The sequence below is a fragment of the Colius striatus genome, chromosome 20 (assembly GCF_028858725.1).
Source record: "Colius striatus isolate bColStr4 chromosome 20, bColStr4.1.hap1, whole genome shotgun sequence".
NCBI classification, from domain to species: Eukaryota; Metazoa; Chordata; class Aves; order Coliiformes; family Coliidae; genus Colius; species Colius striatus.
The window spans coordinates 400,221-522,116 of record NC_084778.1 but is presented as its reverse complement, the minus strand read 5'-3'; the positions used below and the strand labels follow the sequence as shown (position 1 = coordinate 522,116).

General features: G+C 52.6%; 2 protein-coding genes and 1 long non-coding RNA gene across 3 annotated transcripts; 1 reads left to right on the top strand and 2 right to left on the bottom strand.

Annotated features, from left to right (window-relative positions):
- Nucleotides 1-526: 526 nt before the first annotated feature.
- Nucleotides 527-5,312, bottom strand: CCDC92B (coiled-coil domain containing 92B). The gene is made up of 3 exons (XM_062012034.1): nucleotides 5,168-5,312; nucleotides 2,384-2,431; nucleotides 527-1,194 (listed from the first exon to the last, which is right to left on the bottom strand). Exons 1-3 carry the CDS (start codon nucleotides 5,295-5,297, stop codon nucleotides 527-529), a joined length of 846 nt encoding a protein of 281 aa, XP_061868018.1. The 5' UTR covers nucleotides 5,298-5,312.
- Nucleotides 5,313-16,096: 10,784 nt separating this feature from the next.
- Nucleotides 16,097-81,278, top strand: RAP1GAP2 (RAP1 GTPase activating protein 2). Its single transcript, XM_062012638.1, has 26 exons — nucleotides 16,097-16,146; nucleotides 18,372-18,488; nucleotides 32,512-32,547; nucleotides 57,946-58,030; nucleotides 63,779-63,814; nucleotides 64,578-64,622; nucleotides 65,109-65,141; nucleotides 65,420-65,629; nucleotides 66,026-66,129; nucleotides 66,643-66,721; nucleotides 66,910-66,963; nucleotides 67,896-67,979; nucleotides 68,727-68,827; nucleotides 69,456-69,585; nucleotides 69,792-69,947; nucleotides 70,599-70,670; nucleotides 70,987-71,073; nucleotides 71,342-71,476; nucleotides 73,674-73,811; nucleotides 74,135-74,253; nucleotides 74,567-74,680; nucleotides 75,222-75,339; nucleotides 75,657-75,783; nucleotides 77,033-77,109; nucleotides 77,253-77,291; nucleotides 77,832-81,278. The coding sequence occupies exons 1-25, from the start codon at nucleotides 16,097-16,099 to the stop codon at nucleotides 77,259-77,261; spliced, it is 2,316 nt and encodes a 771-aa protein (XP_061868622.1). The 3' UTR covers nucleotides 77,262-77,291; nucleotides 77,832-81,278.
- Nucleotides 81,279-102,003: 20,725 nt separating this feature from the next.
- Nucleotides 102,004-104,721, bottom strand: LOC133627388 (uncharacterized). Its single transcript, XR_009820131.1, has 3 exons — nucleotides 104,460-104,721; nucleotides 103,735-103,832; nucleotides 102,004-102,189 (listed from the first exon to the last, which is right to left on the bottom strand). It is a non-coding gene; the product is annotated as an uncharacterized LOC133627388 (long non-coding RNA).
- Between the last annotated feature and the right edge of the window lie 17,175 nt (nucleotides 104,722-121,896).

Sequence of the window (121,896 nt, the reverse complement as noted above, 5' to 3'; positions counted from 1 at the left end):
GGACCTTCCTGGTGACATCTGGGGCCCCGGTGCTTGTGATGCCCAGGGCCCGAGGCCTGGCTGAGCTCATCCTGCCGTGCCAAGCCGTGTGTGCACAGCCGCTGCTGCGCTCCCACCTCCAGCACCCCTGGCCAGGGAAAACACACCTGGTGTCTGCTCTGAGGGGCGGCAGCAGCAGCAGGACCTTATCGCAGAAATGCTTCTTTTCTTTCCTTTTTTCTCCTTTTTTCCTTCTTTCTTCCTTTCCTGGAAGCTCTGGACAAGCACTCAGCCGTTTCCCCTCGGCAGCCCGGTGCCAGGTTGCCGTCTGCCCCGCAGCGCTGCCAGCAGCAGCCCCGGCTCAGACCCCTCGGGCAAGGGGGTCATCCCTGGCTGCCTGTGGGCAGGAGGTGAGAGCAGGGCATCCGCTTTCTGCTGTCCCTTCCCCTCCGAGGAGACGGGGGAAAGCAACCCCAGCCGGCGTCCACCCCGCTGCCACCGGGCTCAGGCCTTCCAGGCCGGTCGGGCCGTGCCGCCTGCTTGCCGCCTACTCCTGGGCCCGGGGGGCGCCGCGGGGGCCAGAGCTCTGCCTCTTGCCGGGCTCGCCCTTGGCCGACCTGGCCCTGGCCGCCGGCTCCCGCCCGGGCTGCTGAGGGGGCCTCTGTGCCCCGGGGGCTGTGGCGGTGCTGGCCGTGCCGCGGGCCTGGCCGGGGGGCTCCGGCGGCGGGTGCTGTGGGGCGTGCGGCCGCGCCGTGTAGAGGAAGAGGGCCGGGTCAGGCATGGCGTCGTGCTCCTCCCGCGTGGGGTCCCTGTGGCGGGCGCCGTCCCCGGGCGGGCGCCGGGGGTGAGCGCGGTGGCTGCGGCGCCGGGGCCTGGCCTCAGCCGGGGCGCCGGTGGGGGGCTGCTCGCGGGTCGGCCGCCCCCCGGCCCGGGGGCCCGGCAGGCGCTGGGCCGTGGCGTGCAGCTGCAGCGACAGGTAAGCGGCCGCCTCCGTCTGCTTCTGCAGCTCCGTGTCGAGGATGGTGACGCGGTGGCTCCGCCGCTTCAGCTCCTCCAGGAACCGGCGCTCCTTGTTGCGGAGGCTGCACCGCAGCGCGGCCACCAGCGCCTCCTTGTGCTGCAGCTCCTTGCGCAGCTCCAGGTTGTCCTTCTCTTTCTCCTGCAGCTGGGCCTCCATCGCCCGGCACTTCTCCTCCAGCTCCCGGTCCAGCACATCTGCGGGGCAAGGCACAGAAAGGGCAGGGCAGGGCAGGCACTGCGGGCTCAGCGCAGCGTGACGGCCCCAGACCGCTGCTGCGTGCCCACCTCACTCCCAACAGGGCTGTGAGGGTGCGTGGACGCGGCTGCTGCCCACTCCACCGTGCCAGCATGTCCCAGCAGTGTCACGCAGGACACTCGTGTGCTTTCTGGAGACAGAGCCCAGGCAGCCCATTGCCACGCAGGGCACGGCAAGCCCAGCAGCCCCGGTGCCGTGTGTGACACCCGAACGCTGAGCGAAGGGAACGGCGGGTGCAGCGGTTGCCATGGAACCTGCCGCCTCTGCTTTGCTGCAGCCTCAAGCTGCACTTTTAACATTTCCCACGGTAACTAGTTTTTCACCCTACAAGTGACTCTGAGTGTGTGCAGAGGGCACAAGGGGGCTGGCTTTGTACCATAGGATCTGCAGCTGCTTTACAGCCTCAGCTCCTCAGTGTCTTCTGCAGAGGCAAAATCCTTCATGATGAGACATTAAGGGAGGCAGTTGCACGCAGTAATTACCACGAGTGGCATTTGAAAAGCCATCATTTGATGGCATCTTAAATTAGGCAGTTGCCCCATAAAGGCGGCAGATGTGATTGTGCTCCCTAAGCTGTTAAAAGGCTGAAGGATGGGCAGGGACCTGTGGGTGGGACTCGCTGCACTGGCTGGCCTGTGGCACAGGATGGCAGGCGGTGGGCTGGACGCCAGGACCCCCTGAGCAGTGAGCTCACCGTGGGGAAGGCACCCTGGGCTCAGCGAGAGGGAAGAGGTGAGGTGGGAACCAAAAGTGCTGGGAGACTTCCTGACTCAGTGTCTGGATTGTACCGGGTGAGAGGAGCTGGAGGTGGGGCTGATAGCGTCCCTGGTGGCTTTTCCTTGGGGCTGCAGGGTTTGCAGGCTGAGTCCTGGGAGCTGCTCAGGGGGGTCTGCCTCAGGGCATGAGCAGAGCCAGCCTTGGGGTGCTGGGTTTCACATGCAACCCCTCCCCAGGTAGCTGCCCAGGCATTTAAGGGGGATGTCAACGAGCTGTGAATGTGCACACTGACTTCCCAGGCACAGCCCTGCCCTCAGCCTCCTCCCCTGCAGACAAGGGCCTGTCCCGTCCCTGGGCTGCCCCATGGATCCCCTCCAGCCCCCTCCCCCATGCACAAACCTGTGCCCTTACCTTGCTGCCGAGCTTCCAACTCTTTTATTTCCAGGTCATGGGTAAGCTCTGGAAGAGAAATCAGACAGGACTGAGAAGGAGCATCCCACCCATCCTGCACACTCCCCATGTCCCCCCTGCTCCCCGCTGGAACTGCAGCACTGCCCCTGGAGCTTGGCACCGGCCCTGGGCTCAGCCAAAAATAGACCATAGATTAGTCTATAGATTCCAGCAATTTGTGTGTTATTAAGCATCCTTGGATCTGGCATCAAGCAGAGCCGGTGGGACACAGCCCCCCAGCACCTGCAGGTGCTGCCCAGGGCCGGGCAGCAGCCTCTGCTGCGCAGGAAACGCCTCTTCTTTTAGTAAGAGTCGCTGAACCACTTTTGGTGCTTTAAATCAGGACAAAGAGCAGAGCAATGGACTGAAAATAGACCAAAGTGTAAGCTGCCACCCAAAGTATTTCATCATTTACTGCTCCCAGGCCGATCTCCGCCTCTGCCCGTGCTGTCCTTGCGCCATGTGCCTGCAGGAGGATGCTGCCCTGCTCCAGGGCCAACCTCTGCCTTCCAACTCCCCTCAGCCCAGTCTGGGTACAAAACCAGCTCGCAGAGAGCAGGGGGAGAGAGAGCTCAGGGACTTTCTGGAGTTCACTTTACCCTTTTACACACTTTCACAGACAATCTCTTTTGAATAAATGATGACAGCACACCAAACCACCAGCAGCTCTGGGAGGAGGAGGAGAGGGGCAACGGCAGCATTCAGTTGTTCTGGGGCTTTTTTTCCTCCCTGAAAATGAGTTCAAACGGTTAATCTTTGCCCTACATTTCTCTTTTAATCCGCTTTCATGTTGACTCTAATCCCTGTCACTGCCACCCTTCTGAAACGAAACGCACGGATCAGGCTGCTCTGCCCGTCTGTCCTGGAAAACATCCTTGTCCTGAGCAGGCAGAAGTGACCGAGGAGGGGATGCAGTTTCTGGGAAGCTTTTAGGGCTCCTGACTGCCCCGTTTGGACATCAATGGCAACTGCCTCGTTTTTTTCCTGAAGCCAAAATAACAGCTTTGGAGACTCAGATGTGTTCCAGATGAAAACCAAAGCAGCTGCCTGTTTCCAAGGACCTCACCTCGCTGAGTGAGAGCAGTTGGAGATACACAGCCTGGAGTCCCAGCCTCTGCACTGTCACCTGCCCGGGTACCGAGGGGCAAATCCAGGAGTGAGCACCCACAGGGCTCTCAGACCTTCACAGCCTCTGCAGGATGGATCTGGCAGCTCTGCACTGCCCGCGGGGGTCCCCTCAGGCCCGGAGGGATCCCCCCAAACCCTGCTCTGCTCCCAGCACCAACTTTCCCTCCTTCGCTCTGCTAACACCACTAAGGAGGCTAGTTATTGCCACAAGGCTTAAGCTCATCATCCAGTAAGAAGAGAAACAGAAGAGTCAGAGGAATCTATTGCTATTTCTGCTCTGTTTATACCTTGCCAATAAAACGGGAGCGGGAGGGAGGTAACTGCTCGGAACCGCGGGGCTCGTCCCAGCCATGAATCACAACCACCGCGCCGGGCTCGGGGCTGCGGCTGCTCCCTGGAACGCCTCCGGCCGCGGGCGTTTGCCGGGGCCGACTCTGACAGAGCCTTCCTGGCTCCCTCTGTGCCTCCCCGGGGATTCCCTCGCGCGCAGGGCAGCCGCTCGCTGCGGGGGTGACGGCTCCGGCACCCGAAAACTGTGGCGGCCGGAGCTTCTCAGGAGGCAGCTGAGAAACAGAGCTCTGCAGGAGGCATTGCCGATGGTGACGCCTCGGGGAGACCAAGGGGACGGTGCAAAAGTCTAAGGTCTGAAACCGCAGCTCCTGGGCTGCCAGTGCAGCTCTGCAGGGCCACGACGCGTGGGGCTGTTTGCTTCCCTCCTGCGAACAGCCCCACCAGGTAACGGCACAAACCGTTGGGAAAGTCACCTACAACCAACCAGGGCTTCGTCCCCATCGCTTCCAGCGAAAAGGCGCTGCAGAATCACACACCTCACAGACGAAGGTGTGACCCTTGGCTGGTGGGACAGTGCTGTCATTGGGTCACACCAGGAAGAGGAGACCACTGACAACCAACTGTGCAATGGGCTTGTTTCTGCCCCTGGGGACTCAGAACCCCCCACCCTGACTTAGGCACAGGAACTCCACTGTCTCACCTATCTGGAGAGGCTGTAGATGAAGCCATTAAAACAATGAAACAAAACAGCCAAAGCTCAGAGAGGATGGGGAAAACCAGACAATTGTATCAATGCAGACGTGTCTTTGTTTCCCAGGAATCAGGGAGGACGAGAGGCTGGAAGAAAAGGAGTAATTAGCTATGGCTGAATTATTGATGAGAGCAAGGCACAAGTTGGAATGAGTTTCAGTGTGGGCAGGAGGCCGGGAGCCGTCGCTGTGGTGAGGCTGTCTGAAGGGGAGGGTGACATTGCTGCAGCCGGGCTGTGGCAGGGGGCTGGTGGCCATGCACCCCACAGCCAGGAAGGGCCCCAAGCCTGGAGATGGGAGACAGGCAGACCCCACGGGGACTGCTGTGACCCTGGGAGCTGCTGGCCACTTTCCCCAGGGGCCAGGCTCCCGGTGACAGCCCCCTGTCTGGGAAAGGCTGAGAGACTGCAGCCTCTGGGCAAGGGGCTGCTGAGGATGCCTGGCAGGAGGCCTTGCCCACGTCCTTCCAAATGCCAGTGCGAGCTCCCAAGGCCACAGGGTGCCAGCAGGAGCTTTCCTGCCCTGTATGCTCCATGGGTGCACAGCTCCCACGTGCCGTGGCCGCCCCAAAGCTCACCTGAGCAGTGCTTCTGCAAGCGGAGGATCTCCAGGTGCAGGTCATGGAGCAGCTCCATCTGCTCCTTCTTCAGGAAAGCGATGTGCCGCTGCACGCTCTGGATCTGGTGCTCCAGGGACACAGTCTCCATCGCGACCAAATTCACGGTCCAGGCCTGTGGAGAGTGGAGATGGCTCGTGACCAGACACACAGCAGCACACTGGGCTTGTGAGCTCCCTCCCCAGAGCCGTGGCAGGGGCAGAGCCCACCGGTGACAGCCCTTGTCAACCCATCCCACAGGACATGGGTGTGGGTGAAACAGCTCTGCTCAGGAGATCCTCAGGGAATGGTCCCTGAGCCATCCCACTGCCCTAGCACTGCTCGGAGCCATCTCCCCTCCTGTCTGTGTTTCAGGGGCTACATGAGCAGAAAATGCTGCTGCACAGACTCTGGCAGTGGAATGGCTCATTTCTACTTTGAATTTGGCCCTAGGAAATGTGTTATCACTGAGCAGGGCTGCATCTGGACAGGACTGCTCCCCACAGTCTCCAGGTGGGAAGTGCACCACAATTTTGGCTCTCACTAGACAAGCCACTCATTATGAAGCAGAAACTGCAGCAAGAGATCTAACACATGACAAATACAATCTGCTCCATCTAACCCGATCAGTGTTACATGGTGAGGAGAGTCATGTTGGCTTCCAGAAGAAGAAACATCTACCCTGGAAATTCCAGGGTAGACAAGAGCTGGCATCAGTGCCATGCCAGGCAGCTCATCCAGGCTGGGGGTCATCACTATGACACAGCTGCAGTAAAGTGGCATCTTCAGCTACCTGTGCCACCACACCAGGGAGATACAAATAAACCCCTGAAAGAACCCTTCATCCTGGGAGATACCATTTGGTATGGATTTGGCATCCATCCTTACTCCTCACATCCAGTCCAGGAGGAGGGGAAGCTACAGGAGGCTGAGGTGATGGTGATGTGCCAGTGAGCCTGAGGGACGGCGTGCACCATCCTGTCCCTGGGAAGCTGCTTCCGTTCCCTCCTTCATCCATGTCTGACTCCAGTTTTCTTCCCATACAAACTCTAGAACTGAGTGAGTGCTTGGCTCATGTTTACAGCACGCCCAGCACAGTAATACAGTATGCTTTAAGGTAATTCCTGCAATCAAAATCGAATCAAACTGTGTTTAAGCTCAATTCCACAGTGAACAATCTTGGCAGTGCCCCGAGTTTAAAGCTTTGTTCTTGCCACTCTATATTTGTGACAACCTGAAGTCAGGTCTCCATGTTCCCACTCCTTCATGGGGTGGGGGCTGCAGTGATGCTACAGAACAAACAGGTTTTGGGTGTTTCCTGCCATGCCGATGGCATTGTCCACCGGCAGCCCCAGCCCACCCTCACTGCTGCAGCTCGGAGCACCCGAGTGAGCCATTGGTGGGTGACTCAGCGGCTCCGCTGACATCTCTTCTGTAGCCATGGCTGCCACAGGATCCATGGGGGATGGATGTCAGACTCTAAGTACAGGAAATAGCTGCGGGGGTGATGCCCAGTGCCTGGGGAGAAGGGGCAAGGGCACAGTGTGGTGCTGCCTTCACGTGCCCCATCCAGGCTGAGCTTCTGCTCCAGCTCAGCCCTGCAGCTGCCCCAGCCACCCCTCCCAGGGTATAAACTGCTGCGGCTCTGCTTCCTGGGGTCCATGCAGGTAAAGTCCCTTGTGCCCGTGGTAATTGCCACAGCTGTGGGGGACTGTGGCAGCTGGATGTGCTGGACTCTGGAGCAGCTTCTTGATGGGAGTCGTGGCACTTCATCTCAGGATGCATGAGAAAGTAGGTTGGACAAAGCCCGGGGGATACAGAGTGCTATTTTCAAGCACTTTGTTCTGTCTAGTAGAAATGTCTTTAGTAGAAATGGCTGCAAATTTTCCATTGAACTTTCCTTCCTCCCTTTAAGTAGGAAATTACCCTTTTTTACCAATGAAAATGTTTTCTTTTAAAAATAGTTACTTGGTAGAAGAAAGGCAAAGGAAAAACCATCCAGAGCCGACATCTGTCTGTTGCCAGACAAAAACCCTGCCTGATTTACCTGTGCACGGTGGAGAGGGGGAAAGTACCATTTCCAAAATTGCTCTGGGAAGTGCTTAGTGTGTTTGGATCAGCTTTGCCTGTCTAATGTAACTCTCACTATTTCCCCTAGCGTGTGGCAGGAAGGTCAGAGCTGCCGTGCTTGAGGAAAGCACCGTGTTTTGTCCGTGCTCCATGTTCCCACCAGCACGGCCACTGCAGCAGGACTGTGCCCAACCCCTCACCCCAAAAGGCTGCAGAAGCCAACTCTCAGCAGCTGTGTGCTGGGTTTGTGTGGAGCCGCTTGTGCGTGGGAACGGGGCAGAGGGCTGCCCGGCTCTGAGCTTGGACCCAGCTCTGTCCCGGCCGCGCCAATCTGGTGCCTCTGCCAGCACGATTTAACAGCGGGAACTGGCAGGAGGGAAGGGGAGGGGGTGACGAGGGCCGGTCCGTGCGCGACTGCGACTGCGGTGTGTGAGGGACAAGGGCAAAGGAGCTCTCCTGCCCCGAGGTGAGACGAGCGGCAGGAGCCATCGGGAAAGGACTGACTGCATCCCCCATTCCCTGCTCCCTGTGACCCTGAGGAAGGGGAGGAGGTAAAAACACCGAGAGCAGGGCTCTGTGTGCCCAGAAAGAGGGGGAGGAGTGGGGAAAAGGGATCTTAAGGGGGCTGGCTGTACTCTTCCTCTTCATCACCCTACTCTGTGTTGCTCTTAGTTGCGTGTTTCTGTTTGTTCTGGTTTTGGTTGGTGGCAGATTAAACAAAGTTTCCTTTTTTCTCCAAGTCAAGCAGCCTTTTCTGTTTTCCCCGGGGACCATGAGAGGGCAATTGAGCCCTCCCTGTCCTTAGGGAGTTCCAAAGGCCCTTGTGACTTGTTCCAAAAGTACTTGTGACTGATTGTGGTCCTTTTTCCTGGATGGGCCTAAACCACTACAAGCTGATGTCTTCTCTCCCTTGCTTCTGAAGTCAAGTGGAGATTACAACAACATTTCGTGGTGTAGTTTGATGCCTTTGGTTGATTCACACAGCACAGCCACCTGGGAGGTGCTATGGGCTAACAGGGATGAGCTGCTGTTGCCTGACCATAATACTTTACAGGGCCATTGCATCTCCCAGCTCCTCATGTTGAAGGCTTCAAAGCACCCAGAAAGCGTTGATGGCCATATTTCTATTTGGTGAAGGAAGGCCGGAACCTTCAGGCTGCCAGAGACATGAGAGCCAAAGCACAGTGAGGGGGGCTGTCACTCTCAGGGATGCACTAGCTCCCCTCGCCCCAGCCCCGTGAGCACAGCTCCCATGGGATGGCTTTACTGCAGCAAGTAGGGATGGGGTTGGAAGAGCCCCTGCTCTGATCCCTGCCTTGCTCATGTAGCTGTTACTTTTGTTTTCCAGACTAGTTGTGACTTGCCAAAGCAACTGGTGGTAGAAGCCTTTGCAGTGGCCGTGTACTTTGTGGCTTTGAAGAGTTATGTATGAGGTTACGACACCAGAAAACAACATCATTCATAATATAAGCCAAGGGTAAGTGATAGTCCTCTTTAGCTTGATGGATGCTCTGTGCCCTTGTACTTCTGACAGTTTTCTATGTACATACAAAGAGCTGGAAAGGAGACAGACATCAGCTGAACTGTGTTTGGGGGCTTTTTGCCCCTATCTGAAGGTGCCACCAATGGTTTGAGCTGTCCCCTCCTCCCTGCAGAGCCCTGGCTGAACCCTGTCTTCTGTTCAGAGATGGGATATCGAGGGGCTTTGCTCCACCACTGGGAGCTTTCCAGGAACACACGTCCTTTGCTGACCGTACAAGATTTTGAGCACAGAACTCCCAGGCCTCTCCTTGGAGTTGCAGGACAGCCCTCAGCAGGACACTTGGGACCAGATCTGTAGCTTTAAAAATGCACTTTTAATATGGTAGCCCTCAACGGTGCTTTTGCTTGGGAAGACCATGAAAGCGCTGGATAGGTTAGAGGAGACTTCTGGGCTGCTGAGCACAAGCAGTTCATGGGAGTCTGTCTGTCTGCAATCCATAAGTGTGAACATGGGGAGATACTCACCAGGAATCAGTGAGTGCACTCCAGAACAGGCCTTGGAGAACTGCTCCCTGCAGAGGAAGCTTCCCTGCTGTCCTTGGCCACCTCCTGCCTGCTCTGCCCCTGGCTGGTCTGAGCTCGGGCTGTGGTCTGGTGTCTGGCCAGGGCACTGGTGTGGGGTGCAGGGGCACTGGGCTCAGTCCCCTGCAGTTCACTGTGCTGGGGGATCAAGGGCACAGTCTCGACAGCTGAGCCTTCCCATGGGTCTGCCCCCGCCTCTAAAGCACATTTTTTTTTTCCCCATGGGACTACAACCTTAGGATGAGAGCTGGGAGTGCTGATCTTGGCTGGGTGCTTCAAATGGTACAGCAAAGCCTCAGTGAGGTTTGCAACTTCATCCCCATTTATCAGAATCCTTATTTCACAAAACTGAAGCAGCCTCCTGAAGCTGACAGAGGCTGCAAGGCCACCACGAGCTGATTTCCTTCTCTCAGGCAGATTGTTTGAGTTTTTTTTTTCCATGGCAAAACTATTCTGAAGTCTGTCACTTAAGGCCTGTCATAATCCCAAAACTTTGACCACCAGGAAAAACCCGGCCCCGACGATGCATCGGAAAGGCAGGCAGGGCATCGCACGTGCACGCACTCCAGCACAAGCCCCGTCACACCAACATCCAGCCCTTGCCCACGTAATCATTTTTTCCCCCATACATAGCACATTAGCTGGGAGTCAGAGGGCACAAATGAGGTTTGCAGGAACAGGTCAATAATTTTCCCTGCTGTGCTTGCCAGCATCCCCCTCTCCATCGCATTGAACGGTGAGGGAATAAACGCTGGCACGCAGGAGAAATCTATACTGCTCACTATTTACAGTCGCAAAGAACACCAACACAAACTTTGCAACAACGCCACAAAGCAAATGTGCCTTTAACGGTAAGGAAAATAAGGAACCCAAGAAACTTGCAGATCACAGAGGCAGTGGTGGTGCCAGGAATAGAAACTAGAGGTGAAATCCTGGCCTTGGGAAAGTCATCGGGAAGCCTTCCCTGGTCCCAGCAGAGGCAGGATTACGCTCAGAGTCCTATTTGCTATTCATTCTCTATCAGTATCTATTTCAAGATAAAATCAATACCAACGTTGATTACAATTTACTGTGTTTTCCCGCATTTTTCCAAGCACAACTGCCTGACCAGCAGCAGCCGCTGGCGCTTGTCACTCGGCTGCATCTGCCGAAAGCAAGGCCGTGTGCTCTGGGGCATCGCTACGGATCAGGCGCTGCCTCGGGAGCAGCGCCGGGCCCACCGTCAGCGCTGGAACCACGCACCCTCTCAGGGGGTGACCCCCACCGCGGCATCCCGCACTTGGCGGATTTCCGAGCGCGGCTCCCCGGTCCCCAGCCGCGTCCCTCCACGGGCGCGTTAACCCTGCAGCTGCCGGCGCGGGCGGGCAGAGCCCCGCTGCGCTGGGGACCGCTCTCTGCAGCAGGAGGGGAGAGGAGCCATTGCTGCTCACGCGACCCGCAGAGGGGCCGGGGGCAACTTCGTGGGGGCCGTCGCCCCGCGGCACTGGAGGCCGTTCCCGCGCGGGGCCCCGCTCGCCCCCCAGCCCGGCCGCGCATCCCCCGCGGGCAGCTCCGCGCCGCCGCCTCCCCCCGCGCCGAGCCCCGAGCCCTTACCTGGGGGGAGCGGCGGGGGGCCGCGGGGCGCCCGCTGGGCGTCATGGGGCGGCGGGGCCGGGGCCGGGGCCGCGCCGGGCTCCCCGCGCTGCCCGCGCTGCCTGCGGCGGCCCCGCCTCGCCCGGCCCGGCCCGGCCCCGCGCCCGCCCGCAGCCGCGCCGTAAACTGGCGCCAACGTGACCGGAACTGGGGAGCTCCGCCGGGGCGAGACGCGGGCGGGGGGCGCGGGCCGGGGCTGCGGGGAGCCAGCGCGGCGCCGGGGACGGCCCCTACCCGCCGGGCCCGGGCTCCGCTGCTCGGGGGGCCGGGGGCTCCTGCCCTCGCGGACTCCTCCGCGCCGGGCCCGGGGCTCGACTCCCGGAGCGCCTCCCGCAAGGGCCCGGGGCTCGGCTCCCGGAGCCCCTCCCGCAAGGGCCCGGGGCTCGGCTCCCGGAGCGCCTCCCGCAAGGGCCCGGGGCTCGGCTCCCGGAGCGCCTCCCGCAAGGGCCCGGGGCTCGGCTCCCGGAGCCCCTCCCGCAAGGGCCCGGGGCTCGGCGCCCGGAGCGCCCCGCACCGCCTCGGGCCCCGCTGCGCCGCTCCCGCCGCTGTCCGCGGTGCTGCAGCCGCCGAGCAGCCGCCGTGGTCTGCGGGGGGAGCGGCGGCGGGCCCGACCCTGCGGGGCTTTCGCCGCTAACGTGGCTCAGGGGGGAAAACCGGGGAAATGTGGGGTGAGTCCCGCTTCAGCGGGGCCGTGCGGGGGAAGAGCGAGGCGACAACAAGCTTCCCAGAAGCTGTGGTCAGAGAGGTGATGAGCAAAGGTTGTTTACTCGTGTGGTGACTAATTCTTCATGCCCTCTTTGTCTGTGACACCAGAGCAGCTGGGGCTCCGCTCTGAAGCAGGACTCCGTTCACTGTGCCGCCGTTACAGCAGGGGATGCAGCAGCCTGTTCCACGCTGCTCGGCAGCAAAGGTGCAGAGAAATGGTAGTGTCCTCCCTGTCAGCTGACAGTCTGCTGATTCCTTGTGCCAAACCTGCTACAGTGAGTGCAGCGTTCTTGCTCTGATGCTCGGCTGGATTGTGCTGGCAGCCTCACAGTAAAGCTGCTGCTTTTCTGCCTGTGTCAGTCCCCAGCGTAGCAGACTTCAGCACATGCAGCAAGTCAATGTGTGGTAGGGCAGCCTGCACGGTATGGTTTGTGGTATCATTTTGTCATCCCATGTCCTTTCCTCCCCTTGAATGCTTCCAACCTCTGACTGAGTGCTTATCCTTCACAAAATGATCGAGGGTTTGCCACAGGAAACCGTTCTGCAGACAGAGAAGAGAATAATCCAAGTGTAACGTGATGTAACATCCCTGCGCTGTAACGGCTGAAAACTGGATCCTCACCTGATTGCAAAGGGATGTGGTTCAGCCTGGCTTGGTGCTGGCTGAGAGCAGAAGGCTGGGTTTGGGATTGGGGCTCTTCTGTTGAGAGTGAGTTAATTAACACTAAAAGAGAAATCACTAAGTCAGGAGAAAAGGTGAGCAGTGAGATCTGAAGGGCCTGCACATGCACGTAAAAGCTTCTGATTTGCAATGAATGATTCAGACACTTCTGCTCAAAACCCCAGCCAGCACAATCGAGACCTTCAGTTGTTCCTGATGCCCATCCAGTCCTGTTGACTCCTGTGTGTGCATCTTCTCAGCTTGTTTTCTCTGAAGAGTTCTTCCTGCATTGACAAGTTGTTCAGAGGTGATGGGGAAGAGTGCAGATTTCCTTAGCTGGAGAAGCATCTCATTAGGAGCACCCCTCTCTCATTTGTAACCATCAGGTCAACACTTGACAAGGTGTTGGCTGTCCCTCTCGGTGCAGCCTGACACGTTTGGGGGATGTTGTAGTGTCTGTTTCTTCCCCTAACTCACGTGGTACCTCCAGTAGCAGTGAGTTACGGGTGGTGGGGAAGAGGGAGGGCTGACTGCTGAGTGCATCGTGTTTCACCAGGTTTGTACAATTGTCATCGATTTTCCTCTAAAACACAAGCCTGCAAACGATCAAGGTCAGGCATTTGCGGGCAGAGCACTGCCTCTGTAAATGAGGTCATCGCTCCAGGATGCAGCCGTGCTGTGAGGGAAGGAGCACGTGTGTCCTCTGCACCCGCCGGGGCACGGGTGGAGCCTGCTGCCCCGCAGCGATTGCTGGCAGCTTGGGCCCGACCATGACGCCACATGCTGAGCGTTTCCCATCACCTCTCTCCCTTGCACTCACCGTTCCACAGTGAACTGCTTTCACTGCCAGCTCTTTCCTCCATGAGCACTGCTCCCAGCTTCGTTAACTGGGACATGATCTGGCAGTCCCTGAGCTCCAGCAACTGCCACGTCCTGCCGGGCAGGCGCTCTGCGACCCTTCGGCACTCCCCCCTTGCTCTGAGGGACAGGAACTGCGGCTCCAGCGGCTCTGAGATGGCCTGTGATCAACACAACGACTGAAAATGTCAGGAATGGCGTCTGAGCCTCGGGAGGAGTTGCGGGGCGCTGTTGTCAGCCCGGGCGGGTGACAGAGCCCGGCAGGCGCCGCGCAGAGCCGCTGTCCCGGTGTGTCCCGGCCGCGGACACCGCCCCCTGGCGGCCGCGCGGCGCCGGCGCGGGACAGGCACCGCCCCGGCGGGGATGGGGACGGGCGGCGGGGAACAGGCTCAGCCCCCGCGGGGGTGCGGGGGATGCGGGACCTCCCTATGACACTGGCTCGATCCCGTCTTAGCTGAGGACGTTTGTTCAGGGAGCGCGTGTGTCACTCGAGCTCCGCTTGCAGTCGGTGGAAAGCGAGAGGCTCCAGGGCAGCATCTCGGGCTGCTCCTGGCCGTGCATCCTTCCTTCCTCTGGCTGCTTCTAGAAGGAGCTGAGGGCTGTGAGCCTCTGCCTGTCTGGGGCTGAACTCCTGGCATGAGGTGAGATCAGCTCACATCGGGAGGGACCGATGCTGGGATAAGCCCTCAGCTTCCTGCAGGAACATGCATCTCAGTGTGCACTCAAACCTGCATCCTGCACACTTCTGGGCCAACTGCCTGGAGTGCTTTCAGACCATCACTTTCCCCACCACCCCTTGAGTTAATTATTAGCAGAATTTTTGCATTTAATTTAAAAATTAGTTAAAATTTGCCTCAAATATTATTTTTCAGCCTGATTGAAATGTGTGTGCATCTTCTAATTGCTTTGAACAACCTAATAAGAAGTTCCTTAAAGTGATGCAGGGCCAAAAGCTAGAGAGTTTTGATAAATTTAACATTAGCTTAACATTTCCATGGGGATTTGAAATATCAGACTGGCAAGGATATTTGCTTGAGCTAAAGTAATACAATTTGTTGGTCTTCAGAGAGCTGCTGCTCTGCTGTGGGCTCTGCAGGAGGGCTGCAGCACCTAGGAGTCGTGCGGGGGGAGGTAGGGGAGAGTGGCCCTGGGACACTCACCTGAGAAAATGAAAGTTGGTTTTATTCTTGAAATCTCACAAGCCTGGAAATCACGTGTTTGCTGAAATAAGGGTGGGCAAACATTTCCCAGGCTCCAGGGGCAGAAGGGAGAGCCTCGGCCTCTCCTGCACCTGCTCCTCTGGCCCCACATCCCCAGAGGTCTCCAATGCTGCTCCCATCCCTGACCTCCCGCTGGTGTGTGAGCACTGGAGACTCATCCTGTGGGACTGAGACTCTCTCTGTGCTTACAGAGGTGAAATTCAGCATGGCTTTCAGGCTCTGCAGAGCGGGGATCATATTTTTTATCTGCCCTTGGCTCCGAACCTGATCGTGAGCAACATCAATCCAGGCAGAGCTGGTGCCTGGCGGCTGCAGGCGACTGATAACCGAGGGGTGAGCTCACTCACTGCCCAGCTCATTAAAATATGATGTATCAACAATTTCCTGGTCATAATTTCAGGCACAGCATCCAGATGAGGACCAAGCTACCAGTCCCCTGCAGTGGCCCAGGCTGCCAGCTACCAAACCACTCTATGGAAACAGGCTCTCAACTGGGCAGGTTGTTTCCCTCCAGCCTTCAGCCCAGAGCTTGTAAGAGGCTCCTGCAGAGGCTGAGTCACTGCCCAGAGTGTGGGGAACCCTGCTGAATTCCCTCATGTGACTCTGAACAAGGCACAGCCCCTCAGGCTACATGGCAAAGCACCTCCTCCACCCTGGCAAGGGGCTGTTGAGATGGAGACAGCAATGTCTTGCAGATGTGCTTGGGTCCTGCAAGAGTGACACCAGTAATAGGTGTTTACTTGAATAATTGTCATCTGATTTAAATGCAGCTTTTAGTTTGTGGATGCAACACCTGGGTTTGCTGAGTTGTGAAGTTAATTTCTCCAAGACCAGAAAAGTTAGACTTTAGGACCAGAACATCACTTTTGAGAAACAGCCTTTAGTGTGATTCTTAGCTCCTTGAAATAATGTCTAGATGTGCTCCCACTCTGTTCCTGAGCATTGCAGGCCACCAGTAACCAAGAACACCCAGCAGCTCCCAGGGCTTTGAGATGGGATCTCCACCTCAGGCAATGGCTTTGAATCTATGGGAAAATAATTGTCACTCCTGGAGCATTCGTGGAGCTCACACAGACACGTTCTGCTGGGCTGGTTGTTTTCAAGGCTGAGCATGGACCAGCAGCAGAACCAGGGTTCAAAAGGTGGGCTCCAGCCCCCCAACCTACACAGTGTGGCTGTGCACCCCTGCTGCCAGGGGCATGTGTGACTGTGGGGACTCAGGCTGGGTGGGGGGCTCAGGCTGAGCAGGGGGATCTGCCTGGCAGGAGCCCATTTCTGCATTTATTTCCAGCGGTGACTGCTCCTGAGGGACTTTGTGATACTCAGCCTTGGAGATTACAACGGGATCCAGCTGCTCGGTGGGAGCCTGCTCTCCTACAGCGGGGTGTGGAGCCGGGAGCGTGTGTGCGCATCCCACCACCCACCGCAGCCCACCACCGTGCGCCCTCGGCGCTGCCCTGGGGGGAGCGGGCATTGCATCCTGCTTTACATAAGCGGGCGGCTGAGGTGCCCCCCCGGGCCAGGCCGGGTCCCCCCGGGTGCCGGAGGAGGCGGGAGCGCGCAGGAGCGGCGCAGCCGCCACAGCCCCGCGGGGCAGCGGGACCGCGTGTGCGCCCGGCGCCGCCGGAGCGGGCCGTACCGCGGCCGGGGCTGCCGGAGCTCCGTCCTGCCCCGCGGGACCCGCCACCGGCCCCCAGCGGCATGGCCTCGGGCAAGGCGGAGGGCGAGCGGCGCTGGGAGCTGGTGCGCTGGTGAGTGCGGGGCCCGGGCTGCGGGGGGGGCTCCGGGGGGCTCCGAACTGGGCTGGGGGGGCTCTCGACGGGTACCCTGCGGGCTCCCGGCAGACTGCTTCTAGCCCGGGGGGACCCTGGGCTGCTGAGCCAGGCGAAGAGCGGATTCCTGGCCGGGGAGGGCTCCGGGTGGTTTTAGGTGGCGTGACACCAGCCCGTTCCCCGCACCTGGGGCACTGCGAGGGTCGCGGCGTGGTCCCGGCTGCGGGGCTGCGGTGGGTCCCAGCGGGGTTTGCTCCAGCCGGGGACGGGGATACTCTGTCCGCTCCGGGCAGGGACAGGATGATTCAGGGCTGTAGCTGCTGCAAGGAGGATCTCTGGCACTCGGGGTCCAGCAGAGGTAGAAGAGATCCCGTTTCTGGGAAGTGGCCCTCCCCGCGCTAGGGAAGTGTGGGGAGCAGCAGCGTCCTGGCCCTGGGCGTGCTTGAGTTGTTCAGGAAGTTTCTGGGACGTGCTTGGGATGCTTTGGGAGTATCCTGACCGTTGAAGGGGTGCTGAGGCTGCTCCAGGCGCTGGTGTGGGGGGATCCACGGAGTGAGTGGGTGACTGGAGCAGCTGGGACAGGCTGACATTGGAAACAAGCTTTCTCTGTGTATTTTTTAATTGGAGTTTGTGACGTCCAAAGCTTGTGACTTTTGAGCAGGGTGCTGTAGCAATGCCAGGCTGTGACTGGGGTGACTCCGTTTGCAGCATGCTGCTGCTGATGTAAGAGCTGGGAGCTGGCCCAGGGCTCATCCTGCATCCCAGCACTGGCTGGGCAGGGACCAGTGTCAGGCTGGATGCTGGGACTCCCAGACACTGGTGGGATCCCCACAAACCTGAGTGAGCAGCCAAGTGGAAATTCTCAGAGGATTACTCTAAGTTTGTGAAGGTTTTTCATTTTTCTATCTTCCCCCCTCCCATCTCCCCTCAGCAGCATAGGGCACACTTTTTCTTGCACACTTAAATCCAAACTGTTAAAACAGCTACTTGCCTTTGCTGTTCTGCCATCCCCACTGGCTCAGCCCCCCACTTCCTTCCCAAAAGACATTCTGCCTTGCCTGCCACTACTTTCTGCAGTGTTATCATAAGCAAGAGCTGCAGGAGAGCACTGGGACTGCATTGTGCTTGGTTGCTTATGCTGAGTATTAGCAGGTCAGTCTGTACTGAGGGCACTCAAGGAGTGTTTTGGGTTTCCTCTTCCTGCGCTGTTGCTGAGCCCCAACTCCAGCAGGACCTGCAGCCCCAGCCTGGGTGGGTTTGGGCAGGTGGCAGAGCCCAGCAGCAGCTGCAGCCGTGGCCCTGCTCATGGGGGCTGTGGGGGAACCACCCTGTGGCTGTGGTGTATCCCCTTGGCCCTGTTCTGGCAGTGTGGCGGGATCCTGGTGGTTAATAGTGGGAATGCACCACCCCAAGCCCCTGCCCGCAGAGGAGAGGGCTGCCCGCTTGCCCCAGCCCTGTCTGGGCTCTCATGGATGCCGCAGCTGTGTGTGTGTCTCCAGCCAGTACCACAGGGGCTTTAAATAATTAATTGGTTGCTGATGAAATTTCATGTTCAGAGGAAGGTATGTGATGTGCAGCTGGTGTTTGGGATGAAGGCAGGCAGCAGAACTGTGTTGTGAAAGGTGGAGCAGCTGTGGTTACCAGTTGTTACCAGCACTGGGGACAGGCTGGGTGGGAGCTGCTGTGCCCAGGGAGATGATGCTGAGCCAGGGTGCTGTACCTCAGCCTTCTACAGCTATGCAGTGAGATGTCCCATGCTGCTGCGGAAATGTTTGCTCTTTGTTCTGCACATGAGGGTTATGGGTGCTCATGGGTCTGTCCTGGGGGTCCCACGTCCTCTGGCTGTGACTACTATTGCTGCTACCTGTGCTGGGTGGTGGGGGCTGCTGCTCTGGTGGTTGGGAGCAAAGGAGGCTGGAGGGCCCCACTGTCCCCTGCCCTGGGGAATCCCCTTGAAGGGCTGCTCTGTCCCAGCCATGTGCCTGTGTGAGCCTCTGCTGCTGGGCAGAGGACGGGGCGGTGCAGGGATGCAGATGGACAGGACTGTAATGTCATTTCGCTGCTTCCACTGAGGAACACGTGAGTGGTGGTGTAGGACTCACTGCTCAGAGCAGCGCTGCTGAGCAGCCGCTCTCCACATCCTGCAGCTCCCTCCACAATCCTGCGCTAATAAATATTTCAGGCTTCCTCGCTGGTATTTTTAGGTACGTGCGAGAGGGACGGTTCCGGATCGAGGAGAGGACACTGACAGCTTTCCAGTGGCTCTACTCCCCCCACCAGCACCGCATCGTCAGCCGGGCAGACCTGAGCTCGCCCAGCAGGTAAGGAGGGGGCAGTGGGTGCAGGGCTGGGGGCTGTGGGGAACACCAGCACATCCCCTGCCAGTGCCGCTGGCAGCCGCCTCTGGCATGAGCCCTCATGCTTTTCACGTGGGTCTCCTGAGCCTCAGCCTCATGAATATCCAAACATCTTGGGTTTTATTTTAAAGTAAGGTCTCAGATGCAGGGGTTGCAGCCTGGAGCTGCAAACTGCATAAGCACCCCCCTGGTTTAAAGCAGTGAAAGGAACAAATTGCCAACTACCTCCCCAAACTTTTAAACCCCCCAGACTTTTGGTCAAGCATACAGGTTATTGAGGACCTGCTTTGTGCGTGTAACACACTGAGATTTACTTTAAAAATAGATCAGGAGCCAGGGGCTGCACATCTGCCAGCTGTCAGTGATCTCTGGAAGATATTGGCTCTGATACCTCAATTTCATTCAGTGCTTAAACTGTCCCCTGCATGGCCTTTTGAGAATATGTCTTGGAGCCACATCCCGGGCATGTGCCGTGGCTCTCCCTGCTGATACATATGCATTGCTGTCAGTTTGGATCCCAGTGTATGGTGATAAAATGCCATTAACATAAAAGCCTTGCGGGCCCTGAGACACATACAGCGCAGTGTCTGTTTTCCTGCCTGCTAAGAGCACTGGAACACCCCAAGTCCCCGGGTGGCTGCCTGGCTAAAAGCTTTTCCTTCTTTATTTCAGCAGCAGTTTTTCTCTGAGAGCCCTTGAAGCCCTGAAGTATTTGCCTCCATGAATCACACGTGCCAGACAAACAGCAGGAAGGAGGGAGGGGATGCCCAGAACATGGGGCTGACCGTGGGGAGCAGGGGCTGCCTGGGCTGAGACTCTCCCCAGGACTGGAAGGGCTGCAGATGCTCTCAGAGTCTGCCTGTGGGGTGAGGGGTCTCCAGGGAAGATAGTGCTTCGGAGCCCCCAGGCTGCGTGGGGAGGCTCTGGAGTCAGAGGAGAGGTGACATCCATGCCCAGAAGAGGTTTCTAGGAGTGAGGTGCCCCACTGTCCTTGGTGGGAGCTGTGGCAGAGGTGCGTGCTGCTTCCCCAGACGGCCGTTCCTCCGCCTGCTGCCAGTGAAGCTTGCCAGAAACTGAAATCACCACACTGATTATTGAACTGATTTTTACAAACTGCCACCAAAGGCTGTGTTAATCTCACCTATGATGCACATTTATCATGTAGTGAAACTTATATGTGTGTAAGGTCATTTATCATTAATGTTACGTACCAATGGGATTCATTCCACTGGACTCAATTGGTTTCCCCATGGGCTGGCAAGTTACCTGGAGGAGTCTGGTAGTCTGTGGGACATCAGTGGCCTGTTATGAACGGTGCCTGCATCCCTCTCAACAAGGATAAAAATCCTTGCCCAGATTGCATCTGGGGCTGTGGCCCAGGGCAGCCCCATCTCAGCAGGTCTCAGGTTTGCCTGACTTTGGCTCCATGAGCAGACAGGAGAGCAGCCTGTGCTGGCAGTGCCTGCAGCTGGGGAGCGGAGCTGCTGGTCCCATTTGGGCACAAAGCTGTTGTGTGCCATGCCAGGCTGCTTGCCTCAGCTGTGACTCCATGGGACAGGATGAGGAGCCCTGTCAGGGATGGGCTCCTGTTAAGTCCTTCGTTTGTTACCGAGGGCAGTGAGGTGTCCTACAGCCTCCTGGCCCAGTGTGCCCAGTGCAGCCACCTCCCAGCACTGACACATCTCAGCACGGGATGCTGCTGGGGAGGGGACATCCCGGTCCCTTGGGTGACACGCTGATACCAGGACCCTCTATGGCATTGGAGGCTGTCACATTATTTATCCACCACCTTAATTGGATCACTGTCTATTTTGCACTTTCTGCGTTTTCTTTGCATAATGGCACTGACACAGCTGAGCCAGAGGATGGCTGATGTGCTGGAGAGGTTAATGTAAGGATGGCTGATGTGCTGGAGAGGCTAATGTAACGGGTGGTTGATTATCTCTCTACTCGAGCAGCACTTTACAGGAGAGCATGGGTCCTGTTTCCTACAGCTCTTCACACAGGAGGGTTGGTTTTGCCCCCGTCCCACACAGTGTCGTGTCTGGAGGCAGCAGTCGTGCTGCTGGGATGGACATGCTCCATTTTTTAGCTGTTTTTTTCATTCTAAAAGCCTCAAGCAGGTTTAATGGGCAGGACCCTCACCTTTCACTGAGGGGTATTGCTCCATCAATACTGAAATAGCATCCAGCTGTGCTACCAAAGTCCCCCGTTGGATAACCCTTTCCCAGGAGCCCACCACATCCTGAGCCCTCCGTTTCCTTCCCCCGATGGGACCCAGTCCCAGTTTCCAGCTTTCTGACACTGCACTGAGCAGCGTTTATTCCTCTCCCTCGACGGGGGTGAAGCTTCGGGGTGTCGTGCAGCAGGCAGGGCTGCAGGCGGAGGGACAGGCAGGGCTGCAGGCGGAGGGACAGGCAGGGCTGCAGGAGGCGGCTCTGCCCCGCAGCCCCCGGCGCGGGGGCCCGCGGGTGCGCAGCGGCGGGCGCAGACTCCTCGGAGCGCGGGGGTGCGGTAGCTGCGGCGGCGGGGCTGACACACACCGCGCCGCTCCGCGCCCGTTCCGCGCCGCTCCGCACCCGCTCCGCATCCCCCTGCTCTGCTCCGCACCCCCCCGCGCCGGGGCTTGCAGCGGCTGCGGGCTTTGCACAGCGACAGCGAGAAAACCGAGGTAAGAGGCTTCTGAGCCTTTGCTGAATCCAGCCGGCGGTCTCAATGTATAGCGGCATTAAAATAGCGTGTGAGGAGCAGAATATAAATACCAGGGTGAGCCTTTAGCTGAAAGGATTTAGTCTGTATTTGTCCTTGTTTTTACCCTGGATGGGCTCGTCTGAATGCAAATGTGAGGCAGAGCTGGGAGATCCATTGTTGAAATGCTTTACAATTCTCAGCTTCTCAGTTCATTCTGCTGGGACTGCTCCAGGCACTGAGGCTTTGTGTGTTGGGGGGCTCAGGGACAGGGGAGGTGGGTTCTGTGCTCTGATGTGACTGGGTGGTGATTGCCAACACTTGGGTTAAATATTGAAAATTCAAGGAGGCAACTTCAAAAGGTCTTTTCAGTGCCCTGCTCCAGTGCTTCAGTGGGACTGTGGTGTGAGGGCTTGCTCTGAGCAGCTCCCTGGCAGGGCTGTGGGGGTCCAGGCCTGCCCCTGCAGGCACCTGCCTGGCTGAGGAGCCCCAGTTTCTTTGCATTTGACATAAACAGGGCACAAGAAGAGATTGTTTTGAGTGCCCTGTTTACTGAGGTGACCTTCCTCCTCCCTCTCTGAGCAAGCCTGCAGCATAGCTCAGCCAGAGAAGCGGTGTAATGTCTGCTCTCAAGGCAGAGAGAGCATTTCTCTGTATTCCCCTCATCTGTGCCAGCAAGCACCGGTGCCCCTGGTGTGCTGGGAGGGCTGTGCAAGTATGTCGCCCGCATCCCTGGTGTGTACAGGACATGAGATGGATCCTGCCATCCTGCCAGGTACTGCCTTATTTCCTCATCTTCTGCACACTCCAGGCTCCACTGTTTTATTTAAGAGTGCTTGTTGTTTTACCAGCACAAGGGACGTATCTGTCTGCTCGGCAGGGTTATTGAGGGCTGGAAACGTGCCAAGGAGTCTCAGTTCGGATTCAACAAGAAGCATGGTTCCAGGCAGCAGCTTTGCTCTCTGCACATGCCAGCTTGAACAGATACTTTGCTCTCCCTCTGCTGCAGATTCCTCCCAAAGGGCAGCTCACGATAACCATAGTGGCAAAACCGCCTTTTTTCTCTGCTTATGTTTGTTTTATCATCCTTCCTTCCTTCCTCTTCATCCCTGTGTCCATATGGCAGCGCGGTCCTGCGGCTGCTCTCACAGTCCTGCCGCGGCTGTTGCCTGGTGTGTACCTGAAGTCAGATGCTCTGATTGTCATTAGTGGCTGCTGTGGAAACAGGAACAAGACTTCAGCAGCAACAATAGGAAGAGACATTTTTTTTCTGGTAGCTAAAACCAGCTCATTCTTCCCAGACCTCTTTCCAGCTTCGTGGGGGCAGATGAATCCCTGCTTAGAGTTAACATCTGCCTCCAAGTTGGGTGCCAAACCAGAAAGAGCTGTTTCTTGATTCTGATTTGAATCTAGCCTGGCTTTTTCAAAACCCACCCAAAATGGTGGGAAAGTACAGATGACAGTGGTAAGATGTAACGGGGTTTTGGTAAGCTGGAGTCCAAATCTTGTGATGTTTAGATGGAACCACGTACAAGTTTGGCATTGAACCTGAGCCACAACTGCTGCCTAAAACTCATCCTGTGCCAGCACATCTTGGCCTCAGGCCGGGGCTCCTGGGGGCTGGGGAGGGGGCAGGAGGAGCCCTGTGAGGGGGCTGTGGGGTGCCCCAGCCCAGCTCCCTGCTGCTGCAGACACATTTTGGGTGACAGCTTCAACGTGCCGAGCCTCAGGTAGGGATGGGGTTTTAAAAATTCTGTTATGAGGAAACTGTTCCAGAGACTGTTTGTGTTAAAGATTAGAAACCTCCTAATTTCCAGACAGACCGCGTTCAGGGCTCTCTCATACCCTTATTGGCCTCTCACCCCCTGTTTTGCCACCCCTGGCTTTTTAGTTTAAGTCTTTTTTTTCTGTCTTGCCACTGTTTCTTAAGGCTGCAGTCACCTCCACTCCGTGTTTGCTGTGTGACCTGGGCCAGGTGCTCTCTGGTTCAGGAAACTGGATGGGGAGTGGAAAGCTGTCAGGAATGGGGCTTTGTTGGTGTTTGTCCCTCCAGCAGCCCCTGCAGTGCCTGGGTGAAGCTCCTCCGAGCGGGATGCACAGTGGATGCGCAGGTAGCCATGGTGACGGTGCCCAGGGACCTGGCACTGGGCATGGCCAGCTGCCTGCCTGCCTGCAGCAGGGCTGCCCCTGGGCATGGGCTGGGGCATGCTGGGGCAGCCCTGCTTGAGCTAGGCTGTCTCTAGAGCATCCTGAGCAAGGCATGCCACGTGTGTATCGTATGGGTGTGCAGGGAAACCTTCTGCTGAATCCTCGGGGGAGGTACAGTGTGGACACAGGTGTCTGCTGCTCATCCAAAGTATCCTCTCCTGGGCTTAACTTGCTTTAGAATGGACATGTTTGGAACAGGTGGGAAAAACAGACACATGGAAAGTCTGTATGCTTGAACAGACTCTTCCTAAAGAGAGATCCTCTCTAGGGAACTTCTTCCTCTCTCTAGCAAGACAGAACTCTAAAATGGGGGTGGACCTGAGGAAACAAACACCACCATATACTAGCTTCATGGTGGGCTGAGGAGGTATTACTGAGCCTGGAGGTCTGTGTAATGACTTTCTGTACATAGTGCTGTGATCAGACAAGACCTGTGTCCCTCTGCAGTAAAGAGCTCAGTTGTGTGGTGCTGGGAGAAACCAGCTACTAATGTGTCAGGCCGGGTACCCAGAGGGCATATGTCTGTCCAAAATGTGAGTGCTGGGAAAGTTCTCTGTACCACAGGATTCTCAGCAGAGCCAAAGACAGCAGGGGGTCACTTGCTCCACATGGGTTTGCTCCTGAATGTACAACCTGAAGCAGCTTTCCTCACCTCCCCTCTCTACTGCCTGGAAGCAACAAGATCAATACTGCAAAGAAAAGACAAATTAGCATTGATGGACTTCAGACCTAGAAACAGAAAACATGTTTAACATATTGATTTCTGCTGTTATTGTCCTGAACCAGCTCAGGCTTTGCAGAGTTCAGTGTTGTCTTCCTCCACAGCTGTCCTGCAGAGGTGTTTGTGTTCTGCCACCCTGCCAGGCTGAGCACCCTGCCAGGCTGCTGGCTGCTGTGCTGCCTCTCTGGAGGAAAGATCTGGTCTCCTTGATGCCAGGCTGCAGGTGCTGTGTGGCTCAGGAATGACTGTACCCTGAGCAGTGGCGCTGCCCTGCTCCTGCTGCCCGAAGGCATTTGAGTGTCTCGGTTCCTGGCATGGGGACTCTTCCAGGATACACGGGAGGATCCTGCTCTGCCCTACGATGGGCACGGGGTTTATCCTGCAGGTGCATGTGGGGCAGGCAGGGGGTTTATCCTGCAGCTCCCAGGCGTGTGGGGCAGGAGCTCCCCTGTGCTTGGCTCTGTTGGTTGCTGCAACCAGATCTAGTGGCTCCCTCCACCTCTCTTGGTGACCCTGGAGGGGATCCTGTGCAGCCTGGATGAAATGGATGTGCACTTGTACTGGGGACTCACTGGGCTGCAGCACATGGCAGTGAGCCTGGTCATCAGCCTGATAAGCCCTCCGTGGCCAGGACAGAGGCATGGCTGCCCTTCTCCCCAGGCATTTTTATTCCCTATTTTCCTTTCCTCAGGTTAGGAGCACCAGGAGTCTCCTTTCTTAAAGAGGCTGTTAATAATTTACATGTGGAATTTTCTCTCTTTTTCTGGTCAGCTGAGTGTTTGGCTGAGAATTAGCTCTTAATTTCTGTAGGGATGTGTTTGCAATTCTTGCTCTGTTCTGCAGGCTCATCCTCCCAGTTAAACCTCATCTGCACTGAGCCCTCCCTAATGAGTTTAACGAGCGGGCTGAGATAAGCAGACTGTGCTGCTCAGCTCCTCAGGCTGCTGTCCCTTCTGAGAGAACAAAGTGGTGGGTCAGGCTGTTGGAAGGAGGTGGTCATGGAGTCTCCTGCCATGAGCAGCCCTGAGACTGACAGAGGTATGTTATGGTGGCTGGGAGCTGCTGTCTTGGGTGGCAGATGGCCTCCCTCTCCCCAGTGCAGTGGCTGGGACTGAGGAAGCCCCACAGCAGCTGGCAAGTGCTGCAGACCTGTTGGCTGTTGAGCGGTAAATACCCCCCTTTGAGAGCAAGCTGGGTTTTGTAGGAAGCTGCTGTTGGAGGTGTTGAATTTCTCACTTCATTTCACTTCAGCAGCACCATAAAGGGGAGAAAAGACTATTGAAAATACTCCATGCACTGAATTGGAATTAATTCGGACGTGTTTTCCTTTGCTTTGTCCGTTAAGGCTGATGATTTGCACAGCATGTTCTTCCTGCCAGGCCAAAATCTAATCTTTCTGGGTGCCCACAACCTTACTTAGAATCATAATAGAAAGATGAATACCCTCAGCGTGCTGCATGCAATATTAAAGCACTAATGATGCAATCAGTCTCCCTTAGCCCTAGTAACAAAGGGAAGAATTACACTGCCCTTCCTGGGCATAATTCGGCTCTGCAGTGTGGGCTCTGAGTGCTGAGGAGCTGCAGGGTTCCCGTGCCAGCCCCTGCCCTGCCCGTCCCGCAGTGCTGCTGGTGCCCAGGGCTTGTGCTAGCAAAGGGTTGGCCCTACAATGGAGCCCTTCCTGGAGGCTTTCTCCATCTCCCCAAGTCTCTGGGCTGCTGCAGGAGCCTGGAGCAGCCTCTGGGAGCTGAAGCAGCAGTGCCACCTGCGAGGGTTCCGGTTCTGCCTGGAGCTGGGGCTGAGCTGTGCCTGGGGGCTGGTGGCCTGTCTGACCCATGCTGCAGCCGCCTGTCTGTGGGACACAGAGCTTCATCTCATCTCTTTGGCCTCCTTTCTTCAGTGCCATCAGTTCATGCATTCGCTGTGTCTGTGTTGTACGGACTGTCCTGCTTTGGTGGTCTCACTGGGGCTGTAAACGTGGCAGCTCCCAGCCCCAGCTGCACATCCCTTCCCTGGGTACCTGGAGCTGGAAGCATGGCTGCAACAGGTCAGGGCAGTGGGCTCCTGACTCTGGCAGAAGCCTCTGGGAAGTGTTGATATTGTCTGGTGCAGATGGCACCAAGGAGGCATCTTCCCCCAGGCCTTTGTTTCCTAATTTTGGCTGATCAGTTATGATTTGGCTGTGCCTGCTCTGAAAGGAGGAGGAATTTTTTCCTTTCATTTTTGAGCCCAACTGTGTGAAATACCTTGGAGGGAAGAGCAGAAGCTAGAAAATGTCATTGCAGACAGGCTATTTCTGGATGCGCTCCCGTGCGGGTGAGGTGATGCTGAGCAGGCGCTGATGTGATACCCTGGAGTGGAGGAGAGCTGGTGGCTGCTGGCTGGAGCTGGGGCCTTGCTGTATTGTTAACCTTTGCCTTGTTCAAATGTCGTTTGACACCTGTATCTGGGGTGGCTGACACAGCCCTGGGGGCTGCTGGGTATGTGGGGAGTGGGGAGAGCTTTGCTTTGGCCTCCCCAGGCACTGGCCCTGCAGGTGTAGGGCAAGGTGAGCTACCTGCAGGGGCTGTCTCCTGTCTCCTAGGCAATGGGAAGTGGAGACACGTCCCTATGGCCATATCAAGGGGAGATGTGATATTGCTCTTTGTGCTTTAGCAGAACTGTCATGCCAGCGAGGTATAGGAGCTGCCAGGGTGATTCTGACCTCCTGACTGTGAGGATCTCCCCCTGAAGGGGGTCTGGCCCTGCCTTGCTGCGTCTCTCCCCCCGTCCCGCCACCTCTGATGGCAGCAGGGTCACGTAAGGACTGAAGTGGCAGAACAAGATGCAGTAATTGGTACTTCCAGTGCTGCACGAGTAAATGTTTAAATGAAGAGCTGGCTGTTTTCCTGGTGCTCTTCAAATAACTTCTGGTGTGATGCCAGCTATAGATGGATGCTTCCCATGGCTGCTGCCGCTACCTGCCCTCTGTGCAGGGCTGCGCTGGGGCTGCAGCAGCTGGGTTTGTTTTGATGCACTGCAGAGCTCGGCCATGTGGGGAAGCTCCCTGCCTTTATTTGCAGGCATGTAAATTATGAGCAACTCAGAAGAGCTGGGCAGAAATCAACTGGTATGACTGTAAGACAGACGTGACCTGGGGGAAGATGAAGGGAGGATAACATCACACTGCTGCTGATGCAGAGCTTCAACACAGAGCGTGCAGGCCAGAAGCAAACGCGCTCCCAGCAGACGTCTACTCCAGTGTCTCATGGTACCTGAATTATGGCTTTCAAGTCTGCAGTATGGGAATTTTTTCTTTTAATAATGTCCTTAAGAGCTATAAAATGCAAAGGATTTTCATAATTTCATCCCTTTAAGGAGAGATGGCTGTGGGCAGAAAAGTAGGAGTTGAAGTAGCTGGAATTCAATCCAAGCTTTTTCCCTGGAGTTGAGTGATTTCTGTCTCCAACTCTGTATGCCCCCCTCTTCTTTCACACATCAGACAGAATCCAAATGTCTCCCAATTTAAAGCTTTTGAGTGCTTGGATGAGAGTGTGACTCCTTCAAGTGCCAAGTGCTGGGCTGAGAGCTGCCTCAAGCCCCCGGGGAGCTGCGTGAGCCAGGCACTGCCCGGTGCCGCTGCATCCAGGGGATGTTCTTGGTGTGTGCCAGGCGTGATCTGAAGGCACCAGAGTAGCAGGTGAGTGTTCAAGGAGCTGAACCAGCAGGATTGTGGCAGTTGGAGGCTCTCTGCTGGCTGCTGCACTGCTGGGACTCTAGGGAGGGAGCTTTGGGTTCCTGTGTCTCCTGTGTGCGGTGGCCAGTGCATGTGCCTGTGTGCTGAGTCCTGCTGTGGCCCTGCTCACTGCTGCGGGGTGCTTGGGGTAATACCTGACTTTGGCGGAGGGTGAGTCCTTGTTGCAGTCTGGAGTGGGCACAGACGGGCACTGATGTCTATTTTGGGGAAGCAGGTGGTGTGAGGCAGAGGTGTCTGTCCCAACGGGCACCAGCACAGCCCCTGGCACTGGGCTCACCTGCCCATGGGCTCTGTGATGCCTGGAGGATGGCAGCCTGTTTTCTTGGGACTCGGTTGATAGAAGCCTGTACCCAGCTAGAGGTCAGCATTTCCATTTAAACAGGGCTTCTGAAGCCTGTCAGCTAAAGGACCGTGGGATTTCTGTGGTGGTCAGGCTGCAGATGCACCCTCCAGGATTACAGAGCTGTTGGGGAACTGGAGAGAAATCCTGCGTGGAGCCAGGTGGGCGATGCCTCGCTGGGCGCCGAGTAGCCGGGCATCTGTTTGCCATGACAGACGAGATGATGGGATTTGTGCTTATAGAGTTTTAATGCTTTTAGTGGGATGCCTGTGAAATACAGTGGGGGTGAGTCAGAGCGTCCCGTAGCAGGGGTCTGGCCTGGTGTGGCAAGTGCAGCCCTGCTGTTTTGAGGACAGCCAGGGGAAGAGCCACCCTGAGAGACTGACCTCTGTGTTGACCACCCTCTGCAGCAGGTCCCGGTGTCCAGCCAGGCTGACAGGGGGAGGCAGCAGCCCCACGGCTCGACCCCGGCGCCCACGCTGCCCACGGCTCCTGCCATCGGGAGGAATACGATATTTGCAGCATAAGGTTGTAAAAGCCTGAGGCCACAAGAAGGAAATGACTTCTCTGGGGGGTGTGTGTGTGCATGCGCTGTGCGTGGGGCGGCTGACCGAGAGGCGCTGGGGTCTCCCTGCCCCGGCACCGTGGGAAGTGCCACTGTGACCGTCGCCGCCGGCACGTGTGTGCCGCAGCCCCCGCGGCCGCAGCGCCCCGGCAGCACCGAGCCACCATGTTCCAGAGAAAGCGCAGCGTCTCCTTCGGCGGCTACGGCTGGTGGGTGCCTTTTGTTTCTCTCCCCTCTTCGCTCCCAGGAGCGTGTTGCTGTGTGAGGAGTTTCTGTTCCCTCCGTGTCGCGGGGCTGATCGCCCGTGGGCACGGCACCTGCGTGCCTGTCCTGCGGCTCGCCCACACTCGCTGCTCCTGCTGCTGAGTACCCGCTGCCCGCTCCTCTCGTGCCCCTGCGGTGATGCCAACAGCCACCTTCTGCACCTTGCAGCGTGTGCTGAGGGGCCACCAGCCCATGACAAGTTCCTGGTGCCGTCGGCATCTCCCAAAGCCGTCTCCAGTCCGTCTGTCTGGGGCAATGCACCATGGCTGCTGCCTGCACCCAGGGTTGCCTCTCGTGTCCCATCCCTCCCAGATGTGTTGATCTGTAGGGGAAATAGATTAAGAAAGTGGCACTGTTCTCCCTCTGCCCTTCCTCCAGCTTCTCTCTAAGGTGTTTTATGCTTGTTCCAAGTCCGTGCTGTGTGGTTGTGATGAGGCCGTGGGAACCGATGGCCAAATGGGCACTTTTGTCATGGTTTTGGCTATTTAGCAGTGGGACAGGTTCACTCTGCCATCCCCCACCCATCCTACGGCGGCTGGGGCTGTGCAGCCAGGAGCCTTGGTGGCTCATGCAGAGGGCTTGGAGCTGCTTGACACCTGCTGAGGGGAAATGCTGAGTAACGGAGACAGTTGTGGGAGGGCGGTGAGTGCATCAAAGGCTTTGGCAAAATCTCCTGGGAGCAGAAGCTCAGTCTCTCTGAGGCCATGCTTTGCCTCAGCCGTTGCTGTGAGTTTTGTTTTTAGGTTTTTTTTTCTTCACATAAAAATGGGAAGGAAGCACTCAGAGAAACTTCTGTACAAATAAGTTTTGTGAAATGTGGGCTCACTTTGTCACAGAGAAATGGTGGTTCTGGAGCATTTTTGCTCCATGGCTGTTGGGAGCTCTGGGGCCTCGGCCGTGCTGGGCACATCCTCGGAGCTGCTGCTGGTGCCAGTTCCCCAGTGATGGAGCGAGGCCCTTGGCCCCCTTTGCAGGGTGCTTGAGGCCATCTGGGCTTTGCTCAGTTGTTTTCCTTCTGCACTTTGGCAGTTGCAGGGGGGAGATAACCACGAGCCGGAGATTCGCGCAGGAAGATGTGGTCTGCTGGCTGTTAGGGGCCGGCGCTGCCATCCCGGTCCGGGCTGGGGGAAGCAGAACATTGGCTTTCCTTTAAATGTCAGCATTGGTGTCTGTACAGTGAGGGAGACAGACTGGAGGGCGTGGGGGAACCCCTCCTGTCTGTGCTCTGCCCTTGCTGGGTCACACAGCAGCCCTGCCGCTGTGCCGGTGAAGGCGCGTGGCCGGGTGTTTACGGGAAGGGAGGGACGTGCTGCAGCCCGTACCTGCGTCTGCATCTTCTCACGCTGTGGGCCACGGCCGGCACACCCTTCCTGTGGCACCCGGCGCACCCAGACCCCACCATGGAGCTGCAGTTGCTATTTCCAGACCTCCAACCGAGGGGAAATGGGTTTTTTCTGTCTGCCATCTGCACCTGCTGCCAGCATGGTCCCGGGAGCGGTGTGCCCCTGGCCCTGGGGCAGCAGACATCATGCCGCTGCAGTTGGGTGCCAGGCTGGGTGATGCCAGGCCATGGTGAGAGCAGCCCTGGGAGCTGCTACCGCAGCCTCCCCCACAGTCCCTGACAACCAGGACCCCAGTGACTGATGCAGGTGCCAGCCTCATCGCTGCTCCCGGGCGGCTGTGTCCCTGAGCACCGTTCCTGGTGGCAGCGGGGCAGCACCCCTCTTTGCTGGGAGTGCTGAGGTTCTGGGAAGTGCTGTGGTTGGGGAGCTCAGGGCAGTGTGAGGGTGTGGAGGGTTTCAATTCACCCCCTTGGGAGGGGGCACAGGGCAGGGCCTGACAGGCGGCTCTTACCACTGAGTCATACTGCAACTGCGGTTTCCCTGGCTGAGGGTTTTCTTTCTTGTGTGGTTCTCTTTTTTGTTGTTGTTGCTTCCCTCCCCTCCCAGGGGTGAAAAAGGCCAGATAACAGCAACTGATTTTTCTTGAGCTGCTTGGCACAGCTCCCTGCTTGGGCACAGGCCCCACGGGAGCTGCCCCAGCCTCCCCCTTGTCCCCACAGCTTGTTTTCTTCCGTCACCAAGTTTGGCAACGGCCAGTCGCACCAGCACACTTTCATGTGCAGTTTGGCTTAATGATCAACAAGGCCTCTGGGTGGGCTCGTTAAGTATTAAGTGACAGCAGTGGGTTCCCAGGGTCTATTTTTAGGAGCAGTGGTGTGCGGACTCTCGGAGCAAAGCACAAGAGCCGATGTTTGGGGAAATGCCGGAGAAAACGCTCCAGTGGCCTCGGGCTAATGTGGGTGTGGTGTTGGCCTGAACAGAGAGGGACCTGGGGAAGGTGGGCAGGAGGTGCCGGGGTTGAGCTGGGCTGTGCAGGGTGCTTTGCCCTTGCCCATGGGGACTGGGGACTCCCCTGATGTTTGCGCTGGTGCCAGCCTAGCCCGTGGGGACCCGGCCCCGCTGCGTCGCTGTGGGCGCAGCTGCTCGTGGCGGAGCAGCTCAGCCTGGCAGCCGAGGGAAGCTGCGAGTAGAGGGGAGGTGGCATTCCTGCGACCTCTCCGTGTCTGCGGCGATTGCAGTGCCAAGCAAGTGGAGTTTTGGGTTTATTTTGGTGTTTAGGGTCTTTTTTTAGAGCTGTGGAATTAATTCCATGTGGCAGATGACTGCAGTGACTGCCAAAAGACACCGTTTTGTGTTTTGAGACATTACTATGATTTGCATTAATTAATATTAATCTGGCTTTAGCCTCAATGGCTCTGTGGAGACAGGCACTTATTGATGGTGCCAAAGGAAAGGTGAAGCCACTGGGGCTCTGGCAATGGGGCTGCTCCGTGTCCTCTCTATCTGGGGCTTGCAGTAGACATGAGTGGGCAAAGGGGTGAGTGAAGGGGTCAGTCAGTGGCTGGTGCCCATGTGGGGAGGGCACAGCCATGCAGGGGTGACCCTGAGCTCACACCTGCAGCCAGGCAGGAGTGAGGATCCTGCACTTTGCTATGTCTGTGTCCCTTACCCATCAGACTGGCCTCTTCATGAAGCTGCAGGGTTGTGATTGCAGGGTTTGCTGTGAGCTTTCTGGCTCATTGGGTCTGTCATGGGTCTGTTGCCTTTAAATATGTGTGAACCAGTGCTTTGGAGAGAGCTGGGAGGTGGGTAATGTCCTTCTGTGCTGCCCAGTTAATTTCTCGCATTTTGCATGAGGAAGTAACTGTTCACTGGTCTCCACCAGGAGATAAATGGGGGGACTTTGTTTTACTTGCCTCCAGGCTTTACTTTGGGTTAAATTTTGGTTGATTTTTGTCTTCTGATCAAGTCTTTCTGTGGTGATTGTTGTATCAGCTACACTGATGGCACTTCCAGAGGAGATGCTGGGGCCAGGTTTTCAGCAGCCTCAGGTACCTGGGTTGAGAAGTGGCAGCCCCCTTGTCTGTGCCTGCAGTAACACGCTCCTCTGCTTTCTCCCCAGGATCGACAAGACGATGCTGGCCAGCCTGAAGATCAAGTGAGTACCCACACTCTTCTCTTATGTGAAGTGATTTCCCTGAGATATGTAATGCTGGGATGGCTTTTTGTGTGGAGGACACTTTCTCATGAGCTGGGCTGTCTTCTGGGTTCCAGCTCTGTGCAGTGACAGACCAGCAACATATACCCATTCCTGCTGATGTACCTTTCCTGTCCCACAGGTCCTTTACCTGAGAAGCCCACGGGTACTGAGTGATGGTGATAAATGCAGTGACACAGTTGCTGTGTGATCAGTGGGTTAAGGCATGGACAGTGCAATTGTGAAGTGCTGCCAGCAGGATGGGGATGAGCACGAGGAGCTGGGAATGGCAGGACTGATACTCCCTGCTCTCATGGCTGTCTAGGACCTGCTCCCATTCCCACCACACCTTGTCTCCCAGGCTGTGTGCCAGGGAGATCCATCTCTTCCCTCCCGCTGGTGCATCCCCCCCTCCCCAGATTCTGGATGAGCTCACCGTGTCAGGGAGTTTCCTCTGCGAGTGCCCCGGTACCATCAGCATAACCTGTGCTAATGCAGAGACTGAGTCCCCTGAGCTCACGGTAACGTGTGTGTAAGGACGTGCAGTTTCCCTCTGTAATTGTTACTGGTGCAAATTACTCATTGATGGAAAAGAATCCAGAGAGCCTGGGGAACTGGCTGCCTGTGTGAGCCTGCGAGTGCCCACCCTACACAGTGCAGCACAAACGCTGCTGCCACACTCGTCACTTGGGGTTTTGCTGAACTAACGAGAAGTTTAAATCAACATTTACTGCTTTAGGGAGCAGAGGGGAGTCCTGGTGGACTTTTCCCGTGGAACTGAGAAGAGTGTAACCTCCTCACAGAGTGCTGTGCACTGTGCCCTGATGTTTTCCCAGGGCCTGTGCAGCAGCTCTGCTGCAAAGTAACTGTGTAACTCCTGTGGTCATTGCTGGTGCTGGGGGACACACTGCCATGGTCCTGCTGGGGTAGGGTGAGGTTTGGGGTCACAGCCCTCTCTCCTTCCCTCCTGCCCTGGCTGGAGGAGGGGGTTTGCTCAGGGTGTTCAATGCACATCCACAGCAGTTGGTTTATCTCTGCTACTTGCAGCTAATGCTGTCCACAGGCATCAATAAATGGTTCTGTAGTTGGGTCCCAGCCAGAGCTGCATTGGATGTTTGTGAAAGCTTTTAAAACTTAAAAAAATAATAAGGTTTTAGTTTTCCACTGCCCTCTGAGACCTGCTGCAGCCTTCTGCCTGAGACCAGGCGTGGGCAATTTTCTTTTACTGTATAACTTGTTAACAGAAAGATAAGCTGCTTTCTGCAAGCCAAGGAGCCTTTCACCAGCCCGGTGCACATGGCAAATGTCAATATTGACTTGCAGAAGCCTGGCAGAGAGTAGCATGTGGTGGCCAATGTGGCCTCGAGCTTTTACAGTCCTGTTGTGACTGGGAGTGCTGCAGGAGCCTGAGACCCTGGCTGGGTCCTTGTGCTGGAGTGAGGGTCGCTGCTGGGGCAGCATGGTGTCCTCGGTGCCGGGAGAGTGGCACAGGCAGCTCTGGGCTGTGTGTCCTGGGGGGTGCCTGGGGTCAGAGCCAAGGCCAAGTCTCCTGCACAGAGGTGGGAGGGAGGGAAGCCCCAGCACGGCTGCTCCCAGCCTGCTGCTCCTGCCCTTCCTCCTCATGAACTCACACATGCAGGTGGCACTAGAGCATCAAAGTGGCTTTGCCTCGATCTGTCTCTGCTTTCTCCTTTTTAATTTGGGTTTCATTAGTTCCTATGGTAACCATGAATATGTCTGAGGGACTCGGAGCTGAAGAGAATGAGTAGACATTGCGGAGTGGGAGTGTCGAGGAGAGGTGGTGGATGCAGAGCCCTGGCACTGCAATCGGGCTCGCTGGCCCCGTTCCATGATGGGCACTGTGGGGAGGCTGCTCACAGACAGGGAAGGTGCTGCAGAGGACCCAACATCCCTGAGCAGCTGCAGCTCAATGGCCACATTTGCTGCTCAGCCTCTGAGATGCCCAGGAAGCTGTGGTGAGTTTGGACCTGGCCCTGCCCCTGGGAGCTGTGCCTGTGCTGGGACAGAAGGACCTGAGAGTGTCACCTCTCCCGTGCCTGGTCCTACCGCTTTGGATTTACGTGTGCAGCTGGCAATGGGCCCTCCCAGGCTCTCAGAAAGGCTGTTTTGGGGTAGGAGAGTGCTGAGTTTCTGTCTGTGTGGGGAGCCATGGGCTGCTCTGGGGAGCTCAGGCAGGATCCCACCTCACTTGGCTGGGGGCTGCTCTTAGGAAGCTTTGGAAGGCCCCAGAGGCAGTGTGTGGGGGATAAAGAGTGTGGGAGAGGGTTTGAGACTGCTCTGCTCACTGATTTTGGGAGGTGCACTGGTTTGGGTGGTGCCCACTGAGGGGCTGAGGCTGCTGGGACTGGGGCCAGCCTGAGGGTGCAGCAAGATGGAGCCTGATGCAGGGATTTGGCACCTGCACGGACAGGATTTTGGGATGGACTAATCCATCACGATCCCTGCTTTTCTATTAAGTTTTTTTTTCTTAAATTATTTTTTATCTGCTTCGTGGGGAAGTGCTGGGGCAACTGAACCCCTCAGGCTGACAAAAGGGCCAGAAGCAGCCCTCCAAACCTCGACCCCATGCTGGTGTCTTGGGCATGTCAGGTCTCTGCAGAGAGGCAGCGGCATCTCTGGTATCACAAGGTGCTCTTGAGGAGCCCTTAGTGCCACCTGGGGCACAGCTTCCTTCAGAGCTTCTAAAACATGATGGAGTTTTGGGTCAGGGAAGCCAGCTGGCAGCGAAACCCCCTTCCCGAGCCAAGGGGTCACCCTGCAGGAAAACATCAAAGGATCTCTGTGTGTCAAAAGTCAGCCCCAGGTAGGTGAGCTTGCCTGGTGAGTTTGTTTGCTTCTTATGACTGCCCTGTGCTAGTGTCAGGCAACACAGCAAGGGCAGCGGTCCCAAGGGACTGGGTAGGGACCACTGAGCCCCCTCTGTCTTGAGAAGTGCTTGTACTGGGGATGCTGGGGGTTTGAAGGTACAATGGAGATGAACCAGTGGGGACCTTCCTCCACCAACCAGCTCCTTCCAGAGAAGTCCATCTGGATGATGTCCCACAAGAGAGGTCGGGGAGCTCTTAGCCTGCAGGTGGCTCCTCAGCCCTCTGCACTTGGGTTATTTTCTCTTAGATGTCACCAGTGGGATGTTCTGAGAAACCATGGACTATTAAAAATCAATGAAAAATGTCTCTCCTTCAGGCAGTCACCTCTTCCTTTAGCCTTATAAAGCAAAAATAGCAATGAAATAATCATGGAACAGAGGAGACTTGTACAGCAATTTCTGAGAGTCAGAGTGTGTGCAGCTGAAATTGACATGAAAGAGCGTGTGATGCTCAGCTGATGGGGGGAGCAGTGGTGAGAAGAGATTAAAGATTTACTTGACCTTCGTAGAATGAGCTGTGTCCAGGCTTAAGGCTCTTTAATATTTGATGGGCTAGAGCTGAGTTAATGGGAAGATGTGGGAATGATGTAGCTCCTTGGCAGCAGCTGCACTGATTGTAGTCTTGGAGGTTTGTGCTTGGATCCTGTGAGGACAAGGTCTGGAAAGCAGATTGTGTCCAAGTAAATTCCTCTGACTTTATTACCCCTTTTTAAAAATGGATAATTGCATGCAAATGGTTTGCAATTAGACTTCAGCTGTTGTAGCACATGCATACGCTTCGTACGGCGTGTAAAGCGCACCCTGTGACACCGGTGCTGGAGCTGGAGGGGCAAACGAGGTGCAGACTCCCAGCAGAGTGCTGGGACAATCTCAGAATGGGTCTGTGCGTGACCCATTTTGGTGCCCAGGGAGGTGGAGGATGCTCAATATGCGTTGCCTCCCAGCTCGGACCCTTCTCTCACCCTGGAGTGATGCCTCTCCCTTTCTGATGTTTGTGCTGGCAGTTACATTAATTTGTGTTGATGTGCATGTGGCTCATCTAATCACAGTAGATTCTTCTGAGCTTTTCCTGAGCCATCGTTCTTGCCCCTGTGATGCTAATGTCAACCTGAAGTTTTGCTGGAAGCTTAAACTGTCTGTGATGGGTCAACCAGCCACTCCCTTACCAGTGCTGGGAGGGTTCCTGCAGACTTTCCCCTCAGCTCACATGGTGGCAAAGAGGCAGAGTGCACCTTCAGTGTGATGGCTTACACCCCATTTACCTCGTTTAATGTTTCTCTGCCAAGCTGCTCTTCTGCCTCCTCTCCTGGGAGGTTCCTGCCCTGCTGGGGCTGCGCAGGGTGGTGGCAGTGACGTGTCAAAACACGTGGTGTTGGCAGCAGGTCTCGTGCAGAGGTCCCCTGGGACAAAGCCCGTGGCAAGTGCCAGGGCGGCTGCAGGCAAGCAGCCAAGGCTGGTGACAGGTCCCTGTTGCTGTGGCGGGTGCTGGCTGCTGCCATCCCGCTCGCCGGCTGCTGCCTCCCACACGTTTGGGACAGCTCTCGGCAGTGTTGGGGGATTCAAGGACTGTACAGATAAAGGTCTGCCATGTCCTGGTGCAGACTGAAGGTGGCAGCTTGGCCTGGCAGGAGCCGGGCTTTCATGGGGAAGGCGAAGCACCTACCTGCTGGGCTCTGGTGACTGGGTTTTGGATCCATGTTCAAGTCCTTCCCTGGTTGATTTAGTGTTTTATTGTTGTGTTTTTGAAAAAATCCCTGCACCCTGAGCAGGTTCAGTCTGTACCCAGTCCCAGGCAGTACGATTTGATCAGTTTTGGGGAGGAGGAGATGGAAATGCAGTCACAGATGCCCAAGTGCAGTGCAGATGCAAACACATTGGAGAGGCTGCGAGTCGCTGCAGGGTGGGACCAGCCCAGCACCTCTCAGAGGCTCCTTCCCAACCCGGCTGCATCCCAGGGATGTGGAGGCTGGGGCTGCTGCATGTTCCTCTGGTCCCTGCCAGCCCCTCCCCGCCAGAGCCTCTTCCCAAGCGTGCCAGCAGTCGGCACACGAGCGCTTGGCTTTTCCCAGCTGCCTGTTCCCGCTGTGAGTGGAGGGAGGCGAAGGGAGCCCTGCCATCAGGCACTGGACTCCTGCTGTTGTGTGGCTATTACAGGGGTTACTGCTCTCCTCTTCGAGGGGTTTTCTGTCTGTTGGTGACCAAACTGCTGTAAGTCCTGTCATCTGGTTCACACTGTGAGTCACTCTGCGGTGGTCACCCCTCTGGGGGGCTGCAGGGGATGGGACACAGTGCCCGATGCCCTCGAGGGGAGCAGGACCAGGCTCTGGCTCTACCACTGCTCCTGCCCAGAGGTGCTGCCCAGCACCGTGCCCCCGGGACGCTCCTTCCCTCCATCACACTCTGCTGGTCCTTCCCTGGGATGGAGATCTTCAGCACAAGGAAGCAAAGATGGGCATTGCTAATTTAAAAGTAGGAATGTAAAACTACTGAATCTGGGGTGAAAGTGGGGTGGCATGTCTAGGACCTTGAGTGAATCATCAGCCAGCCCTCACTGCTGCCGTTCTGTTTGCTTTTTATGCAAAGAAATCAGTCTGTCAGCTGTGGTTTTGTTGCCAGTTCAGGGTGCAGTGGCATGTGGATGAGCAGGTCAGCACTGCCAGCACCCAGCTGGGGATGCAGCAGGTCCTGGTGCCAGGCAGCAGTGCCTGGAGTGGGCACAGGGCTGCTCACCGAGCCCCAGCTGCAGCTTGGCTGCAGTGCTGGCACCACAGAGCTGAGCTGAGCAGGGCCTGCTGTCTCAGGAAAGGCCCATCCCAGCTCTGGCCACTTCTGTGAAATCTGGGCTTTGCCCTCACGACAGCGCTGGCTGCCGGGCTGAGATAGGGACGGTCCTGTCCCATGCAGGCTCTGTGCTGGGGCTCAACCCTGCCCCTCCTCACCACCCCAAAACGCCCTGTGCTGCAGCTGCTGGGGCTGGAGAGGGTGCTGCCATGGGCAGCATTGCCTTCCTGCCCGCGGGCACAGGATGGCTGCAGCAGGTGGTGCTGGGGTCACACCTGACAGCTGTAGCCAGGGCAGAAAGGAATTGTTTTGTTTTAGTGGTGTGGTTTTTTGGTACTTCTCTCCCGTGACTAAAGATAAGCCCAAGCAGGGTGAGTGCCAGTGCAGGTGATGTCTGCCTCTGCCCTCCGGTGTGTGGGTGATGGGGAAGAGGCTCTCCCTGCAGCTGTGGGGTTTGGGCACTGTGTCTGGGCTGGGCACAGTGGCTGGTGGAGCTCAAGTGAGCACCACATCCCATCAGCACCACGTCTGGGTGCAGAACCACCCCCAAAAATCTCATCTGTTGTCTAGAGAGGAAAACCAGCCTGGGAGATGGGAGTCTTAATGATACCCTGTTGTCTGAATTGACTTTCAGTGGGTACAGGAGCTGCTCTTTTTACTGAGGTACTGTATCATTTTAAGAAGAAAAATTGAGAAGGATGTGAGAAGCTTTGGTGAGGTCTGGTCCAGTGGAGGCCGGTTGCCCTCCTTGTCCTCACTGCACCCTCAGTGAGAATGGAGCAGGATTTCAGGAGCAGACCTGGAGCCCTGGGGCTGCTGCCGCAGTTGGTGACACGCGGTGCCAGCGCCATGGGCACATGGGCCCCGATGGAAGGAGGATGGGCTGGAGGGATTGGTCTCTGCTCATCAGCTCCCGGCAGTGCTGGGGCAGGTGCTGGTCCGAGTGCCCCCTGTCAGTGTTGTTGCATGTTGTGGTGCAGAAGACCCTCACAGAGTTGGCTCTGCCATGGTCAGGTGATGAACAAGGATGTGCTGGAGACGAGGACCAGAGGGATGAGTGGTTAGGGAGGAGGGTGCTCAGCCAGGAGGTGAGGGCAGCAGTGGCACAGGGAGTCCTGCCTCGGGCAGCCCCAGGGCTGGCTGGGGATTTATGGGATCCAACGTCTGCCCGCTATCTCGGGCGAGCAGGTGGGAGTGCTTCCCCTTTCGTGGAAGGGCGGGTGTCACCCCGGCTGCCCCCGGAGACACCCTGCCTCGTGCAGCACCCTTGCAGCGTATTTCGAAGCCTGCCTGGGACAGAGGAAGCTTTCCCAGGAGGAGAGAGCTGCTGTCAGCTTTGAGGACTTGGGTTGTTTCAGCCATTTAATCTGGTAAGCCTTATCTATATGAAATTTTGGGGAGGAGAGAGGGTGCTGGCACAGCTCCGCTGATGCTCCTGCCCTAGGCACTTTCCTCTCAGTAGCTTCCTGTAAATATTTGAGTATTTTATTTGAGGGTTTGTTACTGCAGAAGCCCCAGCCTTAGGGCAGAGGCTGAGGGCTGGGATCTGGTGACGCAGACGCCGCTTCCTGGTGACGCTGGCGGCAGCGCAGCGGCGCATCCTGCCCATGGCTGTTACCCGATCCCATACGGTAAAATGTTGCTGTCAAAACAGCATTCGCATCTTTAAAGCGAGATTATCCACAATTACATCTGCCCAGAGGGCCTTGCAATGCCACGTGGGTCTATTTTTAGCTCTGTTTCAGAACTAATAAACTGTGCCGGTTTATATGTCTTTCCTGCTGCCATATTTATAGCTTGTCAAAACAGGAGCTGTCTGCAGACAGTCGAGAGGCAGCCGCTCAGAAGAGAACGACAGCCTTCTAAAAGCAAATACTGTTGTGACAGGGGGAAGGAGCCTTAATGGCTGGAGTAACAGATGCAGTCTGCCCGCGCAATACCCGGCTGTGCATGGGAGGGCTGGTTTGCGGGAGCAGAGCGCTGCCGTGGGGCTTTGACTGGGGGTTCAGAGGGGGTTCCCTGTGCTCGCTGTGCCCGCTGGCCTCCCCATGGCTGTGGCCTCCCGTCTGCTTGCTGCTGGGATGTGTGTGACTTGGGGAGTGTGAGAGGCTGCAGCTCTGCTGAGACGACGAGCGCAGCGCAGGGCAGGGAGTGTGGTCATGGGAGCCCTGGTGCTGTGCCAAGGCCTGTGCTTTGCTCCTGAGGATAATTTTGTTAATTACTGTACCGCTTCTACTGGCTGTCGCTGTTCCCTGTAGCCAGCATGGTCTGGCCTCCCGACAGCGCCCGGCGCCGGCGAGCCCTGGCGTGGCAGGGATGGGTAGCCACTGGCACCAAGCCCAGTGCCCACAGCTGCCCAGCAGTGCTCCTGTGCCCTGGGAAAATTTGGTGCCAGATGGTGCTGGCAGGTCCTGTGGTCCTTGTCTGGAAATGGCCTTCTCCATCTCTGGTGTTTTATTTCCAGTGGGGCTTAGAAGGCTGTTTTTGCACTTGGTTAGCAATCCTCAGCGTCAGTGTTGGACCCGTGCAATGCCCAAGGACCTCACATCTCATAAAGCCTGGTGTAAAACCCCAGCTCTTCTCAGGCTCCTGTGCAGAACATGTGTGGAGAGGCTTGACAGGTACTTTGGGAGCTCTGCAGCCCAGGCTGGTGGGAAAGGAGAGTTTTCCTTTCTATTGCATTTGTACCATTGCCTACAACTGCTGCTGTGGCTGGAGGCAGTCAGGGTAGCTGCTGGCTGCATGTGCAGGAGATGCTGTCTTGGCCAGGGTTCTCCTGGCTGCTGCAGACACGTCTTCTCCTAGAGAGGATAAGCAACCAGCTGGAGACCTACAGTGGTACAGGCAGCATGCACATGGAGCCAGGATGGAGTTAGTGTCCCTCTGTCTGTCCTCCTGTGCACGGGTGGGGGGGCATTAGCTGCCAGAGAGCTCCTGCCCGTGGGAATTGTACCCTCTGCTTCCCAAAGTCCTAGCATGCTTGATCCAGGTCTCTTGTTCCCAGTCACTGATGAGATTGCACAGCACGAGGTGATCTCATGAGGAAGATGGCAGCTTTCCAAGTAACTGCATCATTTTCTGTCTTTTTTGATCTGGAGCAAGAAGTAGAGAAAAAGCTTTAGAGTAATAGAAACCCATTTCTGAATGTGATTGACTTCAGCACGTTCCCCGTTGTATGGATGTGTCACTGAGATAATACCTGTGTTTTAGCTCCACAAATTATATGTCTTTTAATACTCTCACATCAAACAAGGTGTCAAAGGGAGATGGGTGACAGAGACAGTGGCATCTCCTGAACTTCCTGGCTGGATGCTGTTGACAATCGGTTGGAATAATGGCAACAGGAATGGTCCTTGTTCTGCACAGGGAGCTGGGGGAGGACCAAGGGCTAAGGAGGGTGGCACTGGAAGCGTCAGGCATGTGGCTGGTGTTCGTTTGCTGTGCATCCTGCATCTGATGGCATTTAGTTCACTGATTTGCTAGCAAAATTCAAAGGATCTGCTCATGCCATAAACACTTATTTCCTCTGCTGATTTGATCTAATTCGATTGAACGCTGAAATCTTGGAGCTCATGTTCACAGGGAAAAATACCTTAAATTATGCAGAATACATTTTCATCTAATTGTGCTGCTGTCACAAGTGTGACCACCTTGTACTGTGTTTAACCATCAGCAATGACACTGTCATTCGAGGGAGCAAAGGAGCAGGGCTGAAGCTGTGCCCAGGCCCTGGGACTCGCTGCCTGCCAACAGCAGCCGCCCGGCACATGCCCACCTTCTCCTCCCTGCCTCCATCACTGCCAGCAGCTTGGCCCAGCTCCCCATGCTACTGTTTTTCCTGTTCTTGAGGCAGCTTTGGTTCATCTTGGCGGTCGCTGGCCCTGTGCTGTGCTGTGGAGCCGGTGGCTGAGGAGCCAGGGCCTGTGCCATGCTGCTCAGCACCACTCGGTTCGCTGGTGCTGGAGGTGGCGCTGAGCACCAAAGCGTGGCTCTTGTGCTGATGTCCTGGGATGTGTGTGGTGGGAAGGTGCTCTCTGAGAGCTTCTTCACAAAGCTGTGTCTCTCCGGAAGCTGCTGAAGGAGAAATGATTCCAAAAATAAAGCTGTGAGAGCCTATAGATAGACACGTAGATGCATGTAGGTAGCTATCTGGAGATATGTAGACACAAAAATGTCTGTAGATCTTCTTGCATAAAGCAGATCCAGCTGTCTGAGCCCCCTGGACTATGGGAGATGGTTTTACACCAAACACAGAGCAGGGAACTGAATGTTCCCATCTGACCCCAGAGTGGTTGATCTGGAAAGCATCACTGCAGTCACCCTGCATGAAGAGCTTTGCCCTCATTTGCGTGGCCTGACTCAGCCAGTAAGGTTTTCTTTGCAAGTTCTGATGACAATTTTGGTAATGTTCCTGGGCTGGGTGACCCCTTACTGCCAAGGGCACTGTGGTTCGTACAGCAACAATACCACTGTGTCACAGATGAGCCTCTGAAAATGCAGAACCTGTGCCTTGGGTGACGCTTTGTCCTGAGCTGGGCTGATGCTGTGGGAGGGGGCTGGGGGAGCACTTCTTATCAGACTTTACTGCCCTGGTCGGTGGGACGGTGCATGTCTGACCTTGGCAGAGGCCGGGCTGCCTGGGGCTAAGGTTGGTGATGGCTGGTTGGCTTTGCAGGTGTGTGGTGTGTGTATGCTGTATGCCTCATGTGCCTGTCCAACCGTCCAGCCCTGCAAGGGGTGGATCATTTGCAGCTCATCTCATTCAAAGGCTAGTCAGGGAAGGACTGGCTCTGAAGGAGCAGGACTGCTTGCTGCTGTCTGGGGACTAGGTGTGGGTGGGTGCCCGTTGGCATGGTGGGACAGAGGCGCGGTGCTGGCTGATGCTGGTGGAGCAGATGCAGAGAGGACCCGAGCTCTGCGAGGCAAATCCCAGCAGCTCTTGCACTTGAGCAAATAGCCATTTGTTTGCCCTCCTGCCAGCCCTGCTCGGTAGGCAAATATATGCTGCCTCTTTCTGTCGGCCGCTCATCGGGAAGGGCAGGGCGTCGTGCGGCTCGCGTGGCGGCAGGGCCCGTGGCCTGGCCGGACCCGCGCCGGCGTGCTGGCGTGAGTCACCTTCCTGAGCTGCAAATGCCCACACTGTGACATCCACCTTCAGTCTTTTGTGCTAAAGCGTAATTGCGGTGTGGTAACACCAATTCACTTTGTACCGCTGTGCTAAGGCAGAGATCTCTTGGTTCCTTCTGTGCATGCTGTTGCCAAACACAGCAGGGAGGGGGATCTTGGGGTCTAGATCCTGCCATGTGTGTGTGGACCCAGCAAGGAGACTGGCAGAGGGGGATTGTGCCCACCCTGGGCACCAGGATTCTACTGGTGGAAACTATATGTGGGATGCAGCTGAGGGGATTTGGTCCAAGGCGCCTGGTCCCACAAGAGCTGATGAAGGCAGAGGAACAGGCTGGCGCCAGGGTGTCTGACAGCCAGGAGCCAGTTCCCTGCAGGGGAATGTGGCTGCTGAGGGTCCTTTGAGGGCTTCATCCACTGCCTTGCTTGCTTTTTCTTTTTTTCTTTCCTGTTTTTTTAATAGTGATGCCTGCAGTGCTGGGAGGTGCTTTCAGTGCTGCTGCCCATTCATCTCATCCTGTTGCTGTGCAAAGACAGTGAGGGGATGTCATGAGATGCAGCACGAGCCTTGCCCCAGCTGTAGTGAGATGGTGACTTGTGCAGAGGGTGCAGCTGAAACAGGGTCCTGAACAGGGTCCTATCTGGGGCCTGCAAGGCTGCTGATTATTTTTAGGTTGTCTTTTGTGATCACTTTACATGCTGGAGTCTCTTCTCTCTGAGCCTCTTGAACCACAGCGTGGGTGCCCACATGGCCCGCACCATGATGTGCCTGTCCGGGCTCCTGGCTGCCTCCTAGCCCTCATGGGTGCTGCTGCCACTCTCATGCAGGACCAGCGTGTTTTTAATGAGGGACAATACCTGGCTGAGCCTTGGCTTCCTTCTGCAGTGAGAAGTCATTCACTTGTAATGAATTTCTGTTCTTCCATTGTGCCTTTGATTGCTTTCCCTGCTTATTTCCTGGAAGGCTGATAATTGCACTGGGGAGATGAAACATTACAGCCACAGTCAGGCAAAAGGTCGATGCTGGTGTGCTCTGGTGACAGGAGTGTGCTCTGCATGGCAGACAAACCTATCGACTCCTGGGCAAGCTGAGCAGATAAGTTTATTTTGCACATCAGTCCTGTACTTCTGTGCAGGAGACACAGTTTGGCAGCACAGGGAGCCACGGGGCTGGGTGCTGGGGCACAGGGAAGCTTTGCTGGTGTTGCCAGGCTGGGAGCAGGGAACTGGCACTGCCCCATGCCATGGCACATGGCAATCCCTCTGCCAATCCTCCCATGTTGACAGGGTGCTGAGGTTGCTGTGCCGTGTCACACTCGTCTTGCACTGTTTCAAGAGAAGTGGAACTAGCTGTGTTCTGTCGCTGCATCTCTGCCTGGAGGAGCCGTCTTCTTGCTTTCTTCCTATTGCCTCTATGTCTTTCTAACTGAAGCCATAAAATCAATCTCTAGTCAGATTACCTAGGGCTGGATGTAACGTAATCCAAAGCTCTATTTCTTATGATTCTCCTCTACAAACTGGATGCACTCTTATCCTCTCTCTGCAGCACTATTTGCAATGCTATAATCGCTTTCTCCCTAGTTTGCAAGCTCCCAAATCCTTTTCTTCCTGTGCCAGAGAAATGGGAATGTGACCGCTCCTTTGTGGAGAGACAGTTACTATTTTTGTCTTTCAGTTGCGCTGCTTCAGCTCCTTTGTTCCTCTCCAGCTGCCTCTGTCCCAGCTCTCCCACCTAGGCAGTGTGAGCACTTGTGCCCAGCGTGTCCTACTGAGGTGGGGGATTCGCCAGGGGTCCCTGGGTGGTGGGAAGGATCCCTGGGCAGAGCTCTTGGTGCCCTGTCAGTCACCGTGGCGCAGCTGCAGCACTGTGGGGATGGGCTGGCCCAGCCTCTAGCCCGGCTGTGGCAAATGCCTGGCATAGCTCCTGTATTTCTGTCTCTGTCCCTCACAAGAGAGGGAACCAGAAATATCTCTTGCAAAGGGGGGCATGTAGAGAGTGGTGGGGCCTTGCCCTGTGCTGTCTGGCTGGAGAAGCCCTGAGTCACCGGAGCCACACTCAGCTGCGCCCACCGCTCAGGTGCCAGTGTCGGGGCCCCAGGAGCCCTGCTGAGTGGCCACACGGTGCTGAGGGGCTGGGGGAGGTTGATGGGCTGCTCTCTGATGGGCGATTTCATCTCACTGCAGCACTAATGTAAACACCAAAGTTGTTCTACAAATACATGGCTTCTTAATAATCCCAAGTGTCATTTATTCACAGGGGATTCGGTAATATTGGGGACAAAGGTTTGATCTTGTCACAATCTGGTATTTTCAGATCCTTCATTCTTAGTCGAGTGTCCAGAGGAAAATGCCAGACTTTGCATAAATGAGCCAGCCACCCAGGTGATTTATTAATCACAGTGTGTAATTGTCCTAAGCTGCTATGAGCTCTCTGTAGCCCCTTGGGACCTGGCTTCCTAGTTAGCTGCAAAACTGTTTTCTCTGAAGCAAAAATGTCAGGGCATTTTTGAAGAGATATTTATTTCCTCATGAAACAGAGTCAGGTGCTTAACTCAGAGGTTATTTAGTCACTGCAGAGATAATACCACTTTTTACTTTTTTTATTTGAAGTAAGGATAGATCCAGAGTAGCCCAGAAATATTGGCAGGGAGAGGGAGGAATCTCTGCAGTCTCTGGTCCAGGCCCCATTACAGACCAGTGGCTGTGGCTCCCTCTAGCTAGTCCTGGAAAACCTCTGTGCATGGGGGAGCTGGCAGCCCCTCTGGGAACCTCTTCCAGCCCTGTGGAGCTGGGGATGAGGTGTGGGGTAGGGGAGATGCACTGCAGAGGTGTTTCTGTAGCCCACAAAGACATGGGCAGAGGACTTGCCCCTTTCTGGGATTGATTTGATGGAATCCTGTCTTGAAGAGGGTCATGGCTGAGCTGGGGATGCACACCATGGCCCATGCAGTGCAGGAGCCAAGGAACCCTGGCTCTGCTCCCGGGTCAAGGTGCCCCAGCAACCTGTGGCACCATGCCTGCAGCTGGCTGTGCCGCAGAGCCTGCCATGCCATGCCTGCTCCTCCCGTTGGCAAGCAGAGATCGAGGCTGTGTGCACGGTGGTTGTCTCTTTGCATGGGACCCACCGGACACTGAGTGGCTGAGCATCCAGACCTCCTAAGAAGATCCCTGTCCTCTTAGGAAGATGTTGCCATCAGCAACTGAGAGCATCTTTATGCTGAGGTTGGGGAAGCAAAGTGAGCCCCAGCATTTCTCTTTCTCTGAGTGAGAGGGGAGGTAGGTGCATGACATGGCATGGCTGCAAGCTGGGCACCGAGCTCCCATCCTGAGCCCTCACTGCCCTGCCAGCACCTCACCATTTATTATCTTGTCCTCATCCTATCAGTTAAATATCAGCTGCAATGGAGTCCTGGAGAAACTGATTACAGCGTGGGCTTGTTTGCACTATTTGGGTGGAGAAGGAAACATGACTGAGTGTCTGCTTAAAGTGATTCTCTATTTCCAAATATGAGAGAATTGAACATCTTTAAAAATCAATACAAAGCCACTTCAGCATAAAACAAGAGGAGATTAATACTTAACTTGTCTGGAAACGGGGGAGAGAGACGGTGGAAAATCTCTCCAGAGAGAGACTCAATGAAATTCGAAACTGCCTGTTTAATGCGAGAGGTAAAAGGTTTAAAATTAAACCCCCTCCCCCTCTATTAACTGGAAGCTAATGAGGTGCTGGAGAGTCGGTATAATGTGGCATGGGAATGGGTTCTAATTTCTTCCTTTTAAACATTTTTTTACTATGCCTGAGACGTTTGTTAGACTGATGATTTCTGTTTGATAGGAAGCAGCCAGGTATTTTCTGCAAGAACAAAGAGATTTGTTGATCCAACAAAAACTTTATTGCAGGGCTTTGCAGCACGAGCTGGGTGCGTCTCCCTGCCAGGGAGGCTGAAGACAGCACCCAGGTCTAACAGAATTCTTTCCTCTCATCCACTCGCCTCTTCTCACCCATCACACACAGTTTGTCATCTACTGAGGAGGCAGAGATGTGTTTTGGGGTGTTTTGGAATGTGTTGGGCTTTTCCTTGAGGGGAAGTGGGGGCTTTGTCGCTCAGCTGCTGGAATTGCCATACTGGGGAGACCTGCTGCTGCTTCTGCCTTCCCGGGGACTCTTCAAGATCCTGTCTCATGCAAAAATGCTAATCTTGGATTTAAGTTTAGGTCTTGGCTCTTTGAAGAGGTACATGTGTGCTGTGTAGGTCAAGATGGGTGGTGTGGTGATGGCTGAAGTGCTGTCAGGTCCTTCTGGCGTGAGTTAGTGGCACGTTGACGAAAATAACATTGCACGTATTTTTATCTGACTTGCAGTAGAATGCATAAAGAGATTGCAGGAGTGATGGGGGTTTTTGTTTAATTTAAGAAATACATCTGATCAGAGATTGTGCTGAAGCATTGAGATAGCAGAGGCCAGAGCTAAGGTTCTGTGATCACCTTAAGCATGGCGGGCAGGGAGCTGGAAGGCAGTGAGAGAGGCTGCTCAGTGCCAGATGTGGTCTGTGGCCTTTGTGAACTGTTTGCTTGGAAGCAAACACATTTATTGCAAACTTTGCCAGGAGAGCCCCACGTGCTGTTAATGATTTACTGCCCTGGCCAGGGGCTTTCCAGGCAGCTCCTGCTCCACGGCCTGTCCATCTTGCTGGGCTGGTGCCCTGTGGGTGACAGCCTGCCTGGAGGATGAGGAGATGAGGGATATTCTCCTCATCTTTCCCCAGGAGCTGCTGTAGAGGGGGGGTCCAACTTGGGTGGGATACTGGTGGTTGGGTGGCCCTATGGCTGGTGCATGCCCCTGAGCAGACCTCCTGTTTGTGGTAGGGTCTCCCCAAAAGCCCGGCCCCATTGGCTGTGACAATTTGTGCCAAGGGTCCTGCACGCTACTGGCAGCAGGAGGTTGTGCTGTTCTCTGCTCTAGGGCCAGCCTAGTTAAAGAACCTCTCGGGGAACAATTCCATGGGCTTGACCAGTAGCTGCAGTAGGATTTGATTTCTTTGAGGCTGGCCACAAAGATGCAGAGCAGTGATGGTTTTGGGCAGATGATGATGTTTCAGTCCAGTGTGGGGCTGGGAGTTTCGCCTACAGGAGGGACTGTGTTCTCATCCCTCTAAAAAGTAACATGCTGTAGCTATCCCTGTGTCTGATTCCCATGAAAAGTAAACTTGCAGAGGAGGAAGGTGAAATTTGGGGGGGGGGAACAGAGAGACCCGGGTGTTTTATCACCATGGCAACAGTGACTTCCCGGGAAAGGTGCGGAGGTTGTGAAGTAGATCATTTACAGTTTACTTAATTAAAAAAAAAAATAAAAGGGATGTAGATTTCCTTTCCCAGCTCTGTGCCCCCTCCCCCGTGCAAGAGGCGACCCCAGGAGCTCGCACTGCTCCCAGGCCCGCTTCCAGCTCTGCGGCAGGGAGGGATGTTTGCCCCGGGCTCGGCCCCCCTGGGAGCCGTCCCGTCCCGGGAAGGTTTGCAGAAAAAACGCGTTTGCGAGGCAGGACCGACCGCTCCGCCCGCTGGGCTGCGGAGGGGACCGTGGTGTAATGGCACACGGGCCAAGAGCCCGGAGCGCGGGTGGCGGCGGGGCCGCCGGAGCTCGCGGCGCGGGCGGCGGGAGGGAGCGGGCGCCACTGGGCAGCCGCGTCCCGCGGGGCTCCCGTCGCTGCCCGCCGAGAGCGGCCCCGCGCGGAGAGCCGCGGCGGCGCGGGGCGGCGCGGGAGGGGGCGGGCGCGGGCGCGCCGCCGCCCCCGCAGGTGCCGCGCGAGGGGCCGGAGCGGCGGGAGCGGCAGCCGCGATGTCCCGGCCGGGCGGCAGGATGCGGTCCCGGCGGGCCGGGATGCGGGCGGCCGTGGTGCTGATCGGGCTGCTGCACCGGTCCCGCAGGCAGAGCAAGGAGGCGAGGTGACGCGCGGGTTTGGTCCCGGGGGCCGCTCGGTACGGGCGGGCGAGAGGAGCGGGGTGGGAGGCTCCGGGCGAGCCGGCGGCTGCGTTGAGGCTGTTGCCGGGACCGACCCGGGGTCTGTGTGTATGTGAGCGCGCAGCCGGACAATGGGCACCGGGGTAACGGCGACCTGCAGGCGGGGGGCGCGTGTGCATGTACTTATAGATATATAGATACATACGTACGTGTGGGGGCTGTACCTCAGCCGCTGCCGGTCAGGTTAACACCCGTTTCTCCGGCTGTAAGGATCAAGAGGGACTGTTCCCTTTCGGGGATCGCCGCGTTCTCAGACTTGCTTTAACTCGGTCCAGCAGCTTTGTCTCTTCGCCGGGAACAGCTGACAAATGGTTTCATCTTTCATTGACTAAGCCCCGGCTTGTACTTTATGTTCAACTTTGTGTTTTGAGGAAATAGCCTGTGTGCAATGCTGCGTTAGCTGACATCTGCTCTGCGCGGCTCCGCTCCCCCCGCGCCGTGCAGGACCTGCTGTTTGCTTCAGAGATTGCCCCTGCTCGGATTAATGCTGCACGGCCTCGGTCAGGGAGTCCTCTCTGCTCCAGGACTGTGCTGCTCTGGCAACTTTGTTGTTAGAAATAGTGAGAAACACGCATCCAGCCCTGGGTGCTGCTGTGGGTCAGGTGAAGTGATGTGGGCACTGCTGCAGATTGTTCGGATTGTGTTGTTTTGGTTGGTTTTTTAGATTCAATTTGTGGTTTTGTACCAAACCCATGTGAATGAAGAATTGAGTATTTGGAATCTTTATTGTAAACTGTTCCCCCGCCCCCTAATTTGTGAGGCTGAAAAATCAGAATAAGATGATGGGGGATTAAGCTTTATCTCTTTGCCAACCCACAGTTTTGGGTTTCAGGCTCCATATCCCATTTTTTTGGTGCTGCTGTTGTTAGGTGCTTTGCGTTGGACAGCAGATGCCCATTAGAGCAGGATTTTAGTGATGCTTTTATGGCTTAACAGTGGCCTTCCCATATGGTTCATGTATTGCTGTTGTTTTTGGGATATTTTCTTCTCCTTTCCTGCGGTTTTTGGTAGATTATCAAAGCTGAACAGTTGGAAATAAACCTCAACCTGCAAGTCCTGGTGGTCCTCAGTGAAGAGCAATGAGAGATGCTCACCTGAGATGGGCTGTGCCGTGGTTGTGACCCCTGTCCTCCGCTGTCCCTGGCTGGGATGTGAGATGTGGGGGCTGCCTGGGGCCTGGCTGTTCCTGTCCCTGTGCATGTCCCGTGGGTTTTGTTTCATTTAGCCCAGGCCTGTCCCTGCTGTTGCTCTGCCATGAGCTCTGGGGTCCAGCCATGGGACAGCAAGTTTCTGAGGGGTGGGCTGGCTTGGGGACAGGCAGGGCCCCTGTGCCATCTTGCCAACTTGTCCATCCTGCGCTCACCTCAGCGCATGGCAGGGAAGGGAGTGCTTTCCCAGTCACACTGAACGAGGCTCTTCCCAAGAGTTGTCTTTCCTGTAGGTACCAGGTTTCTATGAATGAGCTCCACATGATACGTGAGGGCTGAGAGAAAGTCTGGCTCTGAACTCTCACAGAGATCTCACTGGTCATGTGTGAGTCTGGGGGTTTTTTAATTGGTTTTTCTTTTCTTCCACCATCGTGTTGAGCACAAACCGTCCCAGTGTAGCGTGTGCTGCAGGGTTTACTGAGGACAACGAGAGTCGTACAGCCATCTCAAGGGGAGAACAAGATGCTGAGAGGTTTTTCTCTTGTCTGCAGTGGGCTGAGGAGCCTTCATGGGAGCAATTGCAAGAATCCAAGTAGTGCTTTACGATGGTTGCTTCATCTTATGCAAGCTGCCAGGGCCATCAAAGTGACATAATCTGCAGGAAAAGGAAGGGACTGCTGGCGGCATCGTCAAAAGGGACTCTGTTCCTCCACCTGCTCCTATTTTCTTTTTTTCCTCCTACATTCAGTCTTTGTTCTGTGTTTGCAATTGAATTTTGCTTTACATGAGCCATATGCAAGCCTGGCAGGATCGGTGGCAGCTGCAGAGTCTCTGGTGGCCAGTGCCCCTTCCTTGTTAGTGACCCAGCAAAGTGTGACACAGCAAGCCCCCCTCCCTGAGCTGCCCTGACGCCTGCCTGCCCTCTGTATGCTGGTACTGCACCCTGGAGCTGGAGGGGAGCTGCAGGAATGGCCTGGGGGGGCCAGAATCCTCCTGACTCCTGCCCCACTCTGGAAACCAAGGGTTTGGAACTGGGTGTTTTTATCTAAAATGGTTTTCCAGAGTGTCCCATGTGCTGGCAAGGTGACGCTGCGGTGATGCTACAGCAATGCTGTGGTGATGCTATGGTGACTGTCCTCTCACAGGGCAGAAATGGTGGTAGATGCACCCCTCCATTCGCTTATGGTCTCAATTATGGCACTGGGAACAAGGCAAAGGTCTTTACCTGCTGCTATTAGTTTACTCTTTGGTTCAGCCAGGGCTCCTCATGGTAGTCTGTCTCCAGAGCCATTGAGTGAATTCTTTATACTGCTGTGGCCAATTGTACTCCCTGTTTGTTTCAGTAGGATGTTCACCAGAGCAGCACCATGCACGATTTGGGCCTGTCCCTTTCTGCTGCAGCTCCTGCCCCAGCACAGCTGCCTGTGTGGGGACAGCGGCCCTTTGCCCTTCGGTGGTTGGAGATGAGGCTTTCTGGGAGCTGTTCCCTGCAATTTGCAAATTATTGAATCAGCTCGGGGATGGCTGCCCAAGGCTCACTGGCGCGTGTTTGTCAGGAATTGGATCAGACGAGCCTTCTGGTCTTAAAAAGTCCATGAGTGCCTTGGCTGATTTACCCAACTGCTGTGGGAAATCACTGCTTCCTCTCTGCTCCTGCAAGTGAGATCAGATGATGAAACCTGTAAACGATAAAAGTCTCTTTACACCGTTATTTGCATGATATACCTTCCTTTCCTAGCGAGACCAAGTTGGAAAGAACCCAGTGTCTAGAGGTTCTGGCAAAGCAGGAGCCAGCTCCTCAGCATCCCCCCTGAGCAGGACAGGCAGCACAGCAGTGATTCACCCCAGGCAGCGCTGGGACACTCTGAAACGTTCTCAACAGTATTTATTCCATATGCAGAGGAGTAATTAAAGCTAAAGTCCTAGGCAGTTGAATGTCACCTTGCTCTGAGCAGGGCTTTGGTTCCTTTGTGTGAGAGCTGTGCAGCCGGGGCAGCTGTGTGTGCACTCAGGTGCGGGCTGGCAGCTTGCAAATACATCAATTATTGCAAGAGATACAGACCCGACTCCGCAGTACTTTTTCTTTGCTGACTCTCAGACTTCAGCACGAGAAAGTAACGCTTCAGGGTAGGGCCAGCCTGGGCTCAGGATGTGACAAGGTAAATCAGATTATCAGGGAGGGTGTTCCACAGCGGGGACTCTGCCCAGTGCCTGTTCAAGCCCCAGGTCTGGGGGGTTGTGGAGCCCGGGGCTGTCTGGAGCCCGTGTGAGCCCTGCAGCAGTGTGTGTCCTCTACAGGCGTCCTCCCCTGGATGACTGATGATGCAGCGAGATCTTGCCTGCCTGGAGTCCCCAGGATTGGATGGAGAGCTGTTCAAAGTCAGAGTAAGGTGCTTCATTCAGGCACTCACTGCAGATTTCACTCCAAAGAGGTGCCCTTGTCTATGCAACAGAAAAAAAACCCATTTGTTTTTTTGCAGTTTGTGAGCAGCTGTCCGGGGGGTCCCGGCTGCCTCTGCACCCACACTGTCCCGGGAGCTGGGCGCAGAGGCTCAGCCTCAGCCTGTGCTGGAAGCCATGGGAGCCTTGCGGGTGAGGGGCAGATGGAGAGCGGGCTCCCATGAAGGGAGGGAGGGAGGGAGGGAGGGAGAGCAGCCCCAGGCTCGACCCAGGGCCATGTGAGGATGAAAAGCAATACAGAAGTACAATCCCCTGTGAAAACTTAAGACACCAGGCATTGAATATTAAATCAACTAAAGAGGTAGCAGCTGGCAAGGTGATGCCCATCAAGGACAAAAAAATGATGAGTCCAAAAATAGAGGCTGTTAATTTACAGGATAATCTTTGCTGTCCTTCTCAAGGATACAGCATCTAGACAGGCTGAACTTGTTGATGCGAGAGTTTTGCACCTCTTTGGTGCACCTCTTTGGGCCAGGTTTCATCTGCAGATTAAGCATAGGCATAAAGGTAACCTGGAGTGCTCTGTGTTTAATTTACACGGTGTAACAAAAGGCAGAGCTCACCACTTAGTGTGGAACAGTTTGCCGTGTCACATAATATGTTGACATCTCCCCTTCCCACGTGTAATTTACATGAATGTACTATGTCAATTTAGAGACTGTCTGGTAAATCAGACATACAAAACAGGAAGGTGGGATGCATTACAAGTTTTTCATTAGGCTTTAGGCTGAGAAAGCAGGAGGGAAGCGTGTGCTCGGAGGCAGGTGTTCACTGGGAGAGCTCTGGGGGCTCCGGCAGCCCCGGCTCTGGTCTGAACAGGACATTTTAATGGGAATTTCAGTATGTTGGTGGGGTTTACCAAATTCAGGATGTGAATTTGTAGATGCTTTTGGGATGTAGATGCTTTTAGGTATGCTCTAAAGATGAGAGAATGACTTCACCTGCCCTCACTATATTGGGAGCTTGTCGGTACCGATATGCTCAAAAGAGGGTGAAAAAATCCCCATGGCAGCCCTGGCCATGCAGGCTGTGCCCTCCTGATGGGGGCTGGTGGCAGTGGGCCCCCCAGCACAGTGCCACGGCTGCAGGGGGCCGGGCCTGTGCCGGGCTGGCGGGACTGATCTCACGACCTCTGTTAGCAAACCCTGCAGCTGGGCCTACATAACTGCATTAAGGTATTTCCTAAATTAGATTTGCTAAGTATGTAAGATTATAATTCTTTCTTTTCCTTCTCTCTTAATTTGCCTAATGAGAAAAACAAAGACTCAAAATTACAAAAGCGATGCCCGTGTTGCCTTCCGTGAAGGCCAATGTCCAGTTCTGGGGATGCTCTCGCCCACCCGATGCGCTGGTCTCAGCCACGGCCAGGGTGGGCTCGGGGGTGTCCAGACTTGGCAGAGCACCCGTCTGCCTGCTGGGCACGGGGTGCTGGCTCTGGGGAGTGAGTGTGACGCTGTAACCTTTGGTTACATTATCGGTGCTGGAGCCGTGTGTGTCCTGCGGTGCCAGGGAGAGGCGGGTGGGGACTGATTGCAGAGGCCGTTTATTGGAACTGTGTCATGCCAAGCCCAGGCTTCAGCTCATCGTGCTGTCCCTGCCGTCCTCTCTCCCACTCCCTGGTTGCCCTGTTGTGCCCTGTCTGTGGTCAGGCTGCTCAGGCAGGGATCATGTTTCCTTCTTGCACTGCACTGCCCTGACGCAGGACAGCCAGGAGCCCCTGGGCAGGGTGGCATGGAGTGGTGGGGCCGTGCTGTGCTGCATAAGTCCTCATGGGGTGAGGGGATCCCGTCCTGCTGTGCCATGGAGGACAGTGGCACTCACACGCTGTGACCACCAGCATCCCAAGGCCTGCAGCTCTGCAGGAAAATCCCGGAGGGGCTGTACGTCCCAGGGCCGTGCTGTGGGTGGGAGTCGGGTGCTGGTGTTGTGTCAGCTGAGTGCATGGCATCTCCCAGTCCCATCCCTGCCCGGGACCTCTGCTGCATTTCAGGCTCCCAGCACCAGTGGGGCTCCGTGTCACGGCTCAGGGCTGCTGCCAGCACCTGCTGCTACTGGCATCATCTTCAGGGGAGATCCCCCAGGACTGCTTCTCCATTCAAGCATGCCTGCGCACGGATAAAGATGTGCTAATCTTCCCCATGATTCATTTATCATCCCGTGAGGGTAATCTGTTTGGGAATTAGGCTGCTGGCCCTTGACCCTGGTAGCTGACGGCAGACTGAATCATCCAAGTCTGTGGTTGCAGTTTAAAGTATTTCCAGTGCACGAAGCCTAATTGCAAGTGGTGGCTGGTGAATGGGTTTGTTTTGCTCTCCCCAGAATTGCAGGAGCAGTTCCAGCAGTTTGGCCCCAAAGAAGCAATCAGCATGTGACAGAGGAACACGTTGTTAAGTTGTGTGAGTGATTTTATAATACTTAGAATATGATGCTATGGCAACCTGCTACAAATCCCAGATCAAATGAAATTATTTGTGTGCATCCCTGTAACTTTAATCTTTGCAAAGTCTGATACATTTTATGCCTTTGAGGCCACTGGGCAGATTACTGCAATCAGGCAGAGCTCAGGGTTCAAAGCAAGGAGAGCAAAGGATGAGTGGTTTGCTCCACTCAATCAGGCTACACTTTAGTGTCCTAGAAAGTCAGAGAGCAAACAGTAGAAATCTGTCATCCTCGGCATGTTTTCAGCAGTAGAGTCGTGGTGAGTTTGTAGAGAGGAGAAAGGGAAGAAGCTCGATAAACAATATGGGTGAATTCTCCTATTGTCCCACATTGTTGTAATTCATTCCTTGTGTCAAAAGACTGGATGATGCTGAGAGCTGAAATGAGGTGTAATAGTGTAAGGCAAATTTCATCTGCTTTGCTTTTAAAAAAGAAAGAAAAAATAATGTATGTTGGTTTAATGTAAAATGTCAGACCCTGGGCTGGATTAATGTTTGGGCACAAACTGCTGGGCTTTCCCTAGTGCCTGTGGCTGTGTTGCTGGAGGGGCCTCAACATGACTGCAGCCCTGAATTTCCCCCAGCATCCAGCCAATGTCCCTAGCTAGCACTAAGTCCATTAATTCATGTTGGTCATTGACAAATGAGAACTGTCGATCTGTGTCCTGCTCGTCCCTTCCTTGATGGCAGGTGCTGCAGCTCCCTGCTGCTCCCAGCTCCATCCCGTGATACGGCAGCAGCACGGGCTGGCAGCTGCAGTCCCCTAGCCAGAGCTGCAGGGCCGTGGGCTCCCAGGCACCGCTGGCTCCAGCTGCTCTGCCGTGCAGTCTCTCCTGCAGCCACAGGGACAGATGCCAAGTCCATGCTCTGGGCAGCAGTGCTGCGAAGGGCAGGCTGCGCTCCTGCAGTGCGGGGCTTCGGCTGGGCAGGAGGGTGCAGTGCCTTCCAGCACCCTGCAGCCTGCAGAGGACTTTCTCCCAGATGCTTATGTGTGCGAATGTCTGTGTGTGAATGTGCATGTATGTGTTTCCGGAGATGGAGTCACGTTTCATCAGGAACAGAAATCCTGATGCAAGAGCAGTTATGTGTGCAGGCAGGAGGAGCAGGAGCCAGCCCTTCTTACGCTCTAGTTCCGTCTCTCATTAGCGGGGACACAGCTCAACAGCTCACAGAGGTGATGGTGGGGTTTTGTACTTGCTGTTGTACCAGTTATCCAGGAAAACTGCACTGCACAGGGCTCAGCCAAGGAGGGGCTGCAGGCACTCAGGCCTCCCCCACGACCAGCGTGTGTTTGTCACCTGCTGCTGTGAGAGCTGGCACTCGGTGCAGAAGGACAGTGTGGGCAGGAGGTGGGCAGCGGGGCTGGCAGGAGGGGGTGTGGGCAGGAGGTGGGCAATGGGACTGGCAGGAGGGGATGTGGGCAGGAGGTGGGCAATGGGACTGGCAGGAGGGGATGTGGGCAGGAGGTGGGCAGCGGGGCTGGCAGGAGGGCACTGTGGTGGGAGGTTGGGCACAGCCTGTGACAGGAGCCACATGTTTTAGAGAGGGCCTGGCAGGCATCAGTTCCTGGCTGCCGTGCTCGCCGTGCCGGGCCATCCCAGGGCGGGCTGCCATGGGAACCAAACCTTGTTACTGTGAGATAAACAGTTGGGCATTTTGGCCCGGTTTCTGCAGGACTAACCTGGCACGGACGAGAGGAAACAAAATTAAATCTCAGATTTTCTGATTCCCAGAGTAGCATCTGGCAGCACTGCTGCGAGTGGCGGCTTGGTTGTCTGCCTGGGAAACTGTTGGTGAGAAAGGGACGGGGTATTTTGATCAGTGATGGAGGGCTGACGCTGTGCCCGTTTGAGGTTTAGGTGCTGTTTGTGTGGGGCTTGCAGGGTGGATCCGTGGCACAGGGGCTACTCCCCACTTCCCAGTCTCCCATCACCACAATGCCTCTGGCTGCCTCCAAATCCAGCGCCCGTGCCAGGTGCCCTGTTAGCAAAGGGGCCTGTGCTGGGCCGTGCCAAACCCGTGCTGGGGAGTGCCTGGGTGTACGGCGATGTCACCCAGCCCAAAGCCGCCTCCGGCATCCGTGGGGCCCAGACTGCCAGGAGGCCGATCAGCCACGGATCCTGCCCAGGCAGGGAGGGTGCCAGATGGAGGGGAATTGTGGGGATGGATTGTCATAGAAACCCAGCCTGGCTGTCCCCACTGTGCTGGCCAGCAGAGCCCAGCACCACCGCACCGGCCCAGCCCCACAGCCGCGCTCCTGAGGACAGAGCCCAGGCATCCAGTGGGACAGCGAGGGCTCCCTGTGTTCCCTGGGCACAAGGCTCTTCAGATGACTTTTGTCATTTTTTTATGCTGCCTTTTTTTTTTCTCAGATTCAAGATATAATTTAACAGGCAGCCCTTACGCCTGCAGCTTTGCTAAGGAAGATAAGCCCTTATCTCCCGCCTCGTGCTCTTGCTCAGGGCATGGGGGAAGCTGACAAGTCTGCCTTTGGTTTTTCAGGAAGCAGGAGCTGCTGAACAGCACGGATGTGTCTGTCCCAGAGCGGCCGCTGTCCCCCCCCCTCACCGCCCCCCCGACCATGAAGGTGAGTGTGCGGGCGGCGCTGCGCCGGGCTGTGGGCGCGGGTCCGGCCAGGCGCTGCTTTTGGAAGCTGAAGCTGGTGAGGAGCGGCACTTCCAACGCAGCGGCTGTATGGATTTGGGCTGTTCCCGAGGGAGCAGCAGTAGGTGGTTTCTGGAGTTCAGCCTGCAGCATGTTCAGACACCATCAGCGGCAGCGGGGCGTGCGTGCTGCTGGGGCCCATCCTGCACTGCCGCTCTCCTTACGCAATCGTGAGCGTGGTGCCGAGCAGGGTGCAGGAGCCCAGCCAGAGCTGTTATCCTGCCAATAGCCCGCACTGGGTGCCACGGTGGGTGCCAGCTTGCCAGCAAGAGGCTGCTGGCTCGTCCTGGGGCAGGTGCTGCTGCATGGCTTGACCCACTGCTCAGCCCTGCTGGGGACCACTTGGCCGCCGCCTTCTGCTGTGGTGGAAGGAGCAAGTCACAGGACAGGACGTGTCTCCTCTGCTCTGCCCATGCCGGGCTGCCTCTGCAGGGCTCTGGCCCTCCCGCGTTTTCCCAGTGGGAGAGAGTCACAAGCAGCTTGATCAGGCCTGCAAGCTGATCGTGCTTGAGCTGGGGTTGACTGAGCACCTATCATAGAACCATTCTGGTTGGAAAAGACCTTTAAGTTCAACGAATCCAACCACTCACCTCACACTGCCAAGCCCATCACTAAAACATGTCCCTCAGCACCTCATCTATGCATCCTTTAAATATCTCCAGGGATGGTGACTCCACTACCTCCCTGGGCAGCCTGTTCCAGTGCTTCATAATCCTCTCAGTGAAAAAGTTCTTCCACCTCCACAGCTCCCAGCTCGCATTTATCTCACTCGCGCAGTCTCAGGCAGCAGGGAGCGTGCAGCCCTGTGCCGAGCAGGGCGATGCGGAGAGCCGGGTGGTGACCTGGGGCAAAGCTTCAGAGTGAATTCAGCAGGAAAAGTCAATTTGAGACATGGAAATGAATGGGAAAATGGGATAAATGCAGCGTGGGTTCATCGTGAGTAGCTTCTGTCAGAGCAACCCAAGACATTTCTGCGATACGACAGTTTCCAGACAAAGGCAATTGTAGCTCTTCTCCCTGGGTTGCTGCCGAGCGCTCAATATGCTGCCACACGGGAAATTACTCATTAAGTGGAGAAGATGAGGTGGATGTGAGGATTATGAGGCGGCTGAGAACCTGGTTAAATGGTTGTTAAGAGCAAGTGGGCTTGGAAATGAGAGTATTGAGTTGGAGGAGTTTATTAGTGGAGCTTCTGCGGGTTTGGCTTATTTAGGGTTTTGTGTGTGACCTGGGTGCACGAAGCAGCAGGAGCTGACACAGGGCACTGGTGACATGAGCTGTGGCACCTCATTGGGCTGCGGAGGAGGGTGAGGGGCTCTGGGGGGGTTTGAAGCTGGGAGGGATGGGAGAGGATGGGGACGTGCCTTGAGGAGAGCTTGCCAGCAGTGGGAGCATCATCCTGGGCACATTGCATTTGCCTTTGCCCTGCTGTGTTTTAAATGGCAATTCTACCCTTCAGTAAGCAGGTTAGCTGAGCAGGCTGAGCCTGGCCATGCAGGAGTGGAGGCAGCCCCAGGGCCTGGGTCTGCTCCCTGGCCAGGTGCTGCTGCAGGAGGGGTTCTGGGGGCAAGACCCCAGGCATGCTGTGGGCCAGGAGGGAGCTGGGACCTTGTGGGGCAGCGGGATATCAGGCTCTTCAAGGACATTTAAACTTCAGTTAAAGGCTTCCCTCAGCTTGGCAAGATTGGCATGGAAACTTATGGAAAGCCTGACATGGGAAAAGTGTGTAGATGCTGCTCCATGTGCTTCAGGTAATATAAGCTCACCCAAAGCAAATGCTGAGGTTTTTCTTCTCATGCATCTCAAAGACGGCTGTTCCTTCCTGCATCACAAGACACACAGGCCCATCTCCCTGTGGGTGCTGTGGCTGGAGGAGAGGCTGGTGATGGCTTTGGCTGAGGAGATGCTGGTCTCAACTTGGGCAGAGCTGGAGGCTGCCTGTTCCACTGCCGGTTCTTCATTTTTATAATCATGTATTTAAAGCAATTAAAAGGTGATTGTGGACTGCTTTACAGCAGGATTAAAGGGTTCCAAAATCTTTGCAGATGGCACAGGTTGTCCTTTTGGAAAGGTGAGGCAGAGCTGGAAGCCTGCAGCATGTGTCCCTCTTTCCATCCCTCAGCACCCACGGCACTGGCGATGGCAGAGTCTCTGTGGCTGCTGGTGCTGGCACCCCAGCCAGGCAGCACAGGGGAAGGGAGACCCTGTGTCTTGGCTGTATGCTGCTTTGCCAGATGCAGGTTGCTCCAGAGATGCAAAACAGAGATAAATCCGTATGGTCTTCAGGCAAAGGGCTGTCTGTGGGCCACTGGGTTGGTTTGTGCGGCTGCTGGTTTGGAGCTTCTCTGTGCCCTGCTGCTGCTTTGGCCTCAGTTACTGTCAGCTCTTGAAAGGCAGAGGCTGATGTATGTTTCCTGACATTTGAGAGATGGACCTGGAGATGCCTGGGAGAGGAGATGTCAGGGATTAAAGGAGCCATTAGCTCAATGAAGGGAAGCCTGGGGCGACTTTGAGGTTAAGAGGCAGAGACCTTGTCCTCCTGGAGATGTCGTCTTGGTCCCCTGGGCTGTGGTTGGTGCAGGGGATGTTGGGTGGTCATTCAGTGTGACTGAGCCTGTGATAGGTACAAGTGCATGGAGCTAACATCCTGGGTGCCTTTCCTGTTCTTCTCTGTGCTCGGTAAACTTTACTGTGCTTCCCAGAGATCTGTGCAAGACTGTTGCAGAGAGGGATAGCAGCTCCTGGGTCAGCAGGTTGGGTTGTGCTGAGCTGACTCTGAAAGGATTAACAATGGGGATTCATTCAGCTCTTTTGGAAGGGCTGTGACTTTTTTGCATGTACAGGTTTCCATATGGAGAATTTGGATTTTCTGCCTCCTGTTCCTGCTGCAGCTCTGCAATATGCATCCCCCCACGGGGCTCTGCATCCTGCTGTGGGGCCAGTACATCCCGGCAGGATTTGTGCCCTGCAAACCCTCCCCAGCTTCCTGTCCAACCTGTTCCAGGCCTTTTGCCTCCTGGGGAGCCACCCTTTGAAATAACAAAGCAGCATTGCTGCCGTGCCCCTGCCTTGGAGAAACATTAACGAAGGGAGGTGCTGGGGCCGTGCAGGGATGGCTGGGCTGGCGCTGGCAGCGCTGCCGGTGTCGCTGAGGCAGGCTGGTGGCAGCAGCAGCCATGGCTGTGTGGCTGCTGCCAGGCAGGGGTGACGCCGGGAAGGTGACGGATCTCCTCCAGGGCCTTCTGGTGAGTGCTCAGCGAGCGCGAGGGCAGCGCTGGGGAGTGCTGGCGGAGCCTGGAAGCTCCTGCCTGCTGCAGGAGTTTCTTCCTGGGTGTCGTTTCCTCCAGCAATCTTCAAAGCGGGCACTCCCTGTCTGTGCTGCAGCTTCTGCTCTGAGCGCTCCTGTGTGCGGGCACCCGCTCCTGCAGCTCGCCCTGGGGAGCTGGGGCGGTTGAACAGACCCTGTGCTCAGCCAGCCCAGCCTTGGGCCCTCTGTCTGGCCTCGTGCTGCCAGAGAAGGGTTGTGTACTTTTCTGTGCTGAAGCTCTGGGATGTGACTGTCCATCCCCTCTCACACTGCCAGTGTAGCTCTCAGTGCTGAGGGGTGAAGGACACATGATCAGGAAAGAAACAGCAGCCGTACTATTTTGGGTTGAGTATCCCACGTTTCTGAGGTTGTTAAGCTGCTGGCAGGTTTGTCCTGCTGAAGGTGCCAGGGGAGATGCTGTCCTCTCTGCTCTTGGCTTTGGTTGCATTTAAGAAGCAGATGTGAGTCTAGTTTGGAGCAGACAGTCTCGGTGACCCAAGCAGGGTGAGTGTAACCTTTTCTGCCTGCTGTGCCCTAGGCCTTACAGAGGTGTAACTGTCCCCACTGGGATTGCCAAAGTAATTGTGGCCCGGTAAGGCTGGCTTTAAGTATGCACAAATCCCTGAATGTTGTCAAATACCTGCATGCATTTTGTGCTGGGCTGTGTTGTAGCAGGTGGATGTGGTGCTGCTGCGTGGTTTGGATCTCTGGCTCTGGCTGATGGTGGAGTAGGACCTGGAAACTATGGTAATTGTCTCAAAAAGCATTTGTGCACCCCAGGGACCTGAAGATAAACCAGAACCCAGACAAAGTTCAGAATAAGGCCAGGAGCAAACATGGGGTAGAGGAGAGGTGGGGGGAGGAAGAGGGACAGGAGGGATGGGGCTGCTGCGTCATGTCTGCAGAAAAGTCACTTGCTGGTTTACTGGGAGTGCCCCAGCATTTACAGCCCTAGTTTGACTAGGTAGTTTATTTGCATGTACTTGAGAGCAGTCAAAGGTGAGTGAGGGATGGGGATGGTCCAGCCAAGGTTCAGCAGTTGCTGTGCCGGAGGGGTGACCCTGCTGGTGCCCAGCGAGTCAGGAGGATGGTGCGTGTTGGCAGAGCGCCCGTTTCCCTCAGCTGCATGTGCTGGTGGGGCCTGTGCCCATCACATGGGTCAAGCCCTTGTCTGCTGTGTCTGAACATCACGTTAGGACTCAGTGGGAAAGGTGGCTGGTGCCTGCTGAGCCCCACAGCAGCTCAGCAATGTGCTGACCCACAGCAGGACTGGGGGCCCTTTGAGAGCACAGGTAGATGAGGGCAGGAACAGATTTTCATGAAGTCTCCCCTTGCCCGGAGGAACACATGGCTCAGCAGGACAGACAACTTTAGCTCCTCTCCTGGAGAGGTGACAACCACCAGCTCTTCCTGGGCTGAGTTTGGTTCTTGTCCCTGAGCCCCTGCTCTGTGTTGCCACAGGCACAGGAGCCACATGTTTTGTGTGTGCCACAGTGCTGGGGATGCTTAGGGGATGGCAAAGCCATCTGGGTTTTCTCCTTCCCTGACCCCAAGGTCCCAGTGCCCACTGTGCAGTGCATGGCAGAGCTGTGGCACGTGGCTGCAGCCAGGACTCCCCATCCCTTCCTCCTGCCAGCTTCTCCCATGCACAGGATTGCACTGGCAGCTCCATGCTCTCTTTGGTATCTCCAGCCAGTGTTACTGCAGAGAGCTGGAAAACACAGACCTTTGGGGCTGAGAATACACCCAGGGAAGAGAACGAACCCAAAGAGATTGTTCAGGCAAGAGTGCCAACGCTGCTGTGATTAGAAAAGCAAGTGACTGAGGAGCCATTATCAAACTGTACACAGAGTGACTGGGAAATTGTTGGGGTGGAGTGTTCTTAGTAATGGTGAGCTGCAGCAGTGAAGCCCGAGCTCTGTGGCAAGCTGGCCAGCAGCTCCCGTGGCCAGCAGCCAGCTGTGTGCAAGCGGGGAGTGGGGCGAGTGCTGCAGCATCACTCAGCTTGTCTTCTCATGGATTTTGGGAATGAACTGCAGAGCAGGAGCAGTGAGGGAGGTGGGGAGCTGTGCTGCTCACTGCCCCGTGCGCTGCCTGTGCTGGGCCACTTGCTGTGGGGTGGTCATAGACCCTGGAGGCCCAGGGCAGCTATGAGACTCCATCCCTGCCTGGCAGCAGGGCTGCACGGGGGTCTTGGGGTCACACACTGACTGGATAGGGTATCTTCCTATTCCTGTTGAGGGTCAGAGCCAGAGTGTCTAGTATGGGCTGGAGGGTCTGGTGTCAGTGCCTTGGTGAGGCATGGGCTGTCTGGCCTCCTGTCTGCTTTCCTTGAACAGGACATGTCCTTCTTTTCTTTTTCAGTCTGCAGAATTCTTTGAAATGCTGGAAAAAATGCAGGTGAGCAGCAGCATGCATGTGGGTTGTCCCCCCCAGGAGAGGCGGCAAGCACAGAGCTCCCCCAGCACCCCGACACTGAAGATGCTGGGAGGCCTGGTCCAACCGGGCTGTGATTCGGATTGTTGCCCAGTCCCTGGTGCTGTGTGAGCTCTGCTGAAAGGGGCACAGCGGCCACTTCCCACCTCAGACCACGCAGGAGAGCTGTGCAGAAGTGCACCGGTGTGCAGGGAAGAGCAGTGGGGTCAGCAGCATCTTCCTCCATCACCCCGAGCAGTTTTGCAGAAGGAGGTTTAGGGGCACGTGCTCCACGTGTTCCCGTTGCTCCCTGGTGAGGTCAGGTCACTGCTGCCCATCTTTGCGAGCATGGGCTGTGGTAAAGAGCACAGCTGGGCCTGGCATCGCCTCAGTACCCTTCAGGTCAGGGTGAGGCATTCTCTTGTCCCACACTGAAACACATGAGGATCTGCCCCAGAAGGAGAGTTGGAGGGCTGGGCTGTTCCTGGCACGTTCCCTCTCCCCGTGAGAGGGGTGCAGGGGTGCAGCGCTGCCCCCGCTGCTGGGAGTGTGGGTGAGTGCTGACAGGGTTTGGTGCCATACTCCTGCCTGGGACAGGCACGGTGGGACAGCTGGAGCCGTCACCCTGTCACGCCTCTGGGCTGTGGTCCCCACTGTGCAGAGTGATTTGTGTAGCAAAAACCTGTGGTTTTGTCTGTGTGGCTGAAAACATCTCAATTACTCGATCCATTTGTTTTGTTGCAAACAGGCGCCAAAACTTGAAGAACAGAGAACTGGAAGCCAAAAACATAAGGTTGGTTGAAATGTGTTTCTTGTGTGGATCTTTTCAAGTGCTTCCCCCTTATCTCAGGGCTTTAATGTGTATAGTCAGAGACAGTCACTCAAACGACTAAAAAGGATTTAAATGTGGTTTAAAACCAGGGCACTGATTGAATTGCAAAGATGAGAGTGTGGCCTGTAAATCCCTAATCCAGCTTTGTGTCCAAACCTGTGTATTTCAGTGGTGAGCTGTGTAAAATCTGCTCAGTTTACAGCAGCAACAGTCCCTTTGGAACGGGACTTGGTGTGCTGCAGCGCTTCGCTCAGCCCTGGGCCGTGTCGCTGCGCTGTGTCTGGGGCAGCGCGGTGGCACCGCTCCCAGGGCTCTCACCCGCTGCCACTTGGGTCAGGGCCCCCCTTGGCACGAGGCTCTCTGGGCTGTGGCTTCAAGGCTGTGGCCTGAAGAAGCAGCTGGTGGAGAACAAATGGTCACACGTGGTGTTTTGCTTCTTTTTCACAGGAAGACTACATCCCGTACCCCAGCATCGATGAGGTGAGTGCTGTGAGTGCCAATAATGGGGGAATTGGTGGAGCTGCAGCTTCTGGCAGGAGCTGCACAAAGTGTGTTCCTCCTTCCCACCTTTGTGGCTGCTGCTTTTCCTTGGTAGGACAGAGAGAAGAGGTTTCAGAGAGGGGCTGGATTTGCCCCCTGCAGTGCCAGGGGCTGGGAGCTGCTGTGGGAGCGGGCAGTGGAGGGGCAGGACATGGGGTGATGAGCCCCCACATCCCCACCCCAGTCCTGCCCAGCCCCTCATGGGCATGTCTCTGCAGATCCTGGAGAAGGGCAGCCCGTACCCACTGGTCATCCTGCCCCAGTTTGGGGGGTACTGGATTGAAGATCCGGAAAACCTCGGCACACCCACCTCATCTGACAGCAGCATCTGCGAGGAGGAGGAGGAGAACCTCAGCCCCAGCACCTATGGCTACAAGCTGGAGTGCAAAGGAGAGGCCAGAGCCTACAGGAAGCATTTCCTGGGGAAGGTGGGTGCAAGGAGAGGAGGATGGCGGGATCGCAGCTGTGGCAGTGATGGCCACACGCACACAGCCTTTGTCCCCGGGGCACGGGGTGGTCATACCGGCTCCTGCCTGCCCATCCGTGGGGTCCTGGGGTTCAGCCAGACACAGGGGACTTGATGTGGAACCCACCTGCTCTGCTGCTCACAGTCTTGTAATCCTATTTTTCCCTCTGCACAAACCTGAGAGCTGAGTGCTAAAGTCAGAGGGATTAAAGTGCTGATTCCCACGAGGAGAGTGTGGGAGTGTGTGACCCTGAGGGTGGGAGGGTGCAGGGGTGGCAGGTGAGTGCTCTGCCCTGGCCAGACCCCAGGGCAGTGTCTGTGCCTCTTCCACTACTAATGTCCTGCTTTCTATTTTTAGGATCATTTAAATTTTTATTGTACAGCCAGCAGCCTAGGAAATCTGATCCTATCTATTAAATGTGAGGAGGCAGATGGCACTGAATATTTAAGGATTATACTCAGGTATGGGGGAAAAAAGGCTTGTTTAACAAAATATTTTCTCTCTGGGAGTTCCTTGTTTTGTTTGTGCAGGAAGTGTTGGAGCTGGGCTGGCAGCACACGGGCTGCTGCACGCAGAGCGGCACGGGGTGGGATGTGAAACAGCAACAGCAGCATCTTTTACTGTTTCTGTGCTGGGGCTGCCTAATAATGAGCACAAGACTTTGATCCATTGCTCATCCTGCTGAAACTGAGCATAAACCTCCCCGTGACACGGGATAATGCCAGTCACACCTATCGCCACCCCCCTCTAAGCTGTCAGGACGCAGCACGTCTGAACAGTTGTGTCATTTCCCTCCAAACTACGAATATTTTAAGAACTGCAGAGATGAGAAGAAAAATCGAGCCTTTGTGTACTAACCGGGCCCAACGTTGGAGCACCACTGCGTGCAGGCCCTGGGGCTGGTGAGGGGGCTGCGGCTGCCGCCCCTGCCTCTGGCACTCCCTGATATCTGCACCTTGCTGTTTCTTTGCTAGGTCCAAAGTGAAGACGTTGCATGAAAGGATTCCCCTTGCAGGATTTAGCAAGCTCCCCAGTATCCCCCAGATTGCAAAGGTAAAATGCTGAGCTGGGCTGGGATGCCTGCAGCAAAGCCCAGGCTGCTGCAGTGTTGGTTGGCATTGGGCTCCTGCAGTCGGAGGCTGGATCTGGCTCCTTCATAAGACATCCAGAGCCTTGTGGTGCAGTTTTGGTGGGACAGGGGTGTCTGCTCTGGTGCTCACTGCTCTTTCTCCTTTGCACAGGCCTTCTGTGATGATGCTTCTGGGCTGAAGTTTAACCCAGTTCTGTACCCCAAGGTGAGGAAACTTACCCAAGTCTGTTGCATATTTGGCAGAGAGGGTCGAATAGGGTTAATTCTTCCCTTTTCTCCAAGATTCAATAGTGACTTTGATCCAGAGCATGAATGTCTGTACTGCCTAACTCTCTGGCTTTGTGAGAGCCACGAGCCATGCAGCAGTGGCAGGCTGTGCATGCCTCTGGGCTCACTCGCTCGCCCTGGGATCGCTTCTCCTGCGTGCTCTGGTGCTGCCGTAGAGACCCGTTCCCAGGAAGTTACAAAGCAAACACATCATTTTCAAGGGGCTTTTTTTGTGGCAAGCCTTCTCTGAGGCAGGCACAGCAGTAAGCTGTAAGGCAGTTTCACCACCCTTTCATGTAGCCAAGGTCAAACCAATTTTATTCACCTGCTGTTGTTATTGGTGTTGCTATCAAACCCTGATCTGGAGGTCTGAGACCAGCTGATGCCCAGCTAGGGAGGATAAATGTCCCTGTCTCTGTCCTGCAGAGCTGGGACACTGCAGGAACTGCCCTTATTTGCACCAAAAAGCCCTAAACTTCCCCCAGAAAACCTCTAAGAGGTTGTGGCCCTCTCACCTCCCTCCTATGCCTGGGTACCAGCTTGTGCCCACCTGAAGCCCCTGCTGCCCAGGCAGAATGCTGGTGATGGAGGCTGCAGGGATGCTGATAAGCAGATTAGGGCCACCATTGAAAACTTTTGGCCTAATTATGTGACAATTTGGCTCTTGCCCACCTTCTGGTGCCTTGGTGCTGCTGGGCTGTGGCTGTGCCCGTGGGGGCTCTGGGGGGCTCTGGGCTGCTGCTGGCCATGCAGAGCTGAACCATAGCTGCGAGTGATGGCAAGCACCAAGCAAAGCCTTGCCTGCCCAGCAGCAGCAAGGGTGTCATCGTTTGCACCACCAAATGAAAGAGCTGTGTTGTTTCACTGCAGGCGTCCCAGATGATAGTGTCTTATGATGAGCATGAGGTCAACAACACGTTCAAGTTCGGTGTGATCTATCAGAAGTTCAGGCAGGTGAGTCATGCCCGTGCTGTGCTGCTGGGGCACATCCTGCCTGCGTCTCAGAAGTGCAAACCTGGCCCTGCAGTTAATTCTGTCGTGTCCATCACGCTGTGTTGCTGCGTGTCCTCACTAATAGTGCCGTTCTTGTTGCTTGGATGTTTCCCTGACTCATTGAAAAATGATGTGACTGAAAAAAATTCAGTGTGGAAATCAGCCCACAAGCTGCTGTAGGGAAAAGTGGATGTGAAAATGGGTTTCAGCAGGCATGATATTTTCATCTGATGTATGTTCAGGCAGAGAAACAGTTCCGTTCAGGCTGTGGGCTATGGAGACAAGCTGAAAATGCTGTCATTAGCTGAGGGACTCCGGATGGGGAGCACGGAGGCAACTGAGTCTTGTAACTCACCAGGGATTATTCTGACAGGCACTCTAATTATCTTTACATATTGCATTTTATTTTGGATTGAGTAACTCACACAAGACCGTAATTAATGTCTCATTGTTTTGAAATATAGCACACAAGGGGTGACTAAGGATTTTCCAGCTGAGGGTTCATTTGTGTTTTGGTGTTTCCCAAACATTATCCCAAGGTCCTTGCTGTTGGTCAGAAGTCGCTCTCAGCAGCATTACCTTTGGGTGCCTGGGTGGGCTGTGACCAGCCCATGGCCCGTGCTGGTGGTGAGCCTGTTGGCACCAGCTGGGAGCTGCTGGGAACGGGCAAGGCTGGGGCTGTCCAAAGATGCACCCTGTGTTTTGTAGACCCAAGAGGAGGAGTTGTTCGGCAATAATGAAGAGAGCGCTGCCTTCAAGAACTTCTTAAGTTTTCTTGGAGACACCATAACGCTCCAGGACTTCAAAGGGTAAGTTAAATAAAAGGAATGATTTTACAAATACATTTAACAAGAGACTATGTCATATATAAAAATATCTGCAGTGTGAGAACAGAAGTCATCTCCCTCATGAGCGGAATGTACAGAGCAGAAGCAAATATAGCTTTGGCTTGTTGTTCAAAGCTGGGGGAGTTTTCCGAAAAAAATGGAGCTGCCAAGGCAAAAAAACTTCCTTTCCTGCAGTTTTGAGGTTGTGAGAAAATCTGGCTATATTCAGCCATAGATGAAAGGCACTTGGTATGGAAAAGTGCCTGGCCCAGTGCTGGGGCACATTCAGGCCGGCACTGCAGTGGCCACGTGGGCTGGCTGGTGAGAGCTGTGGGCTGTGTGGCACAGGCAGCCCACTGCAGCAGCACACACACCGCGGGTCCCATGGCTGTGGGCCCCCGGCACTGCCGTGCTGCACAGTCAGACTGGTGCTGGTGATGCTCGGTTACAGCACACAACTCACAGTCTGTTCTTTCCCATTTTCTCACCACTAGATAAAGCTAAGTGAGCTGACTTGTTCTATCACTGTGTCCCTGACAGCGGCTGGCAGTCGCTGCTAAGCTTGCAATTAATATTCTTTGTTTCTCCCCACCTTTCCCTTCGTCTCCAGGTTTCGAGGAGGTCTGGATGTCAGCCACGGGCAGACGGGAGCAGAGTCTGTGTACACGGTGTTCAGGGACAGGGAGATAATGTTTCATGTCTCTACAAAGCTGCCTTTTACCGAAGGAGACACACAACAAGTAAGAGAGATGAGGTTCCCTGCATGGCAGCGCCTGAGCCGCGGTGCATGGGCACTGCCCAGCCCAGCGCGGCGTGTCCTCCGCGGCGGTGGCAGCGACCACATGGGCTCCTGGTGCAGCACCCTGTGTGCCTGGAGCTGGTGACTGCTTCCCAGGGAGCAGAACCGCCTGGCTTTGCTGACCAAATGTTTTCCCTTTCTGCTCAGCTCCAGAGGAAGAGGCACATTGGCAATGACATCGTGGCAATTATCTTCCAAGAAGAGAACACGCCGTTTGTCCCAGACATGATCGCCTCCAACTTCTTGCATGCCTACATTGTCGTGCAGGTGGAAAACCCCGAGGCAGATAACGCCACGTACAAGGTGAGGGGAGGTGATCTGCACGTGCTGGTTTCCTCGGGGTGCGGGGGCGGCTGTGGGGGGCTGCCCTGCCCGTGTGCTCACCCCGTGTCATACCTGGCCGGAGTGGAACGTGCACCTGTACACACACACACGGTTTATCTGTGCGTTGTTGCATCATGTGTGTGTGTAGACATGCCCACGTGTATAAGATACACAATACCATGCTTACTTACTAAAGATTTTTGATGCTGCTCAGTATTTGATTGAGCCTCAGAGCAGCTCAAACCCGCCTAATACATCGCTCAAGTCCAGGTGTCATAAACCATCTCATCTCTGTGTTTGCTGTGAAGAGATCCAGGCAGACAGAATTTTTCAAATGGAAAGCATGTTGCTCAGAGCCACAAATGAAAGCAGAATTAATGGAAAATAAATGTAAATAGCTGTGCATGGTTAACCCTCTGGTGAAAGTGGGAGTGGTGGCTGATGAGGGCTGGGAGGAACGGCTTCTCCGGTGAGGTCAGGGCTCGGGGATGCTCTGTGGCTCACTGACACAGGGGCACCTGGTCTGGGAGAGCATCACCCACCCCACGCCAGTCATCCTGGGAGAGGGATGTCTCTGTGGTGGGGCTGCCCAGCTGCACCCACTGGAATAATGGCTCCGTGGCTTTGCAGGTGTCGGTCACGGCCCGGGAAGACGTCCCCTCCTTCGGGCCGCCCCTGCCGAGCCCGCCGGTGTTCCGGAAGGTGAGAGATGAGACGAGCAGCATGTTCCAAGCCATTTGAAAGCATATGTTTGCATCTGAGATGTTTTCCCTGCTGAGGGAAAATGTGGCTTCTGGAATTGATGTGCATTAATTTTGATTCATAGTGAAGCCTGTGGGGTCCATGGCAGGGTGGGAGGCTGTGCACCATTGCACAGTGTGACAGCCAGTGCAGGAGGGTTTAACCTAGGGGGGTTTCCCACCAGTGCCCCCACACCTGGAGGGGGCCACAGGGTACTGTGTATGGATGCGTTAGTCTTACAAGAGTAGGTGTGTTCCAGCTCCACTCTCCCCTCTAGGGCCCTGAGTTCCGGGAGTTCCTCCTCACCAAGCTTATCAACGCCGAGAACGCCTGCTGCAAGTCTGACAAGTTTGCCAAGCTGGAGGTAATGCTGCCTGGCCCTGCCTGGCCCTGGGGCACTGTGGTGGGCATGGGGGGCTCTTGGCATTCCTCCACAGAGCCGTGTTCCCTGGCTGAGCCTGTGCAGGGATGAGTGACCGAAGCAGCACATGTCTCAGTGTGCTTGATGGCTGTGGGGTCCCATGGGGGCCAGTGGTGCCCTCGGGGAGGAGGGGATGACTTGTCTGTCCCATGGGTTGACACTGCTGCTCCCACCCCTGGCACCCCAGCTGAGCCCCTTCTTGTTCCCCCAGGACCGGACGCGGGCGGCCTTGTTGGACAACCTCCACGATGAGCTCCATGGGCACACGCAGACCATGCTGGGGCTGGGGCCTGAGGAGGACAAGCTGGAGAATGGGGGTCATGGAGGCTTTCTGGAGTCTTTCAAGGTAAACCCCTGCCCCTTGCCAACAGCACAGCTAAGCAGCAGGTGGGCTGGCAAAGCACATTGTAGTGGAAGATGTGGATGAGTGATGTTGGGCGATGAGAGGCATCATCTGAGAGGAGAGGAGTGGGAGATGTGAGCTCGCTGCTCCCAGTGCCCGTTCAGCCAGTGGACACCTGGGCTGGTCCCACAGGAGCAAACACAGGTTGGCATGTTTGTGGTGTTGGCACATGGCACTGTCCAGGCTGCATTTCCAGAGCCAGCGTGCTCTGGTGTTTGCCCTGTCTCTGGAGGGATCAGGGTTACACTGAGCAACTGTTGGAGGTAGGGACAGTGAGAAGCTGGGCAGTGGGGACGTCCCTGGAAGAGGGGTCAGCACCTGAGTGTCGGGGGGATGCGCCGTTGCCAGACATGTCTGGGGAGGCTGCTGTGCACAGCGGTGGGGGCAGCTGGGGGAGCTGGTGTGTGTGCATCTGGCTGCACCTGCAGGAGGATGTTCAGCAGAGCCCTTGAGCCTGGGCAGTGCGGCCCAGCCGCCGTGACGCTGCTGCGGTGCCTCAGCGTGTCAGCTGCCCCGTGCCTCTGCCCTCCTGCTCTGGGCACCTTGGCTCTGCCTGGAAAAGGTCCTTTCAGCTGCATCCACAGCAGGGACGGGTGCTGGGGTGTGTGGCCATGGCTGGCGCAGTCCTTGGCAGAGGGGCTGCCCTGCCCCTGGCTGTACAGCAACTCCTGCAGTTCCCTGATAGTTTTCTCTGTAGTGCAGAGACCTGTGCAGTGGTGGCTGAGCTGCCTCCCCCTGCACTGTGGGCTGCAGAGGAGGGTGGGCAGCTCCTGAGCCCATGATGGGGATGGAGGCTCAGGAGTGTCCTGCTTTGGTAAGGAGACATGTAGGAACTGAGATACATCCCAGCATTTGCTTCAGGATCTGAGGCGATGGTGTTAAATGATCCCTTTCCTGCCTGTTTTCTGTGCACGAGGAAGTGGACTGTGCTCTCTTGGCATTGCAGGGAGCGCTGGGGCAGGTGTTGAGGCCCATGGCTGGGGCTGGGCTGCCCGTGGCTGGGCGCCTGGTGCCCGCACTGCTGGGCTGTGCGCTGGGTTACATCCTGCACCGTGCGCTCATGGGCTGAGGGCCAGAGGAGAGATGGTGCATCAAGGGGCTGGAGGGGCCGAGGCCTTGTGTCCAGTGTGTGCCTGGTGCCTCAGACCTTCAGCTGTGAGACACGGGGCCTGGGCACACAGAGGAGCGTGGGGATCGTTTGTGGTGGGTCTGAGCCCTGGTGTCCCTGCTGCTGGCCTGGGATGGGGGTCAGGGTGCCCTGCAGCGCTCTGTGGGCACCCACTGGAGCTGCTGGTGGCAAAACGAGCAATTTATCTGCAAACAATGTCAAATTTTGTATGGATTTCTGACCCTAATAAATCAGGTCTGATGGACTTTTGTTTGCTGTTTGTTCCTGGTGGGCAGGAGGGGACAGTGCGGGGCGGCCGTGGTCATTAGCACAGCTGCTGTTGATGGGAGCTGGGGGCTGCAGCGCCCCATACCCTGGTGTGACTCAGTAACCTCTGGAGTCAGCAGCAAACTGGTGTTCATGCAGCATGGATGCAGTGTTGAGCACCTCCAGAAATCTGTCCCTTGATGGCTTGTTTCTGCTAAAATCGCTTCACCGTGAGCTGGGGCAGAGGTGGCCATGGCACATCGGGCAGCGCAGCAGTGACTCAAAGGGAAGGGCTACAGAGAGAAAGTTCCTGGTAACTGTCATGTTGGCATCTCAGTCCAGTTTGGGCTCGTTACCGTGGTGACTGCAGCAATTAAAATATGGGTATAGAGTTTTTTAAGACCTGGTGCAGTTCACTGCTGCTTTTCATAGCGTGTGCCAGACTTTCAAATATCTCGTGGTCGTATTTACAAGTGCTTGGGACAACAGCTAAAACTCCAAGAATAGCTCAGGTCCTGTTTAAGCACCCAGACAAGCATTTGAATCTGCAGAAGGTCTCTGCCTCCAGGCTGCAAAGCTCTGCTTGCAGCAGTTTGAGTCCAGACAGGTTGCAGCAGCCCTTGTCTCCTGCTTGCCCCACTACTGTTCCGGCCATTGGTCCTTTCCCGGGGGACATGGGGAGACCTCGGGCTGGGGAGGGAGGGGTTTGGGATCAGCAGCCTGCAGGGTGGCGGTGACCTGCTGTCCCCTGTCCCTCGGCTGCAGAGAGCCATCCGGGTGCGCAGCCACTCCATGGAGACGATGGTCAGCAGCCAGAAGAAGCACCACAGCAGCGGCATCCCGGGCAGCCTGAGCGGGGGCATCGCGCACAACAGCAGTGAGGTGACCAAGACCACCTTCTCGGTGAGTGCAGCCGGATGGCCCCTGGCCTGCCCTCCCCAGCTCTGTCAGTCTGGCAGCCCGCTGAGCAGTGAGTGTGAGTGAGGACACGTGAGCAGAGCGTGATTTTATGAGCACTTTGCTGAAGTTGTGTTGGGTTTGTGGAAGAGCTGGAGATGTGCTTCCTGGGGTTTGCAGTCCCAAAGTACAAAAGGGGTATGAAAGTAATTCTGGTGTTAGATGCACAGTGTGAGAACTACAGGCAGCATAATTCCTCATAGGATTTAGCCTTAAGAGCTTCTGTGAAGGAGCTTCACTTTCCAGCCTGGACTGTTCTGTGCTTTCAGCCCCCTGTTCCAGCAGCTGCCGCCAAGAACCAGTCCAGGAGCCCCATCAAGCGCCGCTCGGGGCTGTTCCCTCGCCTGCACACGGGCTCCGAGAGCCAAGCAGAGAGCAGGACAAGGTGGTACGTTTGACATTGACCTGGTCACTAAGGTTAAAAACATCTCTTGGGTGTTAAACTTTAGAGAAGCTGTTGGTGGGTGCTGGGGATCTTTCCTGGGGCACAGCCTCCCCTTTCCACGCAAGGCAGCAACAGGAGCTGCTCTTGCCTTGTTTGAGGAACTGTCTTGGATCTTTTCCCTGTGTTTTAAATTGAAGTGGTGGTATCCAGAGATGTTACTCTTAAGCTTAGCATTTGGTGTTAGGGAGTGCAATTTGTCCATCTTTTTTAAGTATCTTGTATATAACTCGTGCAACCTGTCTCTTTGTGCCCTCAGCGACAGTATTTCTGGAGCCCAGAAGACACCAGATTTGGGACATTCTTCTCAAGAGATGAAATCTGAAACCTCGTCCAACCCCAGCTCCCCTGAAATCTGCCCCAACAAAGACAGGTGAGCCTAGAGGAGCCCTGTCCTCCCTCCCATCAGGGCTCTAGTCACCCTGTAGCTGACAAAGCGTCAAGAACTTTGTCAAACAAAACCAACTCCGGGTTTTGCACTGATATATTATATATCTTAGATATTTTGGTACTAAGTTTGATATTAAGAGAGGAGGAAAAAAAAAGGATTCTGGTGATCCATGAGCACAGCTGCTTTATGGCCTGAAAATAGCTGTCTTTAAAAATAAAGGGAAAAGACAAATAGCAGTATTTGACAGAAGTTACCCAAACCCTCAGGGCGTGGGAGCTGGGGAGGCCCATGATGCTCGTCCCTCCCTGCCACCCGTGAGTCAGCATGGCCCAGCGGTTCCTGCTGGTGGCACCCACCAGCTGCTTTATTTACCCCACGCTCTTGGGAATGGTGACTTCCAGAAGCACCCTCCTAGCTTTGTCCCCACGGCAGCTGCTTTGCTCCAGGGGTGCAGGGAAGGGTCTGTGCCCATGGCCATGGCTTTGAGTGACAGCCACGGGCTCTGTTTCGTTTTGCCTCTCAGGCCGTTCATTAAGCTGAAAGAGAACGGGAGGTCCAACATCTCCCGTTCCTCCTCGAGCACCAGCAGCTTCAGCAGCACAGCGGGGGAGAGCGAGACCTTGGAGGAGTATGACAGTGTGGTAAGGCAACAGACCCGCCCCATGGCCCCACACGCCCCTCAGCTTCCCACGGCCCCCATTCCCCCCAGTGCTCTCGGTGCGGGGAAGTGCCCCGTGGCCCTCCCAGCTGCCTCCTCCTTGCCCATGTTTAGAGGGTTGGGCTGCCCGGTGGGACAGCTCAGTGAGCTGTGAGTGCCCCAGGCAGCACTCAGCACACCAGGGCCGGGAGGCTGCTCCACAGGGATGAGCTCGCCAGCGGGTTGGGGTCAGCAGGGATGTGGCAGGGGGAAGGAGAGCTGCCTGCACAGGAGAAAGCCCTGTCCTGTCCCTCCCTGCAGGGAAGCCAGCCATCGACAGCATCACCGTTCAAGCAGGATGTGTTTGTGTACAGTGCCTCGCCCAGCAGCGAGAGCCCGAGCGTGGGGGCCACGGCCACCCCCGTCATCATGAGCAGGAGCCCCACAGGTGAGTTACAGGGGTGCAGGAGGACTGGGTGGGGGCACTGGCGCTGCTGTTGCTCCTGGAGCTCTTGGCAGCTGCTGAGGCCCTGCAGCACGTCAGGATGGGATCTGCAGCTCTGGGATGGAGGAGCCTCCTCCCTAGCCTTGTCCAGGCTGCAGGTGGCTGCTAATGGTGACTGGGCAAAGCCCTATCAGGATGGGTGTCCCGTGGGATGCGAGGTCAGCCCTTGCTCATCCGAAACCCCAGTCCCATCAGCCTCGTGCTTCATTTCTGTGTTGCGGTGGGGATTTGGTTTCCCTTCTAAATTAGAGCACAGAGGTGGCTTTTGCTGTGGCTTCGTTTCCTCCCTTCTCTCCCGATGGGCATGTGCAGTAGTCGTGGAAACTCACTGTCTCCAAGGACGGAGCCATGACTCACTAATTATTTAATAAACAAGCAGCTTCTCCTGGTCTTTGCTCCATTACCTCTGCTGCTCACTCGCTTTGCCACCGACTCCCTCTGTTGCAGTCAGCTGAGACGCAAAGTGAGGTGCAGTTCAGCTGGGTAGAAGTGGCAGAACGTCTCTCTGTGGGTGTGGGCAGCAGTGAGAGCGCAGCGAGACGGGCGCTGCTGCAGCGTTAACCCCTCACCCACACGTCCCGCGGCTCCGGGGTCCTGGTGCAGCCAAGCGCCTGCCGAGGGCACTCAGCACCATCCACCTGAGAGCACCCACCGCTATCCGCCCGAGAACACACGTTGTGAGCTCAGGAGCTGCCTGTGGCCCAAACCCACCCGGCACAGCTCCACAGTTGGGAAGCTCATGGGGCAGAGCCGAGCTGCAGAGCATCGACTCACCAGCTTTGGGTATCTCAGCACCCTGCAGCCCTCCTTATTTCAGCAGTGATTTTCTGAACTAGTAAACCAGCCCCTTCTAATGCTTAAAGTGTTTATTTTGTATTTTTCCTGCCAAAAACATGGAAATCCACCCATGCATTATATGGATCAGTCATTTCTTGTAGCCTTTTCAGTGGCATTTCCAGTAGAAAGACTGTGAAATGTAATTAAGCCTCAATTTGTTCCATCAAAAACATTTAATGTACATATTTTGCCAAACATTCAGCCAAGATAGACTAAATATTGGTAGCACTGGTGGCAGGCTATTGCAGTGCCTGGCTGCCAGGCTGGTCGAGCACAGTCAGCATTACAGCTTCAGCAAATATTTTTGTTCACGGATGATTGTTTTTCTTCTTTACTTTTCCCCTCCCTCCAGCAGATATAAAGAACAGAAACTCTCCAAGGTCGAACCTGAAGTTCCGTTTTGACAAGCTCAGCCACAGCAGCTCCAGCTCGGTAGGTGCCAGTGGCTCTTGCTGGGTGAGATGCTGCAGGGCCGCATCCTGCCCTGCCTGCTGCAGCACAAGGGCCAGGGGCGCAGGGGAAGGGTGTTGCAGGGGCTCTTTTGCAACCCAACCTGTGTTCTGTTCTTCATTTAGAGCCACTAGCAGGAAGAAGATGTCATGGACTAGTGAAAGGTGAGTGTTGGCGGGATAGCGCCGTGCAAAGTGGCTTGTCAGTGGCTGAGCATGTGTAGCCAACTGAATGATGATTAGCACTGCTCAGTTTTAGAGGTGTGACCGATAGTTTATCTTAGAGGCTCCTAAACGCTTTTGCGAGATGAGGGTATCACTGAGTGAGAAAACCTGCCTTGGTTAGTGACAGACAGGCCTGTGCCTCGCCGTGCAGCTTCACCTGCTCCCTCCCAGAGTCCACTTTTGGTATGTCTGCCACTCACCCCAGGGGACAACGGGCCACAGCCCTGTGCGTTTCCTCTTTTCCCAGTCATGCTTTGTGAGGCACTTGTGCCCATCTCTGCAGAGAGGATGAAGTTTGCTTTGCTCTGTGCACCGGTGCCATCACTGGGTTCCCCCTGTCCTGGACGGGGCTGGCAGGCAGCGTGTGTCTGGGCACTGCTGCGGCTTCAGCTCCCCTCTGGGGACTGGCCTTTCATAGCTGTCGCTGCAGGTGTGAGAAGATTCTCCTTCCAGGCTCTGACACTGTTATCCTTTTTGCAGAGAATTTTTGTTTCAACAAAGGGAAAGCTCTTCAACATCCCATGGGAACACGCACACCCTGGCTGGGGGCAGCGAGGCACCCTCAGCTCTCACTTTTCCACCGCCTCAGCCCCGACGGGACCCAACCGCCTTCCCATGGGGTGACCCCTCTCCAGCAAACGCCCCGTGCCTGCCCTGCGCCGTGGGGACACGTGTCTGGCCGTGGGACATGCTTGCGTGGGGCAGTCCCTGCTGCAGCCCCTGCCACGGAGCTGTGCTGCCCGTGGGCACCCGCCTCTGCCCCGGCGAGTGGCTGCTGGATGCACACGTCCATCCCTCTCCGCCTCACCCTCCAGCTCCTCCTGGGCAGAGGGGAGGCAGGATGGAGCCTTGTGCAGTTTGGTTCCCTCCAGGCTTTATTTGCAGTTGTGGGTGGGGAGATGGGGGGTTTTGTTTGTTTTTCAGAAGGTGGCCAGGGTAAAATTACGTGTTCCCTTGGCCCCGGGGCAGTTCCCTCACCCCAGCATTTGCTGTTGCTCTTCTCTGTGTGGAGACAATGGAGCAAAGTTTCTCCCCTGTGGCTCTTCCCAGTGTGATGGGGGCTTCAGCAGCTCAGCAGCCACCCTCCCACTGCCCCTCAACTCCAGCTCACCACCTACATCCCAAAACCTTTAGGGCATATGCAGCCTTTTACCCCATACTTACTCAGTTTCTGGCACAAGAGGAAGGTGTGTGAACCGGTACTGGGGAGCAGAACTGGTAACCAAGGCCAATACATCCTCTTCTGCTTTTTCCTTGCCTGAAACTCTGAGCACAGATCTGGAAAAGTTGAGCCAAAGCTAAAGCAGAAGTGTATCCAGTATCCAGCAGCACTGGTGCTCAGTGCATTCACTCAGGCAAGCAAATGCGTAAAACTGCAGTGATTCAGGTGGCACTGGGCTGCTCCAGCCCTGCAGAATCTTTCCTGCTGCTTTTGAAAGTGCTGTGGTTTATTTGGAAGACGAGGGTTATGGATTCTGCAAGGTGACTTCCCTGTAATGCCCTTTTCCAAAAATACCTCTCTCAACATGCCAAGAAATCCTTTTGCTCTTTTATGGAACTTGGTCCAAAGTTTCCTAGTCTGTCCCTGAATTTCACATTGCTCATGGATTTCCCTTGCCAGTTTTCTGACAGATTGCAATGCTGCAGAGATGCTCCCTCCCCTCACTGCAGCCCGTGACCTTTCCAACCCCCCACCTCTGTGAAGTAACGTTCTCAGTCTCAAGTGAAAGTGGTTCTTTGAGTTTGTGATTCCTGATAAGAGCAAGACTTTGAGTGCCAAAGTTCACCTTGTGCAGCCGGGGCTCCAAGGGGCACAGAGGTGTCTGACAGCTGTCAGGAGGGAAGTCGCACAGCCCAGCAGCCACTGTGGGGGATGAACCTCTCAGTGGGGAGGCAAGTGCTTGTTCAAGCAAACCATTGTCCATCACCCTCTGCCCATCACCTGCCCCGGCCCCAAGCAAAGCCAGCCCCAGCAGCCCTGCGTGGCACTGCCGGCACGGTGCTCAGCTCATGCTGGTGCTGCCGCTCCTGCCTGCCATCCACCCGCTGGAAAGGGCCATAGCCCCAGTGGGGTTGGAAAACACATCCTAGAAAAACGTGGAGAACCGTTTCACAGACACCAAGTGCACCAGTAAATACCAATAACCACCAGTGTGGACACTCCCTCCTGGTTTCAGTGAGTTGCACTTAACTAGTTTAAATCTGGAGATTTTCTCTGCAGGTCTGTTGCCAGCTCCTGATGTCTCAGGTTCCACATACTTTGCTGTTCAGCACTTCTGTCTGACAATGTTTCTGTAGTACTTTCAAACCCACCCCCAGTTCTTCCCCTTAGAAGCTTCTGGCCTGTTTTTCTTACGCTGCACAGGGAGATGCTGACTGGTGCGAGGACTTGAGTTGAGGGCCTGTGTGTGGTTTGTGTCCCCTGAGAATCCAGGTGATTCTGTGGACGTTGTTGTTTGTGTGGGTGTTGATCTCTGTGAGATCTTTCAGCAGAAGGTGCAGTGGCCACTGTCAGCTGTTTTGCTTTTGCTTGAAACTGTGACATCTGTTTTTGCCCCAGATTGATTTGCAGAGTTATTCCAATGGAATTAACAGGCAGGAGAGTGTGAAGCTTCAGGGAGAGCAGCAGTGTGTTGGACTCGTCTTTCTCTGTGACAGGTTGCCAGGATGGCTGCAGGGCTGGGACCTGAGGCACAGGGTTTGCTAGTGGCTCCCATGTGCCCTGTGGCATCTGACAGCACTGGCCCATGGCTGCTGCTATAACATACCATGACAGCCTTAACAGCAACTGGACTCTTAAAGCTCCTGCCCTGGCCAGGTTCCCACCTGGTTTCTGCCTCCCTGTGCTGCTCTACAGCTGTGTGTGTGTGGTGCGCTCCCCTCAGCCCCAAACTGTCCCAAATCGTCCTGTAGCTGTGCCAGGGACTGACCAGAACCTGCTGAACCTTGGAGGCATTTGCACTTCCAGCAGCAGGTGAAGATGTTCCGGTATTTATATTGCAAAATGTTTTGTGCTTATTAGTGACAGACACCTACGGATAGATACGCTCACATGAAAGTGATTTATATAGGCACACGTATGTAAAAGTGATTTCTATATATATATGTGTATATAGATACATATATATATATAAATATATTAACTGACACTAAATGACTGGGCAGTGCATTTTCCTTTCTGATCCCCACTGTTGCCATGCACAATAACTTCTACCAGACTGGGGAGCAGCTTTGCACAGAAGGGGCTCACAGATGTGGCTGGGGAGGATCAGGGCACATCCTCTGAAGTCCCACAAAGTCAAGCACAGGATTACCCTGAAGCACAATGTGAAAGTGCTTTTTTTTGCTGAGCGAAAGGGGGGAATCCCAAGCACAAACTCAGTTTCTCCCCAGAGTGTTGAGGCTCCTTAGGAATGGGAGGTGACGGGGCCAGGGTACCTCCCTGCATCCACGGGCTTGCTAAGTGGGGCTGAAGTTTCTCTGCTGTCTTGGGTGCTGAGCACTGCCACGAACCACACCGCACACTTACGTTGCTTCGCTGATGTTCCAGCTTCTGTCCCACTAGAGCTGGCAGAGTCTGCCATTCCCCAGTCCCAGAGCATGCTTTCATTATGTTTTAATGAATGTAGCACTGCGTATATCCTGCAAAGGGAAATGCTGAATTTATATCTTTAGAATGTGAAGAGAGTTTATAGAGTGAAAATAAATCTTGAGGAAATGTATCTGACAAAGTTTATTTTTTATGTAGAGAGGCGGTGCTTTGTAGTTCCTGGTGGCCTATGTCTGTTGTAAATAATGTACATTTAATTTATTGCTATGGTAGCAGATTGTATTTGTTATGTATAAAACTAAAGGTTCACAAATGTATATTTTGTTGCTTAAATGTGTCTTTGCAGAATTCACAATAAATAACATATTTTGTGTCCATATGTGTGCTACGTTGTGTATGCCCATGAAGCGCCAATTTCAGCTGAGCTCTTTGGGAACAGCCCTGTGAAAACCCAGTCTATGAGCCAGTGTAAGGGCTGAGCCCTTACTGGTGTGAATCTGGGGGGCTCACACACAGCCACAGGCTGAAGTGGGGGAGTGTCAGAGCGCAGGAGAATGTAGGTGGGATGTCTCTGCTGATGCTGATGAAGCTGGGGCTGGATCAGCAGAGGGGTACCTGGCTTTTACAGATGCACAGTGATTTTAATCATGTGACCTGTTCCCTTTGGGCTGGAATTAGTGCCTTGTGGAGCTCAATGTAAGCAGTTCCCTGTCAGCAGCCAGCCCACACAAGGTAAAGAAAAGAAACACAACAATTCAGCTCCTGTAAAGCTGCATAGCTCACCTTGGGCCATCAGTCCTGGCTGCCTTTGGATGTCTCCGTGAGCTAACTATGAAATCAGATTTTCTCTTGCCAGCTTCTCAGACCCTTCAAATCCTCCTAGTTTCCCAGAGCTCTTCCTCCCAGGACACTAAGAGAAAAGCTGTTATTGTCTAGAGGCAGCCTGTCTGGTCCATGTTCCCCATGGCTCAGGCTGAATGAAGCACGAAGCCATTAGTCAGTGGTCATTTTTTTCCACGTTTTTGTGATGAGGGGAATGAATCCATTAACTTGCACCTGTGAGAATAAAATGCTTGCCTCTGCCAGGTAAAAAAATCCTCCATGAGGAGCATCGTGTTCATCCTGCACAGTGCAGCAGCCTGGCTTGGGTGCCTGGTGCCTAAGGAGGGCTCAGAGGGATCCTGGGTGTCATCGGCTGCAGCAGCTCCTGCCTTGAGCCCAGGCTGAGCTATGGGACTGTGTCTGTTAGAGCCAACGGCCTCCCCAGGAGTGGCAGGTGAAGAATGAAAAAAAGACCTAAAAACTTCAGTTTCTCTTAATGAATCTTTATTGGGTCAATGTGCTGGAGATATTTCTCCTCTCTTGAATTTTTCATTCATACTTCTTATTGTGATTGTTGCAATCAGTCAGGAGAAGCACATTTATCTTTTAATGGCTTTTTCATTAGTGAAATGCTAGACTGGCCTGCATAAAGAGGGAGAAGAAAAGACTTGGGATGAGCCATCAGAGGTGGCCCAGAGCAGCCACACCAATGTGGAGCTGCAGTAGGATGGTCACAGTTTAATGCTGCCCAAGAGGTGTTTTTATCACTCTTTTCTCCTGCCCCTGAGCCAATACCATGTTATACTTTGTTCTCATTTTATGTGACAGAATAACAGATGTCGTAACTTCTCTGTAACAGAAGGTTGAATGAAGCAGCATTTCTTTCCCACCACACTGACCATTGCTTTGGAAGTCATTGCAAACCCGAAAGCTTTGAGGGAACATGCACAGGGGCCCATGTGAGACCTGGATGCCTTGGGTGGCCAATTGAAGTCAGCTGGGTGGCTTAATTAACACTGGAAAGTGCTAAGGATCATCCCAACACTTTGAGTGGCCAATTGAAGTCAGCTGCAAGTCAGCTGAGTGGCCCAGCTGACTGGCTGGGGAGGCTCTAAAAGGCAGCTGGGCAGCAGCAGGGTTAGGAGGCCACTTGGAAGGGTTTGTCCCTTTTTTGGCTTCTTGTGCAAGCTTCTGCCATATTTTCTCTGCTTGAGTGTGGTGAGGCTCTATGCTCTCAGTGAAGTGCTCCTGCTCTAGTAAGTAACTCGTTTAAATCCTTTGGCTTTGTATTTTTCCGAGGGCTGACGTGGTCGCAGGGGAGCAGGAGACTGAGAAGCTCAATATGTAGATGGGCTTGCAGTTGCCAGTGATGGGTTCTGCAGCTCCCTGCAGCAATGTGTAGTGCCAAGAATTATTGCTGGCTGCCTCCTTCAATGTCCTTGACCTTGTTCTGCTTTGCTGGCCCTGGTACTGCCAAGATCCTGCTGGGGAGGCTGCCCAGGGCCAGGGCTGTGAGCCACTTCCCTGTACTGGCATAGCCACCATATCAGGGGCTGCCTCACCTCAGCATCTTCCTGCTGCTGTCAAAGCCCCACAGCTTGATCAGATAACACCAGGTCACGGGGAGTGTGGGTGTGTTAAGCAACACAGGTTTATGGCCTGCAGATAGGAACCAGAGCCTTGTTTGCTTCTTCTGACCAACTTATTTTGGTTTTTTCACACAGAACTTCTCTCTACCTGCACCAGGGCAGCTCAAACTGCAGAGCTCCCTTTCCATGCAAGCACCATGATAGTGCTCTGTCTGCTGAAAAGCCAAGATAAGGCTTAGTGGGTATAGCTCTGCTAAAGCTTTAAGTTAATGCTGTTAGGGCTTCTAGTGGTGATGGTATGGAAGTGTATAAATAGAAAACATTTGTGCTTTTGAGAAGCTGTTTTGACATTATTAGCTTCTGCAATGTATGCATAATCCTCAGCACAAGGGAGAACATATGCTTTTTAATAGAAGCATTTTGTCTTGTAGTGTGTTGCAAAGTTAGCTTAAGCTATTTGTGAACCTGGGAGGTTGTAAAAATCAACTGAGGCATGTAATCATAGAAGTCCAGAAGCTGAGTAAGGGGAAGTGACATAGAGGTGACAACTGTTGCAACTTGTAAAACTGGAGCATGAATTTGTACCACCCCAGTGTAGATGGGGAGGAAAAAGCAGGTTTCTTACATGTAATCCTTCTGAAAAGGTCTAAGGCTTGGAGTACAGTGAAATATAGCAGTGGTAGCTGTTCTTTAATTAACTTTTGGGATGGCCTTATCCAGTTGTGTTTCCCTTCAGTGCTCTGAATATATGGAAGCCCCCAGGGGAATGTTACTTTCTCCTGTTACCAGAAACATGCCATCAGTCTGCAGTGCCCTGCGATTCAGGTTCTCATTTTTTCTAGTCTGGCTAAAGGAGGGCTGCAGCTGTGTGTTTTCTGGCTCTGTTTCTTGTGGTGCATATGAACCAGGAGTCCAAGCTGCTGCCTCTGGCTTCTCCCGCAGGCCAGGAGATCTGAGTGTCTGCTGCAAAGTGAGGGCTGATCCTACAGTTAAGCATGTAGATATCTTTGTTTACAGACTGAAGAATATCTACTGAGGAGTTTGTAAGAAAAAAGCATGCATGGACTTGTTCTGGTCCCAGCCCATCTAAACCTGCATCAGACCCAGCCCAGATCTCTGTACAGCTCTTCAGGCACTCTTGTCCTGCTGTGCACTGCAAGTGGTTTGTCTCACCCTACCAGACTCAAAAGAGCCAGCTCCTCCATGAATGAACCCTGTCCCTTCTGTACAGCATCCTGCTGAACTGCAGAGGGTCTGGGGGCTTCACCTGGAATATGGGAATGCCTCACTCCTCTTTGTTCAGTGTCTGAAATCTCTCTTGTGGGGTGATGTTCTGAAGTCCCAGGACAAGTCCTCAAAGGGATATGAATACCAGCCAGGCACAGAGTTTTGAAATGCTAAGGGCAAAAATACTTTGAGGTAAATACTTCTTCTGAATGTTCCAAGGCATCCCTGTATTTTTAATGCTGTGGATGTGACCAGTATCACCTCAGGGAAACAGGCATCACCCCTAGGTGAGGGCTGTTTGTGCACAGCTGATATTTAGCATGGGGTAAGCCACTGGAAAACCTCTTTGTGTGGGAGATGAGGATCATGAGTTCAGCCTGGCGAATGTGGGAAACACAAGTCTGCAGAGCCCCTCACCGCTGGGCTTGCCTTGGACCTGGTGTCCTCTATCATAACTGGCTCAAAAGGGAGATTTTTGGACCCTTCTTCGTTGCATTTTCAGTGACAATTTACAAGTGTATACTGTAATAACAAACTCCTCTTATAAATTATGAAATAAGCTCGTAAATTAACTCTGATCGGTCAGTAAAGTCTTTCAGTGGTGGCTGTTCCCAAGCAGGGTTCTGTTCCTCGTCACGTCTGAAGCTCAGATGTTCCCTCTTTGTACAGAAGGTGGCGCCAGAGCTACAGAAATGGAAGTGTAACCCTTTGCTCGTTTTACCAAAAAGGGCTCATGTTTGGGTAACGTCTTGTCGAGGAATTTTCTCACCTCCAGCATTCCCACTTTCACAGCCGAGAGTCTCATTCAGCCTCTCGCAGAGGATTAATTACAAGGTGACTTGTAGTGACTTAGGAGGGACTTCTTGAACTGTGCAGTATGTACTCTGGGTTCCATCCCAAACAGCAGCAGCTCTGTGACATGAAGGGCTTTTCCAGTTTATACTGGCAGAGCTTTTCAACAAACTGTGAAGGCCAGTGGAGTTATCACAGAATAGATGAACTGGAGTCGAATGTGAATTGCTGTAGCCCTGGAAGTTCAGGATAGAGACACATTCAGAAGTGACTGCAAGTTCCTCAACACCTGCTGATGTGTTCACATCAGCAACACTTGAGCAGTAATTTGATGACTCCCTTGCTGTGTATCAGTTGTCTTATTTAAACAGTGCTTTTTGTATGTGTTGTGCTGTTGAGATATGAGTTTAAGCTCCTGCAGAAAGCTCCTACAAAATTAGAAATGACAATACAACAGTTTATGCAGTGCAGGGGAAGGAGGTAAGTAATAGCAGAGATAACATATTTTGCTGGATAAGAACAGTGAGATGGCAACTAAACTCAGCTGTAGGATTTTTCAACTTCAATCGAAGCTACTTGAGCTGCTGTGACACTGCAGCATTACAGATGCCAAACAGGGCAGTTTTCAGATGGATTGTTACAGAGTTTGGTGCCATGTGCACAAAAAGCAGTAGCTCTGCTATTTGCAGAATGCTGTTGTGCTTCAGAATGCTGTTAGGATGGGGAACTCTGGAGAGGTGTCACATCAGGCAGCCTGTGGACATGTTGCAGTGCTTTCTGACAGTGTCATTAGCCTAAAGACAAATGCCCTTTACTTTGAAACAGAGTCAGGTTTTGACTGCTGATGGCACAGATAATGTCTTATCTAGATTTCCAGGGAAGATAGGTTTGCTGCTCATTGGTTAGAAACATTGCTTCTGGCTGTTTCTTCCACCTAAATAATTGAAAAGGTTTTTCTGCAGCTGCTTCTCTTCCTCCAGCAGTTCTGACCAAACACAGCGTTTTCTAGGAAATCTCCTGCTGCTTCCTGCTGTTGCCATGGAGATGATGCTCTCCATTCCTGTTCCTTTGCTCTTGCAGAAGGGAAAAGTGAAGTAATTCCAGCTCTCCTGCCCACAGCTGGAGAAAAGGCCATGTTTGTAAAAGCACTTTCATGACTTGACCCATATTGTCAGAAGTGCATTTAATGGCACTGATGTAGCTCATGCACTATCTTAAAACAACATGTTTAGAGGTACTCTTAAGAGCTTCAGAGGTTTTTTTGGAAGGTGGGAGAAGCTATTTAAGTGTTTTCTCTCTCATCTTAATTTGCTGTTTGAGGACAGGAGATGGCAAAGAAGCTGAGCTATAAAAAGAGAAAGGGAGGAATGAAGAAGGCAAATCAAACACCTGTCAAAAGACTCTGCAACTCACAGTGCTTTACCTGCACTTGTGCTGGTTAGTGCTGTACGAGCTAGTGTGGACACTGTTAACTCTTGGCAAATAGTGAGGGCTGCCTGACTTAATCTGTAGTCTGTTAGTGCAAACAGCTTTTCATTTGGGGTTGACTGAAGGAAACCTATCAACAACCCAGAAAGAAAAATAGATATCTTGCTGCAATGGTTGTGGGGGATGGGGTCCGTAAGCTGCAGCTCATGCAATGTCTGTGGGAAAATGCTGCTGCTGGACAAACTGCACGTGAGAGCAGGTCTGTTACCATTCCCCGGGTCCCCACTGCAGGGGATGTGGTGCCTCAGATGATGAGCCATGGATCTTTAAAGGCCTAGAACAGTTGTTCTGAGAAGGTAATCTGCTTGGAACAGAGGGCAGAGACTTTTTATTCCTCCATCAAACTGAATTCAAGTACTTTTAGGGGAATAGAGGATATGTGAAAAGAATGACTTGAGTGAAATGCTCCCTGTTTGTCACTGTCCTTTACACTGACAGCTGACAAGTGCCATATTCTCTACAACTCCTCTTTCTGCCAACAAGGAGGGAGCTGCTATTTCAGCTTGGGAACTGCATTTGAGTTAATAGTGCAGTGAGTGCATTGGTGTCACTGGTACACCTGAGAGCTGTCAGCTCTGTGTGAACCTGGATGAAGGTTCGTTTCATCCAGTTAACTTGCAGGACCTGAATCCAGTTTACCATACATCAGGACAAAAGGCTCTTTCAAGCTGGTCTAAGCAACGTAGACAGCAGGAGTTGATGCAAAGGGGATGAAGAGGATGCACTTTGCATCACGGTTGAGTCAGGCCATCTGTGTGGAAGCCACAGAGTGGCAGCATCGCCTCGGTGCAGAAGCTTTTGCTTTGCTGGCCGCCTGCTGGGAAAATAAAGCCCAAGCACGCCACAAGGTAGATGCAGAAGACAAGCAAAATAAATTGTTTTAGTTTTAGGAGCTTAGGGATCACATATTTGACTAAAACGGGAAAGTCTTTCTCTGCCTCGTTGGAGGTGCTGCAAGAAACCTCAAAACTCGCACAAAAAGGCATGCTTGTCTTCACAGCGTTACTGAAGTTTCCTTTACAACTTCACCAAATGGTACAATTTCAAGTATTTTTTTGTCCTAACCTTAAGAAACAAATGAGTCTTGTTTGAAGTTCTTCCAGTGTTACCCCAGTTTCCATGGTACACACTGGGATGCTGCGCAGCCTTAGTGTCTGCCCTGCTCAGGGCTGCTGGAGCAGGGGATGGTGGCTCCAGCACCTGCAGTGGTGGAGAAAGAGAAACTGATAGATCTGTCCTGTGCACGCCTGGTACTGAGATCCAAGACAAACTGTGTAGCTCTGGGAAAGGCTGGGCAGTGTGATAAATTGTATTGTTACATTACACTCTTCCCACTAATCCATCTCCCCATGTTACACTCCCCACAGTTTCCCTCAACCTTTTTTTTCTGGGAAGGACTTTTACACCTGCAGAGCTGCTATAGAAATCTCTTCCTTTAACCTCCTGCTGCCACTTCCCCTCTGTTAGCCAAGTCAGAAGTTAGCTGGGATTTGGAGTACAGCAAGGACTGCTTTAGGACCTCTCCGTTTTCTCTAACAGGGGTAGTGTTGGTTTTCTTCTTTGCTCTACAGCACTGGCTAGAAATAAAGAGAAGTGGTAACTGGGATATATTTCATATGCTCTGTTCTCCTTTTGTTTGCTTTCCTTGAGGCCTTCCTGGTGGATTTTTTTATTAAACAAATTAAATGTGTCGGGAATAAACCACAATTGTTCAAAACTGCTGTGTAAAGACTCCGTCGTGCCACTGACACCAGTGGGGATTTTATAGCGGATGTCAATAAGCGCAGCATCATGTCTAAAGAGAGTCTCTTCTGGAGGTGGTTCTGTTGCTGAAGGAATGATTGTGTTTACTGACAAGCGGAATTAATCTGTTGGGGTTTGTTTGTGTGGATTTTGCTGGAGTAAAATCCAGCTTGTTTTCCATTTCTGCACCATGAGAAGCATATTGATTTTTCTTCACTTCTGATTGTTCACATTACTGGATTGCTTTTAAATAGTTGACAGAGAGATCATTCATTTTCCTGCCCCAACATATTTTACAATGCCTTTCTTGTTTTATATGTGTGTGTGTTTCCACAGTTATACATTGTATTGATCACATTTAGCAAGCTACAGTCTGCATAGAAGTGGTGAAACTGTTCCTCTGTGGGATTTTTCTCCCTTTCTACCTTCTTTCTCCTCAACAGCTTCAGCATCTGCATTTTGGGTTCAGCATCTGCATTTTGGGTTCAGCATCTGCATTTTGGGTTCCTGACTTGGAAGTGGGAGGTGAGGTTCAAAAGCAGCTCTGTGTCAAAGATCAGAAAATGCCAATGACCATGAATAAGTCTGTAGGGTTCAAGGGGTGTTAGTGACAGAAACATGAAGAGTGGTGATTTGTGTTTTGTCATTGTGGGAGTGTTGAACAGGGGATGATGTGTTCTTCAGAGGACTGTGAAGTGTCTTTCAACCCACCTGACCCAATGAGGAAAACTCAGGGCATCTCTTCAGCGTGGAGTCTTGAGGCTTTGTGATGCTGTCCTAGCCCAAACATACACCAACATCTATTTAAGGTATTTGCCTTATGATGCAGCATCTGGCTCAAAACCAGACTTGTCTGGAACAGAAGCAAACAGTTTAAGGGCAGTGGTAAAGAAGCAGATACCTAGTGTTACTTTTGAAGACTAGCATCAGAAACCCCCCTGTTAACCCTTAGCAAAGGACATGTGTAGCCTGCATGGCAGTGCCAGTTTGAACATACTTGCATAGGGCACAGATAACATAATTTCATTGATTCCATTTCTGCATTTACCCCTAGGGGCCATATAAAATATGCAAGCTTGTCCAGCATGGAGTTCATGTATATCTCAGCAGGAATGGCATGCATTGCACAAAGCTTTTGCCCAGAAAGGTTAAAAACATCTTGTCTATTCAGCAAGACCATGACGGAGCTAGAAATAGTTGTGATGCCTGGGGCAGGAGATGGGAGGGGAGTAGCTAAACCACAGAGTTAATTCAAAACAGTGTAAAACCTTCTCTTATATTGTCTTATTATTTTCTTGGGTATTTCTGGACACTTATTTTATCTGCCTTTGACTTTGAGTGTAGAACAGCAAACTTTGTGAAAAAAGGGTATTTATGTCTCATAGCTCCTTACACTGGAAAAATAATGGAGCCTCTTAGTGATCATATTAAATGGTATTAATATTGATTAAAGTACCATTGTATGTAGTGCTGATTGATGGTAGCAATGATAAGAATATGCTGTGGGTAAGCGTGCCTTTGTTGCTGCTCTGTGTGAGGAAAACCTGCATGATCATGAGCATCAGGTCCCTGTCGTGGGCTCTGCTCAGCAGCTGCTTGCTGCCTTTGCAGGACTAGTGTCACTTCTGCAGTTAGGGCTGCAGCATTTACATGCTCAACACCTGCAGATTTGCAGCACTGATGACCTGGAAAGCCAATGTTAACATATCAGTCTGACTTATGCCTTAGGTGTAGCTCTAGGCTAAAAGATATATTTGAATAGGAATTCACATTTAAATCCCTACTCCCAGGGCACTTACAATGGGCATGAAGGGCAGAACAAACCTCACCAGAGAGCACCTCAAGGTACAGGATCTGCCTTGCTTCAAGGGGATGCTCTGGATATGGGAGTGGCTTGAGTGGTACAGAAAGCACCTGAGAAGTTGGAGTAGCTATTATGCATGGAGGCACAAGAGCAGGCTTAGAGGTTTTTGGGAGGTGGAGGCTGAGACTTCCATCCAGCAGAGGAGGGAAGCCTTGCCTTCAGCCTAGAGAGAATTGGTTTGTTGTGGCATTTGTTCAGAGGAACTGTTAAAAAAGGGATGCATAAATGAGTGGGGAGAGGTGTCTCTAGAGGATTGGCCCATCCTGAAGAAACTGTAAGTGCACAAAGGGAGGTGAGAAGCCATACCCTGAGGTTTTCTCCTGACATTGGAGGACATCTCTCTTCTCAGCTCTGCTGCTGAGAGCCTGGATCCAATGCTGAGTAAGTCATTTTGTCTCTTCACATCCTTACCTCAAGCCATGTCACTCCTTTAGGCTGAAAGCCCTTTGGGAGCAAGAACTGTCTTTCCCTATTTGCTTATACAGCACCTAAAGCAATGGGGGTCCTGATTTCAGAGAGGCCTTCAGGCAAGAGGACAACAGTGCTGTTAATGAGGATTAATAATTAATTTATTACCTTCAGTTAATAATCTTCAATAATCATGTACAATTTGCTGCTTCAGTGAATAGTTTGATAGTAAACAGAGCTGGTAGAATGAAGTCACAGGACTGAAAATCTCATGTAAAAGGCAAAAATGGTCAGGGCTAATTAAAAAGATTGCAAAGACTGTTGGGCACAACTGTTTGCAGCATTTGCCCAGTTTTAGTAATGGCCTGGATAAAGTAAGCACATGTGAGGGCAGATAAGGGTTGCCCAATCTCTCACACAGCTTCTTTGAGCATGATACTCACAAATTTGACCTTTAGAAACATCCAGAGTGTTACCTGCAGTTTATAACCACAGGCTCAGGTGGGTTTGCATGTATCTTCCATTGCATAGTGAGCCAGGAGTCACATTTCAGGGTAAAATCTCTTTGGAGTTTTCCTTGTTTCCTTTTCCCTATTAGCAATGTGCCCTTTCTTCCTGTGAAGAGCAGAAGCTCCCTGTGAACATGGATGTGGAGCAGTTTGCAGTCTGAGGACTGAGCATAGATGGCTTTCTCCACATAGTGCAAATGAATTATACCTTTGCAAAGCAAGTTCTATGCTAAGTGGAAAAGCAGATGAACACCCTGATGATGGTTGAACCCAGGGGCTGCCTGGCAAGGTCCACAGCCAAAGAAACCACCTCTGTCTTCCTCAGCTATGTTACCAGAGGATGGAGGGACAGTTTTTGTCCGAGTCATTTGTTTTCTGCAGGTTGTGGTGGACTTCTTAGGCATATTAATCAGTAGAAATTATAGTCTCTTTGAAATAGGCCATTATTAACTGAAACGTCAACAGTAATAAACCAGGGGCAGCTGCTGGATTAGACTAATGGTTTGCCATTGGCAGCCCTGAGCTGGAGCTGATGAGTAGGCTGATCCTTCGAGGAAGGTGATTTCCATCCATCCCTCCCCAGCACAGGTTCTGAATGGGCCTTTCGGCTGGGGCATCATCCCAGGACTCACTTCTGCAGTGGCTGGAGTCATGCCAAAAGCTGTGTTGTGTGAATGCCCCTCAGTTGCTCTTTGACTTCATTGCTAACCAGGTCTGTTAAATGAATCCCTCCAAATAAATATTCACTCTTAGACACTCATAAGTTTGTGCATAAAGCCCCATTGGTGGGATGAGCTGCTAAAGGTTTCCTGTGCACAAACAGCATGTGCATTTCTAGATAGAAAAATGAGTACAGCACTGCACATATTTGAATTCCTTACAGCTTTAATGCTTTGGACAACTAATTTAAAAGTAAAAATCCAGGCAGGGATTTACTCATTTTCTCATTAAGTCACCTGAAACGAACCACAATGCCTGTGCAAGATGCTTTCATTGAAGGACACGGACAGTTGCCAGTACTAATCAAAACAGTGCAGGGGTGGGAATACTCCCACTTGCAGCCTTGGCCAAGTCACAGGGCAGGCAGCCAGAGCCTTGGCTCCATCCTCTGCCTTGGAGAGGGGAGGGATGGCACACAGAGCTGTGGCAGCAGAGCATTTCCCCACCTGGGCATCAAAATTGTTCTCTGTAGTGCCACCAGCACCATCCTTGCTCTGGTACTTGGGTGAGTGCAGGAGCTGTGGTGCCTGGTTCACGGGCACTTAGGCGCTTCCTTCCCTCTCATGCTGGTGCCAGCAGCTGCTCTGAGATTCACAACATCTGATCCAAACCTCCACAGTACCAGTGCTTCCAAAAGCCTCTACACCCTCGTGCTCACCACTGCTAAGTGAATGCTAAGCCTCCACCTCATAAGCATGTGCTTCTTAGTGCATCTGAAGTGCTTTGAAACCCTTGGATGACAAGCAGGCTGAAATGCTGCTGGTCCCTGTGGAGCTTCCCCCTTCAGTGAGGAGTTGGGGTTTTTTATCTAGTCCTCAGACAGCACTGCCCACTGTCATGACAGATTATTTTTGAGGCAAAGAAGCAACACGTTCACAAGGCACTGCTGAATTTTAAATAGAATGCAGTTTATCATTGAAATGCAGCAATGGAGCAAACAATCCCTGTTGCACCACTGCAGCGAGCCTGCCCTGAGAGACTGCCTCCAGAAATTGCTCTACAACTTAGTGCAAAATGGGCACATAGAATTTACAGTGCAATGTCAACAGGGTCAAGAGGTCCTACTTTATTTGCCCTCAGGCAAAAATATGTAGAGCCAGATAATTCACCTTTTGTGTGGGAATGTGTCTTGCTCCCCTCGCTCCGTGGCTGCCTGGGGTAGCAAACTCCCTGTGCCTTGGCAGGAGGGCTGGGGCAGTTCAGCAGTGCTCATAAAGTGTGATGACAATGCAGATTATGTAAATGTACCAGTGTTTCCAACATTTCTTGTGCTACCCAGGAGACCAAGTGTTTTCTGGTATGTGAGCAGGCTGCAGAACTGAGCCCTCTTTCCTTTTTAAAAAATGCTTTACAAGAACAGAAATGTCTTCAGAGGTTCCCTCAGCTGCTGCCCCAGCCGGTGACTGTGAACACGCTCACTCTGTGCAAAAGCCAAATAACCCTACAGGAATTCTTCCTATTAAAATAATTGCTAGGGCAGAGGAATACTGCAAACAGCTGTGGTTTATCCCACAAACATATTCTCTCTCCTTTTAGAGGCTCAGCTTCCAACTTACACCAGAGCCTGTCAGCTGCAGGAGCAGAGGAACGTATTTCCTCCGCAGAAATGAAGCGATTGCTGTTGAGTAAGTTCTGTGCAGATCTGAACTGTCCAGTGAGTAGTGAGTATGCAAAAGGGAAAAAAGTGTCAGTGTTTGCCACTAAAATAAGCTGAGGTGGCAGTTCATCTGCCTAACATGATGGCAGTGGAGCTGCTGTGTGACAGCAGAGGAGCAACACCGAGCTTAATGAAAAACATCCCCTGAAGTCAGCGGAGCTCTGCCTGGTGTTGCCTTGCCATCACAGTGCACTGGCCTTGATGGGGACACAGGCTGCAGAACGTCACAGGGCTGTGCCAGGGGAGCTTCCCCTGCAGACCCTGTGTCTTCTATCTATGGGCAGCTGCTCTGTCTCCTGCATGGCAGCACATGTCCCATCAGGGTGTGCTGGCGGGTCGGGGCACACAGACCCTGGTGCTGCTCCTCTCTGGAGCTCCAGTTGAGGGCAGACACTCAGGCCCTTGGGCTGACTGAGACAGAGGATGCTTGGGAAGATTTATTTATTCTTAATATACCTTTCTCTCAGAAATGGCCCCAGTTGCCATCCAGAGATGCTCCAGCCTGGCTGCTTGCTCTGCTTTCCAACCTGGCCACACAGCTGGTCTGACAACACTTATTTTTCAGAACATTGGTTGCCTTTTGTGCTGTTTCTTTGTTATTTTGACTGTGGGCTCTGCTGAGGTGCAATCTAATCTTGGTTAATTTACAGATGGGCATCACTTCAGTCTCACCCCTATGGGAACACATGTGGTTCTCTAACAGGTTTGATTGCCTGGCTGATCTAAAGCAGGATCTGAAGATCATTTGGGAAGGGCTGGAGTTCCTGGGTGCACTCAGCCTGTGCTGCTCTCAGCAGCACTCCCCTGCCAGTGCTGCAAAGGGCTGGGATGGGGAGGGTGGGAAGCCAGAGGGGCTCAGGGTCCCTGGGCTGGGACTAGCAGGCACTGCTGGGCTGGTGTTTCCTGCTACAGAAAGCTGTGTATGAGCATGAGCCCCTCACCTCAACCCAGCTGTGGTGGCTGCCTGGTGCTGGTGACACTGAGAGGGAGCAGAGACAAACCAGAGCAACCCCAGTCTGGGGCTGCAAAGGGACGTTAGGGAAAAAGAGCAGAGGTCAAAGGGAATTGTATTTGCTGTAGTTTTATGGGCTTGGTGTTTGTCTGACAAAGTCAAAGCCTCTCACAGGCCTGCCTATTTCTGTAAGTCACATCTGAGCAGAGATGAGCAACAGACACTGTCACCCCCGAACCTGGGGCACTGGGGAGCCATCAGCCTCTGGCTGTGCCGGGATGGGGCTCTGCAGGCTTGGTGGCTCCAGCACCTGCGCGTCCTGCTGTGGAAACACTGCACCAGAGGGGCAAAACATTGTTAATCAAGAGACACAGTTCAAGGCATTTGACTGGCACATCCAGTTAAGTGGTAGCAAACACATGTTGTAAAACTACTGTGCTGAGGCCACCTTCCTAATGAATGCAAAGTGGGAGCAATCAATCAGAGCCTCCAGAGCAGCCAGCACTCGGCTCCCTGCATCTGCAAACGCAAATTGAATGAACAATAATGAGTGTTATCTAATTAGTCCACACAGCTGCAATGTTACAGCCCCATATAGGACATACCTTGTTAAATTTCATGGTATGTATAATAGAGTGTCTGAGTTAAAATGACTGAGACTCACTATGTGGATGTGTAGCACAATACAGATAGGTAGATTCTTGGTAATAAATACATTATCCTCAGCAGATGGCCTCTGGATTAACTAATGCAAGGATCTCTTCTAACAGGAACCTAGTTTAAGTGCAAATTAGCCAGTGCAGCAGAGTTGCTTTGGCCCAGGATTGTTGGTAGCTGGGAACAGAGATCTCACTGTCTTGGGGCTGGTCCTCAGCAAGGTTTCTCTTGAGCTGCTTCTCCAGGAGCTTTGTTACTCAGTTTTTGGGTCTCAGAGGAGGATGGAGAAGAGCTGTCGAGTGTGTGCCTTCCATGGCCAGTTTCTTTTGCAACTGGCTGTTTAATCTGGGGACCTTAGGCCTCTGCAAGCCACGGAGCAATGTCCTTTCCAAAGAAGCCTCCCTCACCCCAGATAGCTGGTGGGTGTTCTGCTTGTGCTTATACTGTCCCCAAACACACTCCTCAGCAGTGACATTTGTCTCCTGGTGTGACCATGCAGAAGATTTTGTGTCATCCAGTCATCCTGGTGCTCTGAAGCACTTGGCATGAAGCAATGCTGCAAAGCAAATGATAAATCATTTGGGACTGGCAACCAGAAACTCATTCTCTTGAGCAGCCCCCAGTTCTGCCAAGCAGTATGTGGACTGGATGCACACGCTGAGCAACAGCAGAGCTTAGGAACTGGTGAGTCACTTGTGACTCAGTCCTGATTGTGTTCATACTGACTTGTTTACTTGAAGTGTTTGGAGCATCCCTCACCTTTAGGCTCTTAGCAGGACTCCCATGGAAAAGGGTAAGTTCCCGTGGTCAGGCTGTGATGACTGCAATGAAAACTCAACATTTCTCCTGGGCTCCACAGATGGGTGGTGGGACTCACCTCAGGACTTTCCTACCTGACACCATTCAGGGGCACTCAGAGGTACCCAGGCTCTCCTGTCCATTGTCTCTGGTGTGAGCTCGCTGTGGAGCTGCTCTAGCTAAAAACCAGCTCTTTGCATTCCTCTGCCTTTCACTTTACCTGCATGAAGGCCAGAAACCCATTTCACAGCAGTTCCTTACACTGAGAGGGAGAACACCTGGTGCCAATTGTATCCCCGAGACTGTTAGGAATGTCAGGAATTCCATGTCAGGAATTTGGCCAAAGAAGTATTTCAGGCAGTTCTTGTGCCTCTGTCACCTTTGTGTTCAACAGTATCTGCTCTTCCCACCACGTCTGTGGTGACCCTGCAGGGGATGGTGTTTAAACATTGATGCCTTAGCAGCTTATGTTTTTAATGTATTTTAAATTATGCACATTTTTATGAGACTCATGGGTTCATCATCAAACCAGGCTCTTCCAGCTGTGCAGGAGGCTGTTTAGTAGCTCCATATTGATTTCTGCCTTAACCTTTGGATTCTTGTGACTGGATGCCTCTTAGTGCCTTGGCAAGGGGAAGGAATCCACAGGCCTTTATCTGAGTGCTGCTGGTTAGTGGCCATAAACATGTAATGAGCAACTCAGATCTCCTTAACAATCGTTCCTTTCACCTCGTGTTGTTTTAATGAACCTCTTGGTAGCCCAGGAGAGCTGTTTGTATTTGTGCTGGGGAAATTATAAAACAGAGAAAAACTGTGTGTTGTCAATAATGAGTGAAAATTTTAACTGGCCCAAGACCACGGGACACATTTGTTGTCCATCTCAGGCTCAGAATTTAGTATGGGAGACTTTTGATTTCCCCCTCTCTTCTGCAGCCCTGGGTGCATCACGGCGCGTGCCGGGGGTGTCCTTGCCTGTGGGGCTGGGCCCCAGGCTGCAGGTAGCCCAGCCTGGCAGCTGAGGAGATGGGCAACCTGCGAGTGCTCTGTCTGCTCCCAGTGCAGAGCCCCGGCTGCTGCGTAAGGTGGGGGGCCTCCCTCCATGTGAATGCAGAAACTGGAGCCATCCCTAATCTATTCACTTCTTGTAACTGAGTTTTTCTTCAGCTTTGGTGGATGGGATCTGTATCCTTCAGTGAGGCTTGTGCAAAGCGCAGGGAGGAGATGTATTTGCACAGTGCAACAGTCGTGTGGGTCTTCCTAAAGGAAAATCATTAACAAAAGATCCCTTCGTTCTCCTCCAGCTGGTTCTTATGCCATCATGCACGAGACATATTTTTGGAGTGGGGTGATGAGCTCCTGGGATGCACCATCGGTTTTACAGAGGAGCCGCTGGCACTCGCGGGAGAACGGCAACATAAACCGTAAAAATAACAGATGGAAGGCAGAGAGAGTGAAATGGCAGCACAGGCAAATTATAAAACCATTCAAACTGCTCATGCAGATAAAACAAGGAAACAGAACTGCATCTGAAATCACAAGGACTGGTGTCTGTTGGGGAAAAAGAAGGTTTGCTTTTGTTGTCTGTGAGGATGGTTTGAGTCCGATTCAGAAGCCTTGAAGGAGAAGCAGCAATTTCTGTTGCAGGGGGAACTTTTGTTGTGAGGCCATCATTTGTTGGTGAGGATCATCTTCATTGTCGAGCCTTACAGAGGGTGTTGTGGTGGGGATTTTTTTTTTTTCTCCTCAGCCCACACTGCAAATGTTCCTGTGCAGCTTGTGCCAGTGCAAGTGCCTTATGGCAATAACAACACCATCTAAATAATTCAGGAAACATGAAGGGGAAAAAGAGGCCTCAAAAACCTAAAGGACAGCTGAATATGAAAGTGGAAACACAGAATCTAGGATGGTCTGGAGTGTTCCTGGGTCTTTGATGAGACGGCTGCCAGGGACAAGGATGAGGTGGCAGACCTCAGTGAGAGCAGAGACATCCCCAGGGAGATGCAGGCTCAAGAAGACTTGTGCAATCTCACCATGCCAGGAGTCAGGCTGCCATGCAGAAGATCTTTAATAACAGCCACAGCATGCATGAATGTTTGTTTTCTACAGGAGATTGTGGTCTCAGGGGTTTGCTCTGTGGATGGAATAGGCTGAAGGCACAGGCTGTGGGATGCATTTTCCTGCTAACCATGAATTCTCTCAAACTGGGACACACTGAGCATTTAGCTGTGGTCCAGCCCCCAGGAGCTACAGGCCACCGTGTCCAGGAGGGGTTTATCCTCCTCATTCACTGGTGGCAATGGACATGCAGGTGAGGTCCTGGGATTACCTCTGGAAGATCCCACGGTATCTCTGCTGTGCTGCTGCTGCCAGCAGAAGGAAATGCAGAGCTAGTGAAGGTAAAGCAGTATGTGGGCTCTGTGGAGCATTCCCAGTGTGAACACACATGGATGGGGCTGGAGACTGTTCTGGTTTCCTCATGGTTCAACAGTCTGGAGTGCTGCACAGGAATCTCTCTGACAGATGGGGCATTATGAACTGCTATGGATGTTTCAGTTTATCTGCATTTGTGAAGTCTGCACACTAGTTAGGAGGAGAGGGCAGTAGCTGGAGCTCAGGAAAGACAGCTACTGCCTTTCAGGGCCGTGAGGCCACTGGCTGTTTGCTGCAAACAACCCCTCTGCTCAGCTCCAGCCCTTTACATGAGATGGACTCATTTCCAGGAGTTAACCCTGAAGTTATCCCTGATTATATTCTCCTACACAGGTCTGACCTTAGTAGCTGTACACCCTGATCTTCAACAGTGCAGTGCAGAGAGTGATACCAGCAATAAAACTCAAGGCTGGCAGTGACAGCATGTGTTTTACAGCATTCTCGTGTGACCATGTGGGTCTCAGGCCAACAGCAGAGGTGGGTAATGTCAGGTCTGCACCCACACAACCTCTAGCAGCTTTTCCCAGCATCTGGTCCAAGCTGCTCTGGTGACCTCTGTCACAATCTAGAACTGCTACTGAGGAAATGAAGGGGCTGAGCTCTACATTTTGAAGATTTTGAGGGGTTCAGGATCTGCTTGGAGCCACGTGGATGACTCATTCTCTTGCTTTGCTTGTGGTTGAGAATCTTCTGGGATTTTGGGGTTTTTTTGTTTCAAAAGTAAGGGCAAAGGACTAAACTTTCCACACTGCTCATGGTCTTGGATTCATTTTATGCAAGGATATTCTTATTTGTACCAGCATCAGGTCAGAATTAGGCACTTTCTACCATTGTTTATGCTGATGCTGGCAATTCTGTGAGAAAATGAGCAATTAAAGGTGTCAGTGGCCTTGCTGCACCTACAGTTTTGCATTTCACTGTGGGAAATCTGAGCAGATGCCATTGGCCTCTTCACAATGTTGAGGCGGGGCTGGGTTTGTTGGTTGGTTGGGTGTTTTTGGGCTGGGATTATGGGATAATGCTTTATCAGAAATCCATAGTTTTCAGTGGTTTTTAAACCATTCCAGTGTATTTTACATTCAAATAGGAACGAGGCCTCCTTGAGACAAATTTATTCCGGTTGGCTTTGCACATTGATGATTAAAGAACGTGGTTCAATTTTTTTGTCTCATTCCGAGCAATGTCTCATTAGATTTGCTTTTTATTGCTTTTCATATCCATCATGATTTGTGTCAGCAGAATGGTTATGTAGATGGACAGCTTATTATCAGCTTTAAGTGAAGAAACAGAGCACAAGAATGGTTGCTAAAGAAAGGGAAAGGTAATTAACGCCGGGTGCCAGAATATAAATGAAGCTTGACATTTTCACTTCGTAAAACCAAATTAACCCCTGTCTTAGTGTCACAGAGTGCAGGAGGGGATGCTGAGCCCCTCTGCACCTGCCCTGGTGCTGTGTGCCCGGCATGGCTCTGGCTCTGGAGCTGAAGAAGGTGGGAAACTGCTGCAGAGCTCCCAGACCCAAATCTCAGCTGCTTAACCTGAGCTGTGGTGAGTCCCCAGACAAAGGGCTTGGTCAGTTGGGAATTCAAACAATTGCTTTTTCAGTACACTTTGTAGTCCCCTCCTTAATTTTCTCATCCTAATGTGAGATGTCTGCAAAGCAATTAGGCTCAGTTATTTCATGTATAAAGTGGGAGTAGGAGGGAGGGTCAGGGAAGACAAATGAAAATGAATTGGGAATCTTTAAGTGAAAAGAGGACTGGAGGGAGCTATGATAACTCTATACAAATACTTAAGAGGGACATAATAAAGAGGACAGGGACCAATTTCTCTCATCAGCCAGCATGAACTGAACAAGGAGTAATGCCTTATGCTGCAGAAGGGAAACCCAGATGGTGATGGAACAGTTCAAAGAATCACACCATGAAAGGAGGTGCCCTGGGAAGAAGTTGGTCCTCTCCAGTGCTGCTTTCAGTGGCCTTGACTGAAGAACCTGGCAGAATCCAGACAACTGAAGAATGCACATGTCTGGCCAGGCTCCACATGATTTACCAGCACATTAGAGAGATTTTTTCTTGCTGGCTTCACACACACCAGGTGATTCCTATTCAACTATGGAAATTTCTTCCTGTTCTCATATACATCCTCATTATTTGAGGCGACACATTAGGTACTAACCTATGGTTTGTAGCTCGTACTCCTTTTGTCACACACTTCTGACTGAAATGGAAGTGAAAAGGAGGAAAACTTGGGCGAACCTGAGCAGGAATCATGGGGAGTGCATTTGGTGAGCTGGGCACAAGAACCACTCAGGAAATTAAAAGAAAAAGATGATATTTTGAGGTGATAAAACATTAAAATATGAAACTTGCATTTGAGCCAGATCCAGCTTCAATTTTTCCTTTTTAAGCTGTAGCTTATGAAAAGCTTGAGTCTCTGCCAAGGGAGTGAAGTCTCGGGCTGCTGCAAAAGGGAGAAGGAATTAAATGGAGTTAGAGCTGGGCTTCTGGGTGAAGTCCTGCCGAAATGAAATGAGAAATGCAGACACAGGCCAAAGGACAGAGGAGGTGGCCATGTAGTTGAAACAAAAAGGCAGGAGAACTTGCTTACACGATGTGTTAATGCTGTAGCTGTAGCCATCCCTGTTTGAGGGCTGTTGCCTCTTGGTAAGGGAGTGGGCCTGGCTGGCTCCTGCTGACACAAATCACTGGTGAACTTATAAACTGACCTGTCACTGTGCTGGGTAGTTCTGTGTTTGGTTTTAGGGTGTTTCCTTCAATTAGTTTTTAAGTAGAGGGACGTCACTCTGCTGTGGCCTGTTGGAAATACAGGTAAAGGCATTAACAAAACGTGCTGTAAATACAATCCCCAATGCAATGCCTCACAAAAACCTCGGCTACTTGTTTTGTGCTGGTTTTTGTTCTCGGTGTGTTTACCTGGTTCAGTGGTAGCAAACAGTATATGCCCTCCCTACACAAACCACAGTCCTGAATACAAACAGCCCACTCAGTGCTGCCCACAGCCCCTTTGCCCACGCTGAGGCCCTTGCAGGCGCCTGTGTCCACGGGCTGCAGGACACAGCTCATCTCCTGTGTTCTCATTCAGCTTCACAGCAAAACAATTCCCTGGGCGGGCGATGATTTCATTGCTGGATTTTTCTCATTCTCTTTTGTGGCTGTTATTGAAGGCACAGATTTCATTACATCCATTCAGTGGAAAGAGATGATAAAAACCGAAGGGGAAAGGCAGGAAAACACCATTTAAGAAATAAATGCAAAGTTATGACGCCTCTGTCTGCCGAGAAAGAGAGATTTTTATGCCGTTTTTGGCATTTACAAATCCTTTGTGAAAAGGTCACTCTGTACTTGGAATCTTATTAATACCAAAGAATGGCCCAGAAAATGTCATGTCTTTTTACCATGATATTTACACAGAAAGGAGTGACTCAGCAGACGAAGCTTCTCAAGCAGGATGGCATTAATGAGGCCAGAGCCCGCAGTTGTGCTGCAGGGATAAGTGGTTTTGGCAGCCCCAGCTGGCCAAGGAGGGGGGATGGGGGGGTGACAATCCCTTCTCTGTCGCTGTGGGACGAGGGGACGGTGGAAATGCGCGCCAGGAGCCGTCAGTGCACCCTGTGAGCAGAGGGACCCCCTCAGACAGATACCATAAATGCATCAAAATACACAGAGTTCATATATACAGTTATACTCCTCCTCTCTCATCTCCCCCTTATATATGCTCTGCTTTATATAGCCCATGTCTTATATACACTTCTATATTCTGTATGTAAATGTTCTCATCACACACACAGAGTCTCTTTCTCCCTGTACACCCCCCACATGTACAGTCTTTACACACATATAAAGCATCTCTCTCTCTCCTCCTATGTGAATATATTATAAATGATATTATACAGTTTATACACTGTAAGTATATATCATATTTATAATGATATGCCATACACTGCGTTGCACACATGCTGTATGCTGTGTATACACACATTGCACATACACAGTACATACAGCATATATGCTATGAACTACACAGATAATCTCCTCATCTCCCCCATATATATATATATATATATATATATATATATATATATATATATATATATATATATATAAACATACACACACACACACACACACACACACACATCCTCCCTAGAGGAGAAAGGGGGGTGGTGAAATGGATGCCCCAGAGCAGACTGAAGCCACCATCTGCTTGCTTTAAATTCTCCCAGTTATTAAAGAAAACTCATGATTATTTTTTGAAGCCTGATTCATGTTTTTTAAACACCTGGGGCCATCGACACTAAGGAGCAAATATTATGGGAAAGGCATTGATTCCCCAGTGATCTTCCTTTACTTTAAATGATTGCCCTGGCTGCCCTTCCACCTGAGCAGGAGTGTAGGGCTCCTTTAGAAACAATATCTTGCTAATTGTACCAGAGTCATTCTGCTGCCTAAAGCATCTTATTTCATAATGATGTGAGTGGTGCAGTATAATGAATGCCTGCCTGGGGAAATTAAAGTAATCAATTGCTAAGGCCAACACATTTTAGAACAAGTACAGGAAAAAAGTGTAGATAAGGGCTTTTAAGCCACAGGGTGGAAAATACCCACATAATTCTTCAACCAGTTTAAAAAATATGAACAAATACAATTTCTTCATCAGCTATGGAAATAAAAAGCACTGTGGAGTGGAGACTTCCATCCTTTGCTGGAAACTGCCTATTGCAAGAACCTATGAAAGGCATTTCTATACCAGAAATCCTGATGCCTTGCACCAGAGCAGCCTTATGACACGGCCCTGGACTTGCCAAACTTATTAAGGAAATCAGTCTGCACGAGGGAGTGTTGCCACTTGTTCATCTGGGAGGTTTAATTAATGCTTCCCTACACTTACAAGATGAAAATGTACTCCAGAAGTGCTAAGTGCTCCAGCATTACAACCACCTCACCAGGGCACTGTGCTCAAATCATTCCTGAAGAGCATGTTGAACCCTCAGGGCCGGGGTTGCTGGGCAGCACTCAGTACCATCACCCAGCACACCCCGTGGTCCATCCTGCAGGCCCAGTGGCCCCTCGCCAGTGCCCACCTGCAGCCCCCATCGCTGTGGGTCGGGCTCTGGGCTGCCAGATGGGCTCTGGTGCTTCCCAACAAGTACTTACGGGTTTGATTTGTACGAGGGTTTCACTGTGATTGTGTCAGACAGCTTGAACACAGCAGACGCTTTAATGAAGGCACGGGACACCCATAAAAGACCACGCTGCAGAGAGAACAGGGAATACATCATGTTTATTACTTGTTACATCAAATTGAATTGTACTGAGGCTGGGATGCTGAAAGGCAGTGGGACTGTGAGGGGCACTGGTTGCACAGGACTGCTGAATGCACTGCTGAGAGCAGCACTCCCACCCACCACTCTGCTGTGACTGGGGGACTTACAGGCTACCTGTACAAATGTCTGTTTAATTTGCCTGGAGGGATACCACATAAATTCCCCAACACTTTGCCAGCCCCTGTTTCTCTCTTCCAACATGGAACACTTCATTTTGCACCCACCAGACCCACACCACAGGGGCTGCCCCTTCCCCATGCAACACGCTCTGACCACCCCCCAGAGTGCTCACATGTGCCTTGTGTTCCATATTCTCCTTTTCACAAAGTCACTTTGTCGTTTACTGCTGGTGACAGGTCACCGCACCCTGAGCACCAGGCTGCAGCAGTGATTTATTACTGCTGGACCTGTACAGCTCTATAAAAAGAGCCATTTCTGCTTTTTGGGCTAGCACTGACAATTACAGATAGCCAACCATTTTTCTTCCAAGCTTTAACTTGCAGCTTTTTCATTCCCGAGCAGCTCTAGAAGTTAGGACAATGTCATTGGACTTACAGGGCTGGAGAGAGAGCTCCTTTTGTTCACCTGGGGAAAAACTTCACCATCTGCAAGCCCTTTTCCTGGAGGAATACACCCATTCCTCAGCAGTGCCTCAGGCCTTCTGCAGCTCCTTGGCAGGCAGTAAGGAGAGGAGGGCTTTGACTAGTGCACTCAGAAAACTTTGTTCATTCCTTCAAGCAGCTGCAGGTGTGGCTCATCGTTAACAGTGATGCAGTTTGTATGAAACAGGTTCCTCAACAACAAAGGACAGACTATTAAAAAAACCCCAACACCGACACCTAATTAAGCCTATATTGGATTATTAGATAGTGGCTGTCCAAATCTCGAGCTTGCCTGTTTTTTTTCCCAATGCTTTGAACCCATCCTTTATGCTCCAAACCCCCTCTTCCCACCCAGCACACGAGCAGTGGGTTCCTGGCTCTCTGCTCTTGCAAAACACACTTCAAAGACACATTCCCACATGGCTAATGTGCAAACCTGTGTGCTTGACCTCACTCTGTGTGTCTTTCCACAGGCTGGACTCCTGCAGTGGTCTCAATGTGGTTTAAACTTTAACACAAGGCCTAAAAACTCTTCCCATTTAGTCCCCTGAATATTTTGTACTAGAGCTCTCACCAGAGGTAAGAAGACTGTTAACACCTTCATGCAGCTCAACACACAACACACCAGCTGTAACTGCAGCCTATTCCATACGGTTCTGCTTCCTCATTAAAAAAGTTTGTTCCTCGTCTGCAATTTAACTTTACAGTTCAATCTTTAATCTACAGCTTTTTGGGTATGTTTGCAGTCAGCTCAAAAAATGGGAATAGCTGAACTTTTCAGAGATGAAGATAATATATTCACAAAGCAGAGATTAGAGGTTTAGGGATTCATTCTCAATTCTCCTTGATTTGATATGGGGAAAGAACTTGAAAGACCTTTTCAAACTCCTTTGCTTGTTAGAGACATTCAGGAAGCTTCACATCCTCATCTTTTCCTGAGGACTTGTAGGTATTTATAGTTACTTCAGATTTAGTCTTGTTGCGGGCCTGTACCCCGAGCTAATTCCTGCTCATCAGGTTTGCTAAAAATGAGCTGTTTTTTCCCCTTTCCTTTGTGACTGAAGGATGGAGGCTGTCTGAGGCCTTTTGGTCTCGTGAGGCTCCTCCCTGCCCTGTTTGGGAGCTCCAGGAGTGGGCAGCTGAGACACAGACCCCTCTGTGGGGATGCACACGAGCACTGCAGCTGCTCCCGAGGAAGCTGCATCCGTTCGTCTGCTCTGCACAGCTCCTGGTGTGAGCTGAGCAGGGACATCCCACCAGGCTGTCCCAGGAGAGACGGGCACACACACAGTGTCACACAGACATGGACCCGACCCTGGTCCCTCCTGGGGCAGGAAGATCCTGTCACCTCCTCTCGATACTTGTGTGATCTCCTGTAACTCCATATGCACACACTACAGCAGCAGCTGTCGTTTCCCACAGGAGTGGCAGCTGATGTAAACTCACAGTTCAAAGGGGGATAATTTTGCTTCAGATCCCTCGACTCGGTAACAGGAAATAAAAACCCCAAAACTAAACAAAAACCATCAAACTGACCTGGGAAGGAGAAGCCAGCTGAAGCCTGGCTCACGCCACTGCTCTGTCTCCTTTGACACAGCTCACCCCTCTGATGGATCACACTCCTCGTCATTTTGCCCACCCCTGCAAGCCCGCTCCTCACAGCAGCCCGTGCCAGCCGCCGCACAGGCTGCCCGGGTCACTGACGCCCTCCTCAGCCCAGCCCTGCCTGGGCAGCTCACTCAGGAGTCTCCCTGGGATGCATCAAGAGCATCCTTCACCTCATGGAAGGGAGTTTTCTTTCAGCTTGCCTTAGTGGTGACTCATTTTACTGTCAATCTGTTTTGGCAGGACTGAGGTATTTATTTTAGCAAAGTGGTGAAAATAGTTTTGAGCATGTTAGCAATCTCTGCAATTCCTGTCAAGTCGCTGCTTTTTCACTGCAGTGCCTGGGATTGACCTGACTTAGCTCTAAGCATACACAATCAATCAAGATCAAACTTTACACCACATACAATTTCCTCATTTTTAATAACCTGCTCAGTGAAATATGTTGCCAGTTCTGACGTGTCACAGGCTCACCCTGAAAGCTGCTGCTGCTTTATCTTTCTCTAATCCATTACCAACATCTTAATTTTACTCTTCCTGGGAGTCAAGCAGACACATAAGAGCTCAGAGTAGGTTTTGGTAACGTAGAACAGGGGTGAGTGGTGTTCAATACACATCACCTCTGACTGCAGAAAACTCCCAACAGCTGCCATTTCCTTCATTTTTTATTTCCTGAGGGATTTAGAGTACCATTGTCCTGACCTACTTTGTGACTCAAACATTGATTTCCTATTAGGATATAGATCTAGTCTGAATGCTCATTAAAAACCACACGTTCTTGCTGGGTGACTCATGCATGGCCAAATTCTGCAAAGTCACTGGCAGAATGGCTTCGGTGGTCAGCTCCATGACCAGCATCATGCCAATTGAAGGCTTTATGGGAACACAATTCCATTACAGACTAAAATACCACCCAGCCCAGGCTTTAAGAGCTGTGCTTGATTCCCTAATCAGGTACATTTACTGTCCACTGGAGCCTTATAGCCTACATCCTACATTACTTCCCAAATCTGTCTTTAATTGAAGTTGGTTTTGTAATGCAGCTACACGTGTGTTATTTGATGAATGTGAGTCGCAGTAAATGCCCTTAAGCCAACTCTTCAAAGGTAGAGAGCAAGTTTTATAAATGTGCCTATAAATAGCAATATTTTCTAATTTTATAGAACAAGAGCAAATCAGCAGCTTTTTTCAGAGATGGATTAGTTCCCTGCAGACAATACATTGATCCTAACAGACTTCCATCTATTTTCAGGACTTTCAAAGAACAACTATTACCATTCAATTATCATGCCTCATTAAACAACTTAAGACCCATATATTGCATGCTTTTAGTTACCAAAATGTTCAGCAACCTTGTTCATATGTCATGCAGTGTTTATTCAGAGATGTGGCAGAGCGAGCGTGCGGCCGCAGAGCACGGCCACCACCCCACGCTGGGGGCAACCCTGAGGGGAGGCTGCTGCAGGAGCCAGGGAGGAACCCTGAGGGCTGCTGCCTCCAGGGCTGGGGCACCCAGAGCTCCAGAGCTGCTGACTGTCTCCAGCACATGGAGTTTGTCGGGTGCCTCACCAGGGAAAGAGGAGTCCGCTTCCCCGTGCGCAGGCAGCCTGCGGCAGCACAGGGTGCTGGGCTCCTGCACATATCAGGGTGACACTGAATTTTACTACAAAACACAAAGCACTGTGTAAAACTTAATTGCTGTAAAGCCAGGGACTGAGCTGCAGTCAGTATCAGCAGCACAGCTCAGAGATGTCTCTGTGCGCTGCCTTCCAGTCAGACAAAAAGACAATGGCAGCATCTAATTTCCCCCCTTCTCCTCCTCCACTCCGGGTCTCCCCACAACCCACCTTCTCCACGGGGCTTTGCTGCTGAGTGGGGATCTGCTGCCACTCCTGCGACATTCCATTTTTACCTGAAATCACAAAAGAAAATTGAGAGGCAACAAGCAAACTCACGACTCCTGAATTCAACCCCAGAGCTCTAATGGAAGGTCACCTCACATCTTTGTTTAGGGGCCATTAGTTTTCATATTTGTATTGTCCTTCAGGAGCGTTACAAGCGAGGAGCAATGACAGCTCCTGTGTTTGTGTCTGTGTACACACACACACACTCATATACACCCTTACATCTGAACATTGTGCCAAAGAAATTATGTTTCACATCATTTCTAGTGTCATCTTTGATTAATTTGTATCTCTCTTCTCATTATGGCTCATCCCTCATTTCAAAAATGTCCTTCAAACAGGACACTGGAAGAGGGTCGAGAAGTGAAAACCAACATGGAATAATCTAAGGGTAGAGTCCAGAAAAATCCCTCAGGGGCTGCACCACACCTCCGTCCCCACACTGCTTCTTCTCACCTACCACCTCCTCTTTAGTGACTCAGCTTTCTGCAGAACTGTTGCATTGCATCCTGACAGCCAGAGAGTCCCTCTTATATCTTATTAATCAAAGAATAAAGGAGCAAATGCATACATCTTGGAGAACAACAATGAGGCGTTTGACAGCTGAATGGAGCCACAACATCCACATGCAATTTACCTTTCTCCCGCTCCACCTCCCCTTAGCGCGACATCCCTGGGTGACTCTGTGTCTGAAGGTTCAGTCCTTTATCATTCACAGTTCAGGCACCAGAACCAAAGTGGCAATGAGAGGCTGCAGGGGAAGGTCCCTGGCGCTGCATCCCATGGCTCCCCTCACACAGAGTGGCTGTTGGGAGGGATTCCCAGAGGATTCCTTCTGCCATTCTGGTGTAAATCACAGCCACAACTCGCTAAGGTGTGGCTACTGAGGGAGTCTGAAATGGTCATTCACAGAACTCATCTGGGGAGATATTTCATCTGAAGGTCTGATGTCAAGGTCAGCAGCACTTAAACCCATCCTTCAGCCCTTAAACATTCTTAAACATTCTGTAGCTTCTGCTTGGCCGAGGCTGAGGAGCAGCACCCGGGAGCTGCCCCTGACAGAACTCGCTGTGGCTGTGGCTCAGGGGCCACGGGCAGCTGTCCCCACCATGGCAGAGAAAGCACTTCAAAGCCAGTGCTGCTTCATTCTTCCAGTGCATGTGGCAAACGAGAATAATTATATACAAAATTGTATGACTCAGGCTAGTTAATTATCAAAGGGAAAAGACAGAACAACGCACAACATCTCCTGAGGTTGCCCAGAGCCTTTTAAACCAGGCTGCCTTTCAACAGCAGCTATCAGCTTCCAATTAAACCCAACTCCAAGTGCTTTTGCTGAAATGGAGCCAGTAACAGACATCTAATAGGATATCTTGTGTCGAAACCATGTGAGCAAACAGTTTGGATCCCACTGCAGAGACTGCCTTTTGCTGAACTGGCAGGAGCTTCACTTCCTAAGATGTGCATGTGCAGGGAACTGAACATGGAATCAGCTTGTGCTGTGTTTCCTTCTCCCCTCCTGTATATTTCTGCAATATATGAAATATAAACCTACACCAACAGGAGACCCTCCAAGAGGGACAAGTGAAAAGAACATCCCTCTCTTTTGTTCAAAAACTGTTCTGTGTCTTTGTGGTCAAAAAGGCATTTTTGCAATTAAAATTTCCATCAGAAATGGAACACTTCCCAGCTGTGCAGATGCTGAGAGGAAGAAGCTGTGATCACTCGGTGGCATAGCTCTCAGAAAGAGAGAGCTTGTCTTCAGGCATGTAGGAAGCCCAAGTGTGTGACTGATTGTACAACATGGAAGAAGTTTGTTCTCTGCCTAATACAAAATTAAATGTTATGAAATTCATTGAGTGATATATTTTGTCCCAGGAAAGATCAGCTTCAGAAAGAGAGACAGAAAAATATTAATCTTTCATTATCATGCCAGTTTTTAAACAGCTGGGGAATACTGCTGCTTCCCTCACATGAGCAGACTAGATGAAAACAATGTTCTACCTCCCTCTCCCTCCAACAATATTTTTCTCTTTTCAGATGGAAATTTTCCATTTCAATTAAATTTCCTCTTTATTACTGCCCTCTCTTTTTTTAGCACACCTTCTCTTGCTATTCAGCTCCCCCATCAATCTCGTCAATTGCCAAGAACAACAAGATGTATCCACGTACATGTGCTGGGGGAAGAAGGGATGAGGAAAGGAGAAGAAAGAGGTAAGAAAAACATCACCTGATAAAGATCAACTGTTGGAATGACCAACTAAACTGCTTGACAAGTCACTTTGACAAAAACAGAGTTTTCCTGTTTTGCTGGGAATCTACTGCAAGCTGAAATCCACGGTCCCTTCTCTTCCCTGCCCGTGCCCCAAGTGTAGGAGGGAGTTAATCCCTTCCTGCTTGTTAAAGCCACTGCTCTGTGTTAAGAACATTTTTAGAGTGAACAAAACCAGCAGAAACGAGTAATTCCTGGTTTCTAAGCCACTCTCCAGTGACCTTTATAGACAGGTTTCTGCATGCCTTGCAGAGGAAGGGGAGAGGGCTGCTGCCGAGGGCACCGTGCTGCCAGCTCCCGAGGATGAGGAGCGTGACGTTCTGTGAGGCTGCTGTGAGGGGAGGCTGATCTGTGTGTTCTGGGGATTATTTCAGCGCTTCCATTCGCATTTACAATCCAATGAAAAATTTATGACTGTTAAACTCACCCTGTATGTCATAATTAAACACAAACAATCATTTCCAAATAACTGTTTACCATGGTGCCTATTCAATTGTGCAATTAATCTCAATGACTCTTTCTCCTTGTAAATAAATATAGGTGGTATGATATTCCACTGTAATGCACTTGTAGCTGCAGCCAGCGGAAGATGAAGAGTCAATCTGACATTTCCAGAGAGAGTGGTTACCTGCCTAATAAATAGATTGGAAACCCTGTCATTTTCAAATAGATGCCTTGTTCTCCTGCTAACTATTTGTTCTGAGGAAAGCCTCTGAGAGAGATTTATAGGACAAGTGCTGTTTAAACATTAATCTTAATGCAGAGGAAGAGGGAAGCGGGCTGCTTTCAGAGCTTTGCAAAGCTGACATGAGAGGGGGGATGTCTGAGCCCAGACCTGCTGCCAGCCTGGCTCAAGGGCCAGATCCTGCACGATGGTGAGCAGCGAGGCAGCTGGGCCTGAGAGAGCAGAGACTGGGACCCCTCACCTGTGACCAGCTCTAACAATGAGTGAGCGAGGGGACGTGCTGGGAGAGCCCCAGTGAGAACCAGCAGTGGGAAGAAGCCTTGGCATCATGAGGACTAACCCCTGAAAATGCCCATCTCTGGGCAAACCTGTCCTCACCAGCCCCACGGGCTCCAGTAAGGAACAGTCTCAATGCTGGGGCAAACCAGGGCTGCTGCTGGGAGCTGCTCGCTGAGAAGCCAGTCCACAGCAAGTCAGCGTCACTGTGCACTGTGTACCATTAAGATTCAGTGTAGCCTGTTTCCTTTCAGGCATAAAAAATGAATCTGAGACCTGCTGATGGGTGCTGATTGGTAGACAGCTTCACATGAAACAGCACTTGTCCCGAGAACAAGGTGAATAAAAGACTTAATGGAGTTCAGCAATGCAATACAAGTGACTGTGTCCCTTTACATTACCAACAACACACACCATGCTCTCTCTGGATCCCTATTCTCCTCAATGCCTTTTGTAAATAGAACATCTCACTTAATGTCCTCTCTCAAACATCATATTAATCACCCTTTAAGAGTGCATGGTCTTGGGGAACGAAGACTGCACCGGGTGTGAGGAAGACATCACTCCTAATTTTAGCTCTGTGTTGACTTTCCTCAAGCGCATGCTGTTTCCTCATGGTTGAAGCCAAGACCACATCACTCCTCTGTCATGAGGATGACCATGGAGATGCCACCCTGAGAGCAGTTATCAGGCGTGAGGAGAGCCAGTGTCAGCACTGGTCCCAGCTCACCAGGTCCCCAGCCCTGCACAACCCAGGAGGCTGTGGGCAAGGGGCTAGGAGAGGCTGTGAGGAGCAAGAGGGGACAGAGGAAACCTGTTCATAGGACCCCTGAGCTCTGCAAGCAGGTATAAAGGAGGCTGAAGGGTACTTGACAGCTCAAGAGACTACTAATTGGCTATGAAGGATTTCCTCTCTAGATTGTATTGTGCCCAGGTTGGTGCTAGTGACTGGAAGCTATTTCCACCCAGAGACCTATGTGAAGTGAGGTCTGGGTCCTAGCAGATTGGTTCCTGCAAGGTCCCATTACTCCTTATGCAGGGAAGGAAGTGGCTGGATGTGCAGCTGCAGGGAAATTAACTATCATCTGTGACACCTTGCCTGTGAGGTCAAATGTGTTCCCTGCAGCAGGTGAAGGGTAGGATGCTCCCATTGACACTGTGCACACTTGGCTCTTGCAATGGCCGGAAGGTTTCAGCTCTCTGGGCTGTCAGCTCGCCAGCTTTCATAAGCACAGAGTTCTCTAAAGAAAGAAAAATCTTTGGAAGTATTTATTTTTGTGTATGTTAATTTTTGTGCTAACACTCTCAGTCTCATATTCACAGTTGTTTATTTTCAGGATGTTTATCTGGTCTTTGCTGCAAACACATTCTCACAGGTCAAAAGCAACACATGAAAAACACCAAAAATATTTGTATTATGAAGACTTTCAATTCTACTATAAATGCAATAAGGGGAAAAATGTTTTCAGAGAATGGAAGTTGCAGTAAGGGACCTGCTGCTCTGAGGAGCTGCACTGCCCCACAGAAGGGCTGCACCACTTCAGCGGTTGTGAAAGAGACATCACCAAGACTTCTCTGTACTGGAGAAGTCAATGAGCACTGGGTGGCTTTTGCTGGGGAGGGAGAGGCAGCCCTGGCTCAAAGGGAGGATCTGGCACAAGTGTAGGGTGCTGTGGACACTGAACTGGGAGCACAGTCTCCTGATTTCTGAAAAATATCCTAAAACAAAACTACCTCTGACAAGCGACAAACATCCACCATCTGCCAAGGAAACATACTGGGACCGTGACACCTGCAGTGGCATCACCCACAAGTGTCCTGCTTGAGACAGAGAGCAGAGCACAAAGGCCAGACCCTGAATAGCTGCCCAAACCAGCAGCAAACACCACTCAGGTGGGGTAACTGACCCCAGAAGTTTGCCTTCACTTTCAGCTGGGATCTATGTCATGCCTGGGCAAGAGGTTTTGTCTAAGAGAGGTGAAAAGATGCAGGGAAGAAAAAGGCTCCCTAAAGGCTTGGTAACCCTCTCTCTGGATTGTACAGATCTGAAGTGCTCCCACTGGGGACTCAGAACTGTGTCAAACAAATGCAACTGATTGTCTCTTTCCCTGTCTTGCAGTCCCTAACAAAGTTGTTTTCATTATCTGGGAAACCTCTGGTGAAGTGTTAGCATCTTAAGTAACCCTTGTAAGTGGAGTCAAATTAGGAAAGCGAGCAGACAACACAGGCAGAGAAAACAGATTTCATTTTCTATATATCAGTTTCTATTAGTTTCAAAGATAGGTCTCTATTACACCCACTGTTTGTCCACAGTCAGAGTGCATTCAAGAAATTGAAATTGAAATGTGTCTGCTGATAAGACTGATGCTGTTATTAGATTTAACTATCAATCACCAGCTGAGTGAAGTATAATGCAATTCATTAGGTATCAGTCGTACAGACATTGCAACTTAATCTCGTGAGTAAACTAGAAGCAAAGCTCTGCCAACATCACTACAAACAGCTCATGGGGAGTCCCTCCGATGTGCAGTTGTTAGACTGTTATCTTTCAGAACTCCTGCTGCGAGGAGGGTTTCCTCCTGCCCTGCTCCTCCACACACTGGCACAACCCCTTCACCCACCCCATTCTTTTCCAGCATCTGCAATGCATCTGCAGGTAAAAAGAACACATCAAGTTCCCCCCTGCCCTTGCTGCAGTGGGACGTGGTGTTCAGGCCCCCTCCCTCTGCATCTCATCCCTTCCGCAATTCACGCCCTCTGCATCTTGCCATCAACCACTCTGTAGAGAAGCAGCCCCAGCGAGGGAGCCCGCACCTTCCTGCACTCCCCTGTCCCTGGGACACCCCTGCAGCTGCATCCATGAGATACTACAAACTGCCAACGAAATGCTCCCTCCTGACATCACCACCTGCCTGGGAACGAGCAGGTTCCCGAGGCTTCTCTCCAGCCACCCCTCACAGTTACGATGGAAGGATGGTTGAGAGTGAAAGGGAAGAAAATTTACCTCCTAATTGCCAACGAACAACATCTTTCCTTGCTAGCATGTAAACAAGGAAATTTGGCTCTCCTGCTGCATTAATGTGGCTTGTGAGAACTAACTTGTGAGGCTGGATGTTTTTTCCAGGGTAAGCAAATGTTCCAATTATCAGTAAATTGCCAGCACTTGCGATGACACTGCATATTAATCCAGAGCGAGGGAACACTCACTGAATCGCCCGGAACGGTAAACAGCTCTTTGTGGGGTGTGTAAATAATCCCAGGGCATCCAGAAAACTGGGAAAGGAGAATTTAAAAAACTAATTTGCCTGGGCAGAGCAAAAATGTTCATGGAAATTACTAAAAGAAAGGATTATCAACGAAACAGTTACTTGGATTGTTATGGACTGAGTCATAAGTGGAAAACCCAGCCCCATGGTGCCCAACCCCAGGGCTGCAGGAAGCCAGCGCAGCAGCACAGGGACACGCAGACCCTCTCCTCAGCAACCACCTCTTTTCCAGACCCACCTCACAGAGACTTCCCTGGGCTGGGGGAGGATGGGCAGCCCTCGCTGTGTCCCATGGCTCCCCGGCCGCAGACTGAATGTGAGATACTTGCCACACGAAGACCAAACAGATTTCCTGCAGCTCACTGGCTGCTCAGTCAGTGCTAACAAACTGAGAGTTTAATAAATGTACATGGCTTCAGGGTTTTTTCCACATTTTTTTTCTTTTTTAATTCAGCTGCCTCATCACTGAGCTAATGCACTAATGGACACTTACCATTACCTAACTTCCGACCTAATAGACACAGCAAATCAGTGAAAGGCTCATAAAATCAAATTTACTGAGCATCATTCCTTTTGCTGTCCATTAACTGAAACTATTTATTAGATTAAACAGATCCAGGGTATGGAGTTATATTCATCTTGTATTAATGCTGTTGCACGGACATGTTAGGATCCCAGAAGCTCCAGCAGTCACAGGAAAGGCTGCTCTGGTGGCACTCACCAGCCCACGGGCTGATGGACACCAGGGCTGGCACTGCCAGCACTGCCCAGGGGCTGATGGACACCAGGGCTGGCACTGCCAGCACTGCCCAGGGGCTGATGGACACCAGGGCTGGCATTGCCAGCACTGTCCACAGGCTGATGGACGCAGGCTGACACTACCTTGATCTCTATTCTAAACTCCCAGTCTTTCCTTTTCCAGTATTTCTCCAGTGAATAACCTCCCTGCAGCTCATTTCTTCCTCCAGCTCACCATCTGGGACCTGTCTGAGTCGGCCTTGGACACTGACATTCACGTGTGCTGACATTCTCCTCCCCCTCCTCCTCCTCCTCCCCGTGGTCTCAGTCCCTGCAGAAGTGAAACTCTTCAGGCAGCCAATGCCAGAGCTCATTCCTCACCTTCTTTAGGGTATAACACTGAGAGCCTTCACAGTATGGGGATGTATCTGTGTGTCTATATCCATAGACCTATTGATCTGATCATCTACAGCAGGATCTGTTATATTGTATGATGAAAATGTGCTGAAAGAGACTGGCACCCATGATGCCTTCTGCTTTCTGTCAAAAGACAGAAGTTCAGTTTATGTTCTGGCATTCAGTTCTTTGTACAAATATAAAGGGCGTTTAAATTTGATCAGCTTTTGAATAGCAAAGAGCAATCTGCTGCCTTTAATGGGTAATATCCTCTGCCATCAAGGCTGCCTTTAGGATTTCACTGTCTTCCATAAAGAATGGTTTTACTGGATCAGCAATGAAAAGAAGGGCTGTAACAAAAGATGGGGTGACAGCAATTTTCTTACTCCAAGTCTGGCAAATTCCTTTCACAGGACAATCACTCACATGCAGGTCACGTGTCTCTGCCAAATTCCTGAAGAAATTTTGGAGCTTCATTCCCCCAGCAGGCCAGAACTGGCTGCACCTCACCTTCCATCAACCCCGAGCTGTCAATAGCTGAGGCAGAGCTATGGTGGGCTCTCTCCCCTTCCCTTCCCTGCCCTGCAGAGTCCTGAGAAGCTGCCTCAGTTGTTCACCCTGGAATTGGCATGTAATGACAGCAAAGCACATGCAGCTTTTCTTTGCATGCCATTCTTGTGTGATGCAAGGGCCAGAAAAACAGTGATGGGGCCACTGTCACCTGAGCCATGGGCAAATGCATTTTAGAGAGAGACTGGGGAATGTGCCCCGGTGCATCCTCAGGCTGTAAAGCATCCCAGAGCTTCAGGAGCAAAAAGTGGGCAGAAGGGTGAAAGGCAAAACACCACAGAAATGATCCAGTGCTCCAGGAGGACACAGGAAAGTTCATGACCAGGGGGCCCTGAGCAGGAAAAGAATTTGTTACATGAAAACACACAGATAGTGCTGGAAGGCAGAGCACGTGCTCCGGACAGCACTTTGTGGAGCAGGTGGGGTGCCTTGAGCCCTAGCGCTACGAGCTGGGAGGCCCTTGCACGGGTCTCAGGCAGTCCCATGGGAGCCACAGCATTCCTGGGAATGGAAAAGTGCTGTTAACCTCAGTGGCAGCAGCTGCTCTATAAATACCCAAAACAGAGATGGATTAGATGAACTTTGAAAACTTTCATATCTGTATTTTAGGAGATCTTGCTTGCTAAGCTATTTTTTTTCACTTTTCTAAACTCCCAGGGCCCCAGTAAAGTCAGTCAATACAGCACTACAGCCATTGGGGGAACAGTAAAGCTCTGAAAAACAGCTTTTGCACTGTGGATTTATAGAAACCATTTGAACTACAGGAAGCCTTGAAGATAACTCTGAAATGTATTTTGATTTCTCAATAATTTCTTGAGAATCATTAAAAGAAATGAAAACTCTGTACCCTGGACAGACACAGGCTGGGGAAGAACTGCAGGGAGGAAAAAAAGACGTTGTCAGTACTTAAGGATAAGGAGCATCCTAAAAGAACCGTCTTGCTCAGCAGGAGAGGGGCAGCTGGAGCTCTCACGCTGCCATTTTCATACCACCATTGGCCAACCCAGACACCCACACACCAAGGGAGAGGCGGCAGCGCCAGGGCAGACCCTGGCACCACGGGTGTTCATACCAGAAACGTTCCCCAGGCCTCCTGTTCCCCTGTAACGCTGGGGGATGGAGTTAATCTCAGAGTGCAGGAGGCTGCTAGACGGGGGCTGGAGTTGTTCTGATGTGGGACGGACCGCAGGGTCCCTCCTGGTTCCTTCCTTTTACCAATCAGCCTGTTTGATGATTTTCTAAAACAGAAATGAAAGCAGCAGTTCTCACTGCATCTGAGGAATGACATTTCAGGCTTAAAAGCAGTGTTGTACTCACGGTTCACAACGAACCCAATAGACTCTTTAATGTCTCCTGACCTACTTTTCAGATCCCTCATAGTACCTGCTTAAGATAAAACCCTCGCCAGGGATTAAAGCATTCATGGCAAATGCCCAAAGGTCAGAGAAGGCCACACTGTAACCACAGACTAAGAGAACTGCTCTTGGCAATTTCAACATCGTATTTTACCTCCAGGACAAGAACAAAAACTTTTTAAAACTAGGAATTATCTTATGGACTGGTGGGAAGAGCTGGAACCTCCCACTTAAGAGGGAAAACCAGCCTCTAAATGCATCTCTCTTCCTCCAAGTTGAGAAGGCATCGATAGAAATTAGGATCTATTTTTGCTCTTAAATCACTTGATTGCCTTCAGCAGTTATGCTGTAAACAGGAATTAAGTAGGAAAGGATTTGAAGCCATTAAAAAATTAAATGCTTCATTTTCCCACCTATCAGCTGCAGCTTAATTTGGTCTCCAGCACAGGTGCCACTCTGCAGTCGAGCAGCACATGCACTGCAGATCCCCTGCAGTGCTCGCAGCCGGGCACGGAGCCAGCCTGGCTCTGGAGGCCATGGCCGCATTGGCCACACGTGGCTGCTCTGGCACAGGGACCTGCAGCCTCTTTCTGCTGCTCCACAGCAAAGGATTTTCCCTTCTCAGCCTTTGGGGCCCAGCAGCTCATCACCACAGGTCCTGCCTCTGGTAACAAACTCCTGACGCCCACAGCGCTGGGATGCGGCCCCACACCAAGCCTGGGAAGGGCTGTGTCTGGCTCAGATCAGGGCACACTGAGATGGTCAGCCTCATGAGAAGAGAGAAATGAGCTTGAGTGTCCCACTTGTCTGTGTTGCAGGGACAAATATGTTTCAGTTGAAATGATTAAAGTACACAAATCTGGATAAATCATGGCTTACTGTTCAATTGCCATCAGTTTACACCATTCTGCATGTCTTTCCCTTATTTATGAACTCCTTTATTGCCTTTTAGACCTCTGGGCCCTAAGGCTGTCTGAGGCATAAACTGAAGCCAAGCCTGGTGTCACAGTGAGCCCAGGGCTGCTGTGACCTGCCTGTGCAGTGGAGGTGCTGGGGCACTGCCCAGCCTGGCAGAGCCCAGGCTGCAGCCGCTGGGTGAGAGCTGCCTGAACCTTCGCGTGCAGCCCGGGCAGCGCGGTGCTGCAGTCTGTTACTGGGGTTAATGATAGTTAAGTGACTAGCTAGGAGTACAATGCCAGTAGATTTTCAGTTAATTTAGCAGATTATGTCAGATGTACAGTCACAGGCTATTTAACATTCTCCTTCATTAACCTCAGTTATGACGAACCGTACCGCTGCACGCTGCACTTCATATACCACTCATCAATCCCCTGACTTGCAGTGATGCCACTTTCTTTTCACTGATGGTGACAGAGGGAAATTTCTACTGTTTCTGTTGCTTTCCAATCAAGACCAAGTCAGGCCTCCAGGAACCTCTGGTGGTAAAGGATTCTTGGAGCTGGGTTGGTATCTGAACCAACACTTGATGCTAATGGACACTGGGCTACTTGGGAAAGTACCTTGCAAATGAGCTGAGAAATTGCTTTGAGAATTCTATGATTTGTATTTAATGATGATCTTTTCAGAGTTGAGTGACTCTCTTAGAGTTCTACTTAAAATGTTGCCTTCTCCTGGGATACTATTTCTGTTCCTGCAGGGACAGGACTTTCAGTCTGAAGCTCTTGAACTGTCAGTAGAAGAGATTAAATTAGATGTGTGATGTATGACAAATTGTTCTTAAATTTCAGAGGAAGCTTCATTATTTTGATTTTCTTATCTTGAAAAAGAAATATCATAGAAGAAGTCCTCTGGAAGAGTGAAAGTTTCCTTTATTTCAAGGGTTCTGTTTGAACAAAATGGAGTTTCCCTTGAGCCTGACTTGTGGAAAGTGTTAGAAAAGTGAAACATCTGATTCTGGAAACACAAAAGAGGATTACTGCTTGAGCATCCTACAGCAGGTCTGAACTCTGAAGTCCCTTCCAAGTGCTTTTTTCCTTCCCAGTTCCCCTTTGAATACACATCTTGTTGGAAGTATGTTGCCTTTAACACCTGAAGTTACAACAACATCATTTTCCATTGGAAAATTGTTGCCTGGAAGTTTTCAGGCAGACACGAGTCAAATATCCCTGGGGACTGTGCCCCCATCCCTGCTGCAGAGCAAAGCACTTCCACACTTAGCCACCCGCTTGGGTGCTCATAGCAGGGAAAGCAGCAACACCTCCTTAGCATCTACCAGGTGGGGCTGAAGCCTTCCAACACTTTCCAAACAATATTCTGAATTAAAACAAGCAGTGCCCGATGCCGCCAGGATGGGAGCAGGAGCAGAGCTGCACCCACGGTCAAGGGAAATGCACCAGAGACCCTGGGGCTGTAACTCCAGCCCAACCTGCCTGGGGCCCTGGTCTCTGCTTGCCCTGGGAAGCAGCTGGGTCAGGGGGCTGCTGTGTCCCACCACGGAGCACATAGCCCTTGGAGGGGCACCAGGCAGAGTCCTCACTGCTACAGCACAGCGACAGTTAAACGCTGCGTTCCAGGGGAAGGCAGCTCCTCGGATCAGGGCAAATCATCCCTCATCACTTATTTATGAGAGTTAATTTCATGTGCTGGCATTTAACATGCCATATGGAGCAGGGGCTGCTGCAGCCAAGCTACCAGCAGCTTGCAGCCGCCTGCTTTTTTTTTTAATGCTGCTGAACGTGACTGAAGCAAAGTTAATGGTATTGCTGCTTTTATTGAGCAAAAGGACTTCTTGACAAACAGCCCAGCTAAAACTCCAAACCCTCACATCTCCCGATGGTTTATGCCACAAAAGCAACTGGCACACCCTGTCACGGACCCTGGGCTACACTGCCACAGCAGGACTTTACAAACAGACCAGCTTTGTAGCTACAGCTAATTAGATGTTTGGGTATGTACAGCCACATCTATTAATTTTAACAAGCAGGACTTCCTCCTGGTATTTGCTCATCTGACAGTAATTGATAGGCGAACAGTCTGAAGTGATTTGCCATGAAAGCCCATGAGTTGCATTCCAGACAACTCAGGTACTCCTGCTTTGTCCTGGGCAACCACTGTCCCCAAGACACCTCTCCTTGGCAATAGTTTTATTAAATTTGGAATGTCTTTCTCTTTTGGGGAGCTTTTTGTAAAGGTACCAAGGCCCAGGTTCAGCTTACTGTGTAAATGAAATTAGAACTGTGCACGTCAGTAGATCTACATTGCTTGAGACACCCAAGGAGCTGATCTCTCTGACACATACATATAAAAATACATATCTTCTTCCAGTATTTCTCCTTTTTAGATGAGGGATATCTCCAAAGATAGTGCTGAAATAGATTCATAGCAAGGTTGTGGCACTGCTGGTATTTACTGTATAAGAATGACATTTATGATAATAAAAATGGAAGAAGTGTTGAACAGCAATGATAGCAATAACATTTCACTAGGGATCAAAATCATTCCTTAATGTAATGAAAGCAGGAGTGGAGACATGGCAAGAGGGGACTGTCAGAGCCCAGGGAGCAGAGGAGCCTGTGCTCTGGAGGTGAACTCGGTGAATGAGCTTGTGTGGAATAAGCAAACAGCAAGAAAACAGCCCCGACCGACTCCTCGGTGGCTGGAACTGATGGGAACCAAGAGGAACCTGTGTGTACATACTCCCAGGGGCCCCAGGAGAGGGTCACAATCATCACAGCTGCCTAGTTCCCTCCTTGCCATCCTTCTCCAGCAAAGTACCAATCCCCAATTCATTTTTCCCTAAACCTTTTCCCTAAAATCCTTTTTCTTCAGGAGATTTCCATGGCTACTGAATCCTACCCAAACCTGTTTGTTTCCTTCATTTATGAGGCAGCTTTTGACTTTTCTGTGCAGGGCTCTGAACACAGTAGTAGAAAACTGCTCTCATTACAGTGTTAAATTATAATTTAGTAGAAGACGCACAAAGCAGAATAAACTTCCAATTAAAATATAAACAGCTACTGAGAAAGAAAACTGGAGGGAGCTCACAGGCATCTTTGCATTGAAAATGCCTGAGATTTAATTTCACTGTGACATCTCCTTGGAATTACACCGCTAATTGATCAAATTTTGCCTGTCTGTTATTTAAACTTTCAATAAAACTTAGATTAATAGAAGGTGTAATCCTCCCAGGCAGAACAAATATTCCCATTGTTCATGTCAGGTATGGAATAGCAATGCCCCTACTAACAGCTTTTGCATTCAACCTGTGAACATGAAGTTAATCATAAAAGTGCAGCGATTCTTTAATTGCTTGAATGAAATTTTCTCAGTGTGTCATTTCTCCCTCGTCCCTAATCTGCACCA

Coding starts and splice junctions, on each gene's coding strand:
- CCDC92B (XM_062012034.1), bottom strand. CDS start 5,297: ATGGAGACTGTGTCCCTGGAGCACCAGATCCAGAGCGTGCAGCGGCAC. Junction 2,432..5,167: donor CTTGCAGAAGCACTGCTCAG/GTGAGCTTTGGG, acceptor TTTCTCTTCCAG/AGCTTACCCATGACCTGGAA. Junction 1,195..2,383: donor GTTGGAAGCTCGGCAGCAAG/GTAAGGGCACAG, acceptor CTTGCCCCGCAG/ATGTGCTGGACCGGGAGCTG.
- RAP1GAP2 (XM_062012638.1), top strand. CDS start 16,097: ATGGCCTCGGGCAAGGCGGAGGGCGAGCGGCGCTGGGAGCTGGTGCGC. Junction 65,142..65,419: donor CGTACCCCAGCATCGATGAG/GTGAGTGCTGTG, acceptor ATGTCTCTGCAG/ATCCTGGAGAAGGGCAGCCC. Junction 68,828..69,455: donor ACGCTCCAGGACTTCAAAGG/GTAAGTTAAATA, acceptor CTTCGTCTCCAG/GTTTCGAGGAGGTCTGGATG.